This window comes from Leptosomus discolor, chromosome 13 (assembly GCF_034619465.1).
Source record: "Leptosomus discolor isolate bLepDis1 chromosome 13, bLepDis1.hap2, whole genome shotgun sequence".
In the NCBI taxonomy this organism is placed as follows: Eukaryota; Metazoa; Chordata; class Aves; order Leptosomiformes; family Leptosomidae; genus Leptosomus; species Leptosomus discolor.
This window is the reverse complement of record NC_141403.1, coordinates 2944613-3087669: the sequence shown is the minus strand read 5'-3', so window position 1 is coordinate 3087669 and position 143057 is coordinate 2944613. Positions and strand designations below refer to the sequence as shown.

The following is a 143057-nucleotide window of genomic DNA, read 5'->3' as shown; positions in this document are numbered from 1 at the left end:
AGCCAAGAAAGGAGGTGGGAACCAGCATCAACACCAAGATGATACGCTCTGCTTGTGCATAGCCTGGCCCAACCCTGCCGTGGGAAATGGCCTGCTTCAGAGCAAAGGATCCCACTGTATTCAACATTTCAATCAACATGACATACAGACATTGTCAAGGGCAAATACTGTACCCAGGCTATCATCAAGGACGTAGGGGATAACGTGGGGCCACCGATAGTTGTCTCCAATGATGGAGTTTCGTTCCTGCAGTTGAGAAAGAAAATAAGTATGCAGTCCTTAGTCAAAAGTGCTTTGGGATCGGGGACTACAACAGTACTACAGCAAAGCATGTCTCCTACAAGTCCATGTCAGACATGCAAGAAATAAAAGAGCTCAAAATCTTTGGAAGATCACTCAGAGGTCTAAGGATCGGGTCTGAAAGCCCTCCGCTCCCTTCTACTGGCCTCCAACTTCTGCAGCACATTCTCCATAGAAATTACTTGTGATATTGATGCATGTGTGAGGAGAGCTTCAGCTCTTGTAGGAAGCATTAAGATCTAAAGTCCTGAAAACCGTACAGAGATCAATAATTTTTTACATTTTCATAATGCAAAGGTTTGTTCCTGTGCCCTTAGCAAGTGCTGTCCTTGCTTCCACTGATAGGCGCAGTCCACCAAAAGGCAGAGTAAAACACTACTGAATTTCAGGGGTACAAGACACTTTGGGGCTTTCTACTAGGTATTTTTGAGATGTAACTTGCTATGCAGATAGGTTTTTTCACCTGATCAGATAGGGATACTGGACATATGCTTCAAAATGTGGTATTACAGATACAATTTTTCAATTGGTTTTAGTGACTCTACTTACATGATGAAGGTTTTGCAGCACTGGTCCGTAAATGTAATTGGTTCATAAAAAATATTGTACAGATAAATGAAAAATCTTGTGCATAAACCTGTGCAGATGATGATCAGTGCTGCTGAATCACTTAAAAGTTCAAATATAAAAAACACAGTAAAGGAAACAAGAAGACAATAATATTGGTCTAAGGGCTAAATCGACCTTATTCTGGATACTGTTTCTACAAATTCAGCCGACTCCTTCATTGTCTATGACATTTTGTGGAAATCCATCACCCAAACATTTTCAGGTGATAGTTACACAAACAGCATTTACTGTCAGTCAGAGCAGGATGCACCGATCATTTCCATGCCGGTGATACTTTACATTGCATAAGTCAATGACACATTTCTGGGTTTATATTTGATATTTGAACTCACCCTGTCAAGTTTGATGTCTCCCTCAAAAAGGTCTAGTCCTAAAGCTAAAGTGAAGAGGAGATTAACATTCAGTTATTGTATTGATCTGTGGCTACCGTAACGAAAATCCCCCCCCAAAAAATTAAGAGAGGAACGGAATTTTAAAAAACCTTCATTGATGTCAAAGATGTCTTGATCCATTCCTCTATCTAGATCTATTTCTGAAAAATAAAAAGACAAGTGAGGCAGGACATTAGCCCTTGCTGTTATCTTTATGAAGTGTGAAAATTAATGCAATAACAATAACAGTAATTATAAATCTGTGTCTGTCCTAGCGATGTTTATGAGCAGCTGGTTTTGTTGACTGCCTCCCGTGCATACAAATAGATCTCTAAACAGAACTCACCAGTTGTCTCTGGAGCAGGCTGCGGAGGGGGAAGAAAAAAAGATATTATTAGAAAGGCACATAATGAGATGCCGCTCGCGTTACTCTCTCAGCAGTATCAGAGATGAGACTTAAGCTCGACTGGCAGCACTTAGCGCCTGGCTTTGTATTGGATTGACTGGACCCAGCGCCTCCTCATTTGACTGGAAATGTTCATCTGCTCCTGTGTCAGCTCTGCATCCCCCCCACTTCAGGCTGCCCAACGAGTAAGTCGCCCAGCGCTACTTCTGTGAGGTTTTCCCAACTGTTTTTCTCTCACAACTCAGGCGGTGCTGAACGGCCCTTCACAAATGGGAAAAAAATGTCCTATTATTTCTATGACATCAAGTATGTTTCTATGACACCAAGTGACTAGTCAGGAGCTGCACAGAACCTATGGAAATTATGCTTAACTTTTCATTGTAAAGCTGAGGGAATAGACTGAGAGGTCTGGCATCACGCAGTATGTCTTCGAAGGGCTGGGTACAGAGACTGGTCACCAGCCCCAGTCCAGTGTCTTAGCTGGGCGCCCTTTACTTAAGCAATACCAACTCAAAAACTCCTTCTGCAACTTGTGAAATCCACAGACCACCACAAGATACAACGAGATATATACAGCACACTTTTCCTTGCCTTATCATGCCTACAGAATATAATCTATATTCTTTTATTGGACTAGACACTTCGTTTTGGACTGACACTTGGCATAACACTATGCAACTGTTTCTCATGCCGTGCGTAAAATCATGTTCAGCCTTTCTAAGCAATTGTTGCTGGTTGGGTTTTCCTGTTTCTCATCAGAAGTCTTGTATTTGCATGTTTGAAAAGAAGTTCACAAAGTGAAAGTAAAAAAAAAAAACCTTAAATTCTGAGCTCTGACAATATAGGTTACAGACATAGCAAACGGTAAGATACAACAGCAGTTCTGCAAAGCAGGGTAGGATTTTCACTTTTATTTTTACTATAGTGCCCCCTCCAACTGTTTTTCTTTCTCCATATAAATAGTTATCTTTTGTATGTGCAGTTTTACATTTAGGAATTGTTTTTCCAGTGCGATAAGCACCTGCAACCTTCATTAGAAGCAATGAACAGCACAAGATCAAAACGTTGAAAAACGGCAAAAATCCAGTCCATGCAGTCCACAAGAATATTAATTGCAGTAATTTCTACCATCTGTATGATGGATAAGAAAATAGTATGGCCAGAATATTCGAGAGAAATTCAAATGCTCATTTTCTTCTAGACCTGACTTTTGGCACATAATGATAGGAATGGTTTTGAGGCCAAACTCAACTGTAGGCCCTAAAACTGATGGCATTCATACAAAAACTTTAACCAAATGTAGAAAAAAACCCCCCACCCTTCAAGGAAATGTCTTCATTTGGAAAAGGTTCAGAAAGGAAGCTTTGAAATTGTCAGAATCTCCTATTCTGGCTTTTTAATGGAAGATTCATTTTCAACCTGAAATGACTATCTTGTGAAAACTTCAGCAAATGGCAGAAAAAAATATTGTAAATAGAAAAGCCTGAAATTTCATTTTATCATTTTGACTCACCTGAACTAAAATGAATTCAAATTTTGATCATTTGTTTTGATTGCCTGAGAGGGGAAAATGGGTTTTCTTGCCTAATGAAGTAGAGGCCGTAATTTATAGATGTAAGAGAGATAATGCCTAATTGGTACGAGCTGGCATAATCAAACGCTTAATAAATGTTATATAAACAAGTAAACTTTTTAACCAACTTCTGCTGCTGCTTCTTAATTTTCTTAATGAAAACTGCCACCCACCTATGTCCTTGCCCAGTCTAAAGGCAGGGGTCTGACCTTGAAGCGTCGGTTACAAAAATCATTGAGCAGCATCTGTTTCCTGGCCCGATTTCTCCTGAAACAGCCCTGTTTTGGTACTTCACAGTTTGGGGTTGTTTCCAAATTTGGTAGATTTTGAGACACCCAACTCTTAAAAACCCAGTGTCTTTGTGGAAAAGTGACCGAGACCTTTGAAAAACTGTTTCCAGGCTCGGGCAGATGCAAATGCTGAAGGACGGATTTTGATCTCACATTTCATGGAGTTAACTGGCGTTATTCAGGTCTGTATTGATACGTGAGAAATAGGGATGGAGACTTCAGGAAAAAGAACAAGCATCCAGAACATCTTTTCCAAACAAATCATCCATAAATCTGTGATGTCAATAGTTTCTGAAGTTTTATTTCTCATAGATCCTCTCAGCACATTTCGTTACCACCAACTATGCATAAGGCAGTATCCAGTCCATGTATTCCAGTTTTGTAATGAACGTGCAGTTTGTAAAACAAGCTGAAGGTACACAGGCAAAGTGTGTAACACACATTTGAAGACTTCATTTGCTTTTAAACTCCCGCTCTCACACAGATTTCTAGCTAACGTGGAAGGAAAAAATGACAAGTAAAGTTTGCAATATTCAAAAACTAAAATCACATTATCGTCTTTTCTGTTAAAGATTGTTGTTGGAGGAGAAGAAACATACCTACGTACGTTGGATCCTCTTATAACCGTTAATGGAGAGTAAACTGTTTTTACAGTTTCAACAATTATCGACTACAATATATCCATATTGACTGATCAGAAAGCATAACTAAAGGTAAAAACTGGCTAGCTCATGGAAAAGGTCCCTTATCAGCAGCAAACCGCACAAACTGAAATCAAGGTAGCTAAGCTCAGCAGCACTTTTGGTGCACAAACCAAAACGTGTGTCCATAACTGAAGAACACCAAACTCAGCAATTTGAAATCCAGGCCGGTCCTCAGCGCCTGAAATCCGCCCCTGAACGTCTGACACCGAAGGAATCCCTTTCCTCACTCCTTGCCACTTCCTCCTCCACAAAACTACCTCTTCAGTGCTGTGAATCTCAACAGCAAAATACTCAGTTTCGAAAGGACTGGCTCTGTGTACGAGTGTTATTTGAGTAGCAACAGCTTCTGTCTCAATACCAGCCTGACTACTGAGACCTATGTGATGCACTTCCAGCCTCTGAAAGTTTTGTAAATGAACACCAGATCCACAGTTCATAGTCAGGTGCAGAGGAAGGGTAGGTGTCCTGGGTTACAGTGTAAAATGTGCCAAAAGGAAAAAAAAGTATTCTATCACCATCTTCAGGAGCTGTTGAGACCAGGTGGGGCGGTGCTCCCTGCCTCCCCCCTCTGGACTATCTCCTGTTCATGGGCACAACAAGGCCTTATCGCCTGACCCATCGGTAACTCGCTCCTGGGCTATCTCCTGTTAATGGCCCATCAAGGAACTGCCTCACGACTCCCCATCCCATGGTGAGATGCTCCGCCCGGGGGGAAGGAGCCAAGCAGTCCATGCCAAATAAAAACTGAGATCTCCAACACCCTAGCAGCCTTCTTCCACTGGATTCCCAGAGGAGTTTTTCCCCCCTCACTGGAGTTCCAGAGGACAAGAGCTACCTACCTACCACTGGCCCTTCGGAGGAAGACCAGACTCTTTTACCTGATTGCTGCTTCCACAGAACTACATCCATCGCTTCAGGAGGACTGCAGCCAGCATCTTATCGGACTGCTACTGCCCCCCTAACAGGGGGTCAGGTTGTATTCCTGACTCTGTCAGTGTAAACCAGTGGGTTGTTTGTTTTTCCCTGCCTTGTGTTATATATATATATATATATTAGTAAAGAACTGTTATTCCTATTCCCCATATCTTTGCCTGAACGCTCGTTAATTTCAAAATTATAATAGTTTGGAGGGAAGGGGGTTGCACTTTCCATTTCAAGGGAGGCTCCTGCCTTCCTCCGCAGACACCTGTCTTTCAAACCTAGACAGTAGGTTACTCCCGGTGTGCCCAAGAGGAATCCAGTTTAGTCGAACCAATGCTACTTTTAAATCTATGCACACCAAAAATTCTGAACATTTATATTATTCCGTAACTTTGGCAAACAACATGGCTTGTGTGAATTAAGTTACATTAAAGGTTGGTCAAAGCGTGGCTTGTGAGCACATTTTACTGGCAGATCATACAAGTGCCTCTTGAACAGGTGGGAAACATCTCGCCTATTTTAGTCACACAAAAACTAGGTAAGTAGACTCACTCAGTAATCAGTGGAGAAACAAACGAGTAATTGCAGACATCATTCATCTGTCCCTAAAATAGGTACAGCACCCCCACCATGCCCTGGCATCTCCAGAAGAGGATCCACCTCACCTAGCTTGGACAGCTATTCAAGACCGTGATAAATCACCCGATGGAAATTTCCCTGCTTCGCCACGGACTTCAGAGGGAGTACAGCCAGCCAGTTTAGACGAGACACCCTAACTTACCGGTGTTTTCACCAGACTATATAACTTTCAGTACAAAAGAAGCTTTTCCTGGCCATAAGGCCCATGGAAATGAAATAATTAGCCCTGGTGATCAGAAGCTCCTCTCTCGCACAGGAGCTGGTTATTACGAGTCGGTTTAATGCGTCATAGCTTGTAGCTGTTAATAGCAGGCTGCATCACCTGCTACACGCTTTACCAAAGCCTGTAGAGGAATCTAAACAAGGCTGAGACTTGGGTTTCCAAAAGGTTGGAAAGAGGAACAGGTAGTTGTGACGGGCAGTGGAAATACGAGGGAAGTGTGGGGTTAGGGTAGCAGAGGATACAGGAGGACTATGGGAAAGTTGGGGACGTGAGGTTGAGCTCTTGGCTTAGGGAGATATATGAGCCTGTGTTAGTGGAGAGGAAGAGGATAGGACTGCCACAGTGAGAGATTTGAGCTGGATTCACAGAAACAGAGAGTTAAGTTGCACAACTTGAAATAGATAGTACTATTCCACTTAAGTAATGTCACATTAAGTAACACCTTGCTCTGTACATTACCCTGAAGCTATGAACAGCTGAAATGAACTTTCAACAACCTACTGGTTTTTGTTGTCCAAACTAATTATACTGTGTATCACCAAAATTCCTGGTCTCTGCAGTAAATTATCACAAGAAAAGGCAAAATACTACATTTCACTAGAAAAGGCATTGAATAGTTCAGTTGGATTGGAGGAACAGAGAGCAGTCATCTCCAACTATATCCAGTGGCTAAAATGGCATCAATTTCAATACCAAATAAACTGTGTTGCAGTGAAAAAAAAAAAAATCACATTTCCATTCAAATACGGAGTAGCAAAACAAATTTTAATACTTATCTTCGTTCTAACCCCAGACTTGCTATTCTGGTAACAGTACTTTGAATAGTAGTGGACATTTTATTTAGGTAGAAAATGCAAGATAAGCTCTTCCCATGTATAGCCAGGCCCATTAAAAATAGCAGCACTAACACCCTGAGGAAAAAGAAATCTTTCTCTCTCTTCCATGCAGATGACAGCAGAATTCTTATTTTGTAAAAGCAACATACTTAAGTCTTTTTCTCTCAAACTCACTGTTTACTCGATCATACGAAGAATATGCATTCTTTGTTTTCTTACCTGACTCCAGACCACCTGAAGGAGCAGCCAAGTTAGGAGAGCAGACACAGAAAACCAGCCCATGTCGTTCTCCAGTCAGCAGTTGCATGGACAGAATTTCAGACCAGCTTGGTATTTAAGACAGTAAATATCATAAATCAAAACCTTTGTCCTTTCATCAACGATTAACCTACCTACCTTTTTCTAATCCAGTAAGCGAAGTCCATCGTTATGATACTACAATAACTAACATATACTTTAACTATTATTAAGCATGGCTGTGATAAAAAATATTGGACACAAATTGAAATACAGGATGAAATGGACACAAGAAAATGGAAATGCAGAGGGAATGGACACACTGAAATACAGGAAATTCCACTTAAATATAAGAAAACTTTTTAATGATTATTCTAAGGGTTTTTAAGCAGTGGAACAGAGAAGTTGAGGAGTTTCCACCCTTCAAGACAGTCAAAACCCAGCCAGACCCCTGTAAGCAGCAGGTTTGGTCTAGGCAATCTCCAGAGGTGCCTTCCCACCTCAGCCATCCTGGGAGTCAGTGAATAAAGCTGGCACTAAAACCTTCTGAACAACTGAAAGCTAGCAAGACTTTTGGCAAGTAAGATACTAATAGATTAATAAATACGTGTTTTTTGACAGACTGAAAATGAGAAATATGTGCACATAAAAAAAAAAATCTGTCAGCAACATAACTCCAGTGCCTTGCTTTCAGAAAAGACAGTGCCATTTCCATTGTTGATACACATGAAACACTGTGTCACCAACTCAAATAATGGTATTCTTCTGGAATATTTAAAAATTCCATACAAAGTAATTTTTACAATGTCAGCGCTGTTGTACTGTCACCACTGTCTGTGACTCTTCAGTTCTAGTTTCTTCCAACTTCAGTCATCTCTTCTACTTAGCAGCTGCCAAAGTGCTGAAACTGCCACAGTTTCTTCTTATGCTTAAACTGAAGGTGCTCGAGGTACTTGCACGATCAGGCTTGGCTAACCTTTTCCTTCCCCAGACCAACTACCTGGTCAGACCACCTGTGGCGGGTTGACCCTGGCCAAAATGCCAGGTGCCCACCAAAGCCGCTCTATCACTCCCCCTCCTTAACTGGACAGGAGAGAGGAGAGGAAAAAAAAATAACAACAGGCTTGTGGGGTTGAGCTCAGGACAGGGAGATCACTCAGCATTGACCGTCACGGGCAAAACAGACTCAACTGAAAGGAAACGTGATTTATTACCAATTAACTCAGAGAGGAGTAATGAGAAATAAAGCCAAATCTTAAAACACCTTCCCCCCACCCCTCCCTCCTTTCCCGGGCATAACTTTGATCCCGATTTTCCTCCCTCCTCCCCTCCAGTGGCACAGGGGGAAAACAGGGGATGGGGGTTGGGGTCAGTTCATCACACTGTTGTTTTCTGCCGCTCCTTCCTCCTCCGGGGGAGGACTCCTCACACGTTTTCCCTGCTCCAGTGTGGGGTCCCCCTCACGGGAGAAAGTCCTCCATGACTTCTCCAGCGCGAGTCTCCCCACGGGTTCAGTCCTTCATGAAATGCTCCAGCGTGGGTCTCCTCCATGGGGTGCCGTCCTTCAGGAACCGACTGCTCCAGCGTGAGCCCCCTCACGGGGTCACCAGCAGCAAACCTGCTCCAGCGTGGGCTGCTCTCTCTCCACGGGCCACAGGTCCTGCCAGGAGCCTGCTCCGGTGCAGGCTTCCCACGGGGTCACAGCTTCCTTCCAGCATCCACCTACTCCGGCGTGGGGTCCTCCACGGGGTGTAGGCAGCCATCTGCTCCACCGCCCATGGGCTGCAGGAGGACAGCCTGCCTCACCGTGGTCTTCACCACAGGCCTCAAGGGAATCGCTGCTCCGGCGCCTGCAGCATCTCCTCCCCCTCCTTCTTCACTGCCCTGGGTGTCTGCAGGATGTTTCTCTCCCATATTCTCACTCCTCTCACTCGCTGCAATTCCTGCTGCCCAACAACTTTTTCACTCTCTTAAATACGTTATCCCAGAGGCGAAAAACGCTGTCGCTGATGGGCTCGGCCTTGGCCAGCGGCGGGTCCGTCTTAAAGCCGGCTGGTATTGGCTATATCCGACATAGAGGAAACTTCTAGCAGCTTCCTACAGAAGCCACACCTGTAACCCCCTCCGCTACCAAAACGTGGCCATGCAGACCCGTTACACCACCACAACAAACAAAAACGACATTTAGATTTTCTGTTGTAAAAACAGACTCCCAAGTGTTTATAGCAGAATCAATAATATTTCTCATACTATTTCAAGTATCAGAGCTAAGAAAGAACAGGTTGATCCTAAGGAATGAGGACACCTGAGCAATTTCCAGCCACCCAGATCCATGCTTGTTTCACTGCTGATCCATTGAGAAGTAGCTGCTGTAGATACTGTTGTTCTTAAAACACTAGGGTTTTTTTCTACAAAAGTAACAAAAAGTATTGTAATCCTCTACCCTCCAGCAACGATGGTGTCCATCGTTCTCAAACCAGTGATGTTTGGAAGGTTGGAAAACTCTTTTGTCAAGATTTTTTCCGTGAGTTCAGCAGTCCTGATGCATGCTGTCAACTTCAGCTGCTGGGAGATGATGGTCGTCCTCCTTTTGGAGGCTCTCTAGGTTGGATTGGCTATGTCCACAGCAGCCAGTACTTCAAACCAACTGGAACAGAACATTTGGTGCTAAGAATCTGGCATCTATGCTGCACACGCCTCAAAGGGTTGTACTGCAGGCTGGCTGTTTGATCCCAAGGACTGGCTGACAGTGGTGGCAACTGGACTGCATTAGGGGGATGACCAAAGCTAAAAGCCCAGTGCAACCGCAGCTGTTATTCCTTGATTATAGTGTTTTCCTGAGATGGTGGAATGGGATGAACTCAAAAGAAATAGCATATTTTTTGTTCTTACTACTTGGTGTTGGAAGAAAGCCTAAAAAGCCCGTTTTTCTACTTCTTTAGTCCCTTTTACAAGCAAATAATCAGGACAATCTGCTCTCTGTTCCCACATCCCCCCTTCTAAGATGCGTCAACCAGCACTGAGACCTCACACCAAGCTCGTCACAATAGGAGATAGGATGATGATTGTCCTGTCACAAAGAAGGGCTGTATGGACCTCTGTGTCATGACCACCACTGCCCTCACGACTGGCTAAAAAGTGAGTTACCCAACGAACACACTAGAAGGTGTTGGAATTGGCGTATAGTAAGACCAAACAGAGAAAGCACCAAAGTTATACGTTAACCCTGCGCTGCAAAATACAGTCCCTATACTCATTTTTCCTCCAATGGACACTGCTTTTTAATTAATTAAACTCAGGGGTTTGACACCGCAACCAGCCATCTGGTATAATAAAAAAAGACACAATGAAAAAGAATATAAGAGCAACAGCATGTCAGGACTTCTAAGTTCTTGGCACAAATTTCAGTGTCACCCATGAAGTGGTTCAATGGCGTTTTAGTACATGTTGAGAGGAAAGTAATAAATAAACGGTCAGTCTTAAGGGAGGGGTTTTTCTGTCTCATAATGGAAGATCTTTTCTACAGACCATATCTACTTTTGTGACCACATCCTCTACAACGACAAACATCTTGCTTTGTCACTGACTTACTGCCTCTGCTCAGGCAACAGACCTACCCCTTATTTTCCTTGAGGGTTTGGCTACATGACTCCATGTATTTTTCTTTGAAGACGAAAAGGACTATAGCCATGTCATACTTCTAAGTCTGAGGCCCACAGTAAGAAAAAACTGAGTATTACTGGAGATGAATTAATCAAGGGCAGTGCAACGTATTTGAACAGATAGTGCACACTTTCAGATGGACGGAAAGAACGGCACTGAGATTATGCCTTTATTCTGCAGTTACCAGAGCATCTAACAGCCAAAAGTGATGCAGGTCCTTTCTTGACATGGTCAGGGACCTGTGGAATTCAAGGATGTTATTTCCGTTACCATTTTGATCTGCAGGTAGAGTCCACCAGCGTCCTGCCTACAAGCTCTGTGTTTGAGGAGAAGCAAAAACACTAAAGGCAAAGCAGAAGGAGCAGGTCTTTAACTGGTTGATTGCTTCTTCCTTTCTTGCAAGTCTTTGCCTTGAACGCGTTCCACAACTTTTATGGGTGCTAAGCTACCTAATGAGCCCTGAGTAACTGTGAGAGACACCTGCACAATCTGAGCTTCTGCCAGTCAATTACATTTCTTTCCCCATAGACCCCCATGCTGCCAGTAGAAGCAACGAAAAGGAAAGACATCCCAGCTTGATGGGGAGCTTGCTGCAGCTCTATCGCCGTGACCGCTTGGATCTCCTGCTGAGCTCACTGCACCAACACCCGCCAGATGGGGAGCCCCGGGGAGCAACTGCCTGTTCCCTCGGACCGGCACCGTCCCCGCGGCTGCCCAGCAGCGCTGTGGCCAGCGGGCACTACCGCGGCACGGGTAACCGCAAAGATAGTACTGCAGTGCTTATCCCCTGCCTCGCTGCAGCAGGAGCATTCACCAGGCATTGTCCAGCGCAGATGGGAAACATCTCCTGCTTTAGTCTTCCTCGTAAAGTTACGCCTGTTGGTAATAACCTGAGAAGAGACAGTAATGGGGGAAGAGAGACTGGAAAAAATGAGTGATGTACAGGAGAGCAAGAATGCTCTTTGTAAAAGCCAGAGGAACTTAATTTCAAAATGCAATGTTGGCTAACCACAGAGAACCATAAAGACAACTAAAACTAGCTCTACACGTACAGTGATTTTCCAGCATTTTTGGTAGGTAGTTTCATATTTCAATAGTTTTGTGGATCTTCTGTACGTCAGCACAAATGCTCTGACAATTTTGCTATCGATACGCCGCTCAGCAAACAATGGTGAGTCATGTTTGCTTGTTGATATTTGAGTGGAACCCGACCGATCACGTTTCGGCGTCCACTTCAAGCGATAGGAATTCATTAAATAACCTTGAAAAGTGCTGGCTTGTAGAGCGTTATGTACCCCACTCAGCAGCGCTTATAGACCAGATGTTGAAGAGTAGGAGGATATTCAAATGGTGTAATATTCTCAGCATATTCTTCCTTGTCCTGCCTCAAGCTTCCTGCATTATCTTGCACAAATTAGTTTCACTTTTTCAGTTAATCTCCCAAATGGGGATAACACTGCAATAGAATCTCCTTGGCTGATGAGGCAAAAGCACCAATGAAGATAAGGGCTGACAGATAAACCTGCAAGATAAGAGACCCTCAATCAAATCCAAAATGTTTCAAGGTGAACACCAAAGTGTTTCAAGTTAGGAAACCCCAACATTTACAAACCTAGCAGGTGTGACATGGAATATCATGTAAGAAAGTGACAATTACAACAGATACCAAATACAAGCATTCCATCTCCTTGCAGAGGAGCAAACAAGACATATTTGCTTTGATTAAGAGCTGTCAAGAAAATGAAGCAGACCTTTAGTTTCCTCACGCTGCTTAGCTACAGGTAAATTAAAAAACAAGGTTAAAAAGCGAAGAGCAGAAGCTTGGGTGTGTAACGTCGCATCCCTTCCTTCCCCCTGCCACTTCAGACAGGTACTACAACCGTGTTCTTTTGTTTTGTGTGACAAAACAATCTTTCACAAATGAAATAATTACTCATACACCTCTCCCCCCTTTCACAGGAACCTGAATCACGTCTGACACTCCTGAGGGACGGAATGCCATCCAGAGGGACCTGGACAAGCTCGAGAAGTGGGGCCACATGAACATCACAAGGTTCAACAACGCCAAGCGGGCTGTCCTGCATCTGGGTCGGGGCAACCCCTGGCGTCAGTAGAGGCTGGGGGATGAAGGGATGGAGAGCAGCCACGCTGGGAAGGACTTGCGGGGAGGGGCGGGGGCGGCGTACTGGTGGTTGAAAAGCTGGACATGAGCCAGCAATGTGTGCCCACAGCCCAGAAGGTCAACCACATCCTGGGCTGCATCACCAGCAGCGTGGCCAGCAGGTCGAGGGAGGTGATTCTCCTCCTCTACTCTGCTCTGGTGAGACCCCCCCCTGCAGGGCTGCGTCCAGCTCTGGGGTCCTGAAAGCAAGAAAGACACGGAGCTGTTGGAGCAAGAGCAGAGGAGGCCACGCAGATGCTCAGGGGCTGGAGCAGCTCCCTGTGAGGACAGGCTGGGAGAGTTGGGGGTGTTCAGCCTGGAGAAGAGAAGGCTCCGGGGAGACCTTCTAGCAACTTTTCAGTGCAGAAAGGGGGCCTGTAAGAAAGTGGGGGCAATCTTTTTAGCAGGGCCTGTTGCGACAGGACAAGTGGTAATGGTTTTGAACTGAAAGAGGGTAGATTCAGACTAGATATAAGGAAGGAATCTTTTACAATGAGGGTGATGAAACACTGGCACAGGCTGCCCAGAGAGGTGGTAGAAGCTCCATCCCTGGGAACATTCAAGGTCAGGCTGGACGGGGCTCTGAGCAGCCTGATCGAGCCAAAGATGTCCCTGCTCACCGCAGGGGGTTGGACTAGCTGACCCCTAAAGGTCCCTTCCAACCAAAACTATTCAATAATTCTAAGTTTTTACACAAACATATTTTATGCTAACTATGAACTGGACTACTGTGAGCGAAACTGTGACTGGTATGTGGCTCCTGAGGTGGCTGTAGCTGGCCCCTAAGGATGATGCCACTACAGGCGCACACTCCAGGGACACTCGGTTCTCCCTCGGTGATGGATCACGAGCCTTAGCTGGGAGAATTTATCCCTTCTTTCCAGAGGCCTGTAGCAACCCCAAAATACTGCGTGTGCTGCCAGAGAACAACTTAAAAAGGCCCCAGTAACAGGGAGGGATAACGAACCATACCTGCACTGGGCACCTGGCGGACCTCATCACCGCAGCAGGTGGAATTATCGCCGTCGCTGACCCCCGTGAGGTTCCAGAAAGAGTCAAAATCCAGCACCAGCTCATGGTCACGGAATGCCACAGTCCTCAGCTGCCTCCCTGTGCCTCCCGGGCGCACTGCACCGCTCTGCTCTGCCAGCCACCCTCCTCAGGAGGCGTTTGGGGCACGAAAGGTTTTGCAAGCACATGGGGACTGCCTGAAGATGTCACCTTTTGTGTCCGCCTGTGAATTGAGGAGCGGAGCCCCGGGGGAACACAGCTTCCTTGCCACAGGTGATAAAGGACACAAGCAAATCTGGAAGTTTGAGGTTTTAAAGTCAGAACTAGTCTTTCTGTGGATTGGAGTGACCCCAGCCAGCCTTCTAACCCCTAAAACACACAAAAGATTTATTCCATGTACATCTGGATAGAAATCCCATATGTAAAAGTGTCTCTACTTAGTGAATTAGCATCCTTAAACGCTATGCTTATTTAGACGACTCAAAAATACTCAGTGCCCTCTTCTGGTGTGAGAGAAGAAACGTTCATAAAATAAGCTACTGAGGTTTGGAGAGTCCGACAACTGAGGCGGCAGGTAAATCACACCTCAGTGTGACACTAGGGCCACTGCAGTTACCCTGGAGAAAAAAGCCACCATCTTCCTCATGTTGTCTGTCCATACCTACAAAAAGAGAGAACCTAACACGAGGCTTTCTGAAAAACAAGTGCCTATGACCATCGAAGAACTGGTCTGCATGAGGTGGTTTTGACTTTAAACATCGTCCTAACCTCTCCTAAAGAACACAACAAAGCAAATGCCTTAAAAAAGCATTTAAAAGCAATCAAATCTGACTGGTAAGACTTCCAGATTCTTTCAAACCGGAAACTAAACTCCTCCAGCCATAGGAGTCAACACGACAGGCGAACTCTGGAAATCACTGATGCCAAGTTTCCCAGTTCCTGTATTTACCTGAGGCCCACGTCAGCCCCAAGGTATCGAGGGCACAGCCAGAGGAGCTTATAAAACATACAGAATATGGAACAATGCTTAGTAGCTACACAATATAACCTTAGCTATTTAATTGCTTTAAAAGACAGAGAGGGGAGCGGGAGGGAAACAGACGGCGTAACCTTACGAGGATTGCTGTAGGAAATACATACAGGGGGGAAGAGAGACACCAACAAAAGAGGAGAGAAAAAAAAACGTAAGGTAAGAGTGTGGAGCGCTTTTCTCAGCAACTAAGCATCCTCATAGGCTGAAGCAAGTTCATAAAAACTGTGTTTTGTCACAAAGCTCTGAGAAATGACCTGCAGCTTCACGGAGCTGAGGAATGCATCCTAAATGTACACAGAGGATTTAAGGCAAGGATCTAAAATAGAATTAGATCCACAGAATGCATTTGGCAGGGACGATTTGGGGTTTTTTCCCCTTCCAATTTCCTAACAGCTTGGGGAGTGGTGGGGGAATAAACATTAAATTTACTTTTCTCCTTCCTGATCATATCCACAAAACCAGAGATACACGACTGGGGCGGTGTGAGTCACAGACGGAATAAGGTTGGTTAGGGCTGGAAAATGAAGAGGTAAAAACTGCTCCTTCCCAAAGCTGACCTACAGTTTGAGGAAAGTAAGAAGCAGTACAGACCTACCGTACCCATGAGGGAAAAAATAGTCCGTGCTTTGACCCTAGTTAAGTCTGGCAGTTCACTGGGAAGTGGCAACTTCAACGTTACTGAAAAGCCTTCTTACGGCAGAGGCCCTGAATTTTGTCTCCTACATGTTTTCAAACATACCCGCAACAGGACACAAAAGCAACCCGGTATCTAAAGCAAGTTTAACCCTACACTGTACAGCGAGCAGACTACGCAGCGTTTGTGCCCCTTCATTGCTGGTTTCTCCAGCCCTAAAAGACCCTGAAGATGCTTTTGTCCAACACTGGTGCAGCTCTGCTTGCTTGCAATAAACCAGCCTTGGCTGCCGGGTTCTGCAGGCATTTCACAAACAGCACTGGGTTTACAAGACACAGCCAAGCGCACATCTCTTAAGAGCATCCATGAATTAAGTGTGTCTGTCTCAGCATAAACCAAAAGGCTGTAAAAATACCCTAGCTGAGCTTTTACAGCAGGGCCCTCAGACACTCGTGTGTTCAAATCTCACCGGGCTCAAAAGCCACGTCTAAAAAGAGGGACCCAGGAACGCTCCCCAAATACAGAAAACCTTCTAGCCCTGAGTACCTGTCAGAAGATGACCTGGGTGCACAAAAGTCCCCCTCTCTCCCTGGGAATGAAGCCCTGGCTTAGGACAAAAGGGAGTTCGACAGAGCTCACGTACCCTATAACCACCATCCTGTCAATGAGAATTAAACGCACCGAGTGCATTCTCTCTGAGTAATGAAATGTGCATTGCTGTAGTAAAAGAAAATCAAATGGAATCTCTAACAAAGGGCTTATAACCAGATTTAGGAGGCACAGTGATTTATGTAGAGCTCAGAAAACTAGATTCTAAAGGCAAAGGACAACAAATTAATGAAGAGTGAATTCACATAGTTTTGCTACATTTCTATCATTCAAAACAAGAGATTAAATCAACTCCATAACCGTATTATCACCTGTATGTCCTGAGAATGTAAAAGCACGAGAAATAACCAAACGGGTTTTCAGCTCAGAAATACAGGGCAGAAGGATAAATCACCTAGATGCCACCTTGCTGGTCCCATAACCCACCAGACCAAACTTACTGACAATTGTTTCCTCAGAAACCCACTCACTGCTCTCAGTAAATCTACCTTTACGTACCAAGGTTTGCTGCTGGCCCCGAGTGTTACGTATCCCTTTCTCTCTCCTTTTAGGATGTTATTTCCCTATTAACACAGCAACATAGGAACATGGAAGGGAGAAAAGAAGCACAAAGTAAGTTTGGGGCAACATATCACCTTTTCTGCTTCATGGAAAGATCTCACGCTGCGAGGGAAGGTAATGGATCATGAGCCACAACTCATCGCTTGCGGCAGCATGCACGCCACTCTGATCATTCCAAGTGTGAAAGCATCCCACTGAGCATGTACTTAAGCTCAGAAAGCATCTGGAAAGGAAGAAGTAGCATCAAAGGGACTGACCACCTTTATTATGCAACAAAAAGACAAACAGAAAATAAAATACTTTAATAGGAGAAAAAACAGAAGGTACAACGCAAACATAATATACCATAGTGAAACCATACACAACGCAACGTGAAGATGAGCACACGGTTAAGCTGCCATCTCCTAGCAACGGCTGCATGTTTCGAGCACAAGCATCCCCCATCACAAATACACCCTTTTGGGGCACGTCCGAGTTTCAGTGAGAAAGATCATGACCCGCAGCAGCACGTGGAAACAGTTTCATTTTCATTGAGGGCTCACCTACTGAATGCACTGGATGTGATCTCCGCATGTTGGAAGTATAAAAACTTAAGGAAGGCAGTGCCTGCCAATACAGATTTTAACATATGCAAACAAAGAGGACAAACATTCCTCAAGCTTTTTTTATATTGCGTTTAGACCCATCTGTTGCTTTACGTCTCTCAACATTTAAACATGACTAAAACGCCCAGCAACTACGCAACAAGTGACAATTATTGCTATAGAAAAATTAATTTCCCAGAGGTCTGAAATAGACGTAATTTCATTTGCAATTCTCAAGATAAGTTCAAGTAATAGAAATAACTAGTTCCAGTGTCCATGAGGCATTCTGAATCTGTATTGGCTACAGGCATTTACTGCCAGATCACATAAATATCTTACTGAATCTAAAAAAGTTAACCAAACTTACATATAACTATTAAATTCCTTAGGAAATGTATGCAGTAGTAAAATCAGAACGGTGTGTGTTTGTCTTTTAAAAAGCTAAAACTTTAGCATTAGGTTACCTCGAAATTCCTTTCTAAGGGCCCTAATTCATAGTCGGCTTCATAGAGCAAAAGGGAAAGTAAAAATCCAAACAATCTGTGCAGTTGGATCACTGAGCCACTCCGAACCAGTATGTGGTCACATAAATACTAGAGCTGACAGACAAGTGAGAATACGCAGACAAGACTACGGGGGGCAAACAGGGAAGCTGGAGCACAAGATCAAAGCGTGCCCTGCTGTCAAAACACTGCATTAAGCCAGTAACAAAATGTGAGACGTGTTAAGCTGTTACAAAAAGTTGTTATAAACTGTAGACATTTCTGAAACAGCCAACTTTCCCTGTATTTTAGCCAGCTAGGCCTTCAGTAATGTTTTACACTCAAAAAATAAGATAGAGATGTCAAGTTTCAGCGTATTAGAATTAAGATTCAGTTCTGAAACCCGTTACATTGCAGAACGAGGCATTTCAACCTTACCGGTTTTGGAATGTGAAATATCCCAGTATTTAAAGAATAATCAAAATCTGGATTTGGAGAGCAAACGGGAGGCAGGGCATAAGGAGCAGACTGTACTTTGGCTGCACAACTTGCATCATTACACATAAATCATCAACTCAACTAGGAAAATGACTGGGGATGCTTTCCACCAGGTATACAATACCCGTTGAGAACCACAGCTTGACAATGGGCAATGGCAACACAGGATGACGAGTCAGTCCTAGCAGGTCTACATTCAGAACAGTCTCTGTTTAAACCTCCAAAATGTAAGCTGTGCAGCTTGCTTTCCCCTTCTCCTCATTAGTATTTAAGACCTTAAAGTTCTTTCACAAATAGATCTTCCATTTGAACTCAAAATTGCATTATTGCTCTGTTTCCTCTGACTGTAATGACAGTCTTGCTGGGAATGTGGAAATCTAGAACAGGAGCACTTAAAATATGTCGGTAACTATTTTAGAGCAAGTTTTTCTTCTCAACTGTTTTTTCAAGCCTTTGGTTGCAGGTTTTCAACAGTCTTACCAAAACAAACAGGTTCGTTTCTGAGTGTTGGTAGGCCTGAAGCCAATCAGTTCTCTAGTTACAGAGCCTTCCATGAACGATAGGACGGACCAAAACAACAGAAGTTCTGAAAAAAAGCTCCAACAAAATGAAAGACTAGCTGGTCACAGTCATCTACCGTTTCTGTATGTCATCTTGAACCGCTGAGAACGTATGTCATCTTCCTTAGTAGCTGGGAGCACAGGGAAAATTCCTCACCCAACACTTTAGTAAGCACGTGTCCTATTTCAGTTATGCCCAAAACCGGGAAAAAACAGATGTAATTATTCCTAGGCAATGGCATCATTCTTTCTCAATGAAGGTGAAAAAACCAACCTGCTCTGCATTGTTGATCTATAGAAAACAAATATTTTTATTTCCTATGTTGTTGTTATTTTCATTCACATAGTAACGATAAAAAAACAAATCACAACATTAAATAAAACTTTGTCCTTGGGCAGGAGGAGAAAAAAAAAAATTATCATCTCGGATATCTTAGCAGATCACAGCTGAACTTAAACTCAACAGTGCAACAGAGTGTCTTTGCATGTCTTTCTAAAGATACTCTCAAAGGTGGTTTTGGTGAATTAAAAAAAAATCTGACATTAATAAAAGAAACGAGGTAATTAACAGGCTAGTAAAAGTTAGAGAAAACCAAGACAACAGTGAGAAGTTCCTAAAAGGTCCCTAATTCCCCAGGGACAGATCTCAGTAAAGACGTCAAGCTTCAGTTTCAGTAAAATCATTTACAAAAAGTCCTTTCGAGCGTGGAAAAAAGTTAAGCCTGAAAAGTGGTTACTGAATACCTTTTTTATTAATAGACACTTCAGATCACCAAGCGAATGCATGTAATTTTTTCCTCTCAGGTAATCAGGAAGATGAAGGGGGGCTATACTTTAAAAGTTCGTATGACAGGATTCTTGAACAGCATTTTGGTATTGGGCTTCTTCATCAAGCTGAAGATTCTAAACAAAACGAAAACATCATCAAAATGGACAAATACTCAAGGTGTACCACAGTCCTTAGTTTAATCATTCATTTTCCACATTTTTACATCGGAATCAGCACCTAGATGAAGACTCTCCATCTTTAGGTGTACTACATGACTGTTTAGGTTGCACAGCATCTTTTATTTAACCGAGTACCAAGAGATACACGAGACAGGAGAAGAATCAGGTGAGTAGGCCAAGGCTCATTAAGCAGAAGGGTCCATCGTCTCTCCCTGGCTCAACTACGTCACAGAACAGCCAGCTCAGGAAAGCTGAGCCTGTCATGGAATTGGTGTAACAGGGCTTCCAACCCGCCACAACATCCTCCATTAGTAACACCAAAATGGGCTTCCCCAGACAACAGCAATCAGAGATGGCTGAGACTGTACTGCTTAACGTGAGAAAGCAAACACGTATTGCCAAACCTGCTACTTGTGAAGAGCTACCTTCCAAGGTGTTGATATGCCAGAGTAATACAGCTTTTTAGGGCAATTCTAGAAGCTTCCCCAAATCAGAATTCCAACTGCCAGTTCTACATCGTCAGCCGTGCAAGGTGCACCCACGTGGAGGAACCCAACCCCCTGCATCAGTCCCCCAGCTCTTCAGGCCTCGGTCACAGATCGCTCAACACCAAGAACAACACGCGCCACCTTTGCCATCTCCAACCAGTGAGGCTGCCTGCGCCTCAGATACTGTGCTCGTCCCCCAGAAAGCTCGAGCAGCGTCCCCCGAAGCCTGCACGAACTACAGCACAAACTCTCCAGCTCTCTGATCCCACAGGCAGAACTCAACTGGTCGACTTGACTTACGATCCACCCAACTGACTGCATCTGTGGGTGCAGTTCTGCATCTACTCCAAGGACACTCACTCAAAGTGAGCCTGGAAGAAGCCAATCCGAACATTGATTTAATGACACAGCTCTTTGTCGTGTTGCAGCCTCTCTTGCAACACGCTGGAAGAGAGGCTGTAACAGCAATACCAGCTAGTCGAGCTGCACTTTGAGTCCAGAGAATGATGATTTAGCCATTTCTGCCATAAAAGGTCAACATTGTCAATAAAACAGAGTAGCACCTATTTTTTTTCCCCCAGAAGCAGCAGTAATAAACTGTTCTGGAGGAAGAAACAGTTCAGATCGAGAACACTAAGCTAAAGACTGAAGTCACCGGTTTGGAGCAGAGCTTAACTGTTGGCAACACCTGTTCCCGGCAGCACTTCACGCCGGTAACGGAAGGTTTAAGAACAGACAGGCCTACTTCAGAGCTCTGTGCAGAGCAGGAACATAGCATGTCCAGAGCACAAACAAGTTTGGTACAAACTTTTATTTGGCATTTTTATTTATAGAAAAATAAACCATTTATTCCCCTACACATCAAGGAAGAAAAAGCTTACCACAAATTCTCCGTAGTCAAACTGGTGTCTTAGATTTAGATGGCTAACAAGATTTCTAGTGACCTGGTTAGTATCTGCCCAAGGAAGAGATACACAAATAGGACAGATCTGAATTTGGAGGGGAATGGGAGAGAGAGAGAATTAAAAAAAAGTTATTGGTAACACAGAACGCATCAAAGACATGCTCTACAGGAATAACTAGACCATTACTCATCCACTACCAAAACACAGCAGAGATGTTCACATAAAATCATAGTTCTAAGTGTTCTTTCCCTCAACTGTAACATTCAAAAAATTACATTTCAACTTGCCAAATTTCTTAAGTGTTTCTCTTAGGAGCAGAGGATTGTCATGTGCCTGGCACTCTTTTTGTCAATTTATGTTGTTTAAAATTTAGCAAAAAAAAAAGTGATTACTGCATCCTACTTATTGTTTGGGAGAATTTGCATACAAGTGAGATGACAAGTAAGCCAAAAGAAAAAATAACACACCCTATACAGATGAAAAGATTAGAAAAGCAAACAGATTTTTCTCCTTCAGTCCCTTTGATTACCTTAGATCACTCTTCAAGTAACTGCAGGTTTCACACGAAACAATAGTTACATTACAAACGGGATTCTATAGAAACCGATCTGAATTACCAAATGTAGAAGTGTCAGGCTCAAAACCTGAGTTTGTTTCACATCAAGATAAATGAAACAGCCAAGTCAGAAATGCCTTAGAATGACATGAAGCTGGACAAGAAACTTTTCCACATGGAAGTCCCTCCTCAAGTGAAACGCACTGCATTAAGTATCTTGTCTTTCTCAGACCACAGGGATCTTTACAGATATAGAGCAGCTACTGCACATCTAAAGTTGTTCACAGGATTATAACCAAAGTAGCTTAAGAAGCATACAGAAGCAACTCTACTTACTACAGGAACTATCTGATAAAGATGTCTATTATTACAGTGATCCAGCAAGCGTTGTCTGGTAAAATTGGCTTCCTGACACAGGGGGCATTTGAAGGTTGGGTGTCCACTGTAAAGAGAAAAACACAGTATTACACAGAAAAGAGAGTGTTAGAGGTAACGTTACAGAAAGCTTAATTCATCTCTTATCTTGCCATTATTTTCCCTTATTTTTGTCACAACCAAAAAACCCCGCCCTCACTGACACAGCAGCGGATCTAACGGAGTTCCAGCGCTACTTCCAAATTGCAATTTTAAGGCACATTTATTATTTGTATGCCTAAAGGCATTCTTCTGAGACTCGGACTCTAGAAAATTCTTCTGTTTCAATCACAGCTACACCCTGTTCCCACTCACTGGTAGGAGCAAATCCTTCAGGAACGTACAGGAAAAAAGAACAGATTCTGATGTATAGATGCAAACGTAGAAGAAATGACAAGGTTTTTTTAATACAACCTGTTGTAGGTGTTCATGTGGGGTTTTTTTTTAAGTTAGTAGAGGCTTGCACTAGGACTGTTTGGATCTGGTTTAATAATAACTATAGGAAAATAAGCAGCCTACCTTGTCTCTCCTTGAAGTATTTGATTATTAGCCATCTCGCCATTATCAGATATTGCATCATTCCTGCTACTTTAAATGAAGCCAAGGGAAAAAAAACAAACAACAATAAAAATGGACATTATTTTACTCTAATACTGAAATGTTTAAAAGTTTAGCAGTAACGGGGGGAATCCATCAAGTCCATGAATTTCAAGGCAAAACATACAACGGCACATATTTTAACTCCCAGAACTTTTCCTTTGGATCAAGGTATGTCTCAGTATTTAGTTACCACTGGGACCCTTGGCGGAATGCCACACGACTTCATAGGAAATAGGTACATAACACAACACACATTTAGCCAGCAGGAACGGGGAGATTACAGCCAAGGAGCTCAAAAAGCATTCTGAACTACGTGAAGGTAAGACAGGTAGTGCACTCTAGCTTTCTGACTCAGGACCATGTAATCGGCATTTAACTGCCATGTGTTTACACAAGTAACTTACAACTTTCACCTACAGCCAGATGAATGTTCTTATGGTGAGCACAAAATAAACTATCTCCTAAACTAAGAGTGACAGACAGGAACATTTTAGAAAGTATATTTGACCGCATATGCGCCTCTAGCTAAGCCAGAAGAAACTCCTCAGACGAGCTGCTCATCCCAAGAACGTGAATATTTACACTCCAAATCTGGTCACGGTATGTTTTTTATATGCTGTAATATCCTAAGCACAGGTATTCTACTGTGGCATAGACAATAAATAGTGATACAACAGTATCCAGACACTTTGGTGAAACATTGCTGCAGCTAGTTCTGGTAGCAGCTTAAACTTCCACTTTCAGTATACTGATGGGCTGAAAACCAAGCACAGAGAAGTTCAGACTGCTAAAAATAGAAAATAGAGGTCAAAAGAAAGTAAACAAAGGGCAGGCTATATCTAATAAAGCCCTATGAAACTAATATGGAAAAAAAAAAAAAGCAAACCCCCCCAACCAAACCAAATACACCAGTGAGAAGGCATCAAACCCAAAGTTCTTTAGCTTTACTACCTGAAAACAAACGGTAAGTGTCATTGGTATTTTATGGTGTGTAACACGCTGGAGTTCCGTATACATTTCATAAGAGATCAGCTCAAAATAAATTCAATCGGAAAGGAAGAGCTTGCACAGCAATGTTTTGAAACAGGATATCCACTACAAGAGACTTAGGAAAGGGGAGGGGGAATAAAAAGAGAAGGGAACTTCCCTGGGGCTAAACGTTATGAAATAGGTTACAAAGTAAGCTGCTCAGATGCTGTCAAGGCAAGGAAAGCAAGCTACAAATACTATACGCTTTTTAAGAGAGATCCTAGAAGACATTCCAAGGTTTTCTTCTGTATGCTAGGAGTAAAGAAAAAGACCTGGAAAAACTGTCATTTTTTGAAGCACAAAAATACGGACAATAATTATTGCAAAAAGAAGGCATGCCCTGGAAAAAAAAAAAAAAAAACACTTTCCGGGGGGTTGGGGGAGAAGAAGATGGATTGTTATACATAAAACACCCTGATTACCTGTTCCCTGTTGAATCTTGGGAAATCTGTAAGTTTGGAATAATAGAAGAAACACCATATTCATCCTGATACTTCTTACACGTTTTATAATGCTGTCTCATCCACGAAAATCTAACCTGTAAATGAAATGCCAAATTATTGAAATTATACTAAACAATCCCGGGATAGAAGGAAGAGATAATTCTGCCAACAGAGAGCAATGCATGCAGGAATTATAGAGACATTCTGTGCAGCAGAAACCAGAACTTGTGTCTCCCCTCTCAGCACGGACACTTCCTTCCCCGACAGGAGATCTTCGATTCCTTTTTCCATAGAGCCTCTGTCGCTCTGCGAGACTGGAGAACACTCCCACTCCCCAAACCCCAACAGCCAGGCACCTGAGAGCTCTCTCAGGGGTGAAAGATGTGAGTAAGCTCCACTTAACTGAAACAAAGTCACAGCAACTACACCTCCCACATCCAGGATCAATAACTGATGAGCTACAACAGAGAGGGGCCATGAGGATGGGATAAGCACCACGGCTCCTTCAGTCTTCTCTGGCCTGCTGTTACCTTGTGCAGAAGCTTTTTTGGATTAGGTGTGTTCTGAGAATATGTAACTTTGCTCTTTGAGAGGGGAGGGAAGGAAGGAAGGGAAAAAAAAGAATAAAAAAAAAAAAAAAAAGAGGTGAATGAACACCAGCTTAAGGCTGCCTATCCACCTTCAAGGCAAGGCAAGACAGTGAGTTGCTCAGATTTGTCAGGAAACAGCCGTGCTGGACGTGCCCCAAATCAGAATTTCAGGTCCAACAGCACCGTCAGAAAGTGCTGACAGGTCTGTAGGCTGATCAAGACCACATCTCACACGTCTGTGCCTAAATTCCATCAACGTGCTTCTGGGGATCCTTTTGGTTCTTCCCTCCCGTTTACCAACTTGCCATAGTTTCTTTCTCCCAGCCTTCCATCCTAAAGAATCACGTGGAACACAACAAGCAGCTCAGCTTTCCACTAGTGCTAATCTTCACGTTGGCAGAACCAAGTCCCAAGTGAAATAAAACAACCATGAAGACCACCTGGATTGGACATAATCTGGTGTAAACAAAGTGTGTGACTGAAATCCTGCATCCGTTGACACCAGCGGACAGATGCCTCTTGATTTCAGTGGGGGTCAATATTTCACCCAATGTTCTGAAAATAATGACCGCTTTACAAAGGGAATGAAGGGAATGTAGACAGGACGATGGGGCAGGAGGAAATCACATATGATTGTACATACACCACAAGTAATCAATCTGTGGTTTTTTTGGTTTTAAATTAAATTTTACAATAGCTCCAAGCACTTGCGTTTCCACAGTGAAAGTTTCTGAGGTTTTCCACGTATTTGCAACTTCCATTGTCAGTTGTTTAACTTTTCTTTTGCCAGTTTCATAGCGATACCCAGTTTTCGCACTGTTTTGGGGAAAAACTGGCACTCAAAAAGTCCTTATAGACAGAACAGGATCTCCTTCCAGTTTACACCTGTCAGGCACACCTAGCGGGCACTGCATGCCCAGTATATGCACAAGCCACACAAAGCTAAGTTCAAACTGCTATAGGCTCTTCTGCTCCAAGACAGGAACGACACACAGTAAAAGTGTGTCTGGTCATAAATAAGAAAAATTTATCCAACTTTTTGTAAAGTTTTACTCTACCTGCTTCTCACAGCATCTACAGCCCCCAGAAGCTTTCTTCATATTGTTTTCAACATCTAGAGCCCTTTTGGGATATGTTCTTTCTTTTTTAGTCACGCTCCCCCGGCAGAGAGGACAATGTGTTCCACTTTCTCTGATAGCTGTCAAGAAGCACTTCCTGCAAAACCTAAATGAAAAAGGTACCACAAACACAGGTTAGCAAAGTGAAGTTTGTCCTTGAAGAGAGCTGGGTGATTGTTAGGAAAAAAAAAGATATAGGTCAGAGTAACAGTCTAACGTATACAACTCTTCATAAATATAAGCAAAATATTGGTGCTTACAAAGAAACAGACGGAAATTAGGGGGAACTCGGCAACGCACTTTAGGTAAAGCTTTTCCTATTTACTGACTAGTATTGCTGAGCTGTACACCGGATTGATCATTAATGAGATATTAAATGGTGCAGCGGGCACGTGATATTGGAAAAACCTTATCAGAGCGATCCCTGTTTATTGTCCTTAAGGGGAGCCAGAAGGGCTGCAAAGCTCCATCCAGCACGCGTTTCCAAAGATCCCAGTGCAGCAGCCTTGGCAGTTCTCTCACTTTCCTCCCTCGGGTACCGGGTGCCACAGCTACTCTGCTTTTCTACCACGCAAGGAAACGTTTCCCCTGAACAATGCTGAGCAGATGAGCTGGAAAGAGAGAGCAGCTCCGCTACGGTCCTCGCTTGAAAACGAGCAGGAAACTACACAGCTACCAACGCGAGCTGGTTGCATGCGTTAACGGCTGCCACCGGCAGCAACACCCGGCCGCCGACCACCAGGCAGACAACCGGGGGCTCCCTCCAAGCGGCGGCTCTCCCACAGCCCGGGCCGCCCTCGCTGCAGGAGGAAGAGGAGGCGGCGGGGAGGAAGGCCGGGGCAGCCCCTCGCACGCCGGCCTGGCAGCCGGGGCTACGGGCAGCGGGAAGCAGCGAGCTCCGCGGGTCCAGGCCGGCCCCGGGCCGAGGCTCCGGGGGAGGAGGAGGAGGAGGAGAGGGAAAGGCTTGGGGGGGGGGGGGGGGGGGCGTCAGGGAGGAATACCCACACGTGCTGGCAGTTCGCGGTCCTCACGGGCGTTTTGAACACCTCCTGGCAGACGGGGCAGTAAAAATCATCCTCGCTGAAGCACCCCGCCGCCGCCGCCGCTCCTTCGGCCATGGCAACGCGTCAGGGCCTCTCCGTCAGGATCGGGGACGAGCAACGAGCTCCGCTCCCGCCGGGCAGCCGCCAGGAGGAGGGGGCCGGGGGGGGGGGGGGGGGTGCCGGGAGAAGATGGCGGGTGTGTGTGTGAGGGGGGCACCTGGCACCAGGTGGGGGAGCGGGCCCGGCCTGCGCGCCCCCGCCCCGCGCTCTACCTGGCGGTGTCCCGGGGAACGGAGCCACCGCGGGCGGGCGCCGCCTCCCAGCAGCTCCCAGCCGGGCTCCCGGCGGCACCCACGCCCCGCCGTCGCTCTCCTGGGGCGGGGTGTGTAGGGGCGGAACCGGGGCCTGGGTTTCCATGGCGATCGCCTCCTCCCGGGGCCACCGCCGCTACGACACGGCGGGGCGGCCTCCGCTCCGCCCTACCCTGCCCAGGAGGTTTCCCCGCTCCGCCTAATGCTCTGCGCCAGTCGCCACCGACCGGGCTGGGCCCCGCGGTGCTGCCCACCTCGCCTTCCGGAGGCGACGGGGGTCGCGGAGAGGCGAGGGCCCGGCGCCGGGCTGGAGGGTTCGATGTGGCGGGAGACGGTCCCGTCCCTCAGCGTGTACCCGCCATGGCCGGGGACCGGCGCCGGGGGGCCCCGGGGCCGGGGCTCCGGCCCCGGGGCCCCCCGGCGCCGGTCCCCGGCCCAGGCGACCCCCCGGCGCCGGTCCCCGGCCCAGGCGACCCCCGGTGCGGGTCCCCGGCCCAGGCCCGAGATGGAAAGAAAGCGTTTCCGACCAGCTTTTGGACAAACAAGGCGGTTTCTGTTCTGTTTTTCAGCTAATTTATAGGTCAGCTGATACTAGCGGTAATTTTAAGCAGTAGTTTTAGTGGCATGAGTAAAATTCAGGCCAGGCTTTCTGCCTCCTGAATGGTACTGACAAAATCTTAATTCAGCAGTACAAATATGTGCTTTTCTTCCACAATTATAAGAATATCGTTATAGCAAAATAGTAACGCCAACAAATTTCACTGGGTAGAGGAGACTTTGGACCAGCTAGGGGCATCTAGCACTGACCTCCTTTGAACAGAAGTCTTGGCAGGTAAACCACAAACAAAATGCTGGCAATACGTTAAAAACAAACGGATTTTTGTATTTTTCCAGAATATATTAATCTGTGAAGATTATATTGGTTCATAATAAAACTAAAATTCAAGATAGGCCTGGTCTCTCACCCCGTATCAAAGATGTGGGAGAAGGGCTGAGGAGAAATGAGTCCTTCACCTTTGTTTTCCCTGCCTCCTTGGGACTGCAGCTGCCTGTACCATAGCTGGATGTTCGGAGGAGATCACTAGGTGGGGAGATCTCCAAGACCTGTGGTTCACCTATGCCTTCAGCCTCCAGCACTTCAAAATTATTTGGGCTTCAAAGATGTCTTCTCAGCTGCTTCTTGTATCTGCCAGTGATCAGCAGCAAGAGGCAATGCCCGTGCCACTGTCTCGGCTTGTGGTTTGGAGGGCAGAGAGGGAACGGCAAGAAACAAAGCTGAAGCCCAGATCTGCCTTCAGGCGAGGATGAGGGGCGAACCGTCCTGTGATTCTGTGAAGGATGCTGGCTCTTTCCTTACTCAGGATCTATTGTGATTACTATTAGCTCAAAATGCTCGTATCTTCTAAGCAAAAGCAGAGACAGCAGAGCAAAAGCCAACGACTGCCCTAAATCCCTTCTTTCTAGACCACATGGAGGCAAAATTTGAACATCTCTAAGCACCAGGAGATCAGAAACGCTGAAGGGAAGCACACCCAAAGCAATGGGCCCAACGTAAGAGTTAGATTGCCTGGGCTGGGATATTTACTGCCCATGCTTCAGGTCAGGAGAAAATTTGGTGGAAAAGGCAAAACTCACTGGGCAGGGATCTCCCAGGAGAGGACAGCCCTGGGATTTGAGGCATTCTGGTAAGATGGTGTGTAACTGTGGCTGTGCTAGCTCAGGAGCTTACTGGTCCCCTGTGCTCATCACTGCTCTGCTAGAGGCAGCTAAGGGTTAGCTGAGCTCTTCGTGGGCTGGCAAAAAAACCTACTATTTAAAGCGATTACTGGATTATCTCCTTCCCTGAAATGAAGTAGGAAGCCAGGCTGGTAGATCCGAGCAGGCTGGATGGGTCATGAGCAGCAGCTGGTGGCAGTGACCTCTTCAACCGTGCAAGTACAGCCAGAAGAAGACACACAACTACGCCTTGAGTGGTCAATAGCCCGCAGAACGCTTCTTGTGTGGTGGGTTTGTGTCAGCTAGGACTACGCCACTGCTGTAAAGCTGAAGCTGGCTAGCTTCAGGCGTGCCCTATCCACGCCGTGATGGCACGTTAAAAGGAAGAATTCCGGAAGGCTCAGTTATGCTACGCAGCCACCTCGTGTTACTCGTTGGGAGAGAGGCAGCATGGCCTTCAGCCTTGGTACGCAAGAGGCTGGCAGAGGTGGGCTTCCAAGCCTTTTCAGTCTTCCTCTGTGACCTCAGCAAAGCATGTCTTTATGCCTCAATTTCTCCGTCTGTAAAAGGGGAGCAGTTTTTAATCACCAAATAAGGCTGATGTGAAGTTAAATTAACTACTGCAGGTAAAGAGGGTTACGTCCTTTGAAGGCAGGTGTTAAAACAAAAGCAAGGATTTATCGCTGAAGGAACATGATGGGTCCATTTGAACTTTGGTCGGGAGACCGCAATATTTATCGATCAGTAGCTTTTGGCAGGGGGAGAAATGGCGCGGATTCCCTCCGGGAAGTGAGCTACGGGAAGGTGCGTGTGAAGGCATTCATGCTCCTGCTAGCGTTATTGTAAATCTCGATCCATTAATAAAGCTGTGACCTTGGAGCTGACAACGAGTACGCCACGGAGCAATATATAGCGTGGCACCAGCCTCGCCATTGACATAGACAACATGTTAAGAGAAATCAGGCAGCTGAAGTTTATGAAACACATTTATTTGAAGGAAGGCATTTTAAATCAGACTTTTTAGACGAAATGAAACCAATGGCCCTGCCAACTTTTTATTCCTCGTGATAAAATGTGTTGGTGAAGTGAAATCTCAACAGTGAAAACTTGCAGAAACTGCTCCTAAAACTTCGCCACTGGCAGGGGGCAACTGCCACTGGAGAGGGACATCGTGGGTCACCTTTGCACAGCTATTGTACAGAAAGATGGATGCGAGCAGAAGGGGAAAGAAAGCAAGCTGTGTAACGGCAGGGGCGTCAGAAGGTGGCATGTCCAAGGGGAAGGACATCCTTTGCTCTTGCCGGGTGTATCTGTGTCCCTACCGACAAGGAGCACTTCAGCCACAGACAAAACTAAGGCCAACACTCCTATGGTGGTGCTTACTTCATACATAGAAAATGTTCTGTATACATTTTTTAGATGTGCAGGAAGCCATAAATCCATTAACTTTGTCCCTATAGTCCCGTCTACGTTGCTCTGGCAGACCAGAGGGTTTTGTAGTTACTCAAATGCTCCCACAAATTCGGCCCTTTGGAGCAGCACTGTCCGCCTTCCTGACTGAGGAGTTTTCATTCCCAAGGACAGCTCTCAAAGAGAAGGGAAAGCAACTTTCCCAGGCACATGAAACACTGAAGCTTTCTCTTCCTAAAAAACAGCCACTTTCTGATTCCAAGGAAAAACTGATAAAGGCCTAAAGTCTATTGAGAGTTTCCTGGTTAACACGTTACTGTGTGATTCAAGCTACTTTAATCACTGTATGAACATGAATTTTAATTTCTTACAGATCAGCTGCATCTTTGAAAGATACGATGCTATACTGTACATGTAAAAACTGTGCATTTTGTTAACTGGTAACCCAAGCAGTCAAATTTAAGTCTATTAACACGTTAGTTACTATCTTGATAGTTAATAATTTTATTTTTGTTTTCTTTCAGGTTGTAAACACTGCTGGAGAAGTTCTTGTTGAAGGAGTTCTGGATGGGTCATTCTTAGAATATGCACATGTGAGTCATCCAAAGAGCAGGCAAGGGCTACTGCAGAAGAGTGGAGGAACGTGTTCTGTAGATAAATAGTCATTAAAATTCAGCCTTTTGCAATGAATGGAGTGTTAGTAACCTGCATGGACCTAATTTTTTTTTTCTCTTCAGCATAGTTTTGTTTTTAAATTCAATTTCAGTTTCATTAAAAAATGTGGTTTGGTTTTTTTTTTGTAAGGATAAAAGAAAATATTGTCAGTTCCTCTACCTAAAATACAACAGTCCTGAACTCGCTGCTGGTCCAGTACCCAGGTACACTGGCTTTGACAGCAGCCCCTCCTAGTTGTTTGCAGCTCCGTTCCAGGAGCAGGCCAGTGCTGTGTCACCGGGGATGACAACGCAATGCTGGAGGTAGATGGCAAACAACGGCCTTTCAGGTGCTACAGGACCAAACAAATGAGAACAAATCCCCCCTCAAAACAGCATCGGGCATGCCTCCTGCTGCCAAGGACTGCATATAACTTTCCGTTTGCAAGATGAACCTCCAAATTAGCAAAGCTGGTAAAAGTGAAAGCCGTCTTGAAAGGGTAGCAAGAAGTGAATATTGTGTTTATAATAATAAAAAACTAGAAATGTCTTCAAGAGATTGGCAGCATCTTTTAATGAACCTGTATTCTTACTACGGAAGTTAAACTTTCATTTAAAGTACACAGGTTTCCATTCGAGGATCTCCAAGTAATTTATAAACAACAGTCAGATGCATAATACCTGTTAAGAAGTGAGGTAAGGGAGCACCCTTCCCTTGTCCCACCATCAGACAGCAGCAGAACCCATAAGCTGGCACCTCCGAGCACCAGGCCATGCTGTTCCTGCATACATGCAGCTTCCTGACTTCGTGGTGCAGTTACCCGCTCAGTTCTTTTCGTGACTTCTTGATTGCAAAAGGTGTGGAAGAAGATACACACAAAGAAATCCAGTCTAGCAGTCTGCAAATACCATGACTCACTGCGTAGCCTCCATCATGGAGTATACGTCTGCCTTATAAAATTCCTGCTGAAACAGCTTGGATCTCTCCCAGGTGTTAAACAACCAATTGGACAGCGCGATAAATAAATGCAAGGATTCAATTTTCATCTTGGAGGTCTTACGGAAGAAATATTATCAGTGTTTAAAAAACCAGAAATGTGAAGTAAGTGGGTCCGTTACGGCATTCTCTGAGCAAGGAGAACACTGCTCGGCACGGTGCACTGTCAGATCAGCTGTCAGTTATGCTGATCCCTGCTGGGTAATTTGTGTCTGCAGACATCCCGAGGACGGTCCACCTACATAGATCTAATGGTTAACATATTTCCTCTTACTAGCTGCAAGAGAACAGTCATGCAAAAGCATTTGTTTTATTCAAACCAGAATTTGTTTATCATCCAAACCATTCATGTATCCATTTGTTTATCATTCAAATAATAAACTAACAACAAATAATCCATTTGTTTGTCATCCAAGCCACTGTTTGGATGATGAAGTGTTATGAGAAACATACAGGATTTCTCTGGTCATCAATAACAAATTAATTCATCTCTGTGCTTACAACAGAAGTGCCTAAAACACTTCATCAAAAGAAAAGCTGAATTACTTCCTGTGGGTTCTCTGTAATATAAAAGATGAAGTTGCTGCAACCTTTATTCCTTCAAGGATTAGCATAAGAACACTGCCTGTATGCTAAAAAGATGATTATCATGGAATACACCATGTGTGAATATACTATGTGTAGACTAAAAACAGCTTTATGAAATATTACGGTATAATATACATAGCAGATTCGATTAGTGGTCACTGCAGCTGCTTTTCAAAGCTTTTTGTCAGTTAGGGATATGACAGATAAGCTTTGGTGAACCTTCCTGCAGTAAAACATTACTGCCCTTCACGACCTGAGCGCTGCTGCAAAGTCCCAGCGCTAATGGGACAGGAGATGGCCTTTCTTTGCACTAGATTCTCTTTCTTTGCATTAGAATATGGCTCCCCAGCATGCTGAGATAGGGATTTGAGGGTAAAGTGACAGCCTGGGGCTGCGAGGAAGGACAAAAGGATGCACACTGCCTGACCGACAGCCCCTCTGGCTTTGGAGGAGCGGAACGAGCTGCTAGGCCAGCCTGCGACCCGCAGTGAGCACACTGCTTAGCCTGGGTGAGTGTACAGACAGCAGGCAGATAAGGGCGAGGAGGTGACAAAAGTCCTTGCACCTCTACCATAAATTTGCACTTGCCCCCCCACCCCCCCCACCCCGAGTCTCACAGCCCTGCAGCAGAAACAACAAGAGCAAACTTCAGACTGCAACCCCAGCTGCATGACACTCAAACAAACTGCTGACTGTGCACTGACACAGGGAAGAGGCAGGAGCATCTTCCTTCTTGCCGGTTCTGCTTGGAGATTTAAATGCCGTTGCTTCCAGAAGAGAGGCACCTAAACCCATAAACCACTGTGGTCACGGTCAGCAGAGCACGCAGGCAGTACTGGTGGCCATGCTGTGCCAATGTAGGATGTTGCCATTCGCGTCCCCCTGTGCTGCCCCTCCGTTGAATCACAGAATCGTTGAGGTTGGAAAAGACCTTTAGGATCATCGAGTCCAACCGTACACCAAAGGTTGCCCACCTTTCCTTCTGCCTCCTCTCCCAACCCTCCCCCAGTGGAAGGTATCACATACTTACCTCTCAGATCCTTCTACCCAGTTTGGCATTTTAGTGCAAATCCCCCTGCTTTCCCAGTTGCTAAAATGCCAACCTTTGCACCAGAGCTGCTAAGTCACCAGCCCGCATTGCCCCCACCAGCTCTGCTATGTAGATACCAACCCCAGCAGAGGAGCAGAGCTGGATGCTGAGGCGAAACCTTCTTAACCTACTGTAAAACAACTTGCCAAGCTTGACAGTGCACTCTGCAACAGCATTTCTGACACACTTAACAGCCTGTGATCCATCTATGGGAGGATTTCAGATGTAATCACTTCTTTGGAAGCCTTCTTCATGTATAGCTCCGTGGAGCCACCTAAAATACAATCAAAGCCGAAGTCAGACAGAAGGTGGTATTTTGCAGTTATTTCACAGAAGATAAATGATTACACAAAGTGCAAAGAGAGTACAGCCAAGACCCAACACGCTCCCTGTCCAAGGATAAACTCTGAATTGTTAACACCAGGTTTGCCCTCAGGCAGGTTTTAATTTAGATTATTCCTGTACTTTAGACAGGGTTGAAAAGGTTTCTTTGTTTCCTTGCCAAACAGAAGAGTCTTCTATAAATAACCCTGTACAAGGTTCACGCGTGCTGTCTGAAAGCTTTCCTCTTTTAATGTCACAAAACATAAAAACCAGATTACCCTTTGCCAGTTTGTTCCCTCTCCCCCTAAAACTGTCAGTAGCAGGAAAAAAGGTGATATAAAGCATACAAGGGTCGGTGAAGAACAACTACACTCATGCATTATACACAAATAGTCTTTTGCTATTAGTGACTTGTTCAGTTGACTATAAAAACAATTTGCCAGAATTTCAGGTTCAACAACAAAAAAACCCTCCACCCTTAGCCCAATTTATCACTCTGCTTTATTTGCTCAAGTCTGTACCTAAATAGATAAAATGAACAAACAAAACTTAAAACAGTGCAGGCAGATGCAATAAAACCTGAGCCTCTCAGGATATTGACCCTAAACATTGCTAAAGCCCTGCTTTTTTCCTTTCGTTCAGCCTCCAAACAATGACCTCAAGCCTCTAGTTAGAGGCTGCATAACACTTCTCGCATCCGACCAAAGCGAATACGTCAGTTCTTGGAGATACCGAAGGCGCAGCAGACAGTTGCCTTTTCAGACATACATACATGGTATGTCCCAGCTCAGGAACACATCATCTTCCATGAGCTGTGACGTGGAATAAATAATAAAAACAAGCCTTCCCAGGTGAAGAGCAGAAAAGGCACAGCTGCTTAGCTGGATTTCTGTTGAAAAGGAACTCTGCAAAGTTGTTTCTGAGGCCAGCAAGTGGTCCTGGAAACTAAGACAGGGCTCAGAAACATCCTAGGAAGCCTTTTTATGGCTTTGGGTTTTTTTTTTCCCCTTCTAGAGTTATCCTAAACACCGCCTGAGCCATACTTCTGACTGCCATTACTGATAGACAGATGCCTGTGCCCGGTTCCACGTTTGTAAGGGGCGTCACCAGGAGATGGTTCAGGTTTGTTTTTGTGTTTTATACCCATGTACATGGCTCTGGGCTGATTCTAGTCGGGGTCTTTATGCTATGCTTGCATCGAGGCAAGATTCAGACTAGGAGCAATGCTGCAATTATGGCTCATGTTAAATCTGTGATGAAGACAACTATTAGAAATACTCCCTTGGAATTTGAACCAGGAGCTGATACCTCTAGAACAGCTAGTTTTACACATGGATTTTTTTAAGTGGCCCAGAATAACCGGCCTTATCGTAAAGCAGCTATCCCCAAACTGATTTTCTGGTATACCCTACTCTTAAGCAGATTTAGCGGGGATCAATCTAGACGTATTTCTAGGTATTTAACAGGGAAAAAAAAAAAAAAAAAAGCAGATGTCACAACCCCTCTCTGCAGTGAGCAGCCAAACAGGCACAACTTACTTAAGGTAATTCTGGCTTAAAACGGGCTGACTCGGAGCTGCCCTGCCCCAGCCCACCGAGGGCCGCCACACGGGGCTGCCGCCAGCCCTCACCTGACGAGACACGGTTACCCGAGTTTCAGCGGGTGCAAAGCGGACCTTTCCCCTCTCCCCGGCCCGGCGAACCCCGGGTGTCCGCACCCCAAACCTCTGCCCTTGCCAGACCCCCCCCCCCCGCCGGCCCCGGGCGCTGACCCTCGGAGGAGCGGCCGCCCGGCGGCCCCGCGGTGGCGGGAAGGCCCCGGCAGGCCCCGAGCGCCCGCCCCGGGAGGGAGCGGGAGCCCCGCGGCGCCCCCGCCCGGCCCGAGCCGGCCTCACCGCCCGGAGGAGCGGCCAATCTTCCCCCCCCCCCGCCAAGTGTGGGGAGGGTGGTGGAGGGAACCCCCGTTTTTTCAACGGAATTTTACCTCCCCGAGTGCAGGCGTGCTGTGGGTGGGGAGGGGATTGAGGCATCCGGGAGGGAGGCGCGACCTTTTAAAGCCTAAAAAGCGTCAAAATCAGCGAAACGCAGCACATTTGTGGCGATTCTCTGTAACGCGTACTTGACAAAATACTGGTATTTTTAAGAGAGGTTAGAAAGCTGGCAGTGATGCTGTTTTAGCCGCCGAGGCGTGTAGCTGTTGAGCGCAGGTTCGACTGACAAGGCGCTTGAAATGGTGGCAGGCGGCGGCCAGTTGTCTTGCAGCCGACAGTTCAGTCAATTATTACTTTTTAAATAAATTGCCATTAGCACTGGAGATGGCATTTTCTCAGGTGTGGACAGCCATGGCCCACATTCTTCGTGCCAGCATGATGGACTGCCAACTACCGCTGCCAAAGAGAATAGGGAAAGACGTAACGGCTAAAAATTATAAACAATGACAATAGATTTTTGGGAGAAATTTCTTTTGCTCTTTCTATTTGTAATGAAGGACCTTGATTCTCTGTTTTACCTGTTTTCAGCCTCTTACTTCTTCACCCAGTGCTCTGATGATAGCTGTGATGGGGAAGTCTGTGGCAAATAACAGCATGGGACAATGGAAGACACGAGGCATGTCCTCATGTGGACACAACCGTAGGTTAATTTTAGTGGAAGTTAAGGTGCCCAAGGACTGCTGAGCTCTGGAAACAAAGCTGTGATTTTTCGTGGCTTCTTCTCTCACATCATGCATCCCCGTGCACGGAGCTCTGCCCGCAGTGGAAATGACCGCCGAAGCCCAGGGAGAACCCTGGAAGGAGTTGACCATGCAGAAACATCTCACGGTGGCCTTCACGCAGCCGTCAAAGCAACCCACCAAAGCAACTGTTGGGATATTTTTGCCTGTGATGAATGAAAATGAGATTCCTTCTAGGTGTCCCCAAGTATGTGAACACCCAAAGAACAAAGTTCTACAAGCACTGGAATCTTTACGATATGTTTAGTAATGCACATAAGTGAATCAGGATCTGTCTAGGTTTTTCTCATTTGGCTAAAAGTTGTATCTGCTCTATTAGGTACAGGTGGGATAGATTTCAATATCTCTTGGGCAGTGTATTTTTTATTATGACAGATTATTACTTTTTTCTTTAATATTGAGGAAGTGTGAACATAGAATCAGAAAAACTAGCATCTGGGCATGTCTCAATATATGTATATATTTTTCCAGTATCCAATATATTTTCTGTATCTTAATATTTTTACAGACACTAAGTCAAGTATGACCCACTTTTGAGGAAGAAATAAAAAGGAAAATGCAGTAGATTTGGCAACTCCCAGGTGAAAGCATCAGCGAGTCCTGTATCTTTCAGTTTGCATCTGGCCTGCAGTAAACCTAGTACTGTCAAAGCATTTTTCTTGGAAATTTCCATCACAGATTTGGTTTTGGAGGAAGATATCACCATTTTCTGGGCTCAAACTCAGCAGTGATGATTATCTCATATAAACAGCTTTTGCAGCCATGTTGTTAACTTGCCAAATCAAATAGGTAATGACAACAGGACAGCAGTGTTTCCTGTGCTTACTGTTTACTCATATGCTACCCCACTGATGAACAACAGAAGCGGATCTAAGAAGAATTATATCTCATCTTAGGTAAAAACCCACAAAAATCAGGACAGCAGTATGCATTTTTATAGAAACTGCAACAAAGTATGTTCCAGCGTATGTGAAATCTTGTCAGTCAGAGTCAAGTCCACGAATTTCCTCTGTCAGTTACTGGTTTTCTTTAGTACCAAATAAATCAGCCACTGGCTGAACTCTGATTCTGTCTATTGCTGTGTTACGTTTGGTGTCACTTGGTTAAGATCTCAGTTACACCCAAATTTAATTTCTTTGTGTATCATTGCATTAATAATATAATGTGATAAAACGTCATTAGCCACTGTAAGATAATCAAGTTATAAAAGAAAATCAATCAGGGACTAAAACTGTAGGGTCTTTTTTCAGGTAAATCCCACACTTATTTAAAATCTGACTTAATGTAAGTATCATTAATGTATGGAAAACATTAAATCATGAAAGATAAAAGTAAAATGCTTTTTAAAAAAGCCCCCAAATAAGCCCTTAAATGCCTGTCAATAATATGTGAAAATAAAAAAGGCTCTGTCATCATCGATGCATGGAGAGTGGAAGTCTCATGAAGACAGTGATAAAACTGCATTAGAGATTTTTGGCATTATCGACGATAATTTTCCAGTACCGAGTAGGTGGCACACACAGACCTGACGGTGGTGGGAAGGGCTGGAACGATCACCAGGCTGGAAGCTTGTGGTGGCGTGAAGATCAGTGCTCACAACCGATCCCATCAAATCAGGGCAGGCAGTACAGGCTCAGCCAGGATCTGTTACTTGCACACGTGTTTATGGCTGAGCAGGCATTTACAGATGATTTATTTATAAATAAATGGTCTACATCTGCCTGATTAGTTTCCTAGATAAAAAAAAAAAAAATTAGTTAAGAAATAAGAAAACCTGAGAATGGATCAGAGGAGAAATTTAACAGTATTAATGAAAATCAGGGTGTGTATCTGAAGACTTCACTACTTGGTAAGTGCTCCACAGTATTTTAAACACTAAAATGAACAATTTTATTAAAAGCCCTTTCTGGAAAAGGAAGGAAAGACAAGAGTTAGAAGTAGAGAGCAATCACAAATACGTCAATAAAAACTGCCGAATGAAGCCAAAGAAAATCCAAGCCTGGTAAAACTAAGGACAATGAAGGAAATCTGAATTATAAACAGAAGAAGGTAAAGCAGGAGCTAAGACTCGATACTGGATTGACAGGAGAGTGCGAATGGTGCAAAGACGTGTTCAACCATTAGCGACAGCGTTTGGTCAGGAGCAAAGGGACTTCCCTCGGTGTAACCGGAGCGTGCCCGGAACGGACACCGCGGCTGCACCCCACAGCACTTCCCACCCGCGCCCAAGCCACGGTTTTACGGCTGAAAATACAGGTCGAAGCCCAGCCACGGATGTTTGTTGACTGGCCTAAAAAGAGCACGCTGAGCCGCCTTTCCTCTCTGTTCCCTTGGCCCCATTAAACCCGCTACGATTGTAGAGGATTTCCTCACGGGTTTCCTGTCAGAGGCAAGTATTTCCCACTGCCAAAAGGGAGGCACTGGAGCATGCATGTGTGTCAGGAAGCAGGGCTGTGCCTTGAAAGGCGATTTTCAGTTTCAGTGAGCTTCCTTACGTGATGACCCTTCACCTGTTTACCTGATTTTAATGAAACTATTATATGAGAAAGTAATCTCTGACATTGATATTATTCGGTACAGCTTCCTAAAACCTTAACGTCCTAACCTTTGTCTGAATGAGTCATAAAATTAAGGGATTTGGTAAGGTCAGTTGAAGTACAGACATGCTGCCTGGTGACAGCAGGTGTTGCCAAGAAGCTGGGTTTATAAAATCACGGTGTAATCTCTAACGTCTGCTTGTACCTCGAGGAACTATAGAGTTCCCCCAGGGAAAACCCTTGTGAATTCAGCTAAGTTGATAGGCCATATAAGCACAGATATCTTCAAAGTTTAGCATTTTTACAGAAGGTTTAAAATCGTTTTGTTAATTTATGACATTACTTAGCTTCCGTGCTTCTTTGATGGAAAAGCAGCGATGAGAAAAACCAGTGCCTGAATTTTTACCTTTTTTTTTGTTATCAACATATAGGAAAACAATCTATTTAAAGCCAAATCCCTTTAAAAGCTTCCTTTGGTATTTTGATTTCCCTATTCCTCAGACTTGCCTCCAGCTCCGACCCTGTCCGTAGCTGTGGCTTCCACACAGATCCACCGCCCACCCACCGCAGCTGCAAGGGCCTGCCCTCCTGCCTGCCCTTCCCTCACCCTCGGGCTATCGCTCTGGCCTCGCCATCTCCCCGAGATTTGGGTCCAACGCTTCTTCCTTGCAGTATGGCCCTTCCAGGTCCAGCTTTGTACACCGGGGTGGGTTTTCCCCCCGCAGCGTTTCTCTGCAAGCTAGCAGCTCGTGCCTGCTGGCTTAGCTTCAACTTTTCGAGTGCTTTTTCGTGTACCATTGCCTGACCGGTAGCACTCACTGCCTTCCTGGTCAGTTTGAAGCAGAAATGATTTGTAACGAGTAAATCAGGTTTGGGTTTGTATTTTTCTTCTGCGCGAGAACGCATGCTTGTGTGAACGCTCGACTTTCTGTGCACCGACGCTGCATTTCCCCCTGAAGAAACTTCCCCTGGAAAGGGACAGCAGGCCTGAGTCGGTGGCTAGCTGAGGGATCTAGACGGCTCGCTCCACCCGGCTGGGCTCCTGGAAAGTGAAGCAGAGCGACAGGAGGCCCCAGGGGTAGCATCAGCAGGGGGGAAAGGGGAGGCGAGCCATCACAACGCCTTTAAATGATTGAAAAAGGGTGTAGCTACACAGACCACACTCGGATTAGAGGCGCTACACCTCTTTGCCGGTCTCAGCTGAGGCGTATATGATGACTTTGAAGAAGTACAGTAGGTGTAGATCTAACAGGTGAATTCTTTTCCTCAGGAAATGACCTCATTATATTTTTTTTTTTTCACCTTAAACAGGAACAAAAGTTGAAATTTCAAAATCTCCCACCAACTGGCATTTTGGAGGGAGAAAAAAAACCTTTGTCTGAAGTCAGGTGGAATGTTTAATTTTAAAAAACCTTCTGTTTCGACTTCATCACGTCATGCTTTTGGTGTAATTCGTACTGTAACGCAAAACTAAAATTTCTGAATTAAATGGAATTACCAAATGTAAAAATTTAATCAGGCTGTTTGGAAAGTTTGAACTTTACATTGCCATGGCTGGTGCAGGACACAAGACGTGGAAGGAAAAGAGATTATATCTTATGGTCATGGCTTTCCAGTTTGGGAGCCAGCGCTGTCAGACTCAATCTAACACACTCCTTTTCCTTCCTCCATTTCCCCTCATTCCCAAACAGCAAACATGTCATTATCCATTTGATTCTAGTTCCTAGCAGGGAGGGTGGTTCCCTCTCATGTCAGGATTGTGCTGCCTGCACGCTGCTGGAGTGGAGTGCTCTTCCCAAGCTGAGCACTCTATCCCTACAAGTACTAAGGAACAATCACTTCTTGCACACCAAATTCAGTAACTCCTGGTACAATTCCGATCAGATCTAATTAATTTATGCTTCAAATGATAATAAAGCAATTGAGAAGTGGAATAATATTGCAGAATGAAAGCAGTATTTCTTACATCCAGCAGGGAGACTTAAAAGCAGAATAATAAATCCCAATGAACAAAATTACACGTTCCTCGTTTCCCTGTTGTCGGCCCTTTGCCTCACCGAGGAAGCTGCCCTGCCTTCAGCGCAGACAGCGGCAGACTGAAGCTACCCCCAAAATGCAGCTGCGAGAAGGTAATACACGGCGACGTCTACATCAGCAAGTGGTGCGTCCTGAGAGGAGGGGGTTTTGTAGCCTGGAGCAGCTGACGCTTTTTGGCTTGTGGGCTGGACTCCCAACAGCAGTGAGTGCCGTAGCTGTGTCCGTGGAAAGGATTTTCTAGTTCAGTCACATCTAAACCCATTCCTTCCTGTGAACCCAAAGGGCAGCAAGCAAGCGTGCTCCCTACCCCGACCAAAGTAGTGCCCAAGTCACATCCCGCGGATTGCCTCTGCAGGTCCACTTCGTGCCGTCTAAGGGTCATTCCGTCACCTCCAGGGTGGTTTTGCAGGCGGCTGAGGTCACTCCCAGCCCAGGCTTCCTCGGAAAGGGCTGGTCCCGTCTCCGGCCTGGAGCCACGGCGCCTTTCTCCTGCCCGTGCAGCTTTGGCCAAGCGCTAAGCTGGATCTCTTCCTAAAAATAGGGTTAATGTTCAGGGGTGTCAGTTCATTGCTCCAGGTGATGGTGTGTCCACTTGAGAAAGGCTGGAGGTACAAAGTGGAGAGCAATGGGGGAAGGTGGAACTGCTTGGGGTTTTGCCAGTAATTGAGGCCCAAGTTGGCTTCCATTACTCGTGAAACTATTCCGTCAGCAAACATCCACACGGGGGCTCCTAAGAGAAAGAGAAACGCCCAGAAGTTACTTTCATTGCTGATTTTATTCAGCGAGCACTAGGGTTGAAAGAATTATTAAACGGACTAAAACTCATAGATTTTACAAGCTCTTTGGGCTGTTTCATCTTTCCCTAAACTCTCCAGCCACAGAGAATGAGAGGAACATGCAACTTGAAGAGATCTTTTCCGAGAGAATTTTTTATTGTGCCATTTGTAAAAAACATATCTCTTGTGTAGTATTTCTCTTTTGTTTTTCTCCTGCTCTTAATTATTTCAGCAACTGTGATAATTCACAGTCACAGCGAGTCTGAACAGGGTACTTCCTAGGAATACTGCACGTTCTATTCATTAGAACCCAAATAACAAAACGTTGGTTTGAAAATATTACTTCTCACACCTTTTTGCGTACAATAAAGGCAGTTTTAAACATTTCTTTCTATTCATTCAGCCTGCGGTGTGATAGATGAATTGCGACTGCTTGACTATTGCAACTGTTAAATTCTGGCAAGCTTGAGATGGCCTTTCTACGGCTACTTAGTTGTTTCTAACGCACTGAAACGCCTTTTGCAGTGAAAATCTGTGCTGTTGATTCAAAGACTGAATTTCTTTAAATGATGAGGAAAGGTTTATTCAGTCTTTTTGCCTTGTTTGGTCTCTTAAATGAGGTAAAAGAAATCTGTTTGTGGAAAGACAGGGAGGTGATTCTAATCATACGAAAGACAGGAAATCTCAAATTGATTTTATCCCCTGGAGTAATATCTGGTGGACAATGGAAAACTCTGACGCTATCATCCCAAGGCATTTTATTATTATTGTATGACTTTGCACTACGTAGGACTTCATTTATGCAACTAAAAACTGGGGAAAAATACTCTTTGTGAGCCAGGAAAACACTGACTGCTAAGTGAGAATCTACTGTTTGGCTCATTTTCATCCTACCCTTCTGTCTCCAAGAGTAATTACTCAAATATGTTGAAAAGCAGAAGAGAAAATCCACTCGAACACAACAATAATGTGCCACGATTCCCTTTTAAGAAAAAAGATGAGAAAAATCAGGTATTAAGATGTCTTTGCGAGTTCCTTTGCACATTGGCGTTTGACTGAAAGTAGTAAAATGTAACTGAACAGCAACAATTTGTACATTCAGTATCTCACACCTTTTAACAACACGGCTGGCACAGGTAACGTGAAAATTTCTAATGACAATGAATAACAAAAATCCATTTGCTAGAAATATCGCATCTGGTCTCAAACTAGATCTGGTGACAATCCAGCCCGACTACACGAACAGAATCACTCAAGGATGTGACAGCTCCCCAGCACCACGCTGGCTCTGTCCACGCCAGCAGGCAGCAGCACCGTCGGTGGTGGCCACGGTGGCCTGGGGTGGTGGGGGGCATCGGTCCAGCGATGGCTTTCACAACAGCCCCAGCTCCTGCCCCAGCGTTGTCCTGCTGACGGAGTGTGGCTGCAGATCACCTCGCAGTGACTTAGAGGAAAATTGGTTTTCATACATGGCATGGTACAGTCTAATTTACAGTAATTTTTTTGCAAATGAAACTCAAAAAGTAGCTTTGGGTCAGGATTTATTTCGTGTTTTTCTGTATAGCATGGTATAAAAGAAGAGAGCTTTATGTTAGACAGAAAATACTGTTCACTTTCATGGCAGAGCAAGAAAAAAGCTTTTTTTTTCCCCTTTAATTTCTGAGTGAATTCACCTCAGGTGAACAGACATAATATGTCCGTGATTGCATCATGAGAAGTTCTGAAATTAGAAATCCGCCTCACAATGCATTTTCACACCCCCAGCTGTCTCCACATTTACATTCTCTAATTATTGCCCCAGTGGTTTTTTTTTTTTTCTCTTCAGGTTGCTTAAATTTCACATTACTCTGACAGCTAAGCTCAGTGAACTCAGAGTGCAATGTAAGGAACTGGTTTTAATTAACTGGTTTTAATTCATACTTTCAGTTACTCATCTACACGTCTGTGTGTGCACGCTGTAACCAGAGCTTGCCTTGCATCCACATGACACCTACCCACTGGTTTTTGACGGCCCATAAGTCAAAGCCACGTCCTACCCCTACACTAAGCTCTAAACTCCAGTACACACGTTGAACTAGGGCCACGTTACCTGTAGGGCTTTTGCATGTGACTGCAAAAACGAAACTGGTTTGGGGAAATTAGTCCAAACGGTGCCTACGCATTAAGTATTGCTTTGTTAGTCAGGCCTGTGTTAATTGGGTGATTCAGTTTCATCAAGTGGGGGCAACATCCCCAGGAATTCCTCTGACAAAGGGCCCCCCAGAGTCTGGAAGATTATCCAAGTGCAGTTTAAAGAAACGTACAGCAAGGGTGACTGATTTAAGGTAGAAGTCTCTGAGATCATTAGGAAAAGAGAAGGAAAGTGTGAGAGAGAGGGCGTGTGTGAGAGTGAGCGAACGAGCTTCACTTTTTCTTACAAGGAAGGGAGAAGAATTATACCTGTCCCTAAGTTTTGTGGTGAGTGGAGCCAACCCCTGGTGCTGAGTTTGGACCCACTTGCTTTCCTTCCTTTCTTCTTTTCTTCTTCTTCTTCTCTCTCTTTTGTTATGTGCAGGCCCCATATTTATATGAAAAACTTACATTGATTTTTATGGAGTCTTTTTAGATTTACATCTGTTAATAAAAAGAGGATCTTAATTTAAAAGCCTTGAGACAAAGAATAAAAGATTGCTGTTAATCCTGGGCTAGGTCAGGGGAGTGGTAGATGGCTGCTTCTATGGAGAACAAAAAAGAGATCCTAGAGAACTATTACCTTGGAATTCCCACCCACAGCAGGATCATCAAGTGCTACCAGCTCTTCCCGGCTCTCTCTAGGTACTGGGAGTTGTTCACAGGAGCTGTATTATCCTGCCTGGAAGGAGAACTGCGGGCCCTCATATCCCCATCCAGTGCCCATCAAAGGCACTGGCAGGGAGAGTATCCCACTGGTACAGAACAGCTGGAGACAGACCCTCTGCTACCATCTACTCCTCTTTACGACCCACCCTGAGGGTGGGCAAACCCCACTGTGTAACCTTTGCGTCTTCAGATCTGACCTCCTGCTTCAGCCAGCGCGTCTGCGAGGCAGAGGATGGCCTGGGCCACGTTCCAGCCACCACGGGCTTGGCACGTAAGGGTCTGGCACATGTTTGAGGGCCCTGCCACAGTTCTTACCACCTCGTTGTGTAAAATCTTCCTTCAGAATTGGTTTTTTCCCTTGTCTTTTGGGAAAAGGTGTGTTGATTCAGCACGGGATGAGTTGTTCTTTCTTCTGTCTGTGTGTGGTGGCTTTTGTTCACCTTGCAAGCTGCAGAAGGGCATTTCAAGGGCTTCTCCTGATCGATGGAAGGCCGTGGAACTCAGCGGGCTACTTGTGCATGGCAGACTGCAGGGAGCACGGCCTCAGACACCACAGCCTCCCTCTGGCAGCAATCCACCTTCCATATCAGTGACGCTGGTGCAGAACAGCTATCCCAGAGGATCACATTGTCCAGGAAGCTCGTGAAGGCCACAGGCAAGTCCAAAAGTTGAGAAATCAGGGTCCTGGATGAACTTTGAGGAGCTACCCCATGAGAGCTAACTGGCTGTAAGTTCAGGAAGCTTCCAGCCCAAGGGAGTGAAAAAGCTCTCCCGGCAGCAGCAAGGAAGAAGCAGAGGGGTAGAGGCCGAGCACTTTCAGGTCCAAATTTTACAGTCAAGTTCAGCTTTTTAAAAATTGAAACAGTGGCCGTATTTTTTTGTCTCGGTGATGTTTTTGTTCTGGTCTGTTCAAGACACTTTCTTACTATTTGTTCTCTCTTTCTGCTCTGACTAGGTCTCCCCTGTCCCACCCCACACTATACAATCTCACTTCTGTTCACATGCTGTTTCCTTTGATCCATCTCTTCCTCTGTAAAACCCAGTATTTTCAGTTAAATAATTCAGATCGTTAAAGCGTGGATTCGTGACTTTGTATTATCCCTCTGTACTCCTGTCCACGATCTGTCCTATCTAGTTGTACGCTGTCAGACTTTGAAAGCAAAAGCCTGAGCACACATTGCCAGGCTTGGGAAGGACACAAGTAATTAGCGATGATATATTATATTCCTTGTAAATAAAGATAATATTACTTGAATCTTCTTTGACGACATCATTTTTTAGCCACAGATCTGGGATAAAACACTCTGAGCTACTGTGTTCATTGAAGATGGGGTTGTTCATCCCTCCTTAGCAGGGCAGGCAAGTCAGAGGCTGCCTCAAAGGTTGTCAGTCATGGGAAAACACAGCCCATGAGACAGCAGAAACTATCGTGGCATAACCAGTCCTTTGGGCAGTCTCATACTGGGAGAGAACGTCACGAGAGTGAGAAATTCTACGGAACAAATTCCTAATACTGCGTGAAAAGGAAATGTGTACAATGTTTTCATACACAGAGAATACATTTTGAGCACACAAATGTAGGCTTAGAATGCAGAGCTGCTCTAACTAAAAAAACCCAAAACCCTTTACAATAAAAATGATCAATTTCTCACTCTGTAATGGCTACCAAAGAGTGCTAAGAGCTACACAAAAGTTGAATCGCTGCCAGCAACGTGAATTGAAAATTGAATCTCTGCTTGAAAGACACAATGATGGTCAGAATTCTGGAATAATTGTTCATGTCAAGTCATGGTGAACAGGATCGGAAGTTCTTCTGATCCACTTCAGTCTACCAGATGTAATTCGTGTGCTCTTCTGAAGTAATGGCTTAAGAGCAATGGGGCAGGAGCACTGTCCTTCCAAAGCGCCCATGTGGAGGTCACACTTTAAAGTATCTGTGAAAACATTATTTTGGAATAGCTCTGGGGAATTTCCAAATGTGGATAAGCCATAAATATTTGCAGAAGGATGGCCTTCACCTTGTTCTAAAAACCTGTCAAAGCCAAAATATTTTTCTGCAATATTTAGTAGCTTTTGGATAACATTCCCAGGACTCAGTCCTGAAAAACAGCGAGTTGTATGGCCTATTAGGTTTTTTCTTACTGCCTACATTGAATTAGTAGCCAATTTTTCATTCACAGAGGAAGTTGCTGACTCAATTGATCTAGATGAATGAGTTAACACTAGTTTCCAAATTACTGAATTTGTCAGGGAAGACAATTACATATTACTTTTCCAAGTTTTATTTGTTTTTCAATTAGGATGTATCAATTCTAGATGTATTAATTCTGTAATATCAACTATAAAAATAACCTCATCTTCCTTGTGCTTTTTTTTTTTAAAGGTTCTAATACATGAAGATTTACCATAGAAATTAGTTGCACATGAAGAGTACTTCTGGCAGTGGGAGAAATAACGGGGCTTGGCTTCTTATGCCTTTGTAAATCATATCTGAAAAATAACGTGTGATCTCCCACTGAATCTGAGTGATAATAACACCTCTGCCTCTGACATTTTTGGAATGTTTTGGAAGGAGTGATCTCATGTTTTCAGACCTCCCTGGGAAGAAGCTCTCTCCTGTTCTCACCTGTCTCACTTCAGTAGCTTGTAAAAACTCCCTGCTTCTGACAGGCCTGTCAAACACTCAGAGACTGGCTAGCGATTTCCAGAGCTTACTGCTGAAATCATCTTCTGTTATAGTCTTGTTGAGCCTCGATCTCCAAAGAGTTAAGTGCTGCTGTTGTCCTGCCCTAAGGACTGTCCCCGACAGCACAGTCCAACCCTCCCCTACTGCCCTACCCCGCACTTGTGAAGAACCCACTCCAAACTGCTCCTGGGTCATTGTCCCCGTCACCACGGCTGGCTGCCGCCGGGTCACCTCCTCAGCCAGGTCACACGCGTCAAAGCAGGCCTTTGTGCACCCCGCTTTAAGAGGTGAACCTCGAAAACGACGCTATTTTGCACGATTTTCATTCCACGCATACAACAGAGGGACGGGGCCGCCAGAGAAACCCCAAACAATTCTCTTTTTTTAATAATAAAAACTCCAGAGCAGTTTTTCGGGTGTGTGTGTGTGTGTGTGTGTGTGGGAAGCACCAGTCCTGCACTAAACCCCGCTGAACTCTGCCGAACCCCCTCCCTGTCCCACCTTCCCCTCCTCCTCCTCCGCCTGCACCCCCTCCGCCAGGCCCTGCCTCCGCCGGCCCAAAGGCCGCCGGCCCCCGCCTGCCCAACCGCGGCGGTGGTGTCGGGGTGAGGCCCGGCGGGGCGCCTGACACCCCGAGCGCTGAGCCCCGAGCCCCGGTGCGGGGGCAGCGGAGGCCAAACGCCAGCCCCGGGCCTGCCGTAAACCGCGCTCCCGCCGCCAGGCCGAGCCCCCGGGGTAGCCGCCTTCCCGCCCCCCCCCCCCCCCCCCATCCCGGCCACCGTCGCCTCCCCCTTCCCGGCCGCTTCCGCCCGTGCGCGCCCCGCCCCCGGCCCCGCCCCTTTCGACCAATCACATGAGCGAGCGCGGGGGCCGCCGGGAGCGGGCGCTCCCCGAGGGGGTCGGCTGAGGCGCAACATGGCGGCGCTGCCCGGTTGCTGAGCGGTCGGTGGCCGCGGCGTCGGGACCGGGCGGCCGTGAGCGGGAGGCGCGGAGAGGCTCAGCGGCGGGTGGACGAGGAGGGGAAGAGCCGGTGGGGCCGGGCGGAGGAGAGCGGAGGAAGGTGGCGGGGCCGGCTCGGGCCCCCGGGCGGCGGCGGCGGCGGCGATGGCCCAGTGCGTGCAGTCGGTGCAGGAGTTCCTGCAGGACTCGTTCGTGCCCTTGGTGGCCGCGCTGTGCAGCGAGGAGGCGGAGAGGCTCACCCGCAAGAACAGCCTGAGCTTCGCCGAGCTGGTGAAGCCCTTCTGCCGCCTCACCTCGGAAGGTCGGTTACCGGGAGCGGAGCGGGACGCGCGGCTTGTTTACCTCGGGGCGGGGAAGGCGGCGCCGCCGCTCCCTTCCTCCCGGTCGCCTCCCGGGGTGGGGGGTGGGGGGCGAGGGGACCCGCCCGGCCGGGTGGAGCGGACCTGGTGCCCGCCGAGCGGAGACGGGAGGCGAGACCCCTTCGTCGGGGCCGTGGCGGCGGCCGCTCGGCCGGGTGTTGCCTGGAGCCGTGAGAGGCTTTGCGGAGGCCGGGGTTGTCCCGGGTGTCTCTTAATTTTATTCCATCGGCTCTTCGCTGTGGAACCTCGGAAGTCAGGCTTGTCCTGGAGACATCGCAGAGCGCACGGCTGAAGGGAAAGGTGGCTGTAAATGTAGCTCTTCCAAACGGATTTTTTTATTTCTTTAAAGTGACTTTGCTGTTGTCTGGCTAATTCCTGTACCTGACTCTTGCGGTAGGACTTGTTGGATTTCACACTTGTAGGGCTGTTACTGAAGTACGCAGTCGTTGAAAGTGTGGTCAGTCTTTCAGAAATGTTAATTGTAACTTCAGCTGAAAGTCCTGGCTTTCTCTCACCTGTGTTTTTACAGTGTATGTGTTTTGTTGACGTTTCTATGAGTAAAGACTGGTGCGAAGAGAAGGGTGGGAGTTGAGCCGGTTATATGGCGTAGGTGAAGTGACCATGTAAAATAAAATAGCAAAGCTGGAAATCGGCCACTTAAGAGAAACAATGGGATTCCTTTACTGTAGTGCTTTAACTCACTGTCTGGGGTGGTGTTTTTTTTTTTAAATTTGACTAAGCTATGCATTTCAAGCCGCTGCCCACCAGAATAGTGTGCAGGACAGCAGTTGGAGTAGAACCGCTCATCGCGATGGCAGCGCAGTGACGTTTGTCAGACTTGGTTTCTGACAGACGCTTCGCTCAGACTTCAGCCTCTTCGTGTCATGCGTTGAGGAAACGGTGCAAGAAAATGAAGCTTCTGCTGTCGCTTGAGTTAGATTTTTGCATTGCCATCATAAGGCACCAACTTAAAAGCTACTACACGTTAAAAATCTGCCTTAATTCTGTGGCGAGTCTTAATAACTTGTTAGCCATAACTTGTTTTTAAATGTTTTCCTTGTTGTTTAGCAACACTCATGAGCTGTGTGAGAATGCAGCAGAGATTAAAAATAATAAACGCAGAAGCTCACGTCCTTGGCGCTCTGAAGTTACCTAAACATCTCTGCAGGTGCTTTGGTGAAAGGCTTTCAAAACGCATCTTGCAAACACAACCAGGCAGGCTGTTCAAAAAGCATTCGCTGTGAAAAATAATTCTGTTGTTGCTTGGTTGTAACTGGTTTTGTTCCAGCTGTTGGGACAGTTAAGGAACTTGCAAACCTGAATCATCCTCGGTGTTGCCCGTGTAAATGCAGACCTCAACAGTTGATACTTATAAACGAAACTAGTCTTCACCTTCCTTTAATGAAGGATTTAGTTATGGCTGAAGATTAGACTCTCTTCCTTGATACAACATAAGCCTTTGAGCTTATTACTTGAGACACTGCACTGATGCTGACTCGATTTCTGCTTTCTTCTAAAAACTTGTGAAGGCAAGCTCTGCTGTTTGATGTTCCTAATTTTGTAGTTGGTTTTGATGTTTCTGTAACTGGTCTTCTCCGAGCTCCATCATGTGATAGTGTGAATGAACACCCTCGTGAACCGCATGATACAGTTCTAATTTCCTGGTTCTGCAGCTGTAACACACCTTTGAGGAGGCTCATCCTGGCTGTTCCGTGCAGGCTCCCGAACTTCGGCGCTCTGCACCCTGCTGTTCAGAACCCGCCCCCGCAGTTGGAGAACCAAGAAGCTGAAGCTTGGCACAGGGGGTTCTGCTGCTGCGCCGCGCTCTGTGCGGTTTATTTCACCAGGCCGGCAGCCTGGCTGCGGTTCTTCGCTCCAAGGGTGACTTCCTCTTCCAGCTTGATGGAAAAAAGGTCACTGCGTGCTCTGGGTAACTTCTTGTGGTGGAAGCCAGCGTGCCTGAGGGTAGGGAAAGCACTACCAGGTTTTTTCCTCAAGCAGAAGAGTAGCTCAGTGCAATAAAACTTCTCCTGAGTTGGTATAACTGTAAGCAGCTTCTCTAGCTCCAGGATTCGTGGCGCTCTGTGACAGGGAAACTTGCCTGGGGGAGTCTGTGGCGTAGTGACACTGGTAACTGCGTCCTGTGCGCCAGACCTGGGAACACGGGGTGAGTTCTGAAATTGCTCTGCCGTGACAGGTTTGACCAGGCTTAGCAGGAAATTTTTTCCCTGGTGCTTTTCATGTCCAATTAGGAGGAGGAGAGGCATGATTAGTGATCAGAATGTGGTGCACACATACCTCCCCCGCTGTGTGTTTCACTGCTTACAATTGTTTTGATGTCTTCACTTTTTAAAGCAGTTTTTCTTAAGGGAGCATGACGCGCTGTCCTTATTAACGCTCCTGTCTTTACTTAGAGACCATTTCATTGAACTTGTAGTGTAGAATGGGGTTGATTAGTATTTCATCTTTTCAGAAGTAAGCTGTCCCTTGTACTTGTGCAAAACGTTAAAGAACGTGTGTTACTTCCTGAACTCTTCTGTAATTTGAAGAGCTCAGTCGCTGTTTTGCTGCTGCATTTTGAGAGTCCCGTTACAATACGGGTTTTTCTCTGAAGTTCAGGATTTACGCAGCTCATGAGCCTGCTGAAGGCTGCGTGCTCATCAGCATTCTTCCTCGGAGAAGCAGTGCAGTTGTGAAACGGGTCTCCTGATTTACATGCAAAACAGTTTTGACACACAGAAAGTAGAAACTAAGCTGAGCTTTCCGCTGTGCGTGTGTCAAGTGTCCCTCACGTGTTAACTGCTTGGTTCTTCAGGCCAGTGTTAAACCACGTGCTTCCTGTGGCTGCTCAGGCCGAGGAGACCAGACTAGATCTGATTTAGAGCAGAACCCCACAAACATCCATAATGTAGCGGAGGGGGGTGGGCTGCTCTGCACTGATCAGTTTTAATACAATTATCAGTTTCCATCAGCAACTTGCTGATGGTGGTGTAGCCAAAAGTACCAATACAGCAAGCTGTGGTAGTAGGAAATCCTGAGCACAGGTTTCAAGTGCTCTGTGCTGTCACTTTTAGCTGCTCCACCTTCATGAGTAAGTCACTTTTTGTTACTGAAGGAGAAATGGTTGAAAAAGGGAGAGAACAACTTTACAGTTCTGACAAGTCTTGAGTTTAGAGGGAAACAAAAGCAAAACTCTCCCCAAACTTCCATTTTTCTTGGGTGAAGGAAACCAAAAGCATGTTGTGGATTTTATACCTTCACACTTACTGTCAAAGTGGCAATCTTTCTTAACTCCCGTGTTTGTTAGTAACAGTTGATGCCGAGGTTAACAAAGGTATGTATTGTATGGGTAGGTTTTCTTTAAAATAGCATCCTGTTTTTAAGGATCTTTAAAAATACTATCTGAACTAATACTACCTCGCTGGGAGAGAGAATTACAGTGTACACTTCAATTTGCAAGTGTCACTTTAAGATAGCCTTGTTGACTCTTAAACCAAAGTGTTTTATGCCTTAAAAAAAAGGAGAGCTTCTGATGACTGTATCTGATTCTAAGCCTTAAATATGTGCTGGAAATAAGCAGTTATAATGGGAGCACTGCATTTATTGGAGCTTAGTTTGGTGTTAGGAATTCCTTGTTCATGAGTATTTAAGTGAACATCTGAATATTTTCAACTTCTGATGAGAAAGATCTTATTCTAATATATGGTGCTACTCCCACTTTTGGCAAAATACTTTCTGAAAAGGTCTTAAGAACACTTGAAGGAAATGTATAACACTAGAAATTCTTTTATTAGGGTGAGAACTTTGGTGTTCCAAGTCAGTCCTTTATGTCAGTCCTTATCGTTGCCCGCATGCCAGAAATGTCATCTCTGCCCTGTACGGAGATGTGTTTGCTCTTCATGATTGTGGCTGTTATATTTGAGGAGAGACACCAAGGATGGCTGGTAGTGTTACAGCTGCGCTGGTAAGGGCAGACTGGTTTCTTAGTTGTTTGTCCCTCCCGCTTCCTTTACATTTGATCTCTTCAGTCACCACGTGGCAGCAGGGTTGATAGTTTACCTGTGTGATAAGATGGGGGGAAAAATATTCCACTCTTCAGCTTTCTGATAGAAGTGCCGAACTGGATGGGTTGAGTCTAGCCAGCGCAGTTGCCCTCCTCTGTGTTGATACAGCCTTATTATGAGGAACCAGTTCGGTCTGAAAGTTATTGCTGAAAAAACCCACAGATTTGTAGGTTGTTTTGGGCGGGATGAGCTCTCTGAACTGCTTCACTGTGTTTTCCCGTGAACTTCAGTGCTGGCTAAAGGGTGGGAGTGAGGGTGTGACTGAGGAGGGTAGAACTACGCCAGTCCAGACTAGGACTGCGATAGAAATCTGCTTTAACAGCTCAGAGTGTAAACACGTCTGGTGTGCTCTGGCTTGGGCTGCGGGGTTGTTTCTTCCGAAGAGGTTCGTGGCGAAGGCGTGGAGTGCTGTCTAGGCTGGAGGGGAGCGGAGGCTCAGTTTCAGATCTTCACCGTGTGAATCTTGTGGTTAGTTGCAAGAGGAGGAGAAGAACAAGAATTGTAACGTCTGAAAATGTCATGAATACTTTTTTCAAGAACAGATGGCTTGAGGGAGCGAGTTTCACAAAGACTCTACCAAGGGAGCTCTGCGTTTACGAGTCATGTGAAGCTCAAATTATCGGTTATGGTAAAACGTAACTTTGTAAGATGCAAAAGCGATTCCAGCCTAATCAAATCTTGGTGAAGAGATCACAGAGCTAGACCTTACGTGGAAAGGTGGGCCAGTTAAGTGTTTAAAAAAAAAAAATCCCCTACATTTTCTTTTGATTAATAATTTTTTGCTTTTCAGGAGACTGAGACTTTTTCGAAAAAGCAACAGAACCACCCAACAAAAGCAGGAGCTTGGCAAATAAAAGCCATCAAATATTAAAGAAAAAAGTGAAATTTGACTGTGGTATTTTCTTAAACACATAGAAAATAAAGCCCTACATATGGCTGTCACAGTTATATGGAATTTCAGCTTTAACTTTCAGTTCAGTACCGTTGTTCATTAATCACCTTGCTGGACTTTGCTGCTGCCTTGTCCTTTAGGCTTGGTATTGACCCCTTTTTCTTTGGTGCTGTTGTCTGTCTGATGGCTTTCTTGGAGAAGCTGGTCTTAATGTGAGGAAAATATTTTTTTTTAGATGAGTGAAACAAAGCCAAAATGGTGTAAGTTACTGTGTGCTAGTAACAAAGGTTGGTATTGCCCTTTTAAAGGCTCATTTTAATAATGAATCTGGTTTTTTTTTGAATATTATTTTCCTTGGTTACAGTCTATTTCACTTTTCCTAAATAAGTGACCTCACCACACCAACAACTTACATGCTTGCCAGCTGTTTGTAGTTCTGTCATAAACACCAAGCCCATGGGCACTTTCCCTGCACTGTTGGGATTTTTTTTTGGAGGGTGCATGCAATAATCCACTATTGTCAGGCAAAAATCTCATGCCTAATTCTGAAATAAAAATTTAGTGCTTGTAAGACTTTCTGGTTTTTAAACAAGCGTTTAAAAGTGAATTGGGAACGCTGGTGTTACTAACGTTGACTTTATTTTTAATTGATGAATTTTAACCAAAAGTTTGTCACTCAAGAAGTGCAACTTCAATAACAATCTTTTAAGATAAACCAATTGTGTGACCCTATTTGGAGAACAGGGGAGTTCTAAAACCATTTCTTTAAAAAAACCCAAACCAAACAAGGTTAAGATAGTCATACTGTAGTATTAAAAATGAAATACGTTCATTTTGGATAAACTAATTCTGTGCTATCCCTGTCAAGTTTCTTGAGCGCCGTTATTGTGTAGAATAACAAAAATCCCAGTTTTCTGGGAAACTGATGACTCCTTGGAACATGAGATGTTGTGTGTGGTTACTGTAGGCACTTTCTGGGCAAGCTGAGTCCCTCCCACAAGGAGGGGGGTGCAGCGGTGTAGGGCACGTGGTTTGAGTACTTGGTTACTCTGAGTGGATATTCCTGTGAGCTAAGATCCTATGCTACGTTTTTGTCAGCATACCTCGATGAGCCTCGTGTTGAACATGAAGTAATTTCTCATTTCTTGCCTTCCCCCACTCCGTTTTTGATACTCGAGTGGACTGTGATCTAAAATGGAGGATGAAGAGGTTTAGGTTTAGTTAAGAAAGTAATCTTTAAAGAAAAAGAAAAATCTGTTGGAGAAATACTACTTCATGGTAACTTTTAACTCTTATACTCTTCAGCAAGCCTTTTCTTTTTTCTTTTTTAGTTCACATGAGAGATCCTAATAATCAGCTTCACATAATTAAAAATTTGAAGATTGCAGTCAACAACATTATTACTCACCCACCTCAGCCTGGTGCCATTCGAAAGCTCCTGAATGATGTCGTGTCTGTCAGTCAGCCTGCTGAAGGACTAGTAGCTAATGTGATCACAGCTGGAGATTATGATCTCAACATTAGTGGTATGTAATGATACGGTGGTTTTGGTAACTTAAGCTGGAACTTCTAACCTTGAATTCAACTTCATGGCATGTATTAAAATTACTTTGAGAGCTGATCATTGTTTTTACTGAAACTTCAGATTTATCAAATAGTGTTGGTTTTATAGAACGCTAAAAGTGGTTAATTCTTAATTTAATGTTTCCTCATGTTGTAATTCTTCTGTACTTGTGTTAAATCGTATTATTTTAATGTAGAAATGTAGAAAGTACTCATGCTTTGATTGTGTTAATAGCTCATCAGATGAGATTTGCTTGTTACAAAACTGATACGAGTGTCAGAGCTTATAATGTTGGTACTAATGTGCAGCTTTATGTTGAAGTTAGTCCTCCTGGCATCTTTTGTTTTTCCTTTTACTTACTGCTTAATACATACAGTGCATAAAGTTGTCACCAAACATTTAAGGAAACAAGGTTTTGAGGGAAGGTGTGTGATTCCTTGTTTTGTTTGTTTGTTGTTTTTTTTTTTCTGTGAAACTCAGTGCTTTGTATTTCACTGTCAGAATGGCTAGAATATTCTAAGAATGTGTTTTTTCAGATCTCCAAGGGTTAAGGCATTGTGAATAATACTAAATGAGACCTGATCTTGAGAGCTGAGAAGATTAAGCTCCTCCCAATTAAGACCCTAATCCATTGAAGCCTTTGAGTACATACTTGATTCAAAGCATGTATGCATTGCCCTACTTAAACATGAGTAATTTATGGTACTTAAAGTTCAGTATGCAGGGAGGAATTGGGCTCTGCTAGAGCAAAAGATTGAGGAAACTTTGTGAGGATTAGTAACTGATGTTGTCATAGTATGTTGCTTTTATATGTTGATGATGAATTGCAAAAATCTACCTTTTTTGATACCTAATTTATAAGCCACATCCTCAACTTGGTGTGACGTGTTGATAGTAAAGGAAAAGACTTGAGCCTGGAAATTCTAATATTTGAGAGCTATTGGAAAATGCACCCGTTCAGCTTCCATGCCCTCGTTTACCTGTGAAATTGGGGAATTGTGATTTTTTTTTTTGTTGTTGTTGTTTTTTTGGGGCGTGAAATTTGCTTGGAGGGAAAGTCTGCTTTAATTCTAGAAACGGGAAGACCCTAAGGAAGCGGAATGGTTTCAGTGAAGAGACTTTTCCATAACATTTCTAATGATCTCTGTTTAGGAGTGTTGGAAGAAGGGAAGAAAAACAGTGGCTGTATCAGGCTGTGCTTTGTGGTTATAGAAGTAAATAACTCACTTTCCTTACTTGCTGCCGGAGCCTCCGATGTACAGATTACCAGAGCGGACTGTCTTCTGTCTCTCGGTGGTTAGGTTCTTATTTCCATTCAGACTGGCTATGTGCTCATTTGACAGGAGAGGTGTATAAGCTATTTAAGATCACACAGAAGGACATCATCATCTAACAGCTTTGCAGTTTTGTGGCACCCTGTTTTAGGGCTTTAGCACAAGGCACTGGCACAGTGTTCTTGATGGTAGAACTTGGATCCCATTCCATTGTAGGAGGATGTGGGAAGTCCCTAGCTTGTCAGGTACAGTTCCTTTTCTACTTGGAAAACTATGAGTATTTACTAAGGAACTTAATTTTTTCAACTTTGTTAAAGCATTTTATTGAAAAACCAACAGAAGCATTCATTCCTGGCAACAAACCGTAATCTTTTGGCATGGAAATGTGAAATACCCTAACCTGTTCTTTAATTTATTCTTTCCGTTTTGGTGAATTAGTTTTCTAGGATAGCAATATTAAAACATATTTCCCTAATCTTTAATGATGATCAAGTGCAGTCTGTTTTGAAGGAAGCCACGATACTGTTTAAGAAGCTCATGTATGAGTGTTTCCAGCACTGGGACCATGATCCTACTCCTATTTAGAAAAGTTTTGGAACTGCTGTGGTGAATTGCATTAACTGGTTGTAATTCTTCTTTGTTACACTTGTTTAATAGTCTCATAGTTCCGTAATCTTCTTGCACTGAGGGACCTGGTTGATTGCTAAAAGGATGCTTATGTTCAGCCATGTCTGCTTCTCCCATACACTGGTGCACGTGGAGAGTGAGGAAAAGGGAGCCCGCTAAAGGCTTAATTTTTTTTTTCTTCTCTCAAATAAGTTGTCAGCTGGATCACTTCCCTGGCTGTGTTTGTCAGGGCTGCATGATGCTGATGTTGGCGTGCAGCAATGTAGGAGTATGATGGAGACGAGAGAGAATGTTGGGGCAACCACTTTCAGCAGCTGACGTCTTCGGTTACTTCGACTGTAGTACTACAGGCCGAGAAATCTCAGGAATTAGTATCTTGCATCTACAGTATCTTCCAACTAGAAAAATAGAAATAATATCTAAATATAACTTAATTCTTTACTACTTTATAGATTTCCATTTTTATTCAAACCCAGAATTTGGGCTGAACCAGAAATGAATATGGAATTCTATTGAAATACACTGTATAAATGTTGAGGAGCTTGAAATGTTTGTGATTAACTGGAATCAAATGTCTTCAGTCCCTGATGGGCCTGCATGGTACAGATTTTCTACTTCATGCTACCAGAGCGTAAAAGCCAATAGTGTGTTTGCACCTGACCCTTTTTAGTATAATAATACCATGTTTTTTCTGTCAGATCGCTCAGTTAAAGCTAGTGTTCCTTGGTACAATAATTGGAAAGAGACACTGATGGAACTGAACACATCCACGTTTTATTCAGGTATTTTTTGTGGTTGGTGCCAATTTGCCAAATTGCCCTTTATTCCTTTTCTGTGTGCCCCATCCACCTTTTCCTTACCATCTGCTGAGACTGTTTAGTACTTTTCTTGGCGTAGATGTATGTTCCTCCATTTTTTTTCCTCCTAAATGAAAAATCATTGGTGATGGTTGTTTAATTTTTCTTTCGGTCACATTTCTACCCCTGTTAATCTAAATCACTTGATCTTTCCGTACAGTCAATAAGTGCAGAGTGGTGGTGGGAAATGACCTGATGCTGTAAAAGCACTGTCTTGTTTGATCCTATGGACCTGTGTACTGTTGCTGGTCTGCATTTCAAATGTAAATACTTTCTGCTTCTCTAAACTTCCTTCTCAGGGGAGAGTAGCACTATTCAAATCGGAACTGAAGTGCTGACTGTTCTTAGAGCACATATTCCTCTGCTATATTGACAGGCTTTCTGGAGTGTGACTCTTCAAAAAAAACCAAACAAACCCAAACCTGACAAAAAACCCAACAACCAACTTTCTAATACATTTTCACCTAGTTTATAAGACTTATTGCTGCCAAAATGCATTGGTTATTGACCTCTCAACTTTCAGTGAAGCTCTGTGTTGTGGTTTATAAGAGTCAGATTTTGATGTTGTTCAGTTTTAGAGATTAACAGAGTTTATGCCTTCGGTTAGTAATAGCTATCCTTTTGACAGTTGGGGTGCTGCTGGATGCCACCTTTTCTGGATGTGCTGAGTACTGGTATCTGTGAAATTCATCTTGGTCAGTCGGGTAGCTAATGAGTACAGAACTTCATGACATAGACTTCTCATTCTTAAGCTGTTATGTACGAAGGTTGCTGAACAGATTTTCTTAATGATTTCTGAACGTATTAACAGGTTCACCTAAACTTCAGTTCTGCATGTTTAGTGTACTGAAAATGTGCTGCTGGAGAAATGCAGACTGCACAGGTCTGTGTGCCTGAACGACACAGTGCTGCTGTGCACCGCTATAACCTGTTCTGGGATGTCGCATCTCTGAAAGGTTTTTTTGAATATTGCTTTTTGTTTGGAATGTGGTGCATGTTTGTTATTTTAAGTGTCGACTATAAATGATTACAGCCATGTAATTCACTCTTGAGTGAATACTGTTAATGTGTGTTGTGGCTGTGTAGAGGGGATCACTTTGTACAAAGTGGCCTTTGTAGCCCCTTCCAAGGTTCTTAATAGCCTGAACGAGAAAGGGGTGGGGAGGAAAAAACCCACCCCAAACCAAAGTGTACTTCCCCGATTTTCAAAAACTTTTTTGCTGTGGTTCAGCTGTAAACCAGAAACGGAAAACTGGAAACAGCTTGAAGCTAAAAGGTGGTTGAAATTTCTGCCTGAAGGAGTTCAGCAATGTTTGGTTTGAACCTGAGTTACAAGGCTTTGTTGTACTTGTGAGAAATATGCATGAGAGTCACTTTCTCATGGCTTGTTTTTAATAACAAGCTGTGTTTTCCTTAATTTAAATAGTTGGTGTATTTACATGTAGGGCTTAGTAAAGCCAAGAGCTTTTTATACCCCAGATAAGCGCTGAGAGAGCGGTTGCTGGAAGGGCTATAATCAAAAGCTAGAAGTTTGCCTCCTGTTGATCTTTTCTTGCAATATGTGCTGACTGCTGAGTTCAGTTACAAAGTGTGACTGTGTCTGACTTCTGTGTGGATGAAGGTGATGTGAGATGGCCTGACAACGTAGGGTTAAACAAAATGCATTAACTTAATGCACTGGAAGAGAATTCCAATGTAAAAATGAAACTCTGTTTCCTGAAGTCAGCTAAGAAATCAAGGTGGTGGCTTTCTTGGAGGGGGGAGGAAGTTTACAAAGCATTAGAAATTATGGGAGTTAAATCAAGGAATGTGTTTTCTTGGGGCTGCATAAAGGAAATCGATACTTCAAGATTTCTTATTAATACATTTTTTCTGTACTAGTTACTGTTTTCTAGTTTGCAGGTGAGTTGAGACTGGATTCCAGCTAACTTCAGTGTGAAATCAGGTTATTTGAAGTGGACTGATGATGCTCTGGGGTCTTTTTTCCACTCAAGGAAAGGAGTTGCAGAATTGAGATGGCATAAAACAGGCTTGAAAGAAGAAATAATACTTCATCGCTTGACTGCTAGTTGGAGTGGAAAGAAACAGACAAGATGTTTTAAGTTCACATGTTCCTTGGATGTCTCAGACATACTTGGTTTCCCTTGATTTGTAACTCTTAGACAAATGAAATCCCAGTTGTAAAAGGGCATTTGAACATGGCAGGTTAACATGATGAGGCATTAATGGCACCACTTGAGTCTGAGCTTTTAGTTTTTTTGGATCTCTGCTTTGCCAGCTGACAGCTGAACTGTTTGTTTTAGCAGGCAGAGGAGGAGGACTACTGTCAAGCCAAGTCACAACACTTGCAAAAAACTTTAGACGAACTGGCAGGATAGGGTTTTGGTAATTCTTAATTCCTCTGCATACGCAAAACCCACTTTGCTTCTCGTTCAATTTTTACATCCCTAGCTGAGGTAAATTTGGTGACTGTTCCAAGAATTTTTATTTGTTCATTTTTTTTTTCCTGTGTGTGTTTAAAGGGGTGGTAAAGGGCAGTGACTCTGAACAAGGACTGAATCCACATGACCCTGCAGTATTGAGGAAGTTACTTAAGATACTGTTGGGTTTCACAAGATGTGGTTCAAAGTGTTACTGTTTCTCCCACTTGTGTGTATTTTAGATGCTTTCCCCTGAGACTGTTTCTCCTTCTTTCCCCTGCCATGCAAACCTTGCCAGAGTTTGCAAGCTTCCCTTTTAGGTGTAGTCTTTCGTATTTCCTTTTCATAAAGGAGTGAACAGAAGTTTCACTGTATATTCTAATTCATCCTATCTCGTTGTGTATTCCAGCTACTACTCCTTGGTTTGAGTCTTACAGAGAGTGCTTTCTTCAGTCCATGCCTGCATCAGATCACGAATTCTTAAACCACTATGTTGCGTGTATCCTTTGGGTGTTACAGACCTCTCTAGTGAAGGCTGTTACAGCTGGCTGCAGGAATGTGCTGTAGGAGACTTGGAAATTTTGCAATAACTCTTTGCCATTATAATTTGAAATATTTTTTTTTTCAGGATGGCTTACTATACAGAATGTCTTACTGTACAGACTAATTTCATAAGGGGTTCAGGGCTTTGTGGCTAGTGGTGGTTTTTTGTTTTGATTTTTTTAAAACACATTTTATGTGTCAAACTGAACTCTAAGCTAACACCTGTGAACTAAACTTCCTCATCATAAAGCACTTTCTGCTGTAGCTCTGTAGGTATCTGTTGACTGTCCCTTATGTACAATGGAGGCTTGTGTGTTCGGGATGCACCTGCTGCTTTTTGTAGCTCTTTCTAGCAGATGGAAGGGGGAAGTTGGGGAAGGTGTCCTGAAAAATTGGTGAACTTCGAGCTGTTTTGGACAGAAAGAAGTCTGGAAAGATGCCTGAATGATTTAACTTTTTTTTTTTTAACCAAAACTTTGGCCTGAGTACTTGTCTAAGGGAAAATAAAGAAATGCACTATTTCACAATGTAGCTGGTGTTTAGCTTTACAATAATTATAATGCTGCAGGTTTCCTAACGCCTGCTCTGGTCCTAACTCTTTACTTGATCATTTCAGCAGGGAGGTACAGATGTGTGAGCTGTTCCATATCGGCTTAAACTTGGGTTCAGACAAAACTGGAGCAAACTCTCGTTTCACCTCATTTTACAGATGTTAGTTAACTGGCTGTTTTATGTTGTATTGTATCGGGATGAAGGCCAAATTCTAGCTGCACGTACTTTTGTGGTAGCGTGTGTTACAGGCCTAAACGTTGCACTTAGCTATTTTACTTGATACGCTTCCCATTCTGTTCCATCGTTGATGGTTGTTCTGGGTTCTTTTGCTACATGTCCTTAACGTGAGTTTAGGTATGCTTGTAGTTTCTTCTAGTGAGCCCGAGCCTGTGGAGCAATTTCTGAAGCTGTCTCAAGAACAACATCGAATTCAGCACAGCAGCGAATACTTATATCCCAAGTGGTTTATACCAAACACGCTCAAATACTACGTGTTACTGCATGATGTCAGCACAGGAGAGGAACAAAGGTGGGTCTCCTGCCTTCGGTGAACTCACAGCTGAACTCTTAGACTGCAGTGTTTGTGTTTATAAATCCCGTTGAGATGAGACATACAACAGGATCCATTGACTAGTATGCTGACTGTTATCAAGGCAGACTTCTTTAAGTATTATTTTTAGATCTGCTTCTTGTGTTCATATAAAATGAAAAGAATCAGTCCTAGCTTCTTGAGATAGATACTGTCTTTGCTAGCTCTGAACTACTTCTCAAAGATTCTCAGTTTCACTCTTGCATAAAGGACTGCTTTAAAAAGAAGAGAATTCTGTTAATCCCTGTGGATAATAGTCTGAAATAGCTTGTTGCAGTACACACTTGGAATAGAATTGGTTTGGTATCAAGACAGGGTAAATGTTGTTTTATTTTTCTAGAGCTGACTCCATTTATGAAGAGATGAAGCAGAGGTATGGAACTCAGGGTTGCTATTTGCTGAAAATAAATTCTCGTGTGTCTAATAGAGGAACAGATGAACAGATACCAGATCCTTGGAGTCAGTATCTTCAGAAAAACACTATCCAGAACCAGGTATTGTAGTAGTCTAAAAACAATTTATAAGGTGCATATGAAAGTCCATTTGAGTTGTGTTAAATTTTGCCTTAGTATTAGGTCTGTGTTTCTACAGAATGGGCTAATAGGCAGTGAAGATACTTCTAACGTAGTTGTGACTTCTTGGGAGGGCATAAGATGAGTCCTCTCTCTGAACTGTCCTCTGTGCTGCTTAAATCGATAGTAGGGAGCACTGAAACACTAGACTGGCTGAAAGACTGACAAGAGCAAGCAACCTCCGAAGGGTCCTATTCATAGTAACGTTCTACCTTAATTTTGATTAATTTTCTTCACTCTTAAAGCTTGATTATTTTTTTTTTCCTCTGGGTCTTCTGTACTTCACTAAGCAGTGTAGGTGTGTCGTTTTGTGGGGATATGTGTGGTTCTGGTAACTTCTTGTAGTTCAGTCTAGTCTGTCGTCTGCTTGGATGGCAAATGATAGTGTTAGCTCGGAGTTTTGAGTTCTGTTTGCCATAAATGTCTATAGTCTTGGCTTCAGGACCAAAAATACTCCTCCTTGAGTTTGCTTTTGACTGACTGCAGTTTTAACTGCATTTGATTAAAAGGTTGGTTTGTGGAGTCCGTGTTTTACTAAATCTGGCTGTTACTGGGAAGTCAAAACGTCTCATATTTTGTAAGCTTAGGGGACCAGTAAGTCATGTTCCACCACAAACTATTTGGATCTTTTTTCTTTCTGTCTCGATCCGACATGGACTGGGTTTTTTGTATGATATTTTTTTATGAGCTTGTTGAGGAAATGGATTTAGGGACCATATTTTAACTGCTGTAGGCGTCACTATGTAAGAGTTGGAGTTGCTTGCTTCATTTGGCGGTGGAGCTCTTTGAGCAAGCCAGAAGAGACTTGTTTCACTTGGTGAATGTGACTTTCATCTTGACAATAGGACAGTTTCTTAAAGCCTCACAAACTACTTAGGAAATGAATAGATGTGAACAAACAGACTTTCTTAATTCAGTTATCTGTTATTAAAGTTAACTATTGTTGACTGACTTCTTTGTGCATGCTCTGGTATTCTTAAAATTCTGACTTTTTTTCCTTTTTTTTTTTCCTGGCAGGATTGCTATGAAGATTGTCCTTATACTGTCATTTCAAACAGGAGTACCGATCACTTGATATCAGATGGCTTAGAGAGTGAAATTAAAGGTATTTTTATAACTTAGATCAAAGCATCGATGTGATAGCATTTACACAGCTATTTCACATCTTGGACAGCAATCACTGGAGTGCTTGGTTAGGGGATTCAAAGTAATCATTTTCTAAATTCTCAAAGATACTGTAACCTGGTGTCCAGAAAGAAAAACACAGTGGTGCTGATCTGCTGGGTTGTTGGTAATTGCTAGATGTATCTCTAAAGAGATAGCTATTGATGTATTTGGCTCATCTTTTGTAAGGATATTGTCTGCAAACTCTTGACAGTTGATAAGAAGTAACATAGGATTAAACGGGTGATTTTTCACAATCATAAAAGTTCTGGTTAGTGTGCTGTTAGGAAGCTGCGTGTTGGGGGTTTTTTGTCCTTGTATTTTGGTTTTTAAATCTGGGAATGACAGAGTAGTGATTTACAAAGTTGGCTGGAATCGCTTGTCTCAGTTGAGCTTCTGGATGGCAGAGGATGGTGAATGAAATTGAGTGCGTATTAATACATGGCTTTTTAATTTTTTTTAAGGCAGCTGTATAGGATTGAAATGAGAAGCATCATCAAACAGGGAAGAAGTGGAGGTACCCCACACTGGCCTGGCTCAGCCCACATCCTTTACCCCTGGCTTGAAAGGCACAGGGAGACCTAGTATGTGTAGGAGAGCCTGCTGTTGCCTAAAAGCCTGGCTTTCTGGGGCCTTACAGCCTGGATGTGGTCTGCCAGCTGCTGTTTGACCTTTACATACCCAGCTTTACATTTCATGAGTAAAATCCATTCAGGATTTGCTTTCGCAGCTCAACTTTGCGCAGCGATAGCTGGGGACAGATAAAACAAGCTGACTTTCTTATATAGAAAAGAAATAATAAATGGGAACTGTTTAAGTCTTGGAACGAAACAGTGTCTCGGTCTGGTATGGATAGCTAGATGGAGCAGTGGTCAGCAGCCCTTCTCACTGAACTAAGAGGACTTTGGAGGAGGTGGTTTTGCATCGTGATTGCTCAGAAGGGCACGGAAAGTGAGCGTTTTTTTTAACCTTAAAACATAAACAGAAAAGGGTGAATGGATCCAATAGAGCATTTGTAGCAATTGCTACGTTTCCAAATTTTCATGAATATTTGACTTTGATTTTAACGTTTTCGTAGTTTTCCTCCGATGTCGTTGATACTAGTCAGCATGCTTGGGGGTTCTTTGCACTGTAGTGGAGAACAGTAAGCAAACATACGTAGCTGTGTTGTAGTTCCTGAGATTCCCTGAGCTTTCTGAGGGATTTCATGAGTGATGTGGTGCTCAGGCAGTGCTCTGCTGCTGTCTGCTCGGCGTTGGTCTGTAGCGCAGGATAACTGGTGCCTGTTTTTGCTTAACAAAGTTCTGAGTAAGGAAAACTTTGGGTTAATGAAAATATTGAAACACCAAAATGTTTAAGTAACTCTATACTTACTGGGGTTTTTGTTTCAATCTTTCAATAGATGGCCTGTCAAATAACTTTAAGGCTCACCCCCTTCAACTGGATCATCCCAGTGGCAGTTTGGACAGCACTGATTACGTGAAGGCTGCTGCACCACTGCAAGACTCAAAGAAATCAAACTCTGGAACGCCTCATGGTGCTTGTTTAACACTCACAGATCACGATCGAATTAGACAGTTCATACAGGAATTCACATTTAGGGGACTTTTGCCACATATAGAGAAGACAATTCGGCAACTTAATGATCAGGTCAGTTTACTCTTAAAAACCCTTTGCCATAATAAGAAAAAACAGTTGGGGGTTAAATCCAGTTATCAGACAATCTGTTTTGAAATTATTACTTCCTCCTTCATCTAAAGATTCACTGATCTCACTGAAAACTGGAAGTAAATTTAAGAGAAATAGCTGAAGTTACTATTTTTGCTCAATTTGTCTTTTTAAAAAAACCCTCAAAAGCAATTTGTATCAACAGAGCTTCAGTGCAAGGTGGCTTCTTGGTGAAAGCCTGTCTGAACTGTTATCAGGGATATGTGTCCTTGCTCCTAAAATCTTAATATTTTATGCTTCTGGCACAGGGACCAAAGTGTACTTTTTGGTTTTTAACATTAGAATGCACGACTAATGTTAAGAAATGTGTTGTCATCAATAGTTGTCTGCAAAAAAAGCTGCATACTTCAATTGTTGCTGCTTGACAGGGGAAGAAATGCAGGGACACCATAAATTGTGCAGTTCTGTTCTGATCTCGGCAGTTTTTGCAACTGAATATTCTTCTGTCAAACTAAGGTTTGGGTTTTTTGATGTGATAGTTAATGTCACGCCCATGTTAAGTCAAGGACATGCATTAAAGTTTTATTTCCATCACATTAAAGCCCTTTCTTTTACAAGCGTTTCAGTTTTATATGATCTTAAACAGCTGGAGAGATGGATTGACTTAAATAAAGTAACTTGATTGTACTAATTTAGCATTAGACTTGGGCCCAAATGTAAATCTGTTACTTGAACTCTATATTTTGATTGAATTGTCCGTTCAGGTGATAGTTTTATGTGTAGGGGGTTTGATCCTGAGTATCAGGCGCTGTAAGGAACACACTCTCCCTGAATTCACTTTTGGGAGTTTGCCTCATGACCGTGTTTATGCTTGGGAAGTTTTTTTTTTAATGTTCCTTCATACAAGGCGCATCTATGAAGCGCAGCAAACAGCCTTGCCATTGGGAATGTAGTCACACATTCCTAGCCGTGGTGAGAAAAGCATGATGTTGTGGTTTTTAAAAGTGATCTTTATAGAGAGATGTAGTTTGCCTTAGATCTTGGGAATGGTAATTCCCTGTGGAAGTCTTGTCACTAGTGGAAATTATCTAAAAGAATAAAGCTGTAACCCTGCCTGCAGGTAGGACTGGTACCCTTGACACTTGAAGTCAGTGTTCACAGTGGGGTGGTGCTTTATGTGGGTGGTGACAGGGAGAATGTGCTCTCTTGAAGTACATACCTAGTCTAGCTTTTAGGTTGGACTAATACCAGAAATTAGATATTCTGTTAGATTTCTAACTGGTGCATTAAATGTTTCAGTTCTCAGGATTGAGATGTCTGTGGTTTACAGCAATGATAGTGAACCTCAGCTGTCTGAAATAGAATAAGTATGTGAATTGCAACTTTATCTCTCAGTGATTCATTCTGAAGGAGTGTGACCTTGGTTATTTTATTGCTTATATTTCTGTTTTATGGAAAAAACCCAGAACTTAAGAAGCCTTCATGAAGCTTGGGGTTTTGTCTTAATTTAACTTCTGTTAGCATATCTCTTGCAATGTAGTGCTCTAATTTAGCGTCTTTTTGCAGTTAATATCCAGGAAGGGCCTGAGTCGGTCACTGTTTTCTGCTACTAAAAAATGGTTTAGTGGCAGCAAGGTTCCAGAGAAAAGTATAAATGAACTGAAGAATACTTCTGGTTTGCTGTAAGTACTTTCAGTCCTTACCTTTAGATCCAACTGAAAATACACCCTTTTCTGGGGGGAGGGAGAGCCTGTGTTCATTTGCTGGTGTTCTGCAGCGTGAACTGAATCAGCAATAATGTAAAATACTTTAGTTACAAGTGAAGTAAGGAAAAGTGCTATGCCTAAATGTGTACAATAAAGGAGTAGCAGAACTTAAAGAAAAGGGGGATGAAAGAAACTGTTTACAGAGCTGTCTTCCTGCTATATTTACAGTGAAGCTTTCTAAGTTACAAAGAACATGTGTTTTAAGAGTAATAGTAATAAAAAGAAGCTATGGTCTGCTGTAAGGTCTTTTTTTTTTTTGTTAAACTACTACAAGCTTTTTCTTTAAGCCAAACCCCATGTATAGGTGCTCTTGTATTTTACTGCAGCTGAGGATTAAGTATATTGCTTTTGCAAGTGCGTTTGAGAGCTAAATTAAGGGGAAATTTCATACTCTTTGCACCTTTTACACTAAAAAAAGATTTTAAATTTTTATCAGAATATTCATTGTGTGTGCTTTGTAATCTCCCTCTAAGAATGAGGATGTTTCATTATGAACAGCACTCCAACTGTTTTATCTTAACCACAGAAGTCTGAATAGTTCTTGGACATTACCTAGACAAAGTCATGTCCCTGCTGCTTACATGCAGCTTTAAATTCAGATGCTCTGTGTCTTTGGATTCACAATCAAAATGTTGTTAACTTCAGCTTTCGGTGTTGAACTTGAAGCATGGTTTGCTTCCTGCAGAGTTGGACAAGGTGTTTGTGAAAGGTATTTGATCTTCACTGAAGTGATTCATCCATATTTGACTGACCAAAACTTAGACCAATGCTTCTAGAGGACAGGAACTTTCCCAGTGTTTTGGCATAAGGCATAGTTTTTAGTGGGTTTTTTTCTTTCAAGGGAAATGGGGAGAAGCAGCAACTACGGCTAGGTGAACAGTCAAAGTTGGTTTGGTGTGTTTTCCTTCTCTTACAGTTCTGTGTAGCTCTAACAGTTGATCTTACTGAGCAGTTTCAGTGATAGCTGCATGCTTTTTTCAGTATTTCTTGGTGAAGAGGAATGCTTGCTTTGAATGGTAGTGGGACGGTGAGTCTTGCTAATCAGAAAGTAGGGTGGGAAACCAAGTTACGTGTGGCAGAAAGGAAGCAGCTTTGCTTTCCTTCGCTGTTTTTTGGGTAAGGCTGAAGCAATGCAGGTTTTATTCCTACTTTGTGACTAGAAACTGAGATGAGAAGGGACGACTTTATAGAGCATGTCTTGCTCTAGTTATTAAAATGATGACTTTGAATTTAAATATTTGTATTTATAGGTATCCACCAGAAGCACCAGAGCTTCAAATCCGGAAAATGGCAGACTTGTGCTTTTTGGTGCAACACTATGAACTTGCGTATAGCTGTTACCATACAGCAAAGAAAGACTTCTTAAATGATCAGGCAATGCTTTATGCAGCTGGAGCACTGGTTGGTACTTCATGTAACATAAACACTCTGTGACCTTTTCCTAATGATCTTTAATATCTGTCTGAAGGTAACGAAATGCAGTCTCTTCCCTCCTCCTCCAAATTTGTAAGGGTCTTGCTAAATTTGCTACGTATCTTCAGCACATCCTAAAGTGTTCTCAAATCTATTGGCTGCTATTTTATGAAGGGAATAAAGGGGTGAATAAAAATGGAAGTTAATTCTTAAAATGTGAAATATGGCAAGGAGAATACTTAGAACGCAACTTCGAGCAAAATGGGTCTTTAAACGCATAGTCTGGTAACTCAAACGGGTGTGAAATAACTTTATTGTGTCTCTTTTAGACTTCGGCAAATTATTTGCCAGGAAGTCAAGACTATGTTACTATAATTATCATATTGTACCCTTTTTTTGTTAAGACTCTTGAGGGATATAGTTTGAGTATGTCACTGCTGAACTTCAGTGTAAACACATACTCATTCATTAATTTCTCCAGCGATTGACGGTGTATGTGTCTAAAATAATTTTCAGCAAGGTAAATGGGAGCACTGGGGAAAAGTAAGAAGCTTGTTTTCAGATGTTTAGAAGCTACATTTTGTAGACTTTAGTCCGCTTAACTTGATAAAATTTGAAACTTTATTTTGTAGAGCTGTGGAAGCATTCTTAGACACTGTCCCATGTTGATGTAAAACCCTTACATAAATGTGTATTTTTGCAGTACAGAGAGTTGCTCTGCATTTGGATAATCTGGAAAGTTACCTTAGTGTCCTAATGGTTCATAGAGGTCTTAATTGTGATTTTTTTGCAACCTACAAGTCTTAGTTGGTACTCACTGCCGAAAAACTTTGTGATCCTATCTTGTGATCCTATCTTCACCCCATAATGAAAGAAGTAAAGTTTCGCAGTGCATGTTTACTGGAGTTTCTGTAGAAGCTGAGTATGTAACTTCATTTAAGCAAAACTCTCACTAGTGCTACTGATCAGAAAGATTGTTCCTGCCATAGGAAATTATCTCTTGGACTGGTAAAGCAGTACTGAATCAATGCTTCTGCGTAGTGTTCGGGGTACCATTAACTGGAAACACTTCTATGGGCGTGTATAACTCTTGCTGCTGTCTGGTTAATTACAAAGAGCTGTAAATAGGCTATTGTATTAAACCTCTTATCAATTAGTGTGGTGGGTATGCTTTTATACGCCACTAACAGATTAGATGAAGATCTTGAACTATAGTAGCTGTTGAAACAGGTTTCTCAGCATTTTGAGGTTTACAATTTATTTGAACTGCAGTGACAGTACTGAATTTCTCTTGTAGGAAATGGCAGCAGTATCAGCTTTTCTTCAGCCTGGAGCTCCTAGACCGTATCCTGCTCATTATATGGAAACGGCGATTCAGACCTATCGAGATATCTGCAAGTATGTTGTTTACTTTCATACTGATCCAATGAAAGTTGAAAGACCTGGTGGCTCAACTTTTTGGAAAGTAAGATACGTCAGTTTATCTAGGATAACATGGAATGGGATCTATGCTATGCTTAACAGAGTGCTTATTAAACTTGTGTGGTGGATTTATCTGGTAAGATTTTGGTATTGGGGTGGCTGCAGAGGTGGCTTCTGTGAGAAGATAGCAGGAGCTGCCCCTGTGTCGGGCAGAGCCTGTTCTCACCCAGCTCCAAAGTGGACCTGCTGCTGCCCAAAACGGAGCCTGTCAGCAGCCCTGGTGGTGCCTCTGCAGTAACGTGCACAAAAGGTAAAACTCGCTGCGCAGCAGCTGAGATAGGAGTGAGAAAATGAGAGCAACAGCCCTGCAGACACAGAGGTCAGCGAGCAAGGAGGAGGTGCTTCCCTGCAGCCTGTGGAGAAGGCCGTGGTGGAGCAGGCTGTCCCCCTGCAGCCTGTTGGAGGATCCTGGTGGAGGACCCAATGCCAGAGGAGGTGGATGTGTCCTGAAGGCAGCTGCAGCCTGGGGTTCTTGGCAGGAGTTGTGACCCATGGGGAGCCCAGACTGGAACAAGGAAGGACTGCACCCCGTGGAAAGGACCCATGCTGGAGCGATTCTTGAAGAACTGTATCTGTGGGAGGGACCCCCCACCAGAGCAGGGGAAGAGCATGGAGAGGAAGGAGTGGCAGAGATGAAACGTTATGAACTGACTGCAGCTCCTTTTCCCTGCCCCGCTTGCGGGGAGGAGGAGGTAGAGAGTTGGGAGTGAAGTTGAGCCTGGGAAGGAGTTGTCAGGGGAAGGTGTTAGTTTTGATTTACCACTATTGTATTCTGTATTAATTGGCAATAAATAAATTTAATCTTGCCCAAACCAAGTCTGTTTTGCCTGTGACTAATTGGTGAGTCATCTCCCTGTCTTTATCTCAGCGCATGAGCTTTTTAATCTAATTTTCTCCCCTTGTGTTGCTGAGGAGTGGCTGGGATAGAGCAGCTTGGTGTGCGCCTGGTACCCACCAAGGTCAGCCCAGCACAGCTTGTTTCTGGCTGTTGGACTTCTCGTTCATCAGATCATTTGGTTGGTTGGGTCTTTTTGGTATTTTTGTAAATACAGTACTGACCTCAAAAATGCTCTCTAGGTCTGACTTTCAAAAAGCTGCTGTTATAGTAGGACAGGACAACGTGTACCTGGCTGTTTTGCAGGGGATGAACTTCCGTATATTTTACTTTAAGACAGATAAACAACAGAACATCAGTCTGATGTGATACGGAGAAAATTTGTCAGATTTGAGGTGAAAAGTTTTCCATGGTTTATTTTGATAAATATTTGTTAATACATGTGTGTTTTTGCTTTAGGAACATGGTTCTGGCTGAACGCTGTGTGCTGCTTAGTGCTGAAATCTTAAAAAGTCAAAGCAAATACTCAGAGGCTGCTGCTCTTCTGATTCGTTTAACCAGTGAGGTAAAACACTCGGTAACTTTTTCCGCTCTTGCCCTCCCTCTATTTGTTTACTTACCCAAGCACTTCCAGATCGCATTCTGCTTCTTGTCCTATGATATTTTCTAGCTGAAGGTAGCAAAGGAGCCAGTATAAAGTTTACACTGCAAGTGAAGAAACTAGTACTGTTTTTCTTTCTAGTCAAGTGACTTGCTCGACTTCTTGAAACGTGACAAATGTGCATTTGTTATCTCTGGCTTTATAACTAGTTGTCTTTGACATCTACTTAGCTCTTGTGTGACATGCTTTCAGTTTAAGAACTCATGGGTTAAAAGTATTAGCATGGCTTGTCAGAGCAGGTATGGATACTGTCCCACATATCATCAGAAGTTCTCTGTAGTTAAAGTAACTAAGTCATTGCTGTAGCTCAGCTGTTAGGAATCATTAGAATCTTACTGTGTAAGTGAAAGCTAGTCTGAACACTTCTGCAGAATTAATTGGTGGAAATTAAGCATGGAATTAGCTTCTAACAGCCCAGAAAGCATCTTGCTTCAAAAGGAGTGAAGCAAAAGTAATACCAGCAACAGCATAACATCTCCTGTGTTGCTCGGAGGGAAGTGTAACTGGCAGGCAGTTCTGGCTTTGTGGCTGGCTGCACCGACTGTGATGCTTCTGAGACTTTTCCTGGGACAGAGTAAGTGTGGGATAAACTTGCTTAGTTCTGTAAGTTTCTCTCTCAAGTATCTTAGTAGCTTCATTCTTGCTCTTGAAACTTAAGCTTGCTACCAAAATTTGTGTGAGCAGTATGTTATTTAAGGAAAGAATTTAAATACTGTTGGCTCTGCACAATCATTTTAACACTTAAAATTAAGTAGCATCCATCCTTCTGTCAGTTGCAAGGAAAGTCTTTATAGGGTGCTGTATAGGTGTCTTGGAATATATTTGTGGTCCAGACACGTACTTGGAAGTCATCAATAGTGTGGGGTTCAGTTGTGGTAAAATCAAGTAGATTATGTTCTGGTTGGATAAGGCAAGATAGCTGTGTCTTGGCATGAGGAGAAAAAGTGGGTAATGAATTGTTCATTATTAAGAAATCATCGTGGTTCTTGTAGTACAAACTCACTAAGTTCTACTCCTCCCTCTATTTTTCCTTCATCCTGTTAAAGCTCTTAGTTTTTGTTTCTAGCCCTAATGTCTGCAGGGGGAGGGAGGGGAAAAGGTGTGCTTCAGAGGTGATGGTAGGTGTTAGAAAGCATAGCCTGAGTAACTGAAAAGGCAGAAAATACTACTTTTGTGACTCGTACTGAAACACGTTGATATATAAATCCACTGGAGAAAAAAATACCAGCGTGTTCGGTATCAAACACTATATATAGAACAAAGTGAAAAATACTTTTAGTCTTGGTTTTTTATATACAAACATATATATAGTGTTTGTGTACAAAACTATCTTCAGCTTCACAGCATGTTGCAGCTTACTGTCCCTGTTAGCATTAAAAAAAAGGCCACTGTTGCCTTTGTGTTTGTATATTCAACTTTGGGGCTAACTCTCCTTTTTACTTTGAAATAGGATTCAGATCTTCGCAGTGCGCTTCTGTTGGAGCAGGCAGCCCATTGCTTTATCAACATGAAAAGTCCCATGGTTAGAAAGTTTGCATTTCATATGATACTGGCTGGCCATAGGTTTAGTAAAGCAGGTCAGGTAAGTATTACCTTTCTGCGTGGAAAATATGCCTGGTGCTTTGTACTCACTCCGAAAAACATGTGAAATGTGCCATTAGTCTGGGAAAAGATGCCTGGCTTGTGACAGTTCTGTGTTAGCCAGAAGTATTCAGCTCTGTGATCTGAGAATTACTTCTCTATTGATCAGCTTAGTCTTTTACTTCTGTATTTGGAGTAGTGCTGGAGATGACTGACTTAAGTGATGTGTGTTCTTCATTTCTGAGTCTCAGTTTTATACCCAGTGAAATACGAGGCTTTTTTATTTGGGTAAAGGAGTATTTTTTTACTCTTGAGATATGAGTAGGTTGCAGGAGTTAGGGATTTGTTAAACTCTTAATTTATTAGAATAACAGCAAAATGTAGATATCTTTTTCCTGGTGCCTTAACCACGTGCTTTTTAGTGGAGGTGCAGGTGTGTGAACAGTTACTACAAGACAAACTAAAGCATCTCTTTATGGCTGCTTAGACTTAAGTGGCAATTAAACCAATACAAATCAGATTGTTTTTACTTCCATTCACACTGCTGTGCAGGCAGCTCTAACTGTGGTAAATAAAGTTTGTTGGACATAACTTGTGTGCTTTATTCCTGCCTCAGTTGGGGGATAGACTCCCTAAAGGTAGCTTGTGCTTTATTCCTGCTGAGGTTAGCCACTGGAGTTCGGTTGGGGGGCTGTCCTTGAGTACAGTCAACTTCAGCTTACTGCTGAGCTGCAAACCTGTGATGGAAGTACATTTGTATTGCAAATCAATGATACAGGAGAACTCAGGCATCAGAATTCTACTTAAAACAAAGCCCTGTGGCCTTGGGGGGGTATTCTCCCACCTCACTCAATCTCATTTTTATCATCCTGGTAAGGACCAAAGTATTGTTGTATTCTTGGCTTCTGTATTTAAAATCACAGATGTGAAGAATAGTAGGAGTATTTCTATTTCCCTCCTTGATTTTTCTTCATGCAGTAGTTTCCCTGTCTATAGTTATGACAATACAGTACTGACAGGGAGCTATTGATTGGGGGTTTTCTATAACTTATTCTTTTATATCTCACTCCTTTGCCTGGAGAAGTGCATGCATTTTGTAAAACTTGGACTTATCTTCATGTAACAGCTCTCTTGTTGTTTGTGTTCAATTCTTGTAGAAATGCTTTTTCATTGGTAAAGTAAATGTAGGTTGGGTTTTTTTCATATCCTTAGAAGCACCAAAATATTAAATACTACTGAGGAGACATCAGCCAGGCTGCTCAGCTGCATACCGTAATACTGTGTTTTAAAATGTCAGTAATATCTGCTGATGTTAAGGATTTACTGCTTGTCCTCCGCTGCCATCACCGTACCAGTTTGAACATACCTTAGATTTCTCCCATTGCTCCTGTAAATAAGGGAATGCTGTTCCCTGTTTTTAGAAGATGAGACTTGCCTGTACAGTGAATGCCTCTGCAGCTGGTCAGTCTCTGGACTTGGGGTTGAATGCCCACGTCCTGATGTGTGTGCAGGAAAGGAACTGTGGAGCTGACTGGGAGTAGAGCATCGATCTCCCAGTGGCTGATGCCATTGGTGATTTTTGTCTTGTATGTACTGCAGGGCTGTGCTTTGTTGGTTTGCTTAAGCATGGATTTTGTCCCAAGTGTGTCGTCTGAACAACAATGGCCTAGAAGTGTCACACTGAAAGATCAGTTAGAGTGAAATGAAAGGTGTTAAATCTGGCTTACGTCCCGAGGCTGGCGGTAGAGCTCTGTAGACTTCAGCAGTCAGTCCTGAAGCAACACAGAACACGATTTTAAAAGTAATCTCATGTTATTTTTTTTAGCTTACTGCCTGTTACACTAATATTTGACAGCACAAACTTAATCTGCAGGCTAGGCTCTACCGTAGGTACCAACACTTTCGTGCTTAGATTAATGTTGACCAGATGTATGAGGCAGTTCTGCAAACGTTGCACGTGGCATTGTGGGGAGGGGTGGTAAAAACTTCCTTCACTTTCCTGACCTCCTGTTCGATCTTCCTGATACTGCAATGAGTGGTTAATGGGAGTATTTGAGAGATTAGCTTGTGGTTTTCTGGGTTTTTTTGCAGAAGAAACACGCCTTACGCTGCTACTGTCAAGCCATGCAGGTTTACAAAGGGAAAGGCTGGTCTCTTGCAGAAGACCATATTAACTTCACGATTGGTCGCCAGTCCTTTACGCTTCGTCAGCTTGACAATGCTGTGTCTGCCTTCAGGCATATTTTGATCAACGATAGTAAACAACCTCCAGCTCAGCAAGGAGCTTTTTTAAGAGAGTATCTTTATGTTTATAAGGTAAAGCACTTTTCATTGTCTTTATTCCTTGAGTAATCAGTAATTTTATTACCGGTAACTTTCTATTAAGTCATTAAATGATTTCGTCATAGGTGTCTTGTTCCAGAGTTGTTTTTTTTATCTAGTTGATGTGTTAATTTTTTACTTTAGGCTTCAAAAAAAACCCCAAATACGCTGCATCTCGTGTGTTTATTACCACTACTTCCACTAATGGGTATTAGTGTGACTCCTTGTATGTGTTTTTATTACAGTAAAATGAAATCTTCCTTTTGAGGGTCATGGCTGAATTGCAGCTTGTGATAGTTCAGTGTCTTTTAGATGAAGTGGATCTGTCTTGTTTTGATCAATTTATAATGATTGTTGAGACTTTCAATGATAAATGTTTAGAAAGACTAGGTAGCTCTGTTGCCTTTTCTGGTACTGTAAAGTACTCTCCATCCAAGTTGTAGTGAATTTTATTCTTTAATACAGGTTTTTATAGATCAAGTGACTCATTGAGTTGGCTGTAAGTTTGGGTGCTTCTGGATTGTAGTATACAAAGTACATGATGATGTGTTTGGTGCTGATATCACCACACAGCTTGGAGCCGTGTACTTGATCCCTGTGTTTTAAAGCTTGTGAGCAGGGTTCCTGTGGTGTTTGCGAAGTTGTGGCGGTTCTTACTCAAGACTGGTGTTTGAGTCCACAGCTCGGCTGTGGCGAGAGTCTGGTGTAATGGTGGTGGTGTAGTGAATGTGGTTTATTGCATTCTGATTAGAGAGTCCAGCTTTGTGTCAAGTAAAGCTTGTAACAGCCATGCAGCCACAACGGTGATTAGAGTGCTGGATTAAAGTCTTTATTCTCCTTTTTCCATAAAGATATTATAAACTTTAAACTCTTACTGAAAAAAAAAACCCCAAACACATACCTTCAGACTGTCAAAGCAAAAGAAACTATCAAAACAGTTCACTGCAGTGTTTCATTGAATCTTAAAAATACCACCTGTTCAGACACTTGAGTTTGATCGTGTAGTTTGGCTTCCTTGTCGTTCAGTCGTCGGTAACGTACAGCGTGGACGTGGTGTATTTGCATAATGGCCTGACAGTCTGTTTTCCTCTGCTCCAGAATGTGACCCAGCTGTCACCTGATGGTCCCTTACCACAGCTTCCTTTACCGTACATTAACAGCTCAGCAACCCGTGTTTTCTTTGGGCATGATCGAAGACCAGCAGAAGGTTAGAAAATTTTATGTAAACAGATAAAATCCCTTATTTCTGGAAGCAAAGTATATGCAAGAGTTGGTGTCATTTTAAAAAATAAATCTATGATTATGTAAAGCTAATGTGACAAGGTAACTTCTTAAGATTTCAAAAGGAAAGCTTAAGCTTAGGATCTACTTGCTAGATGTTTTCAGAATTCCTGTGTAAATATGAAATCCCCATATGTGGATGTGCTGGCTTCCTCTGTCATAGGTGGAAAGATTCAATGCAAGTCTGTAATGAAAGGGATTATTGATGCTTTAGCAAATGCCAGACGCTAATGCCAATGCTAGAAATGAGTTTTACAGTTAACTTTTTCTCTTGCATGAAATGTTTGAAACACTGATTCCTGAATGTAGAGTAAGCTGAGTGGAAATTCTCATATAAACCAGGGCTGTACTGTGGGGCTGTAGTCCTGTCATAAGGTAAAAATAATCTGTAAGATGAGCGTACCGTGTAGCATGCTAAAATCTTGCAGTTCTGCAATTGGCAAATAGAGGTATGCTCAAATTACCCTTAGCCTTGTCTTCCATGTGTGTATTTTAAAATGTCCTGCAGCTCACTGAGTTAAATCAATTGCAGCATACAAATAACAGTGACTGAGAACTTCAAATACTTTAACAATACTTAGCAAACTGCTGGTGCAGCGCTCTGTTGCAGCTGTTGCACGCCACTGTTCTCACCTCCTGTTTGCCTTGCTCGTGTTAGGTGAAAAGCAGGCAGCTACGCACGTGAGTCTGGATCAGGAGTACGACTCGGAATCGTCACAACAGTGGAAGGAACTTGAGGAGCAGGTTGTTTCTGTGATAAATAAAGGAATAATACCTTCAAACTTTCAACCAACACAGTTCTGTTTAAATCGCTACTCGGATAACTCCAAATTTCCCCTGGCTGTGATAGAAGGTAAAGTTAAGATTTATACACTTTGGAAATAAAGCGAGTTAGAGAAATTTGTACCTTCTCTCCTGTATTACTGTGGATTTAAACCAACGTTCTTGTGCAAGTTGTTAGCGCAAGAATGCTTTGAGTTGGGTGAACGTGCGGGTTGTGGCGGACATAGCCTGTTGTCATGATCTTCTTGCCAACAGAACCGATAACTGTAGAAGTGTCCTTCCGAAACCCTCTGAAAGTCCCGCTGCTTTTGACTGACCTCTCGTTGCTGTGGAAGTTTCAACCTAAAGACTTCAATGCAAAGCATGAGGGAGAAACAAAAGAGGTGGTAAGGAAACCTTCATCCTTTTTCAGTGGAAACCAGACAGCTACAGTTATGGAATACAGTGTTATTAACTTCAATCTTCACAATTCCGTAGTATGAAAACAACTAGTTTAAGCATTTTTTTTTTAAAAAAAAGGGCAAAAAGAAAAGTATCTATGGAATTGCTCTGTGCATTGCTTAAATTTTCCTAGGTCCATAGGGCACAAAGCAGCCAAGTTGACGAACATACTGTAATGAGCATTGTCAAGCTGAATGGAAAGCAAAACACTGCCAGCATTCCCGTGTCTGTGTGGTACCTCTCTTCTGAGTCACACCAGCCTTGACCAGCAGAAGTGACTTGCAATGTTGATAGGTGTATTGTCAAATACCTTTTTCTTACTCAAGCTGCTGTGTGTAGTGAAATGTGTTCTGAAAAACTGTGCTGGTATGACATGGGATTAGAAGAAAAATGAAAATTTATTGTATTAAAAATGAATGTTTTGAACACTTCAGGTGAACTACTTACTACTGCTTGATTTAACACTTCAGCTCATTTTGCCAGAACTTCTCTCTGAAGGACTGTTCTCACGTTCATTTCTTTAAGGTTTTAGTCTGTTCTAGTACTGGATATTACAGTAAATTTCTTTAATAACTTGCTTTCCTGGCCAAAAATATTTGGAACATGGTGATCTCTAAAGTTGTTGTAAGTGTTTGCCAGTATTATGGCTTCATACAAGTTGCAAGGATTACTATCTGCTTTCCTGTCTGGTCTGAACTGCTACTTTAATGGTATGATAACTATTTGTGAGTATCAATGAAGCTGATTAGGAATGGTTCCAATTTATAGTGATAAAACTTAAATTTCTCTCAAGTAAGTGTTTACTGAGCTCTCTAGCTGCTGCTTTAATTCAGGAAGCCTGAGAAGCTGGGTGTATAGCACCTGCTGGTCCTGTCTGCAGTTTGAGATTTGTATGCTTTTTCCTTGAACGTTTTAGGAAAGGTGTGGGAATTAATATTTATGGCGCTTTTTCTGCCTAGGAGTGACAGTATCTGAAGAGCTGTTTCTTCTTTCAGGGAACGTGCGATGATGATATGATCGGAACTGAAGCAATAGCAGAATTTTTAATTAATAGTGAGGAGACAAAAGTGGTAAGTACTGTTCTTTGTTTTAAAAATAGACTTTCAGTGTTGAACTTCAGGGTGGAGTTCAGGCTTGTTATGATCTGAAGTTAATGCTGAACTTGCAGAAGACATTACTGACACGTGAAGTACTGGAACATCTGAATCTCATCAGTGTGTATAAATACCTGAAGGGAGGGTGTGACAGGAGCAGAGGCAGCGGGCACAAACTGAAACACAGGAGGCTTCATCTGAACATCAGGAAACACTTGTTTTCTGGGATGATGACTGAGCACTGCCCAGAGAGACTGTGGAGTCTTCATCCTTGGAGATATTAAAAGCCATTTGGACGTAGTCCTGGGCAGCTGGCTCTAGGTGGCCCTACTCGAGCAGGTGAATTGGACAAGATGACCTCCAGAGGTCCAACTTAGGTTCCAACTTAGACCATTCTGTGATTTTGCCTCTGTTAAAGTTCATTTTTGTTACAGTTTAGGGTTCTTTCCCGATGTAATGAGCATCTCTCAGCTGTGGACTGGTTTGGTAAATTCTGTGTATATGAAACTTTGAATCCAGTAAATGACCTGTAGTTACTGTATGCGGTTGTCTGACACGACTATAAAGTAACATAGCTGTGAGTGTCTTTAGCAATCGGACATTTAAATGTAATAATACTTTTTTTTTCTAGTAGCAACAACAACAAAAATTTAACGTATCTCCACAGGCAAGACTAAAGCTCTTTCCCCATCAAACAGGGGAGCTACATATTCTGGGAGTCGTTTATAATCTTGGCACTGTTCAGGGTGCTGTGACATTAGATGGGATAGATCCTTCTATTGGATTACAGACAGGTAAGTGTATTATTCCCTTAAGTTGTGTGACTCTGGAAAGGGGAGACATGGCTTCTGTAGGGTAGAACTAAATTTTAGTGTTTAATGTTTGACTATAATGATGCGAGGGCATAGAAACAAGGGCAACAACTGGATCAGGAAAAGAACAGATTGGCACCTTTAGGAATCCCATGAGAAAGGAAGTAACCTCTGCCAAACCCATACTACTTGTTCCTTTTAAATCTGTAGAAATTCTGAAACCATTAAAAAAAAAATCAAAGTTTAAATATTCCACCGATGCCATGTTTAATCTGCAGCAACTTTCATTAACCCCCTTGCCATTCATTTTTCTTCTGGGTGTTTTTGCTCTGTTTGTTAGCTTTCAGCTTTTGTCAAAACATTGCACTGAAGTTCTTTGCATAGATTCCCAAATTTCAATTTGGCTGCTACAGTTGTTTTAGCATCTTGACTTTATTTTGGTTCTCTTTCCTTTATATTAACATATAAATGGCTTACGAATTGCATGTTACTTGATCTGTTTTGTTGAGTCATTCATCTGAAACTGTCTCTCACAGGGAAAATTTAGTTGTTGGAGGAAATGGGGATTAAAGCACATGTTTGAAAGTGTCTAAAAGAAGTAACAAAGCTTCCTTAAATATCCACGAGTTGGAAACCTTTGAAATAAACATTTGGAGAGTGGTAGCCAGTCTTGAAGGAAACAAAAATGTTTTGGGCAACTTCCAGCTTGGAAGAAGTTGGGAAAGGAAATCCTGCTTCATGCCTTCTTCCCCCACCCTGCAAGTTGTAGTCGAATTATTAAAGGGCAGAGAAGTCCCCACCAATGAATAACTGGTTGGCTGAACTCAGCAGAGCAGCGCGTTCTGTGACAGTGAGCTTTCAGTAGTTCTCTGTCAGGGATGCTGCTTAATCAGTGACCACTGCACGTGCCCAATAACAGAAAAATCAAAGTGGTTTTTATGATTGGGTAGGGAGCTTTGGATCACTTCTCAGAAAAAAGTTAGGAATTACTTTAAAAAACAAACCTCAAACTTTTAAAAAACATTGTTTCAGGAAAGTTTGTCTCCAATGGGTTATCTGTACGAGGACGACAAGATTTAGAAATCCAAGGGCCTCGACTTAATAACACAAAAGAGGAAAAAACGTCTATTAAATATGGACCTGATCGACGCTTAGATCCCATTATTACAGAAGAAATGCCTTTGTTGGAGGTATGTGGCTACTTTCTGTTGACAGTTTTGAGCAAATATCTGAATCTTGAGCTTATAAATATAATTCTGACATTGAAGTCTTAGACCTTGATGCCTGTATCTCTCTAGTTAGTGTCTGATTTCTCAGTGCCAAACTTCTGTGGTGTTTTTTTTCAAGTGAAACTTGAAGCCTCCAAATTAATATCCTTCTGAAACTGTTATGTTCCTTTCAGAATTTTGGTTGGCAGCAGCTTTTGTAGCCAGATTGCAAGGTGAGGTGGAACAGGCTAAGAAGCTTTTTTTTCTGTTTGCTTGCCATTTGTCTAGCATAGTTCTTCAACTTGGTTAATTAAAACACGGTGGTTTTCTGTACTAGGGTTATTAAAATAGTCTAACTGGTTAATGACAACATTCTATATAATATTATATATTATATAATATATTGTGAACATCATAATATATTATGACAACATTCTATGTAATATTATACATTATGTATTATATATATCTGTAGAATATAATAGAGTATTTCAGTTGGAAGGGACCTACAACGGTCAGCTAGTTGAAGGCAGACCAATTCAAGGCTGACCAGAAGTCAAAGCGTGGTAATGGCATTGTGCAAATACCTCTCAAACATTGACAGCTTAGGGACATCAACCACCTCTCCAGGAAGCTTCTTCCAGTGTTTGACCACCCTCTCGGTAAAGAAATGCTTCCTGATGTCCAGTCTGAACCTCCTCTGGCACAGCTCTGGACCATTCCCACCTGTCTTGTCTCTGGATCCCAGGGAGAAGAGATCAGCACCTCCCTCCCCACATCTCCTCAGGAAGCTGTAGAGAGCAATACAGTTTAAACATGTTGGTGGTTCTTTTCGTGTGCATTCGTAACTTGGCTCAATGTTCAGGTTTTTCTTTTCTCCTGTTCTCTCCCATGCAGGTGTTCTTTATAAATTTTCCTACAGGGCTTCTCTGTGGAGAAATCAGAAAAGCATATGTAGAATTTGTGAACGTAAGCAAGTGTCCTCTTACTGCACTGAAGGTTGTGTCCAAGCATCCAGAGTTTTTTACTTTTGGTGGAAATACTGCTGTTCTAACGCCACTAAGTCCTTCAGCTTCTGAAAACTGTAGTGCTTACAAGACTGTTGTGACAGATCCTACCTCTGTGCGTACAGCACTGCTATCTTCGGCTTCTTCTGTAGACTTTGGGGTTGGCACAGGAGGTCAGCCTGAAGTAATACACGTCCCACTTCCTGATGCTGTTCTTCTTCCTGGGGCTTCAGTGCAGCTGCCAATGTGGTTACGGGGACCAGATGAAGAAGGTGTTCATGAAATTAACTTTTTGTTTTACTATGAAAGTATTAAAAGACACTCAAAAATGTGGTAAGCTTCTGTCTACTTTTTTCTGTCATACTTAGACACATTATAAACATTGCAAGCATAAATGTAAACCCAACTGAATTTCTCTCAGTTGCTGTGATGATGTAAGATGCCTGTTATCTGCTATTCTAAGCAATAATTTTTTTCTACTACATGATCTGATTTCCATATGAAATGACATAGCCTGCACTGCTTCCATCAAAGTGGTGATTATTCAAATAATTTAATAGGAGGAGGGTTGATGGAATGCTGTGAATACAAACTCGCTTGTATTTAGTTTCTCAGGAAGCACATCTTCCTGAGGCAAAGGGGAAAAAAGTCACGACTTTGTTTCTGCATGTTTTAAAACAAAGTCTTGTCCACTTTGAACAAAAGATTTTGTCCTTTGTTAAAATGTTAGTGATTGTAGTATGGTGAAAGTTACTCTTGGAGGGGTTAAATACCAAGGTTGACTTGCATGCTGTTGTATAGTTCCTTTTTGGACCATCTTGAGACAGTGGACAGTCAAGTTTGACCCAACAAGCTAACAAATAGGCCTTTCTTCGAACTTTGTGTGGAAGGTAGCAAGTTGACTTCTTAGGTCACTTGTTCCCGAGTCCCAACCACGTCTGAGGCTAAGAAGGCTTAGGGGTTAACTTTTTTGACAAACCTGTTCTTCAAAGATTCTGAGGTGAATAGGCCTTTGTTCAGAAAGTGAAGAGATCAGGCTTCAGGAAGCTTAGAGTGGCAATCTAGCAAACAGACAAATTCAGAAGTGAAGACTGTCCCTTTTTACCTCTCTGTCTCACTCTTCTGCGAGTACTGTTCTTCCATTGCTACCTTACAGCTGTTAGAGCTCATAGCTAGAGCTGAGGAAAAGTTGCAACAGGCTTTATCTAGATTTAGTTTTTAGCCCACTACGAATACTGGCCACAGACTTAATAAATGTTACTGTTTTCTGGGAGAGAAACTTAGGGAGCTGTGTGTGCTGGATTCGTTTGTCTGGAGAATGTGTCTGCCCACCTTAAGCAGCGCAGACAAGGAGTCATCAGGGCTGAGGACCTGGTGGTGTGGCTTAACCCCAGCTGGCAGCTGAGCCCCACACAGCTGCTTGCTCACTTCACCCACCCCCCTGCTGCAATGAGGGAGAGAATTGAAGGGGTGAAAGGGAGAAAACTCATGGATTAATACAAGGATAGTTTGAGTAAACAAAGAACTCATGGATTAATACAAGGACAGTTTAATGGGAAAACCAAAGCTGCGCACGGAAGCAGAGCAAACCAGGGAGTTTATTCACTGCGTCCTGCTGGCAGGTGTCTCCGGGAGAGGAGGGCTCCAGCGTGGGTGATGGCTGCTTGGGAAGGCAAACGCCATCGTTCTGAGCGTGTTGTGTGTATCCTGCCCCTTCCTTCTTCCCCCAGCTTTTGTTGCTGAGGATGGTGTCGTATGGTCTGGAACAGCCCTTTGGGCAGTGGGGGTCAGCTGTCCCGGCTGTGTCCCCTCCTAGCTCCTGTGCACCCCCAGCCTGCTCGTGGGTGAGAAGCAGAAAGGGCCTTGATGCTGTGTGAGTCTGCTCAGCAGGAACAAAACCATCCCTGGGTTATCAACGCTGTTTCCAGCCCAAATCCCAAACATAACCCTGTACTAGGTGCTGTGAAGAAAATTAACTTTACTGCAGCCGAAACAGGCACGCCTGGTCTCTGTACTGTACGTATTCAGGATGATGGTGGGGAGCAGGGCTGCTTCAGAGGAGGTCTAGTCACCTGAACTGAATGTCTGCCTGGGGCTGGAGCTTGTTTTCCAGGCTTGTTCTGAGAGAGAAGCCGAGCTCACGTGCTGTGAGACTGCTCCGTAACGTAAACCGAAGCAGAGTGAGCTGAAGATGGTCAAGAGAGTGGATCAGCAGCATGTCCTTGAAACCGAGCTAAAAGTTGTGCAAATGCAGCCTTTGTTTGGATTTTTCTGTAGCTTCTGAAATGCCACAGTTAACTCTTCCTTTGGCTTGAAGCTGGTCTGTAGGACTAGGGAATTTGTCCCCCTACAATGCAGTTATCTTTTTCTTCCTTTTTAAGAACAGAACTCTTCTCCTCTGAGCTCACAGCCTTCACAAAGTAAGGTGTTTGAGATGGAAGATGGTTGTTTGGGAAATGTATTTGTTCCCTGCTGTGAAGTTTCAAGGGGAGCTTACGCGATGTGATGCTGTTTCACAGTACTCCTTTGTAGACTGAGCATAGATTTCGGGTTTTAAAAAATGACTTAATTTGTGCCACTTGAAAGCCGTACAGACATCTGTATATCTGTCTGAAGATAAACTGCAAAACTGTTAACATCACAATGTACAGAATAAACTTATGTGAAGTAGAATTTAGGAAACCACTGATGGGTTTCCCCTCCCCAAACAAGTATTGCCTGATGTTTCAGCCTATTTAGTAGGTAATGCATATCGAACTTTTATGTGCCCCTAATGTTTCTAAGTGGAAGTTCTGGTAATATTTCCACAGAGCTGCTATGTGGAAAAAGCTCATGTGTTTTGATGGTGTCCACAAATGGAAGTTTGCTTATCTTTAGAAAAACAGGAAGATAACTCTTGCAAAGGGCTTGCTAGCCTGGAGGCTGAGCATGTCTGGAAAAAGGCGGAGTAGTGATGGTTCTAGAAGTAAACTTTTTAAGATTCTCAGTTCAAGGGAATTTGCTGAATGCAGTGGTTTTCTGCCTAAATGCTTTTCAGTAAATGTTTATGCATGAGATGTGACTAACTAGCGGGCCTTTTATGGTTTATTTACTCAAACCTCTATTTCTCCAAAGCGTGTGGTGGCATTAAATAGCTTAATGATATCCCTGTGCCAATACATGCCTGTTTGCTTTGTGCCAGTTGTTTTACATCTGAAATATTTCTGATGTATTTTCATCATGGTAACAAATGAACTTTTTCTCCAGCGTTTCAGACTGGTTAAGAGACTGGTTTGAGCAGCACCTGCCCACGCAGCACGGTTGTTAAAAACAATACAATTTTGATAGGAAGCTCAAAAGACAAGTGTGTGTCTGGTGGGTGAAAGGAATAAATTGTCTAATGGCCTTAATATGGATGGCAAATATAAAACCTGAACTTCTTGATGACAGGTTCTGAACAGCAGTCTTGTTGTTAACAATGTCCTTTTTTCTTTCTTCCCCCCTCTTTCCTAGTCATAGAGTATTAAGGCACACTGCAGTTATTTGTACTAGCCGCTCTCTGCACATTCGAGCTACTGTCTGCAGGAGTAACGCCCTTGATGAAGAAGGCAGAGGGGACAATCTCTTGGTGTTTGTGGATGTAGAAAATATCAATACCGTAAGTTCTTCTTATTAAAAATAATACTGTTTTAAAGCTCAGCGGGTGTGTGTCACCAGTAGAACAAAGACTTCAGTAAAAGGTTTTTTTTTACCACTGCTTTGCAGACACTAAGTAAACTGTGCATATATGACCCTTACAGTTACCCTTGGAAAGAGAGTCCTAACATTAAGTTATATCTCGACTCTCTGGAAGTCTGCTGTAACTATCTCTATCCTAAGCAAATTCCAGTACTGTAGTTCAGTCTTTTTCTTTTGGGAAGATTTATTCAACATTCATGAATGTTCCTGATGATCACAACTTCCAAGGTAGTTCTGAATTAGACAACTTGTGCCCTCCACAACCTTTCAGTGAAAACACTGGTAGAATTTAGTGGTGATGTGAAGTCAAAATACAAGCTCCAACTTGAAGGAAGCTTCGGTGTTTAAATTTATTGCCAAACTCTAAAAGACATTTTTGCAAATATAACCCAAATACAGGTATGTCTGTTGTGATCTCTTGACTTAGCAAAGCAGATGAAAATACTTCAATTTTTTGTACCACGCTGGTTTAAACTTACTCAGTTTTTTGGTAAAGCCGCTCCCATTTTTTCAGCCACAAGGCAAGGTAATTGAATCCTGTTTATAGAACGCCCAGCTGCTTTGCTGGTGGTGGAATCCCTGATTAGTCATTTTGTTTTAAAGATGTTTTTTTCTTCAGCTACTAAAGTGAATATTGTCCCTTGCTCCTTAGAGGAGGAAGGAATGTTTTATACAGTACTGAGTTAACAGATGGCATTGTGTGCGACTCAGTTTTCCCCTGCCACCTCACCCTTTCCGAGAGGGGAAACCAGCCCCAAAAGCTACTTTTCCTTGTGCGCATATGTAAAAAAATAAAAATAAAAATTCTTCAATATCAGGGATTTATGACCTAGCAATGTTCCTAAAGTAATCTTAGAAACTAGTTGGCCTTGTGGACAGTGTTCTGCATTGGAGTTAAAAGTCTATGTTTTATTATAGTAGTTTTAATCTAAAGTACTAGCTTGCCGGTGTTTTTTCGGGGGGATCTTTGTTTCCTCTTCGTGTGGCTCTGTTTACTGGAACTGGAAGCTGCTGTCAGCTGGGACTGCTGTTTTATGTTGCAGTGGGCCTTAAGTCTCTTCTTGTCTCCCCTTAGTACTGCATCATGGATGCTGTGAATAATGAGTTAAATTAAGGTTCTAACAGTGCCACCTTGCAAGGAACACTTACTCTGCGATGTAGAACATCACAGTTGTGATTGGTCTTATTTGACGTGATTTTTGTTTCTTCCTTAGAGCGAGACTGGCGTTAAAGAGTTTCATATAGTGCAAGTTTCAAGTAATAGCAAACACTGGAAGCTTCAAAAATCCGTTAACGCCTCTGAAGACAAAGGTGAGTATCTTGATCACCAAAAGGATGGCAAGTCTAGCTTCTGCCTGACAAGAACAGTTAAAAGAATCTTAGAGAGTTGAATTTGGCTTTCAGAATAATTAATTTCTAAAAACTTTTATGTCTCTTTCAAACATACTACAGCCCTTCTTTTGTTAGAGTTTCAAGAAAAGTGCGTTGTCAGATAACTTTCAGACTTCATTAGTTTTAAAAATGGGCTTAACTTGGAGGTAAATTATTTCTGTGATGTAGAGAAACCCGTGTCTGGGTTGGCTGGTAACTTGCCTCCCGATAAATGTTTCAGTGTTCCTTTACTTTTAGTTATTTATATCCGTGTTAAATTTAACTGATCAACAGAGTGTTTGACAAGTGCTCTAGTCAGTTGTTAGAACTAGACCAGAATTGCTAGTGCTGTATCCTGCCTTGGCTAATACAACCTGCTAATTTTTGAAAAAGCTAAGGATCCCAGGGGAAAAAAAAAAAGTGCTGTTAGATAAATAACAGATGCTAGCTTTACTTGAATGCTGACATTTTATGTACTTAAGTTAGTCTAGGCATGTATTCCTCTGGCATTAATATTGAGGGTGAACCAGTCAGATAAACTGAAACTTTCGTCTTCTGTTCCTTCTTTCTCTCTCTGTATCTCCTTTGTGTGGTGGCTCACTTCCTGCTTGAGTAGATGGAAGGGGTCAGCAAAAGATGCATCTCCTTTACTACCATGCACTTGCTTTGCTTGATTAGTCCTGCTTCTTGAGTATCATCTGTGTGTTTCTTACTTGTGAATTTTAAAGGCTGATTTTTGGCTAATGAGGAGGGGCTCCGGTTATGCTGAGGTGGGAAAAAGTCTTTCAATCTTTCTCTTTCAGATACTAAACTTGCTAGCAGAGAGAGAGCGAAGTTATGCTTTAAAGCAGTAAGGTGCAAAAACTCAGAAGGTAGGTTCTCTCCTGAGTGTGGTAACTTTGAAGAAAATACTGTTTGGGTGCTGTGTGCTGCAGCTGTGACTTCTCGTGATGCTGAAACAATGCCTTCTCTTTTTATCCCTTAGAAAATTACACATTTGCAGACATTGTCTTTGGAAATGAACAGGTAGGTGAACTGGTACAACTGCATATTGTCTTGTGCAAGGTATCCTCATGAAAGCCTCTTAAATTTTAAAAATGGGAACAGTGCTTTCCTAGTTGGGAAGTTGTTTTGCACGTCAAAAACGACTGGTCTTCTGGGTCAGCTCTCTTTGTTTTTTTTTTTTTAAAAAGAGCAGGTCAGGTAGCCTAGGCTAGTGGGTAGTCAGGAGTTTTCAGTTCCCAACTCCACAGCTGAACTACTTTGGGAGGATATTGCAGTGCTAACTTTTTTGTTAATGTTTTTCCTTGCTTTCCAACTCTTCAGAGCTGTTCCTTTGGGTATTTCTCAGCCCTCTAGTTTTCTAGCAGAGCTCTGTGGGTAACAGATTCTGGTTTTATTGTTTGTTTTTTCTTGATTATATTTTACGAAGATAAGTTAAAAATTCTAATTGTAGCTTATTCTAAAAATAATCTGGAAACCTCTAATAGATGTAGGTATCAGAATTTCAAAACTGCTAATGTATGTTGGTCAGTTCAAGGAGTCTGTTTCTTTGATTCTTCTTTAAGATTCTAGACGACTATGCTTTCTTAATCTTTTTAAGCATACAGGCATTGTCTGAAGAAAAACCCTTTTAACAAATGATTTTAGTGCAGCGATTGCTTTTCCAGAACCTGAGGAAAGTAGGCCACTTGCATCAGATCAGAAATGTACCCTAGCAGAGTGGATTTAGTTATCTGGATGTCAGATTGCTCCTTTTATGCTGCGTGTACATTTTCCATATATGCATCCGGCTTTTAAAAGCCAAAGAAAACCTACTCGCTGCCGTTTTCATTTTAGAGCCATATAAATTGAAGTTAGGACTACAAATCTGAGGTAGAGGATCCCTCTTTGCACATTTGAAGTTGGATGAGCTGCGTGAACTTCAGCTTTCTTGTACAAAAGTGCTGTCTGGTGGGGGGATGGGGAGGCAGTCCTCCCTTCGAGACAGTTACTCCAAAAGCAGATTGTTTGCTCTGTGACAGCATATTCTGGAAAGGCTAATGTTTTTGAGGGAGGGGTTAGGAAGCTCAAGTTTCCTCCTCACCCTGCTGTCTCCAAGCGTCATTGCTGTCGGTCTTAAAACCGCTGTCCCCTTATCAAGCTTTTGATGTTGCAAAAGCCCAGCACAAATGATGACAAACTCGATAAACAGCACAGTGCTTCTGGCTGTGCCTCTCCTGCGTGGGGAATGTGCTGTGCAATCTACTTGCCGTGGCTAGCAAAATGCGTGTTCCTGTCTGATAAATAACTGACCAACCTGAAGGAAACGTTAACAGGCAACAAGGGCTTGGTGTGAGTGAATCTGTGCTAGCTGGACACTTCAGCTCTCTCCACTCCACCTGATAGATCCCAGCAGGCTGTCTGGTGGTAGTCATCAAAGCCCTTACTTCCAGGTTTGGTATTTGTAGTTTTAGGTCAATAATCTATAGCTCTGTTCCCCCGTGTTCCCTTAGATGGCTCGTTAGGAAGGGCTGATCTCTGACAGGGCAAGCGTGGAAACCAAGTGGTGTGGCATCCTGTAGGTTTGCAAAGCGAGGTCGTGGAACTGAAATACTCGCGTGATGAGCCCTGTCAGAGTAACTCGTGTCAGCTTGCATCCTGTTCTCAGAGCACTCTTTCTTGCCTTTTTTTTATTGCAGATAATAAGTTCAGCCAGTCCTTGTGCAGACTTTTTTTTTCAAAGCTTGTCCTCTGAGTTTAAAAGAACGCACGTGCAATCTCATACTCACACATCCCAAAGGGCTGCGAAACAATCCTTGGATGAGACAGTCAGATTGATACAAAGGTGCAGCGAAGTTGATTTGAACGTTGTTGTGCTGTGGAAGGTAGGTGTGGTTGTGGCCTTTGTGGTAATTTGGCTGTGAAATGTGACTCTTAGAAAGTAATTCTAACACGGCATCCTGGCCTTCCAAGTGTCCTCGTGCAAAATTCATTTCTGGAAACAGGAAAATGAGCTAAAAAGACAGTCTTAATAGCTGTTACTGTAATAAGTATGCTGAAGTGGCTTTACATTACTCTGGATGCATCTAGTTCTTACAAGTTCTCCTCTTAAAAGAGAAAATTCTGAAGTCTTGAACGAAGAGATTGACAGTTCTGTGATAAAAGTGAGCGTTAACAAGAGTGACCCAATCTGACTTGAGGATCTCATTTACCAGAATGCAAATATGAAGTAGTGGAAATTGGCAGTCTAAACTTCAGCTGCTGTCTGTGCTTGCAAAATTAAAAATACACATTAAAAAAAAACCCGGACACGATAGCCTTTAGGTTTTGAACAGTACAGCATCTTCCACTAGGAAGGGGGAAAGTCAGTAATTCTGTATTGTGAAGCTTCTGATAACTTCTGGTCTGCTAATGTCTTTGCGTTATATTCTGTAGGCATATGTTGTGGAAGACAGCAAGCAGCTTATTTTGGAAGGCCAGCATCATGTTGCCCTTAATACAGTTGGGAAGGAGGCTTTTTCATTCCCTCAGAAGCAGGTAATGTAATATGAAGTTTTCCATTACAATTGCTTCTTTCCCAAAATAGACGTGATGTGTTTTCTTGTAAATAAGTGGAATCGCTTTGGGTGCCTGTGTAGAATCTAATGTCAGGTGTGTCTTACTCCTAAGTAATTCAGACTTGCTTCAGCTTTTGAAATAGCTAGGCTCAGTTTAAAGATGAGAAGAGCAATATACAAATTACACCGCTATGCAGTTGTTGGAGTAAACTGCTCTGTGGTATTTCGGGGTAGAACTAGGAGCTTATTAATGGTATTAAGTCAAAGTTAACGATTATTTCATGAACGAGTTAATACTAAAGTGGTGGGAGTATTTTTGAGTGTTACAAAATAAATTTTATAAGTGTGACTGTTGTACACAACTGAAGTGAAGACCTCTAGTGTAGAATGTTGGCACAGCAGAAACGCTGGAGCAACTAAAAAGACGTTGAAAGCTCCATTGGAATCGATCAATTAGTAGCATATCGTTTCACTTTGAAGTTTTATAGCCTGTTTGATTGTTCAGAGGAAATAATATCTGTAAGGAACTGGTGTGTGTCCCCTGGTACATGAATCAGTAACAGCTATGGAAGCTGTAGATAAGTTTCCTGTAAAAACACACGTGCTGGTGCGAAGACTAATGTGCAAACCAAACAAGTCTGTACTTCAGTCTTCTGCTGAGCAGCACGCTGCTGTTCCTTCTTGCTTTGGGGCCGTTCTCCTTATGTTTTTACCAATGTTGCCAACATCACGTAGTTTTTAGTGAGCTCTTACTCAAAGTTGCAGCAGATAGTGCTATATGCTAATTTTGTTAAGAAAACAATGTGGGACGAATGTGCCTTCCATAAATACCGTGCTATAACGTTAAGTAGTGAATTACTTGCAAGCTGTGCCTTGGCTTTGGTTCGTAAGCCTTTAAGTATTTGTACATTAAGATGATTTTTCCATTTAGCTCTGTGCATTATGAAATAGATGGGAATAGGTTGAAAGCGGCATGTAGATTGAGCTAAGCGGGCTGGTGTTCATTGCTACTGAAAAAGAGGAAAATCTTAAGTTCTGATGTCTGAAGGTGATTTTTTTTTTTCAATTAACACCCCCCACCCCAAAAAGCCTTTGCACATGTGGGCTCAAGTTGTGCGCAGCAATCCTGAGCTGTATTAGTCCGACAGCTGCCCACTCTGGTATTATCTTTCCTGTCTTAAGGTGTGTGTAGAATGGTAGATCACACTGTAAACTGTAAAGTTAGGAGAGAAACCACTGTGGACTTCCCTTCTGACCTCATTGAGGTCTGGTTCTAGCAAATGGGTGGGGAGAGAAGTAGTAGGGATGAATCAATCTGCATCCCAAAATAAATGACTGACTGTGCTGGGGTAGAAACTTACATTTCTGGTTGAATGCACTGGAGCTCTGGTTGTCTCCATCAATTCAGTATCAAACTAAAAGAAATGAATCCTGCCACCAGCACCAGGGAGGGTCCTGGTGTACCCTCAGTTCGTTTTGAGGAATACATGCTGCTATATTAGCACTTTCTGTCTATAATCTGTTTCTCATCTATTACTATTATTAGCTGTTACACTGATTACTGTATTCACTTTCTCCAGCACAAGGAACACAGTTCCTTTGAAGCATTCAGTGCCTTGGTTGGAAGTGAAAATGCATCTGTGTTGTGATGCAGCTGAAACCTTGTACAGCAGTGATGGTGGTTGTTTCTAATGTGTGAATTCTACGTCCTCATGGCAACCAAAGCCCAGATTTAGCTTGGATTTTAAGAGCTTGTAGTCTCGGGACTGTCAAGGATTGAGAAGTTTTGTATGCTCATGTACTTTTTTTTTTTTTGAAACTGGTGCCTTATACTGTGAGGAGAGTAGATAAACCCCTCTGAGACGGAAGGTGAGGTATAACAAATGAAGCTATTTGAGACTGCAGCAGGTTACTTTTTTTAATTCTTAAATGTGGAGTGAATAGAATCTCCAAAATAGGGTTAAATGAGGCTAGGTAGAGAAGATAATAAATCTATTAAGGATCTCATATCATCTTTGAATTATCTTGTTCTTGTGTTACACAAGCAGTGAAAAGCCGGGGGATCCCAAACCCAAACGTTACTTCTAACTTAAACATTTTCAGTATGTAGTGTTGAGACTTACGATGTAACACTTAAATAGTTTGCCTTGTAAGTCTGTATTTACTCTCTTAAGCCATAAACAGGGTTGGAAACTCTAGACTGTTCCTGAATGTTTCGTGCTGATGGTAAAGTAGTCAGTTGTTTTCTGTGTTCCAGACAGCAGAGGGAGATGGAGATGTGTGCTTTAGTCCTCAAATGATAAAGGGCTGCTCAGATCTGAACATAAATTTGCAGATTCTAAGCAGGGAGTCCCCTAGGATGCAGGAGTCTGCTCCCTGCCTTCTTGCTCTGTTCTATTTGCTGCTCTTCAGCGACTTTCTTCTGGACTTGAACCGCTTCTCCTTCATGCTGCTGCAGCCAGCAAGGGAATTTTTTGTCTGTCACAGCCATCCCCAACCAAGAACAGTTGCACAATAGACATGGAGAAAACACAAACAAGGTTTCTTTCTGCACCCCTTTTATTATTATTTTTTTTTAGCCCTTTGTGAAATCTTTGTCAACGATTGTCAAACCATAGCTGAATTCATCAAATAACTGTATCGAACAAATCCAGATAGCTTGCTTTCTATTTTGCTTAAATTCTGTGCACTGGCTGGCTTCTGCTGCTCTGCCAGTTGTGGCGTATCTCGGACTAATTCTTTGCCAGCTTTTACAGATTTAGTTTGAGCTGTTCTGGGAAGCAAAGCTGTAGTGAAGCGCTGTAGTAGCAGAGCAGTAGATCTGTATTCGTTGGCACTGTTTTGTGTTTCTCAGGTTCTTCCAGCAGATGCTGGCAGCTTGGTAGTTGGGTGCACTGTTACAAAGCCATCTTTATCATCGGGCTTGAGCATAAGCTAAGCTGTTAGGCTGCTGGCTGAGATGCAAGGGCAGGGGGTTCCTTGTGGAGCACGTAATGCGTACAGCAGAGGTGGGGAACAGACAGCAGGAGGCGATTATTCCAAGTGTACCTTGCCCTAGCATTCGCTGAAATCCAGATAAAAGATCTGGTTTCTATAAAACACACGATAGTGGGGCTTGGGGGAGGCTTAAAATCTTTTTCTGTATGTACCCACATAAAAAGAAAGAAAATAACAGTAAAACTCTGTGTGAATTTTACTTCTATATTCAAATGCAGGTGCTTCCTTTTCTTCCCTGTCTGTTCAAAATAGAATTGTGAATTGTAAACTTTTTTCTTTCTAACCAAGGCAATGGTAACTGTGGCTTTAACACTTAATGGTTTTCTGTCATTAGTACAGATGTTTTTGTTAACATGACAGTGTTTATTTGTTGAGATAGCCTGCTTTTGAGAGTAGGTTACTGGACACTGGGCTTACCAGGTGATGTGAACTACTTACATCTTTGTTTGGAATCATAACACATAGTATGCTGAAAGAACACTTAGACTATTGATTGTTGAAGCATTTTTTTTGTTTCACGTCTGAATCAGCTCTCTGAATAATGTGAAAAATGTTTGTCTTCCTGTCCTTTCTCTCCTTGTATTTTTGATAAGTGGCCTTTTGCTAAAGGTAGGGGGGAAATGCTAAATATAGTTTTATTTCCTTGAATCAGAAACACAAAAGGTGCCACAAAGCGATACGTTACAGTCACTAGCAACAGTGTTTGAAGAATAAATCACACAAGGTGTTAGTGAAGCAAACAGGTCTGAACAGATGTGTTGGCAGTAGCTGTTTGAGTCAAGTATTGAAACCTCACCAATAAAAACTGGCTGGGTATTTGTAACTAATGGCTGTTGTTTTTTTGACAACAATACTGCTGTGGGTTCCCTTTCCCTTCTGAAACTTGCTTTCAGGAATCAGGTTGTTTTAGCTGAAGATCAGCTTGTGACTGCATCAGGAATACAGCTGTTGTGTCTCTTTTCTTGGCCTCTCTAACTTAGGAAAAGCACAAAAACTCCAAATACTTTAAACATCTGTTCACAGCCAGTGCTGTTAATCAATATTATTTCTTATTGCTGTCTCCCGTATTCTTCTAATCTGGTGGATTCAATCCAAAAGCTTCCCAAGGGAAAGCACGGTGTGTTATGGTGGGATGGCAGTAGTAGCATGGGGCTGGGGCATCTGCCACGCTTCTGGTTGGCAAAGCCTTGGCACCGATGGAAGGTGAGAAGCTGTCGAGCAGAGGCTGGTCGCTTGGGCACGCTGGCGTGTTGGGGGTAATTCTGAAACACGTGAGCATGCGAGTGTGAGCTTGGTTTTGACCCAAGTCCAGATGAGGTCAAGTGTGTAGGAGTGTGTTTCAGGTCAGGTGCACTTTTTTTTTAAGATACTGTGGCCATGTACAGCCCTCTGTGTTCATCGTGGTCTTGTAAGGCCCTAAATGGATACCTTCCAGGCAGAACTGATCTGTTTCTGGTTGCTCATTCGGTCCTGTGGGTTTAGACCAGCACTAGCCCAAAGTAAAGTCCGTGAAAAAGCATACAGTAGGGATGTGGGCTTTCTGGCAGTGTTTCATTTCAGAGGTGATACCAAAACCACCAGGCTTGGAACAGGATGGTCTTTAAGGTCCCTTCCAACCCAAACCAGTCTATTCCATCTTCTTGGTTTACCATTTGGAAGTGCTTAATTCTCTCCTGAAGCATTAAGTAATGAGAGTCATGTACTAAATGTCGTGTCTTAGCCTTTGCTCTAGGTGCACACTTACAAAAAACCTAGGCTCTGAGCATCTGAACTTGAAGACACAGAGATCTCTTCTGAATCTGACACCCAGAAGCTGGCTGGAATTAAGGCTTAGCTCTGTGATGGTAACTGGTTAATCTTGCTGCTTTCCAGTCCTTCAGTAGAAGTGTAACGTTAGAACTAAAGGTTTGAAATATGAACGGCACTCTGCAGTTCCACCAGTAAATGTTCCTGCTGCGTTTCGTGATGTTGTTGACTGTTTGTAGAGATAAACCTTCGTATTTGTCTTTTGTAGGGTTTTAAAAAAATACTCGGGAATTCTGATTGGGAGGACTTGGAACAGGTAATTGACTGCAGGGCGAACTGCAGTGTGTAGGATGTTGGTACGTGGTTAACGAGGGCGTTGAATAATTGCTTGCTGGACTGTAATTTGAGGGGAAGGATAATTTAAATGAAAACCTGCAATCTCTTCTCTGGAGGCCAGTGTGTGTCAATTTTCATCATTAGATACCCGTAGGGTAGGGTGGAAATACCAAATTAATCACTTAAAATATATTTCATTGTTTACTATCAAATATCTTTTTTTCTTCTCAAATTACTTTTATTAAAACCCCGAGTCTTCCTTTCAAGAGGTATCCAGTTGCAAGCTTGGTAGAACATTGGATGTCTACCCAGTATTACCAGCACAGGCAAACGGTGGCCGAGATGTCCATACATTTTTGCAGAAGGCCCAGTGTTTGTTATTTTTGAGTCAGATTTGGTTGCCTGTAGTATTTCTTTTCAACTTCGAAGGTACAACCCAGTGTGCTTAAACAAAAAGTACTGCTTTGTTACGCCGACCTGACTTGCTGGTGGCTCTTTAAAAATCTTCTTTCACTTGCTTTTAGTAGTTAGTCACACTTATTGCTGCAAATTCTTTTTTTTTTTCTTCTAAAGGTGGACTTTTTGCAGAACAGATTCACAAGGGAATAATGAAAGGCAACCCCTTCCCTTCCCAAATCAATCCCGTTTGCAAAACAGCTGAGACGATGCTGGACAGTTGCAGCGGTGCTGTAATGCTGGACCAAATGCGGCGCGGTTGCCTCGTTTGGTGTTGCATTTCTGTGTCATCTGAGTTAGTCTGCTTCAGAGAGGGGTTCTGCCCCCAGGGCGGGGGTGAATCCCAGGTAGTGCGTCAGTGCTTGACTTGGGCTTTCAGCTGGGGACCGAGGGGACTTCTGTATCTGTGAGAGCTTGCTCTACAATTTTTCAGACACTCTGCGCTGTTAAATCCTTCTGTCGTGGTTAGCACCTTCCTGTAAGCTGCTGTTTGCTTTACTTTGGGACTGTTTTGGGAAACTTGGCTATTGGCTTTCCTGTTGGGAGCTTCCCAGGGTAGGTGATGGCTATTTTTTTTTTAGGTACAGCTGCTGAATGGGGACTGTGTAAATGCTGTCCCTTTTTCGTAGGACCAAACCCAAACCAAACACTTAACAAACCCCTGCAACAACAGCAGGCTTTTGTGAAACTGGTGCAGATCCTGTTTTCACAAGCAGCTGTGAAATCTCTTGTCTCAGAAGATGGTGATGGATAAATCGTATCAGTTCCTCCTCTAGCGCGCTCAAATACAAAACTCTTTGGGAAACACCTGTAAGCCTCATGGTGCTGTAGGCTTGTGTCTAACTCCAGAGAGTTCATGATAGAAAATGGTAGTTTCTGTGACTGGATTTCTTGTTGTGTTGCACAGTACCTTATGCCAATATTTTAAATGTCAGTCTGACTTTGTTTCAGGAATTGCCAGAAATGGTTCTCTTAAAGTTTTTTCGACCGGAAAACACAGCAGTACCTGCAAGACCAACACCAGAGCAGCTTTCTAATCTTATCAAGACAAGTCTTCACTATCCAGAGTCTTTCAGTCATTCTTTTCATCAAAAAAGGTTTGTGCAACGTTTTCTTTAGAAACTTGAAACGTTGTTAATTTGACATCAATCCTGCTGGGAGATGCTATGTTACACAAAAGATACAAGTCTGGTATGGGGGGGTAAAATCCTGCTCAATTCTTAAACTCGCTGCCCCACAGTTGATCAGTGAAACGGAAGTTTCGTGTAGAGAAACGGGCTGTAATACCAGAGTTCACAGTAACTAGTGATGTTATCCAACTTACTGGGAAAAAGAAATACTCTGCTGCCTTTGTGTTTGTTTTTTGGTGTCAGAGTGAACGGTGTGACTACTCTGAGGAGGAGCTAGGCAGAAAGTGGTACTTTTTAAGTCAAAAGAACTGCTCTGTCTGCAGCATCTGACTTGCCAAGATTAGCTGCACGTGGTTCTGGCTTGTGTCAGAAGGAAGGGTGGTAAGTTTAGATCACTGGGGCTTGTGTCCTGGAAGACTGTCAGAATCGACCTCTGTCAAAAAGCAGACTGCTGGAGTGAATTAGTTGGAGCTTGTAAAATCTGTGAGTCTTTCAGAATTAAGATGATCTGAACAAAGCCTTCTGGATTCATTTCCAGGCATGAAATGAACTGTATTTGAAACATAAAGGTACCTATTTGGGTTTGAGTTGTTTCATCTGAGAACTCTACTGTGTGGTACCTTTTTCCCTGAAATTTCGATTAATATAAGTTGCCAAAAGAAAGATTCATTCTTTTTTTAAAAAATCTAACTTTTAAACGCGTTATAAGGTGGCATATTTCAATGACGGTTAGAAAGCAGGCGTTATTCCAGTAACAAGTTCATATCTTACTTGTTACAGTTGCTAATTGTTCCTTTCTTGTTAGTCAAGTTTAGGATATTTAAACTGTTAAGCAATGAGAAGGAACTGCAGTGACACAAATCACTCGTCGCATTCATAGAGCTGTTTCAGCTGCAGTAGTCTGTGTACCTGCCTGCGACTATCTTGGGGACTGTCCTGCTGCAGCATTATTCTTCAGAGCTGTGCTAATTGTGAACAAGCAGAATATCAACTAACTGTATGGGTTCGATTTTGGGATAAAGGCTTAAATTAACACCAAGTGTGTATGTGCTCTCCTGTTTGGGCACTTCTGACTAAAACTTGGGGCCAGATGCCAGCGATTCCTTTGCAGGAGACAAGTACCTAGACAAAAACGTGCTGAACAGTAGCACAGTGCACCGTGTCATCTGACATTCTGAAAAGTCTCCTGTCACAACAGATGACTTCTGTAAACCAAGGTATTTATGCTTTGCCTAGGCTTTCTCGGCTGGGCAAAGGAAGGCGGTAACTTCGTTTGGCTCAGTTGGGCCCATGTCGCTTACTCCAATTAGTAGCTCTTACTGTAGGGAATGTGAAGTGATTAAGCTGCTACATACACTGACTGTTGTGTAGGAGACACGTGCCTGTTGATTTTATATGACTTGACATTTGTTTTGACTGTTGGAGAGTATCAGGCCGCCCGGAGTAAGACATCCTTCCTTTATTGTGCAACTGTTTCTCTCCGCAGCCTCTGTCTGGTCCCTGTCACTCTCCTACTTTCCAATTGTTCCCAGGCTGTTGTAGATGTAATGATTGATTTGCGGCATAAAACAACAAGGTAACGTGTGAATGTTCATCGCAGGATCGTTTTGGTTGGAAGAGACCTTTAAGAACATCAGGGGGGTCCAGCCCTAACACGACCAAGCCCACCACTAAACCTTGTCCCTGAGCACCACGTCTGTACGTCCTTTGAACACCTCCAATAAAACAGTATTTCATTGAGAATGCTCCCTAGTTTTGGGGAGTATTGTAATGTTTTAATTGAATATCTAGAAAGGGATTTTTTTTGACAGTGCCTTCTTTGAAAGGATGGAAGGTGATAAAGGCTTCATACAGTCAAATGGGAGTCTTCAGCGAGTGCTCAATTTGACTCTGCTTCGGACCATTGCTAAGGCAGGACCTGGATTTGTGACTCTTAGGTAGTTAAACTCTGCAGTGTTTTCTAGGAAAGTGGAAATGCTTTTGAACTGGTGACATACGAGCTTTGTATTTAACTTTAAACATCTGTTGTTGGGTTTTCATTTTTAAAATACCAAGTAATTTGAAGACAACAACTTTGGAAGTTTAAACAAGTACTTCCTCCTGCCATTTGGCTTAGTATAAGGTGTAATAGGGCCTTAGGTATCTTTAAGATTGCCCCTGGGTTTATCAGCTGATTCTTATGACTGGTTTTTTGGTTAGAACTGTAGTATTATGTCCAAAAATATTAGCGCTGAGGGCATGTCTTGTGAATGGTTTCTGAACGTTTGACTAAGGATTCGGTGGGAGGGGGAATTCAGTACCACGAGACACCATTGTTAATTCTGCCAATTCTGTTAAAACAAGGCAATTTAACTCCTTCACAACTTGGGACACCCCCCAGCAGATGTAATGCTGCTCCATCTGCTTACCACAAAACAGACTTTGTGGGACCCCTGACTGAACGTTCTTGGTGCAGGGAAGGCAGAGGGTGAAGGCGCTGAGGCAGGCTGAGCCATGGGCCGCGCTTGCTTCTTGCCCACAGTCTGCCCAGACAGTTAAGAGGTGAAAAGCCCAAGGCCTAATACAGTGGCTTCAGAAATAGAGGACAGAAGACTTCAGTCTGTCTCTAGAGATCAGTTAAGATTAGGAAGCTCTTGACCCATCTGGTGTGTTTTCACAAGGTTGGTCGCGTTTTGTAACACCAAGATGTGTCTCTGGAAGGATAGTGTAGTCCTGTGCCTTGAAACCTCCGAAATAAACCCAAACACACCTCCCAGCCCCACACCAGCCTGTGTTTATCCACGTTGGCTGTCTCTGTGGGACACACTGTCTGCTTGAACTTCGGTGGGTGGGACAGGCCCAAGAGTGCCTTATGTGGGGATTCCAGAAACGGTGACAACTTGGGTCTGTTGTTGGTGTTACTAACAAAAAGCTGGGAATACGCTGGGATTCGTCATTGTATGTGTCTGTATAATTAATGTTCTGTGTAGGGTACATTGGGAACCGAAGAAAGGGTTTAAAGTTTTGTACTGGCTCACCTGAGCCGAGGGGAGAGCTGCTTTGAAGGAGTGTGTGAAGTGTGAGTCAACACTGAAAGGTGTTTGTGAAGAAGTGAGGACCTGGAGTTACACTGAGCTGACGGGTGGATATAGGGATCCACAAAGAAACCCCAGGGTACCTTAGGTGCTCTGGGCGTGTAGGTGTAGTAGGAAAGAGGACGTACAGACGTGACAGCTGCTTTTTTTTGTAGCTGCATTTAGCACCTTGATAAAATGTGAAGCACAGTTCTGTCTGTACCTGTGATTTCAACAGTTATCCTTTCAAAGCCTAGCTTGGTCTTGCTAGAACCACCTTAATCCCTTCAAGGTAAGGGGAGGTGGGGGGTGTGGGGAACAAAGCAAGCACGGTGTGTTTGGGGAAGGCAGTGACTTAAGGGAAAGTATCGCAGGCAGGAAAAGCACTCAGCAACTTCCAAGCCGTCAGAGGTGACTGATGGTGGGCACTGTGGCATCCAAAGACTGCCAGAATGATAACTTAAGCTTCCAATTCCTGGCTTTTGGAAAAAAAGCTTTCAGAAAGCATAGACAAGCATCTCTTTGTAAGGAGCCAGTGACAGGCACACAGTGAATCCTCAAGTGTTGGGAAAGCGTGAGGTTGAAGGAATCGTGTAGACTGGGGTGGGTGCTTCAGGTACAGCGAAATAACTTTGTCACCTTCTTTTTCAGCCCGGAAGCACTAGAAATCCATGGATCTTTTACGTGGCTTGGGCAAACACAGTATAAGCTTCAACTGAAAAGCCAGGAGGTCTATAGCTTGCAGCTGAAAGCTTGCTTCGTTCATACAGGTGTCTACAATCTTGGAACCCCCAGAGTATTTGCCAAGCTAGTGGACCAAGTTACTTTGTTTGAAACGAGTCAGCAGAACTCCATGCCTGCACTGATTATTATCAATAATATCTGACCACTTCCTGGAAAGGAAAAAAAAAATCACACTAAAAGACGAAATAAATGGGATTCCTTTCTTATATTGCTGGCTGACATTTTGCTGCAGTTTTTGGAAATAGCACCTCAAACGTCTAACTTGTTACTAAAGATTGTGTAGGAAAGAAAATAGCAAAATATTCAGACTACTTGTCGATTTGTTTCTCAATGCAACGCACGTTGGACTGAAAAATACGTTTATCCTTTTATAATGTATTTCTGCTCTGGTAATTAAGATATTCATAACACAAAATACTCTTTAACTCCAAATCTGAACATATTTGTATGTCCTCTGCCCTGTCAAGAAGGCAGCTTGACTGCTGTCACAACTTCCAGCATGGTGTGTTAATACTTGTGGCTGTATTAGGATATGGTTCAGGAAGAAACCCTCACTGGCTTTTTCCTCTCTGAAGCCATTAGTCATGATAAATCCCAACCTTACTGTGAAGTTCAATAAGGTGTCTCGAATCCATTTCTGTTTCTTGGTTCTTCACTTTTAAAAAATTTTGAGTTTTCATGTTGATGGGAACTGGTGACCTTTCAAGGTTTTGACCCACAGGTCCCAGCTAAGGTGTTTCGAAAAGAACTTCTTCAGCTGGTTTGAGTATTTCTCATTCATCTCAGCACAGAACGCACTATTTCACAACCATGAGATCTGTCATTTAAATTGTCACTGGCTTTATTATGTAACTATAACAATTGATCTGTTTTAAAAAAAAAATCTACTCAAGATTTTCAAGAAATGTATTATATTTATAACAGACGTACTGTAAATAGAATAAAACATACACCATATTCACTGTAGGGACTTGTGGCCTTTTTTTTTTCCTTCCTTTTTATGGGATTGCAGCAATCTGCAGGTGCTGGTGCTGTGTGTTCCGTGCTGCCTTCTCGCTGGCCCCGTTGCTCGCCTCCGGTCCCCGGCCTGGTGCCACCCCCGGGTGGCCTTGGCGTGCCTGGGGGCTTGCGGTGGCCGTGGTGGTGTCTCCACAGTCGCAGAGGAGCAGACGCTGCTTCGCTGCAGCGCTGGGCAGCACGGGGGGTGGCTCCACCTGACGTGCTTCAAAGTTGCGTAAAAAAAATTCAGCATTTTATATCCTTTTTCTGCAAAGTCCTGGTCTTTGACATATTTTAACATCAGCATGCGTGTTATGCCCGCTATGAATTTTGACATTTACAATGATTGGTCCTCCCCATTAACTAACTTCATTAGGATTCCTATACTCATATAATCATTGGTGATCTTGCTGATCAAGATCTCTGATCTACAAAGGAGGATGGGAGGGTCTTCACCTTCCCATTCCTTAGTTTCTCTGGTTCCATCCCCTAAGATAAGACACGCCAGGAATGGGCACTTTCACTCCCTGTCTCCTGCCTCCCTGTTCTGTGTGCTGGACGATTTCCCAATTAGCAGCAGCTTTAGCTCTGACCTGCTTTGCAAGGCCTGCAGCTGCTGTTTCTTAGCAAAAGTCAGGTTTTGTGTATTTCTTACTACAATGTAAACTAGTATCATCAATACATGGCGTTAGTTATTCCTTAAAGTAAACTAATATCATCAATACATGGTGTTAGTTATTCCTTAAAGCAATTAAGTCGTTCATTAAAAGCAATGAGTGATCAATGAAAAGTAATTATCTATTCAAAATCTAAACTTAATTATAACAGCAGCTGCCTCTGGAGTTCTGGCCCGCTGTCCCCAGCTCCCACCCCCGGCCTTCAGCTGCCTGGGGCCCCTCCGTGCCTTGCTGCGGGCCGGGGCTTTGCCCTCACGGCTGCTGAGCGTGGGCGAGGGCTGGGGGAGGGCACCGAGGGCAGCGAAACCCGCCGGGAGTCGGGGTTTGTGATGGGTGAGCTGGGCGCGAGGGAAGCTGGGCACCTCTGGTGGCCGAAGGGAATTCCTTCCCAGGACCACGCTGGCTTGGGAAACCTCTGCCTTCAGCCCTGCTGCCTTCTGCTTGGACAAGGTTTCCAGTTTTACCAGTAAGCGGTACAGCCCTACGGCCGGCTGCAGCCCTTCGAGCGTCCTGAGGAGTCTCAGCGCCCACTCACAGCACGTGGCCTTTTGTGGTCGCACTTGATGCGGCTGTGGATCGCGCGGGCTTATCAGCCCTGGAGCAGTGCCTAACCTTAAACACCTTGCTTCTGGGGGTGAGGTTTTCGTGCTGAGGGGCAGGCTGGAAGACGACCTTTCTGCGTGATTCTTGGCGTTGTAGCCTCATGCTGTGTCATCAGTCCTCTTCCCATCTTGGCACTCTTTTAGGGAAAGAGAAGGCGTATTGATGCCATTCAGCTGTGGACCACAATGTCCTAAGTCATGGCTGGTGTGTTTTTAAGACTTCTTCAAATACTCAAGTGGCACAAGTCGCATTATTCTGACAGAGGACGTTTCCACAAGAGTTTTGAGAGATACGGGTCAATGTTTGTGTTCGTGGTGGGTTTAACTATTATATTTCAAACTGCTTAAGAGGGTTTACTTAGTCTGTCTGCTGTATAATTACATCAGTATTCATTAGTTCTTCAACAGGCATTTCTGTGTCAAGGGCTTGTGCTGCAACCCTTATCTTGTTGGTTTTGTTTTCTTGGCTCATACCTCGTAGAGCAAAGGAGGAGGTTGTTAGTTGTTCCAGTTCCTTTCTTTGCTGCGACATAAACTAGGATTCTAATTACAAACCGAAACACAAAAGCAGTTGTAAGAGCATGTCCTCTGCGCGTATTGAAGGCCTGGGTGGATGGTCACAGGAAAACGTCCTGGTTTAGAATGAAGCAGGCGTCCTGCGCTATGATCAGAGCTGGGCACCTTTCTGATAGGTATGGAGACCCCTACTGTGAGGGAAAAAAGATGATTTTTATCCTTCAGAGAAGCAGAAGGGGTTTGTGTTTTGTTCCTTATAAACTCTCCGCCTGCCTGCCTCCCATGTGAGAAAAGGCAGGGGTAGGAGTCAATGCTTTTTCCTGTTAATGGGTTCGGTATGAATGGATGGATGAAGTTGGTGGCCCTGTAGGAGCGGTAAAATGGGTGCTCAGACCAATTCGTGAGGTGTTTAGTGTAGTAAGGCATCCTTGTGGCCACAGCGGTCGGTCAGGACACAGGGTGTAGCAACGAACGGACGCCGGAAGAGGAGTTGAGTCGAGCTTCAGGGCTGCGTCGGGTTTTGGTGGGGACCAGGCGCTGGGCACCTGCCCTGTGTGCCCTCCCTGGATCTTCCTGCCGTGCTTCGCCCCTGGGTTTGAGTTTCCAACCGTTGTTTGCCTGGGGACGGGGGCTTCCCCTGGGGGTAAGGGAGGGGAGAGCAGGGTTGGGGTCTGTGGTGCGTACGCCCCCGTTGATTTGGAAGGTGTGCGTGGCGGGGTCGGCCGCCTCTTCCCGAAGTCTGAGCCCGCTCTTTCCGCAAGTGCTCCGCAAGAGGAGGCAGCTCCCGGCTGCTTTCCAGCTCTCGTCAGCTGCAGCTTCCCATTCCTTATCCGTCGGGCAGAGCCTGTCAGGCTGACGTCCTCGTGCGGGCACTCGCTCTCTAGGGAAGCCTTCCTGGCTGGTGGTGCAATGGAGGGTCCTTGTGTTTCTGCTACAAAGGGACACTTAAGCATTCCTGTATATTAACAGTGAAGAGGCTGAGTCTGCCTGCTAACTCTTACTAGAGCTGGAGTCATGGCTGCATTAAGCGCTTTCCAGAATAATACTGATGAATTGAAAAACTAATTATAAAAGTTGAGGTTTTTTTAATGTTTTACATTCTGTTAATATTGTAATTACATTTTATTTTCCTTTATCTGCTGAATAAATTTGGTGCCAGGGAGCAGATGTCTCTGCCGTAGCAAGGAACCACCTCCCAGACAATCTTGAGCTTCTGTTTGCTTTCCTAGTGCTTCATCTCGCTTCCAGAAATGACAGATGATTTAATCCGCTTCGGTTTTAACTTTCACATAAACTCTTCTTCTTGCTAAAGCATGCCCTTTCTTCTTCCAGCTCCATCAGACCTCCGAGGGAGTGCTTTTGTTAAAGGGCCTGTTGCTCTGTTGTTCCTGTAGGTTCACGCATTCTCACACATCGTTGTCATACATCCCTTCTATGATGTAAAGTGCTGTGTGTGTAAATTCTGCCAGTCTTCCTCAGGCAGAATTCCTTCAGCGATCATGCCTATATATCTTCCTAAGAGCTGATGATCTCCTGTAAATCTTACTAGATATTCAGCCATTAATGGAACACCACTCGCTGATTAGAACAGAAAGTGATTTTTAAGAATTCCTGTGCTCAGCGAGTAAGATTCACCGTTATTTATTTGACAATTTAACTGTTATTCCTCTTTTCTCTGTAAACCAAAGGAGAATTTAATTCCCCCAAGAGAAATCAATTGTTTTAGGCCTCAGTACCAAACAAATGGTTTCTGTCGTTAGTTACAATGCTCAGATGGACAACTAAAATCATCTTTTGATGCCGTCCCAATGAAACCACAGTGGAATAAGTGGTATAGCTGTTAACCTTTCTTTTTAGCATTTGTACAGCAAAGTACAAGTAATTAGAAAAGAAAACTTGACACAAAGGTGATGAAGGGGGTGGAACACCTCCCTTCCGAGGAAAGGCTGAGGGAGCTGGGTCTCTTCAGCCTGGAGAAGAAGAGACTGAGGGGTGACCTCCTCAACGGTTATAAATACATAGAGGGCGAGTGTCAGGAGGATGGAGCCGGGCTCTTCTCGGTGATGGCCGGTGACAGGACAAGGGGCAACGGGTGCAAGCTGGAGCACGGGAGGTTCCACATCAACATAAGGAAAAGCTTTTTCCCTGTGAGGGTGACAGAGCCCTGGAACACTTCATTCAGAAGCGCACAGGTTGTCGTTCTCTTTGTACAACTTTTCTTACCTTAATTTGATTCCTGTGGATGCTTTTAACGTGCTTGGCAGGACAAATGGGAGTGTATTATCTGGCATTCCACATTTTAAGAAAAAAAGAGTGATCCAAGGTAATTTATTGATTTGTAATATCAGAACTTTTGAAATGTTGTCCTTGTTTTTTCCTTGCAGAACTAGCCCTCGTACATCCGTGGATAAGCTGCTGCACACAAGCCACGATGCTCTTTGACTTCTAGTTACTCCTTCCAGCAATTGTTTTTTATAGAAGGTGGAGTGACAGATGCCAGATGTGGGACACGAGCATGATTTCCGCCCTGTGCTCCAAAAATATGGCTTTCCATAACCAGAGTGAAAACCAAATTAATTTCCAAGAGAATTCTCCACAGTGTTGAACGGGCAGGCCGTCAGTGCACCCCGGCATGCAGAGCCAGCTCGCTTCACGGTTGCGTGCTGAAGTGGCAGTGGGAGGGAAGAAAACGGGGGAGCAGAAGCGTGTGCTCAGAAATGCCTGTTCAAACACGTGAACGAGTGGTTGGTCTAAGGCGTGTTTACAGTAGTTAGCGTTACGCCTTCCGAAGTCTTCACGAGCACAGCCGTGGCAGAAAAGGTTCCCGTGTTTATTGGGGAAGGCCTCTGCGTGCTCCTTATTTCAGGAATCTTTCATGCGCTATGAAATCGTCGGAGTTGCTGCGTGTATCTTCTGTTGGCTTCATTTTTTTGGGTCAGAGTTACCAAGAAGGAAATGTTTTAAAAACCGGAAGATTTCTGAGATATTTTTTTTTAACTGGCAGTTTGGCTTTATTATTACATTTGTTGGATACAGGTGATTAAAAAGAGTGTAGAACCCATCTCAAAAGCTTTGTATAGGACTAAATATAATGCTTCTTCAGGATAAAAATAGAATTATTACTGCAAGTGCATTAGGAAATTTTTCTGCTTCTAGTTTCTTCTTAGTCATACGTCGATGTGACTAACGCGATTTGAAATGAAATAGTAACTTTTCCACCACCTTCTTGCTCCTCCTGTGGCACTTTGCCTCCCTTACGCTGCGTCTTTTCACGCTGGGCTCCCTCCTTCCTCTCTGCTGCGCTCGCTGCCTTCCCTCGGCTTTCTTTTCTGTTACGGACCTTTCTTCCCCTCCTCCCCGCGCCCCAGCACCCAGAGCACCCCTGGGCAGCTCCGCACCCGGCACCCGCTGCTCTCACTACACCCAACAGAGCAGTAAAGAGCTGCGAACTGCCCGGTTTCGGGGTGAAACGTCCAACCTTTGTGACTGATGGCTTTTGCTTTCCCAGGCGCTGTCAGCGTTGGGCCGGGCTGTGGAGGCCAGAAGCACGTGCTGCAAGTCTCATTTTTTTTTTTCCCCGTTGACTCTGGCTTTCTTTTAGCGAGGCACAAGACAGCTTTTCTCTGGCCCACCTGCCCAGATGACATGTTCTTGCAACGGGGATGGAAGGGAGACTGGGATATCCCTGTTATTTTTTTCCCCCTTTAGACAAAAACCCTCTCTGTAGAGGGAAGCAGTAGAGGCGTTACTGCACGACGTGCTTCTCGTGCTGTCGTCCCTCTGTGAGAGAAATACGCCTTCTCCTAGAGATGGGTGTCTAACAGAGAGCTCAGTGGTGTTCCTCCCGTCATGTCATGGGTAAAGGACATCTGGAAAGCAAAGCCAAGAGAGGCTCTTTGGACAGGAAAGATATGATTAGCATGCTACAGGTTTGGTGCCCCTAGGAAGGCTAGAAATAGACTCTTTGGATACATCGCCTGCATAAGCAAGCAGGATCTGTATTTTGGACCGGTTCTCCGGGCTCAGGCAGTGCAAGCAGTGCACCAGGGAGACAGAAAATCAAAGCATTACATCCCCGAAGGTACCCTTCAGGGCAGGAGGGCACTTCACCCATCGAAACAAGAAGACCATAATGTGCGGGGTGTGTTTTTCAGGGAATTGCAAAAAGCAGCTGTGGGATAGGTGAGAGAAGTGACTGGTTTTGCGGGGTGGCACAGGACACTGCCGGAAATATCAAAACTGTTCAATACAGCAGTTTTGAAGTGAAAAGCTTCCGTTTTCTTGGTCTGGAATCTTAAGGGTGTTTTTTTTTACGATCCAGAAGGTGCCAAACCAGCTGAACCCTTTGTCCTTGGGTGATGCCCGATGGCCGAGGGTGCCTGGGAGGGCAGCGGCACGGCAGCCCCACCATCCAGCGGCCCACAGCCTGCGCCACACCTGGGGGGTCTGGCAGGGGAAGGGTCAAAACTGCACTATCTGCTGCACACCCCCTCCTTCACAGGACACCTCGCAGGCCCCGAGGCCAGAGCTACCCATACCCCACCCCAGCGAGCTGATGGAGCTGATGGATGCTCCAGCGCAGCCCTTCGCTGAGACCCACGGAGGCCCCGGGTCTCCTGGAGCTGTAGAGGTGATGCTCCCCTGCTGAAGAACCGCTCCTCTGCCGGCGTGCCAGCCTCGGGGAGAGGCAGGCAGCTGCCCAGGCCCGCAGAGCTGGAGAAGCAGCTGGTGATCTGGCCTTCTCCCTCGTCCGTGGTTCTTGGCGCTATCGATGTATTTCGTTCCAAATGTAAAACATCTGAGACCAATCCTGTCCTTCCTGCACCGTGGTGATTGCATCGTTATTGCCAATTACACTTTGCGGTTACTCACGGATTTTAATCTTATTGTTTTATGAACTGCAACTAATTAATCCTCTCATTCCTCTCAGCTCAACAGACGCTATTGAGAATCGTCTGCGTTTTGGTTTCAGTTGAAGAACCGCAGCGGAGATTTCAGGAGACTTGTCAGTGTAATTAGAGGAGTCAAGGTGCTGGAAATTGGTCTCCCATCACTTGGAATCCGGGCACAGCTCTGGTTATGCATCTGTTATTTGGAGGAGTCACACCGTAAAATTAATAGCTGTGAGCTGAAATGAGGATGAGTCTTGTTGTCTTTTGTTTGATGTGTCGCACTTTCTGAAGAGGGTCAGGGCCAACCTGTTCCATTGACAGAGAGACACTGGCAGACGCTGTCTGCCAGTCAGTTGTTGAGATTTAGTTCAGAGAGACTGGCAGAAGTTGTCCTGAGTGCTGAAGCACTTTTTCCTTTTCAATTATCTCATTTCTCTGCTATGACACTCTGCTTCCTATCAGGCTTCATGCCGAGACAAGGCTCTTGCTGAATGCCGATTACCTGCTGTTCAGGGAAAATGTCATTTTTCCTACAGGCAGTTTTTCCCAGTTCTACACGCACGGTCACAGGCAGCTTCTCTACGGACTGTGGTTGCAGTCAGTGTGCTCTCTGACGGACAGAGGTGTACAACAGAAATGACTGTGCTGGTTTAAAATACTAGCTAAGGCCGCAGCTTAAAACCGCTTTGCTCTTCATTCGCTGTCCAATCCATCGTTTCCCCCTCCATCACTCACTACTGCTGGGTTTTAAACACCTTCCTACAGCAGGCAAACCCCAAACAGCCTAATTGCCTGGGGAGGGGGTTGCTTCAATAACGCCCTGGCTGCTCCCCCCGTAGAGAGGCAGAGCCAGAAAGCTGGAAGGCAGAAAGAACATTTAAAGACTTTTGCAGGGAAAGCTTGGCCCAGGTCCAAGGTATCGGGAAGCGCTCTGCACCGCTTGACGTAGGTGATTTCTCTTCCCAAAATATTTTATTCTTCTCCGTTCTTACCTGTGTCGGATTAAGTTCCACTCCTGATTGCAAGTGGATTTTCTCCACTTATTTTTGTGAGGCAGAGAGGATCCTACAGCAGCTTTATGCTCCCACGGTGCCCGCGCCAGACCGCTGCCTGCCCAGCAGGTCAAAATAAACAGCGCTCCCAGCGGAACCCAGTTTGACCAGGCCGATGAAACCAGGGTGTTAACCAAACCGTAAGGCAGAGTGGGTTCCCAGAAGGCACACAATTAGCTCCTGTTTTCTTCTCGGTCTGGTCCCTGCCCAGCCCAGCTGAACGGGAGGTGGTTTGGTTCTGCTGCTTTCAGTTATCAGCTCCCTACCTGCCTCTGGGGTCTGGCTCTTGCAGCTCCCTCCGCCCTGGCACATTGCTGTGTTGGCCCTGATGCAGTCGTTGGTGCCACCTTTCTGGTATCAGTATTTAGCTAAATAGAGAAAAATAAAACTGAAATAAAGGAAAAATGTTCCCCCTGTACAGACCGCACTGTCTGACGTAGGACAGACTCGTTACGGCTTGTGTTAGGAAACTGTTATTTCCCTTTGCTGTATCACTGTGCATCTTCTGAATGTTTCCAGTGAACGTTGCCAGAATGATCGCAATTATCACCTAATTTTTGGAAGCTGCACAGGTTACTCTATGGGAGGGTGGTGGCAGCTGGTTAGAAAGGTGAAGCGGAACGTAGAGCTGCTGAGTGATCTGTGCGGCACACCGAAAACTGCAACAGGACTGACAAAAGGAAAACCATTTTAGTTGTGTATTCACCACCTACCTAGTCTTAAAAACAAACGGTAGAAGGACATGTTTTTCCCCAGGGAATTCCTTTGGAAATATGACTCACTATTCAGTGTTTGTTAGAGAAGCGAAGACAATGTCTTTTTCTTTCGGCCTGGATGGAGGATTTAAGACCTCCATCCTGTTAGGCGGGTTGTCACGTGTCAAGAAGGAATGTGGGAGATCTGCAAGGAGATCAACAGGAATTTTGTCTTGGCCAGGACTGCAGGCTCTGCCTGAGCCGAGGACAAAACCCTTCTGCCTTTATGGTCTGCCGCGAAAGCTTGATTCAACTCTTGTCTTTGTTAAATCTTTAACAACGTGTTTCTGGGGGTTTTGTGTGCCGAGAACATGCTAATCCTTGCTTGCTGGGAAGACTAGAAGACTTGGCTAGTTCATTTCAGCGGTGAAGAAGAGGGATGTGTCCTCGTCCGCTTCCCAAGTCTCACAGGGTGCAAACGAGGGCTGCAGCATCGTTGTCTGCACCTTGGTGCCGGTACGTTTACGCTGCTGCTGAGGCGCGGCGGGGCTATTTCAGGCTGCCGAGTTAACTAAGCGCGGGTTCCGTGCGCGGTCCTTAGGTGTGAACAGACGTCGTGCACGGGGTGGCTTAGTTTACGCCGGAGATTTTTCACTGGTAACCTGCCTGACCTTCAGCCTTGAAGGTAATCGAAGCTGACAGTCCTCCCTAAGGTACTTTGATTTGAAAAATATACAGCTGTAGAATATCCAGTTGGAATTTTTCAAAAGAGGGGCAGCTGGTGAGGAGATCTAGGACTCAGGCCCCACTAGAAGCACAAGGAGCAGATACAGTGCACAGATAAAAGTTCAAAAAATTAGGTGTAAAAGCGAGACTTTCACAGGCAAGGGAATTGTCAAACTAACTATAAGTGCGATTTTTTTTCTTTCCCATGTCCCATATGAACATTGAAGAATTTGGTTGGGTACTGCCTCGCTCTTCTTCTATACCAGGACTTTTAATGTGAGAAGAATAGCGCAATCTACCGTGGTACCACGGTGGTTGGCGTAAGGAAACAGGAGAGAGCAAATTCTCTGGGGCAAGGCAGGCTTTATTTTACATGTGCTGTCCATGGATTAACCAAGTCAAAACATCCAAGTGCTGAAGAGGAGAGGAATTGTTGAGGTTGACTCAAGGCAGTGGATTTTATGAGAGAAGAGATCTTACTAAGCCGCCCTGAAACACTCCTGACAGTGAGGCTGAGTGACTTAGTGGGAACTCATCTGAGGAAAAAAGGCCGTTCTGTGCATGAATCTTTCCTCATTAATCAGCACACTTGCAGATGAGCTAGAAGATTACACACGGAAAGCTTGGCTATGTAGGGTTTTATTCAACTATAGCAAGCTAAAAATGACAAGAAAAGTGTAACCAACTCTTTTGCCTCCATCTCACCCCAGATTTTTTATGAGGCTGAGGGGTCAGAGCAAGGACAATTTGTCACATTAAACCTTCCCAAACTCCAATTTCTCTGCCCTAACTAACAGATTGAAAAGGATGGCGGTGTTTTGTGTGAAAGCGCATTTCCCTCTTGTCTTTTTCCTTTCTCTTTTTCCATCAGATTCCTTAAGAGATTAAAAAACCACCAAACCACCCTTCAAGATCTATTCTGCATAACAGATTCTGTATGTTGGCTCAGGTACAAAGGAAAACCTCTCGTATACGCGCAAAAGAATTTGTCAAGCTTGCACAAACTCACCTTTGCTTTAACGTATAGCACTTCCAGTTTCAAAACGTGACCCTTCCCTTACATGACTAAACTGGGCATGACCAGGGACACCCAATAACCTCACAGTCTTTACCGTTTCCTCCCAAACTCTGTTCTGTACTTTAATTAGATTTAAGGTAGCAACTGCCAAGGCTGTGTTTCCCGTCATTCTTTGATGACTGGGCTGCTAGTTTTTGACCCAGAATAAACATATTCCTGACTTGAAACAGCAGACCTCTTTCCTTAATGCCAGTAAGTGACAGCTGTATTTGTAAATCAGGGCAAATGACTTCTGTCAGCACCCAAACACTGCTGCATTGTATGGCTCTGTCACTCCTCGGTGTTTTGCCACATATACTCTTGACAAATTGCCACCGTTTAAACATTCCTTAGTGTCTACCGGTAGCGTAATATTTGGACAACAGCCTCAGGTTTGAGAAGATATCCAAAGCGAATCTTTTAAAGAATAACCTTAAAATCTACCGATCCACAGGGACAAGCCTACAGGAAGTTACACGCTGATAGGTAAGCGTTGTGATGGAGTGCATGTGCCCGGGAGCAAGGGACACACTCTTTGGGTTCACTGCCACAGCGTTTGTCATGTGGTGTACCACGGAGGGGCAGTGAGTTCTCAGCAAAACACTGCCATCCATTCCTCCCTGGTCAGTGTTGCCTGTCATTCACACTGAAGAGAAGCGAGGCCTTTTTTGTCTCTTTGAAACTCAAAATCATTCAAAAATGTTCAAAAGAGTTCGTAGGGCAGAGCCGTTGAGGAATCACTTGGGAGGCATCAGTCTCTACTCAAGCAACAAGATTCACAGAGCCTCTGGAAAATGACTTCCTAATAATACAGAAGAACATGTTTGTATTTGCAAAGTGGAATAATTAGGACCGATTTCCCCAGCGCCCTGTCGCCTACAAACACAGCAACACATTTTGAACAGACAAATTCGTAAAGATTCAAGTCTGCGAGTTGCTTCTGGAGGCAGGGACACGGGCTGTCGTAACTACAATTTCCCCGAGGGCCTTGGAGGCTTCTCGAGGCTGAGGGGAAGGCGCAGTGAGAGGAAGGGCTGCTGGCACAGACAAGTGAGGCGTTGGTGCCTGAGACAGGCTGGGGGTGTCCTCGCACAGCACAGGAACACAACATCTCAGCCAGCCTTTTGGAGGTTTAACGCAGCACAAGAAGCGTGGCAATAAGGTGTTTTCCTTCCAGTACTAGAATCGTACCTAACACCAACCTGATGACCTCCAGAAGGGCCTACAGTAGGGATACGGTTAAAGAGGTGATGGGAAAACCAAGTGTCACAATTTGTTGCTACTGAAGTTTTAAAATTAGATGGAAAACAATTAGTCGTTCACTGAATGAAAGGTGAGGAGTTACATATTCTGCTTGGTTGCTCGTTTTAGAAACTTTTACAAGTCAAGAGGGATGTTGCCTGCTTTGTCCTGCAGCAATGATAACCTTTTCCTTAAGCAATAACAAAACCTAATTTATCTCTTTGGTACTCGTTAGCTTGTTCTGTAACGTTGCCATCGTACTTTTGGCACATCAGTTTCAGTATTCTATACTGAATTCTGTAGTGCCTTGACCGTTCTCTTCAAGGAAGATTAAATCATATTTTTTTTCTTCTCATTCATAACAACGTTATTTAGAACACACGGTACTTACAAGGCGTTTGACTGCGAACCAACTCTTTGTTCTGTGCTTGTTTGGTCCTTACCTAAAACGGGGGGGGGGGGGGGGGGGGGGGATGTGTCCAACTGCTACAGGAATACAGCTCCATAATAATAATGGGTTCTTTATTTTCTCCAGGGTTGTGAAGGCTCAGGTAGGTCCTTTTAAACTGATGTGCGTTACTGGGGCTGAGTGTCTGGGCTCAGTTCCAGCAGCTTAGACTCTGACTCTCTGCTAATGCCGCTCAGCTGGTAAAACTGGTTATTACTGCGCTCAGTTCTAGTGAGCGCCACCGGATCAAATATTTGTTGGAATCTCAGTAGTATCCTTCCAGCTTGGTCGACCTGAGAGGCTGCAGGGTGGTATAAGCCTGCTTTGCCTGCAGGCTGCCCCAGAAGGATGCAAGCCAGCTCTAATCTCTAATGCAAGCTGTTGTGATACGCCGGTATTGAGCCTGAGCTGCGAAATCCATGCAAGGTTTATAAGCTCAGAGTGGGTGCTGTGCTATCACTGCCACTGTCACCATCACCATCATGGGTTTGTTCATCCTAGAGAAAAGGAGACTAAGGAGCGGTGGGTTTAAGTGCACTCTTCAGTGACCTAAGGAGGCATTATTGTGAAAACAGACTCCTCTTGGGAGGTGTACGCTGAGAGGACAAGGGTCCTTGCAGCAAGGAGCGAGGGAAATTCCAGCTGGATGTAAGGAAAAATATTATTCACTGTGAAAGAGGTTCAGCACTGAAAGAGGTTGAGCAGAAGGTCCTTGGAATCTCTACCCTTGGAGACATTCAAAGCGAGACTGGATGAGGTGTGAGCAACCTGCTCTGACTTCAGTGTTGGTCCTGTTGGAAACAGGAGGTTGGACTAGAGGACCTCAGAGGTCCCTTCCAGTCTCAACAGCTCAACATCCTACAGATCCTGTTGTTATACACATTCCCTCTTCCTTTGTCTCCCTCTGGCACACTGACTTTTGTGTAAAAATGTATTTTTCAGCGTTGCAGGAATTAGTTTAGAAATTGTTTTGTAATGGTAACTTGCTTCTTAGGGGTTGTTACGGTATCAGTGCAAAATACCACCCTAATCCTCAGGAAAACAAATTCGGGAGGAAAAAACGTCCTGTCATGCCACAGAATTTTGAGCTGGACAGCAAAATAATAAATGGGGTCCTCTGCTGCGTGTAGGGCACAGAGGCAGGAGGGCTGCAGCTGCTACAAGACTAATTCTCTCTCAGCTCAATCAAGGAAGGAGGCTGTTTGATAGCCAGTCTTCTCACAATGCTAGGAGTTGTTCTGGCATTAGGTTCCATGTGCAAAAATATAACTGCTTCCTGGCTACCATCTAGAGGCGGGGTTGGACCCCACAGCTGGGAGGTTTTTGTCTCTCCCGTGTAGGACGTGACGTTTTGTTCCCCTTATTCTCCGTGGTACATAGCACCATTCTGCAGAGCATCCTGTCTTGCTCTGGTGTTTAATCTGCACTGAGACCACAAAAGCAGGAGGGAAGCGACCCGTAATATGCAGTGGAAGACTGTCATTGCCTTTGTAGACCTGGAGGGTGATAGTTAGGAAAGGGTGGGGACCATCAGAGATGTGGCTTTGCTTTATCCAGAGTGATGCAGAGACTGGTACTCGTCTTAAAAGACGTCCGAACCAGTCTTCAGAGGATATTCTGGCTTTAAACAACAAGCATCCATAACGTAACCTTTAAAAGAACGCTGCCATGTAACTCCAGAACTGCTGACAAATCACCTCGTAAATGCAGAGCAAACAAGCTGCACAAAGGAGGCAAATAAAGTAATGTTTTTGAGAAGTATTGTACTAGCGCTAAGAGGAGTCCTGGGATTTTTTTTTCTTTATATTTCTGCTAGTTTTTAATTTTTCTTGATGGCTTCAACATTGGAAATGGAAACATTATGGACTGTTCCTATCTACCCGACCTGAATGGTCAAAACTTAAACCAGAATTACCTTTCTCTGGCACGTTAATCTTGCCTGAAATTACCTGCGACTGTTTCTTATCCTAGACTCACGTCAGTAAAGGCTTCAGACTATAATCCAGTGTTATACATTCTTCTTCTAAATAGATCACTGACTGTGATTACTTTTCCATCAGAATAAAACATCTCACTCCGCAACACTGTGCTCATTATTTACACACATGTTGACTCTCAGTGAGTTTTTTGGCAATTAATTAGCTAGCTGATTCAAGATGGTTTGTTCATTTGAAGTTCTACATTTTTTCATAGATTTAATAACCTCTTCCTTTCAAGAAAACGCACCAAAATTTGTTTCATTCTAAGCTATACAGGCAGCTGATAACCAAAGACAAGTACTACTAACGTGAGTGCCAAATTGCAACAAATTTTGTTTTGATTGCTCCAACACAGATATTTACTGACAATTTTTTTGCTGTACATGTAGTAGTTCATGTGATTGACGTTACTGCATAAACAAACTTTCTCTGTTTGAGGATCAAAACACAGTTTTCTTCACCTCATCCGACTTCTGAGAGCTCAGAGGTATTTCTGTGGATTTTCTCCAAACTTCTGCTGTATTTTCTCCTGTACCTTTGTAGCACGACAGTCCCATAACTGACAACGTAGCTCTTGTTCCTCACGTTTTAAATTTCATGTGGCTGGATTAATACATACATACCTCTGTGTGTGTATATATGGTTTTTTTCTGTGCATTCTGAGAGGTAGCAGCAGACCCCAGTGACAATAAAATTTTGATATATTAAGTGTATGAGCTCCTGTTCCTCCATGAACGACGAATCACAACCTGAAATGGTAAGAGAAGTACCAAAGACCTATCATTTATTACAGTTGTTCTGAAATCTTTGGGTTTTTTTCCCAGGCTGGGCTGTTGGAGTTGGCTTGGATCTGTTTCAAGCATCTGGCCTCTGTGTTTCTGAGTGGCTTATGCATTTGCCCAGTGGTTGTGCTGGGACCTGCTGCATGACATAGTGCATTAAGCAAGAGATGAGTTTTAAGATCTGCGTCTTTCAGTGGGATTTTCTGATTTTCACACGTACTTTTTAACATGACAGGCTTATAACTAAGCACCCTAGGTCTGTGTGGATGTAAAACAGACTAAGCCAAAGTAACCTCACACGAATATTTTTAAAGGACTTCAGGAGGCTGCGTTTTACAGGCATTACGTTGTATTGAATTGTAATTTGGCGTGGAAGGTGAAGAAAAATACCCATCAATTTTTTTGCCTCTCATAGCGGCAGTAAATAGTTTTTCCCAGAATGCTTTAAGAGAACTGAAGTCACTGTTCCCCACTCTCAGCTCTTTCTTTGGTTACCACCTATAACCTCAGCTGACAGGAGGGAGCATGTCCGGTCCTCTGGTTCCTCAACCTCAACCTGGTGTTGTAGCACAGACCATTTATTGCAGAGCTCACCCACCTCCCTTCCAGCACACGAGTGTGCACGTCCTTCCCTGCTGCTCTGGTTTGGAAGTAGGAGGAATAACTCCACACAGAGGAAGGGAACTGCAATTCCTCCATCTGTGTTACGTAAAAAGCTTGAGGAGATCTTAAAGTCCCTCTTCACGCTGGAGATGCACATTTGTATCAAGTCAGACGGGGAAGACAGCAGCGCTTCTCGCTTCACCCCAAATCTTGTCTGCTGGGCTCCTTCCATCAGGGACATCAGCGACCAGCAGGTCCTCCTTCCTCGCACTGCACTCTGCGGAGCCAAAACCACGTTGATGTGTGTTGTAGCCAAGACTGTTGCATCACCATAACCCTCAAATCTGAATTTGGTGCCCACCCCTTTTCTCAGGAGCAATTCTTTTCTTTACAAACAAGAGAAAAGCGGGGCACAAATGTACTCCAGAAAGCACTGACTAGATCATTTGTGGTTCATCTTGTTAATTCTACACATCAAAAAAGAAACTTAGCTTCTCAGTGTGATGTTTCAGGTTGGCTATTGGTGCTCGCACTGATCAAGCTCACTGTGGAAAGCCGGTTTCTGAGACCTGAGCCATTAGCTAACTGAAAAGACCAGCCTGCAGCTTGGGGAAAAAACCCCAAACAAACAAAAAAACCCAGGATAATGTTTTACTTCTCCCTACATTGGTACAAATTTTCAGTAACTTGAATCATACTGTATCTTGACTGGAGATGCAACCAAAGTAGAGGTACTGCCCCATTTCGCACGTGTTCCTCGTAAAGTTGGGCTGGACCGGCAGGCGGATTCGGAGCGGGAAGACAGGCAGGGTTCTTTCTAAATTGAATGTGACAGATACCTGCTCAGAATGGAAAACAGTTTAATTACCTAGAGAAAAAAACGAGAAATTCTTGAGGCAAACAGCACCTGGGCAGCAGGGAGACACTGTGCTCCCGCGCCAAAGGGTAAGTTCTTTAATGCAACTCGTGTGAATGGTCACCTTACCTAAGTACCATGTTTTTGACAGTGCTCAGGGGCAGATACTTGGAGAAAAACATGGCAAGGCAAATATATACTCCTGCTTTTCCACGTTGGCTTGCAGTGGTCTGTCTCTCAGGCATTTCCTAAGCCGAGAGCTTGGATTTATATCAGCTCTCTTCTTCCATGAATTTGTCCAGTCCCTCTGGGACACGGCGTCAGCAGGAGCAGCATCCTGGACTAGGGAATCCTACAGGTAAAACTAATTCCCTTTGATTTGTTTTAAATCCATTACCCAATAAAATGAGCTTCTGTGGTAAACTCATGTTTCAAAAAATGAACTTGGTTGCAAAAAGAGATTCTGTGTACGGAGTATTTCATAACTACCTCCTCTGCAGGGAGAGGTTTTGGTGTTCCTAAATGAGTCACTGCACTTGTTTGGGAAGGCAAACCCTAAGTTTCTTATTAAAATGACAAAACCAAGCATTTCCAGTGCTCTGTCCTATGAGCAGTTCCATGGCAGAGTTTTACATAACTTAATGCATTCTCTTAACACAGGCTGCAATTTTAACTGTTTCTTGTTAGGCCGCCGCAGTTTCTGGGATCGGTAGAACAATTATGCCAGCCCCAGATCACTTACACACATAAGAAATGCTTGAATTCAGCAGTATTTGGCTGAACAGCTGGTAGTCTGAATTGTTCTTTTGGCAGAAGGTGGTATCAATTCTTTACACTTTCTTTCGCCAAAATAGGCACCAAACTGGGGATTTTTTCTGTTCTGTTCGTTTTGTCTCTGTCTGGCTCAAGCATGAGCATCTTCCAGGGGAAATGTCGGAGATTTTTTTTCGACTTTCATGTCACAGTAGGAAAAAAATAAATGGGAAAAAGATCCTGGCACATACTCTCTTACCCAAAAAGTGCAGTTCTTGGTTGCCCTAAGCCCCGAGTTGAAGGCCTGCTCTAACAGACTGAAATGGCTACCACGACTCTGTAAAAAGTCTCGTGCACCTTTGAGTAGTCGAGATCGTTAAACTAATATTCGTTTACTTGACTCTGTCTCCTTGTACGGCTGCAACCCATTCATGAATCAAGAGTCAATGTGGAGCCATGGCTGGCTAACGCCAGGCCGCTGCTGCACGCACTGCTTTCCTTCCGACTTTCAAGCTTAATAAGAATGCCTGCATTATAACTCATCTCAGTGAAGTAATTATGTGTAATTGCATAATTACCCGTTACAGCTGTTTGACTTACTGGCACTTATACTAATTAAACTAATGTGATGCACAACCACAAGTTAATTTAAAACAAGGAAACCACAGAATGATCCCTCTTGAGGGCGTCTCCGCAGGCAGTGGTGCTGCAGTTGAACAGAAAGTGAAATGTTGATCCTACGTCTTTTCTTGAACCTGTTACACAGTTTATTTTTAACAGGTGGCAAGATACGTGATACGATGATAATCTGTGTAATAATCCTAAACAACCAAAAAACAATACAAGGCTCTGGAATGAAAATAAACTCTCTTGCTCAGGAACACTTGCCACGCTCTGACCAGTAGGAAGTAAAATTTCTTGCAAATCTAATCACAGATTTGTTGATCACAAACATTTCTCAGTGGTGGCCAAAGCTAAACTTGGATTTAGCTCAGTACCTGCTGGTATGTTTTGTTTTCCTCTGGATTAAAATTCAGTATTTGAGTCTTGTGCTCAGTCAACCGTTCTGCTATGCAAATGACTTAACGGATTGACTTTTGGTTATACAGTGAACAAATCATACGGACAGGAATAAGATTCAGAATATGGACTTAAATAAAGAAAGCTGAAGGATTAACATAATGAATAGCAAACAGAATGCTGTCTTTAAATCTATGTTTTTGGAGACATTCACAGTGGTCCCGCAATTACTTTACTGAAAAGCATGTGCTACTTAGTTTGGTGTTAGAAAAGCACAATTTGTGTACTTACCTTCCTCATTTGAAATTTGGTCTATGCGTTTCTTCAAAGAAAAACGTCAAAAGCTGCAACAGATCAGCAAAACCTGCGTTCTGTTTTCCCCCTCGGTCTTTGCATACTGTTGAATATTATGACTATAAATAGGGGCTCTGGCTGCTGTGATGCATTTCACTGGTGATAGGGACAAGGAGACAAAGACGTCTGCTGTGTGCTCTGAAAATCCGAAAAACTTTTTTGCAGTGAACGAGTTTGGAAGTCTAAATCCTTCTCGGAGGAGGAGAAAGCTTTTCTGAGTTCCTACAGACTTCTGCCCTCTGGAGATGTGCCTGGTGTGCGTTATCGCTTCCTACATCGAGGAGGCAGCTTGCCTGGGTAGAAGGCATTTCTTTTGAGAAAGCTGCTCAAGAGAAACAGAAGCACTTGCTCAGTGGAGAAGTTCTACAACCTGTAGTAATACTGTCTGCTCTTCACATGCAGCAGTTCAGACAGTTTGCTTATAAAGTAAAGAAAGCTATAGGTGCCCTTGAGATCGAAGCTGCTTACGCAAACCAAGAGTGGCTTGGAGAAGGCACCAGCCACATCTAAGAGAAGACACCTACTATTTTATGATTCTTACATCTTATTTTATCTTGATTTATGCTTTTTTATATGTTACAGCTTCTTTGCATGGAATTAACTGATAACCACCAGAGGGTCTGGTAATCTGATAAAGTATTACAAATGTGCAGGACTTTCCTCCCAAGGTTTTACCCACTTTTCTTTCGCAGTCACTCTTTCTGAGGGGTAATCTGAGGTCTTCTGCTACACTCGTGTGCCTCAGATGACCAGAAGGCTTCAGTGCTTCTGTTGGTGACAGAAAGCAATTATTTTAACAGCCTGCTGCAATCTGCTGTTTGAAGCTGAGAAACTGTCAGATGCATTCCAATGCCTTTTGACAGTTAACTGGCTAATGCTCTATCGACGAGAATTTTAATTAGCTAGGTGCTGATAGTGAAGGTATTGATTTTTTGGGGGGTTTCTTTGAAGAATGAATGGAAGTAGGCCTGACTGATGACATCACCATTTGAGGCTGCTAAGATAGCAAAAAAAAGAGGCAGCAGTCCTGACCTCTGAAAAAGAGATCATCAGCAAATGAGAACAGCAAAATCATTCTACCTTGTGCGACAGGGGAAACCAGAGGAGCAAGAATCAAAGTCTTTCAATAAATTTGGCTGAGTCAATTTTGTTTTTTTTTAAATTTTCATGATGAGGCACTTGGAAACTACCTGTGCTCTATAAGAGTTGTTCTTTGTAGATGATGAAGAGAGAGAGATGGCTATCAATATATATATATAAAAATACTCACTCCGCATTTCCACTAAAGTCACTCTTCAATAAGCTAACAAAAACTTTGATTTTTATTTCCCAGTAAGATAAAGGTTCATTTTGCACTGAGAAGATAAGATTGTTCTAGTTTAGTGCATAAGAATGCCAAAAAATCATTTAGAGAGAGGTATTTTTCTCCTCAGATCCAGGTTTTCCACTGCCAAAATAACTGAATTGACTAGATTTGTCTATAAAATTCTAGAGTTTGTAAAATGCTATTTCACAAGCCTGGATTTCAAATATCTTGCAATGGATTTCAACCACCACCACCATAGAGGGTTTTTTTTAAAAAAAACGTGCTCTAGCTGGGACTCAGTGAAATGTTCATCGCGGCACCTTCTCCTTGAAAAGCAGTATTTCTGTAGAAAAGAAAAAAAATCTCAAGCCAAACTGCTGGTTTTATCATGCATCAAATACGACAATTTATTTGTTATCTTTTTTTTGTTAAAAAAAAAAAAAAAGCGTGGGGTTTTTCCACTCAGGAAAGCTAGATGTGATGTCTTTCAACAGAAGGCGAGTAAAGGCGATAGGCTAAGGAGAAAACATCTGACTGTAAGCTTAAAAATAAAATCGACACAATGCTAGGTTGCAACTTTTTGGTTTTTGATGTGGCCTTTAGGTATCAGGCAGCTTGTGCCAGAGGCCTTCAGATTGAACAAACAGCTGGGATGTTCTTAATGTGCTTTTTAAATTAAATACGGGAGTCTCCAGATACAGATCCTAAACTGTTCTTCAGCCTCGTCACACGGAACGATTGCTGCCGTAACAGGCTGAGTTCACCCCAGTGCGCGGTGCACGTGGGCTGTTACGAAGTTTTGAACTCCTGTTACCCTGGCTTTTAAAACTGAGCATCCATATTAATCCTTGCTGCCATCACGGTCTGCTGGGGCATGTTAAAAGAGGCTCAGGGACCAGTTACGAGGTTGCTGGGAGATCTGACCACCACAAAAGTACCTCACAGTTACTGGCTGTACAGATCCACTCTGGACTGCACTGCACTGAGTCCTCTCATCGCTGAAGGCTGGATTTGTGAATCAACTTACAAAGACTATCTTAGAAAGCTCCCCAAGAACATGATTTTGTCTGCTTCCATGCTGGGAAGCGCTCGCTAACTGGAGAATGAAAGACCTGCTTCTATGTGCAGATGACCTCTTCATCTCGATGCTGAGGAGACAGCTCAGGGAGTTCACAAAGGGAATCGTGATCTTGTTCTTCCCATCCATGACAGATCAGAGGAGAAAACTACTGTAAACCTAGAAACTGCTTGAGGATCAAAAGAGCTGCATACAAAGGATGAGATGGTTTCTCTGGTCAAACGGTTCCTTTTGCTACAAAGCTTCTCTTACTTTGGGCTTTAAACACCACACGGGGCCCTAACCAGCTTCTGTACTGATGCACATTCACTCACATTTTTGTTTGGATACGTGGCCATCGTAAGCGTGGGAGAAAAGCTTCCATCAGCTTTGAGAAATTCACTCTTCGGGAGCAGCCCAGTGGTTGCTTCACACCAGGTTGTCAGCATGGATCCACCTCGGCTTGGCCGTACGGAACACAACTGCTGCCGCCCACGCAACGGCCAACTTCCAGTCCCACCACTAATCCAGGTTATTTTATGCTGTGTGCAATTCCTACGTTAGGAAAAGATAACCAAATCTCAGAGGATTAAAGCCATCGAAGAGCTGTCTCAATGGCATATGTTTGCCCAAAATGATCTCCTTTTTGCTGCGTGGTTACTGCAAACCAATCAGTGCAGCCCAGAGAACAATTAACGTACTCCTGAGGAAATACCGACACCACAAACCACTGTATCACACCCAAACCTGAAGCGAGAACAACAAAATGTGTGAGTTTTTTTGCAAAGCTCTCACAGCAGGTTCTGCATAAGGAAGTTCCAGAGCTGGCACAGCTGTTTCTTGTGACTCTTTGCACAGGTCCTTGATAAACAAACCCTTTTCTGGAGACATCAGAGACTTGACTGGCTGTTACATTACTCCAGTGCTGCTCCAGAAGCTAGAACAGAAGTTGGGCCACCTCTGTGGGAAACCCATACAGGTAACAAGCAGCCAATTATGTTGAAATTGAACTTGTCGATGTCTTAAGCCAAGACCAAAAGTTTTAGCATGATTAACAGTATTTTATTGCATAAATGCGACTGGCAGAGCATCTGCAAATCTAATGAAAACTTCTCCATAAGTATTCAGGTCTGGATTTTTACAACCTGAGCTTACGAGAAATTTTGTAGGTTGTAGGGATAGCATTGTCAAAGCAATGCAAAAATTATGCTGAGCCTTGCCACTTAACACTGGTTTTAATAGCAATCATACAGTTCATCCTGTGATGCAATATCAAAATGTTTTACCCAGTTGGCTCATGATTTTGACTATGCAGCGCATTTTCCACACCACTGGGCAAAGGTCAGTACATTTCAAGTTTTACTTGCTCCTTTACATGCAGTTAAGCTTAACAAAATATATTGGAATTAAATAATTAGCATTAAAACATCAATTTATTCACATTAAAGCCCTTATTAGCAATTCATTCCCATACAAACTAGGAATTTCCTTCTTGCCATTGAATCTCACGTTACTGGCATCCTTTTATATTTTTCCTTAAATGATATGGAACACCTAGTTTTAATGGGGCTGTAATTAACCGTTCTCATATGGCTTGAATTAAGTCAGACATAGCGAGATTGAATCTTTCCTACCGATGTGTAACTCTCTATAGTTTGACCAACACAGAAACCTTTTTTGCTTGAGAAACTACTAACCACCCGCTTTTTAAAATCAGCCCATACTTCTTTCTTTGAGTGACAGATTTGCTTCTCAAAGCACTTCATTATCCCTATAATGTTTAAGCATGAGAATCATTCTATGAAAGTCATTAGCTAAATTAGCACGTGCTCCAGTGTCTTTCTGAATGTCATTTTAATGAGCAGAGCAGTACCTGCAGGAGCTAGGTGACGGATGTAGTTTTCCTTGCTGCTAGTGTCTCATTTCTTCCTCCTCCCCGCGCTGAGGAGAGGGCTTTGAACTGGCCTAGGGGTGTTTAAAACCTCTGAGGTTGCCTGGGTGTAACAAGTGCCAGCGCTCACACGGGGAGGTTACTCTCCTGGTTGGCATCGTACCTATCAGACAGGGAGAGGATGTGAAAGAACCTACGTTTCCCTTTTCAGATATGAAACTCCTGAGATTTCCAAATTTCTTGGAAATCAAATACCTTTAAGTGTCCCAGGGTAAATTACTTTTACCACCATCACCCTTAGGTTTAACACGGACCTGAACATGCAGGCTAACGTTCTGGTCTCCTTACAAATAGTAGGAGACAGGCCAATGACTTCAAAAGGGCCAGGATCTCACCTGTACTACACTCTATCCTGTTCAAACTGAAAGACTTCTCTGCTTTGATACTTAATGCGTTGAAAATAGATTTCAGGAGTAGCACATTAAAATTAGTCTATCATTTTAGTTCTCTCTGTGGAAGAGATTCACTTCAAGAATAAGGAAAAGCATGAGTTTTCACTTTTTTATACACAATTTGGTATCCGTGGGAATCGTAAAAATCGCCTGTCTCATGTAGATGTGCTGTGAGCATGTGCTTTTCGTGAGGAACTGTAGCAGGTACGGATTTTTGGTAGATGCTTTTTTCTGTGGGGACCTACTCCTCAAGTTTTAATGTGTTACCAAACATACTCTTCCTCGTGAAAATGTCTTCAAGGTCCAGATGTCATGTGCACCTACTGGCAAGCATTTCTTTTGTTACATCCGCCGACTGTAACGGGCTTATTTGTGGATTAGCCATGTCTCATCTGTAAAATTAATTCAGGAGCACAGCCTGCTGTTCCAAACAAAACTGCAACAGAAGGAAATGTTGTTTCCATGAGTTTGTCTTTTAAAGATTTGTATAATCGGTTAATGCTGTTTTGTCTTTTTGGGGTTTTTTTGAGACAATTAATCAATACTTTGTCATGTGTAACTTTTATTTGCTATTTTCAGTACATTGCGGTATACAAACAGCAAAGTCAGATGATCGTGTCCTCTAGTGCTCAAGGAACCAGACAGCCCTAATTAACTGATCTTATTGTGGTAGCAGTTTTAGCAATTAATTTTGAGCTACAGACCCATGAACCAAAGCCTTCAGGTTTCAGCTTTCTGGATTTTTAAAAATTTAAATCAGTTTTTGCAGAATAAATGTATATTTTCACTCTTTTCCCACTCTCAGTAGAACAGGAGACAGATGGCTCAGTGCCTAAAGCACTGCCTCTGCACCCTGGCGCGGCAGGCTCGGTTCTTTGGTCAGCCTTTCCGCCTGAGACCCCACAAGATGTGGGGGGACAGTTGGGGCTTCCTTCGTGGACGGCTTCTTAAGGCATCAGATAGAACTTTTTGGGGCAGTTTTTCTGGTCTTGCTCTTAGCTGGAAAACAGTAGTTCTCTGCCAAAGGCAGTGAGGGGCCTTTCAGCTGTAACCAGCTGTGGAAGCACCCTGAGGCGATTCCAGTGCGAAATCCAAGAGTTTAAAGCGCTTTTGGCTTACAGGGTTGAACAGCTTGGTGCTCTGCGGGCCCCGCGAGGCCGAAGCAAGGTGTCGATAGCCTGTTCTGTCTGGAAGGAGATGCTGGGAGGTGGCCTGTGTGCACGCAGGGGTTTGCCCTCAGCTGGGTGAGATCAGGCTGCTCTGCTGCACCACACGACGTGGTATCAGACAGCAAAAGCTTTCCTCCAGCCGAAGCAGCGGAAAGCCACGCTTGTGAAATAAACAGGGCTGATTTTTGCCTCTGTTGTCGGAGCCAATTCAGTGCCGAATAGCAGCAGCTGAAGTCTTTAGGTGGCTGAAGATTACTACCGGGTAAACTGCTGCCTGCCTTTTCCTTCTGCCAGCCGTCAAACCAGCTTCTCATGCAAGTTTCGAGGAAAACAGAAGACAAGTGCTTTGCAAAGGAAAGTAGCCACGCTGTGAAGGCTCTTCCTTTCTCCTCTCTCTCTCTTGCTGTGTATGTAAAAATGATAGGGATCATTTTTACATACACAGAAGCCAAATGTACGGCACATGGTTTTAGAGGTACTTCCCCAGCTATGGAGTGTTTTCCTTTGCCCAGGTAACAAGTGTTGTATTTTTTCCTACAGTTCTTCTCTGTTTGTCATATATCCTGTATGAGGACAGAGGCCCTGTACCAGCACACTTCTGGAGTGAACCTCACCAGCTAACCACTTCCCTGCTGCCCTTCCTAGCACACTGGGCCTTCGGCTAAAGCCAGAGAGTTACCAGTTTTGGAATAAGCCGCTCACATTTATAACAGATCCAGCCTGACAACTTTTATGGGCGCACAACCTTGAGCAGTAATCTTAGCTCCATTAGGAATAATCTATATCGCTTTTTCCTGCTATTCTGTGAAAAGGAAAAGCCACTACTCTACACTGTGTTTTCTTTTGACTTGCTATAAGCAATCACTTGAAAGTGAGCAGGGGAACTTCTAGATTGTTTTCCAGAACCAGCTTAAATAAAGTACGGAATTGTAGAGGAAGGAAAGGTGGGAGAGAAGGTATATGGTAGGGGAACGTACCCACCTGATGGAGCTGAGGAGGTGGAGTATAATTACACAGAGGGACAGCGGACACTCAAAGCCCCTTGCCTGAGGCACAGGTTGAAGGAGGACACAGAGGGGTGGAGGAAGGGGGAGATAAGTGACTTCCAGTAGGATGCAAAGGAGCAGAACAAGCTGCAGTGTTCAGTTTCTTATAAAAGAAACAAAAAGTGCGTGGTCCAGGTGGTAATTTAATGGAAGCCAGCAACTTAATGAAAAAATCTTAATGGTGAAGCCAAAGTATGAGCTAAACTTCCTACGTGCCCTTGCTATTCTGTGCCATCTTGCAATTTCCTCTTAGATGGGATTTTTCTCCATCTCCTCATGTTCAACTAGGATACGCTTACCACTGGGAGACATACCCTTAGCCTGGTTCAGGTTCCTGACACGCAAGTGAGCCCAAACCCCTTGGGCTGCTGCGGTGATATAATGACCATTGGCAAGGGCTCAAGGTGATTTCACAACAGGGCACTCCGAGGTGAGTTATTAGAACCAGCCATCTTTTCTTGTGCTCATTAATTACAAGTAATAATAATTTTGGCAATTAGACGTGTAGCCCAAGAGACTTGACCGGGTGTCACTTGCACAGGAGGGGAGATCAAAAGTCCTAAAGCTTTCACACACAGGCCCTCACATACTCTTAACGTAAAATAAACCAGCGAATACTGATTTATACTCTAAAGTGTCCCTCAAGCCCTGGCCCATGTCTTCAAACCCCCTTGCACAAAACCCCTTCACTTTATCTGACTGTCGTTGACAACATGGGAAATTCTTGCCTCCGATAAAGGCCTGAATTTCTGTTTTCAGTATGAGGATCCCGGTGACGTGGCTGTCTGCCAGGAGTGGAGAGAAACACCGCTTCTGTCTACAGCGCTCACACTGGGTGGTATTGACCTAAACCCTGGACGTATATAAGCCAGCCAGCAAAATAATGCCATTGCTCACTGTGCTTGTAGCAAGCCATAGCTGCTCGCAGGTCTTGGAGAGGCAGAAGCACTAAACGGGCTAAAAATCTTTTTTTTCCCTGCAAATATTGCATCTCCCCAACACAACTGTGTTGGCACAGCTATAACAGAAGCTTCTTGGTAACAGGGATGTAAAAATGGCTCAAACCAGAGAAACATGGACATGTTGAAGAATTCCATGTGTGTGTCAGAATTTCATTTAAGCCCTCAGTTAGCTTTGGCTACGTGAAGGTGGAAATAAATAAAATATTTTGTAGGCTTCTACGATGGTTAGATAAAGCCCTAGATAAATTACACTAATAGAGAGTTTCTCTTCCACAAAAGAATGAAACTTTCATCCGCCAATCGGTCATGATTATTGCTTGAAATAATGGTTGTATTTTTAAATAGATCCACACTGATGGATTTTGTGAATTCAACACGGATATTTCTGAGATACTTCCTATGAATTGCTGAGATTGAAGTGTCCAGGGTGTAATCATTTTGCTGCCAACATTAAATTGATAAAAGGTGACAAATAAAAATGTAAAACTATGCAACAATTCTACTATCTTCCATTGGAAAAGTACATAATTCATCTCTCTGATTCTTGTGTATCTTCTGGTAACTGCTGCTAGGAGGATAACTTAATGCCAGGAATTTTTCAAAGAGATTGTGAATGTTGTATCAAAGAGAAGCTATGACTTATGGAAGAATAATCTAAGACAGTTAACTTCGCTGGTTTCAAACTGCACTGGTGCGAGTCATTCAGGTTAGGACAATGGCTCTTTATTGCCTCTTTGAAAGGCTGGGAGGAAAAACATTCCACTGTACCCGAAGGACTTGTTTTTCTTCTTTGTAGTTCTTACATTCAGACTTTCTGTTTCTCTGTCCTCTTTGCAAACAGCATGAGAAACATTTTTATGCAAAGGAATCTCATTTCTGTGATTCTTCCAGTTACAACCTTGAAATGCTTCAATGGTTCAACTAAGACAATTTCATGCAGAACTGGGCATGGGCTATTCCTGGCTGTCTTCTGCTTTCTGTTTCTGTTTATGCCAGTCTGTTTTCTGGCACGCACAACAAAAATCACAATGAGAGTTTTCAGATCAACCCCTGCCCCCCCTCTGACCCACACAAAGGACTGCTCCAGGTGGTATGGAGACGCCTCCTTCCAGAAACGCTGGGTCCCAGGTCAAGAAGGCAAAATTCACAATACACCTTCCAGGCGGGCAGCAGGATCATACATTACTGTCGTGCTGTTCTAGGAAATGCAGCACCTACCCCACGCCCACCAGAGGGAATACATGGAAGCAAAGATGGGAGGAAACCTCGTACTCCATTTTCAATCAGCAGAAGCAACCTCTAACACTGTGCAGGCAGTCTAGGAGAACCCCATGTCTGATAACATTTGGAAATAGAAATTCTTGAAATGAAGAATTAGCTGCATGGATGAATAAGGCCTTTGTGCCTCTCCGGTTTGAGACAAATCTACCAGTGAGCTACTGTCAACAGTAAATTTATGATAATTTCTATTGTAAAAATAATGTTAAATTATAAGTTTTGAGTTTCTACATAAAATATGAATAGGCTAGAAGTTGGCCTTCCCTTACAGCAACAGTATTTGCCCCTTCCCCTCCTTTATCATGTGTCAACGCTATCCTGTCAACAATATAATTCTCATGGGAAACGAGCGGTTGCACAAATTAAGAACTAGATAGAAATGCAAAGCTTTTCAGTTGCTGCCATGTCTTCCATTAAAAAAACTGTAAGTAACTTTCAGTGGAGAAATTGTTCTGCAGCAAACTAATTTCATGGACCTTCTAGGTAGCTGTAAATCATCAGGTGTCACAGTGTAGGTTTGCAATGTTTTATAAAGATATTTTTTTAATAAAAATTTTATTTGTGTGTATATATATAGATCTACCTAAATTACAAATTTAAAAACTGCACTGATTCAGAGATGCCATATAAATTAGTAGAAGCTTCATTACCTTTGTTAGGCACTCTTTTTAATTGCTTTGGTCATCAGTTGGTACAAATTGTGTTCACTTGTAGAACAATATGCAATATAGTACCCTAGAAATTGCATAGGCACAATTGTTTATGACACACTCTACCCATAGTTTAAGATTCCTGACACCCTTTCCTGCTACAGTAGTCCATGGATTACCAGGAGGAAGATTTAAACTGTCATAAGATTGGCCAGGAATGAAATATGAACAGAGAAGCAAGCTCTCAATGTGTGAATTTCTCATTGTGCTCAGTTCAGTTCACTTCTGGTGCATGTAACAAGCTGGGCTTTCTGCAGATGAAACTGAATTTTACAAACATTTTTTATACATTTAAGTTTTCTGTAAATGTTATTTTTTCCTCCACATTTTCTGTGGGCAGCTGTGCCCTTCCTGATGCATGTCAGACAGAGCCTTGACTACCCTCAGCTGCTCCTCGCTTCCCATGCTACTCCTCACCTCTCTGCTGAAGAGCTTCTAGGAGCCCTGCCTGGGTTACCTCAGCCAAAACCAGCTGGGTTTAGTGAGACTTCTTTCATTGATTACTTGATTTGAAGTAACTGATTTTGATCATCATGGACTGGGGATTCACACATTTTCTTCTACTGAATGGGGGACAATTTCCAGTCAAGAGCCCTGAACAAACAAGGGTGGGGATTGCTTCAGCAAATAGACCAGCTACTGCTCTGTAAAGAGGGTATCCAGTCACATGCAGGAGCTTACAGTAATGTTTCACCACTAATTTAATGACTGAAATATTGAATAGATCCATCTGGAAAATAGGCATCTGATACCACGGGGACTTCAAAGGGAAATGAATGAGGGCTGAGAGTAAAAGGAAGAAGAAACAGAAAAAAATAAAGGGAAAAAATTATGACGATGGGCTGGCCGTGTCCCTGTCTTCATCCTCTTCAATCTTGAATCTGAGCACAGGCGACCTACTAACGTCAGGTGCTTGTTTTAGGCCGTCACACTCATCAAAATACCAACAAGCAGAGGAAGAACGCCATGGATCAAAGATCAAAAGGAAGGAGTAAGAAAACAACCCTCCTCTAGTGAGTTGAAACTCCAGAATTCCCTGCTATTACGCCCCTGGCAGTGCCCAGTCCTCCTCTACTGCAGAACGATGGCACCACGTAATGATGTTTCATTCCTCTGACATAAATAGGAAAGAGCTTGCATTATTATTTCTACCAAAAAAAATTCTGTAAGAGGGTTGTTTCCTGTGACTACTCACTAAAGTAGCACAATGGTCACTAAAGTGGCATAATATTGCTCTTGTGCTTTTCTGGGATGGCAGATATAATGAAATAATAATGAAAAATACATTTTCAGTGTGAATTTTCACACAGTGTTCAAACATGCTAGAATTTATGGGATCTTTCCATTTTTGAGAACTCACAGTGGCTGATTATTTAATGAGGTTCAGCAGACAGCTCAATGGAATGTAGGAATTCCTTTTGCGGCTCCAAAGTTTCTATAGATTTTTTTTTTTTTTTTTTTTTTTGGTCAGAATATTGGAACACTGAATTAGCTTCAGCTGCAATGAATAGAGATTGCAGTAGAGTAAGCATTTAGTTTTAAATGGAAACTCAAGAGACAGGTAGGTAGCATTTATGGTAGAAAACCTCCTCACTTCAAAGAAATTATTTGGTGTGTTAGAATGACATCTAGTGACTAGTTATGGTTCTAATGCTGAGTTCTAAAACTAAAAACAAAAGCCTACTTTCATCTTCTGATTCTTTCTTTGCTGCCCCCTAATGAAAGACATAAATATAAAGAACTGCAAACCATATATCCCGAGACAATAAAACTTGAAAGAAAAATCAAGTTAAATTAGGGTTAAAGGCAAACAGTACATTAGTGCAAGAGGAAAAAGCAATAAAATACTTAATGTTTCTGAGACTCTGGGAATTCAAAACTAGGCTTGCATCCCACTCTTCAATACTAATTTATTGTTCAGGAAATAATCTCTCATTTCTCTTTTGTATACCCAGGGAAAAATTTGTTAAAGGTCCCTTAAAATAGGTTCCTGCTCAGGAACGGAAATTCACCTACGTTGTGAAAACACGGTTTGTCAGAGGCCCAAACCCTCCCCTTCGGACGATAACCAGCAGTCCTCTTCCATTCAACACAACCGTGCTACTGACTCGCAGAGCAGGGTGCAACAGGGGAAGATAAGGTATCATCTCACACGTGTTTGACATTAACAGGAGAAAGGCTGTATTTGGTCAACCCTAATAAGATGCAAACTTTTTTTTTTTTCCATGTCTAATAATGGAGACAGAGCTACAAGCTCTTGAGAATGGAAATCTGAGAGATAAATGGGGTGGTAGGGAGATAAAACGCCATTTCTATCTCTAAAAGTAGAGACGAAACGTAATTTTTAATCCAGTTGAAAATTCAAATTATTTTCATTAAGTATATAATTTCCTATATGGCTGAAAAAGACTGAACCGTTCTTTTCTCACTGAAAACTGCAAGTACATTCATTACATTAAAGATTTTTTTCCCATCACGTTTCTTCCTCTGAACACACACCAGGCCAGTGTTCCTAAATCAGGAGAGTGCTTCCTTTGTAGGACAGGACACCTGCACAGAACCAAGGATTATTGTCCTGACGTTCAGCTTCACTGAAAAAGCAAAGCTGACTCTCTGATTTCAGCGTTTAAAAGCAAACTGTGAGAATACAATGAACATGTAATCATTACATGTGTACCTGCCTGAACCTGTAGAGAACTGAAACAACAGTGGTGAGGTACAAATGTCAGTCACCGTACTCTAAAGGTCACTGTTCAGTATCTTAGTGTTCATTAAAGTACAGGGAAAAAGAACATGTGAGGGAGGTGGCGTTTTCTGATGCCTATGCAGAGTACTTGTGCCGTAGTCAAACTCTCTTGGGGATAAATTTACGAGGCGTAGGAAAATATGCCGAATTACAAGACCGTGAGGATTGGTTTCGTCTTCCCCAAACAGTTCCTCGTAATTTCAGGTGATGTTATACCAACCCCCAAACTTTGAAGCACTCAGCTGTACAGCTACACCAGATTATTCCACAGGTAGGTACTACGGCTAAACGTCAACGACCTGATGGCATTACAAAAGCTCTACATTTAGTACTTTGCCCTGAAATGGGTGAACTCTGTAGCACCTGGATTTTAACTGGGATCTTCCTTAGTGCTGAAATATGTTTTCTGCTCTGGATCTCCCAAGCCATTTGATAATGCATGGTTACTCTTGTCCTGTGATAAATCTCACTTAACCTCTCGTTATCCGTTTAACCCGTGCAGGTATTACCACTCACTACAGTGGCACTAGCATTGACGTTCCTGCAGCTCTGGGTCTGGGGCGGCTCAGCGATCAGCACTATCACCACCATCTTGTCTGCTCAGCACGTTCTGGTTAGATTTATCTAGATTTATCTATTTACCAGCCGTATAAAATCCTTAGAGAAGCATTCAGTTTCCAAACCCCATTTTGTCTCCTAGCTTCTTGCACTGGATTTGGGGCATCCTCAGGAAAACTCAGGTATCTTCATAGTGCAAACTTAGTTATCTAGGGACTTTGTGTGTTTCTACAGTTAGGCAATGTGTGAGTGGAGACTCTAAATGGGGGTTTACACCCTGATATGGATGCTGGAACTGTTTAATATTAAGTTCCTTTGGCAGACCAAACCCTTACTATTTCTATACCTCAAATTCCCATCTGCAGAGTAGAGGGAGTTGTAAAGTGCAGGGGTATTGAGGATAGATATATTGAATATCGTGATACACTTACATACAGCAAGGCTGGAGAACCAATGTGTGTTTCAGATAGAAGGCATTCTGTATAGTCAGTGCACACAAAACTTTTTCTCACCTTTATTCATTTCCTAAGTGACAGCAATGAACACCGCAATGTATTAGAGACAAAGAATTTACAAATGAATAAGCAGGAACAGAGAAAATGAGATGTGAACTGGAAGCCTGGAAGGAATATATTGGGATTGTCTGTATTTTAATGTTTGGTTTGATTCACTCTGTGGGCACTGCTTACAGAGAACCAGTCACGGAAAAGGTCAGAAAATGTCAGTGTCAACAGTATGACTCTGATCTGACAGGCTTTAAGAGAAAAAATAGTGTTCTGTGTTAAGGGTGTGGGGAGAAATACCTTAAGTTTTCAGTAAAAACATCCTGGGATGACTTTCTGCTCTGCAAACCTGAAGCTGAACTTCACTGGAGCAGATATGGAAACTATTTCCCACGGGATACTAAAACCTGATGATACGGATACTGGCTGGGAACCAAGAGTTTTCTTAAAGCTCTTTTTAATGCTTACTACACAGTTTGTCTTGCAAAAGCCCAATTTGTCTACACAAATTCTAAAGTGTGTGTTCAGCTGGGTATTTGCATGCACCGGCCACCTTCTGTAGGGGTTTCATTTGGATAACAAAACACCAAGAAATGATGTAGAGTTAGACTGTGAAAACAGAGGCAAGAGGACACCCCGCTGAAACTGAGGAGGCCTTTTGCTCATTTACCTAACTCACTGCTGGATGGGCTGGCCCTTCGGCTCACTGCAGGGCTCAGCATTGTACTGACAACCCCCCCGACATTGTAGCACGCTCCATTTTGCCACAAGAAATGTTTTAAGTAAAAATTAGATTCGGAAATCTGTGCAATCGGTGTAACATCTTTTGAGGAATTAATCTCTGGCGAATCACCATCTATGGTAACTGCAGTGACCTACGTTGTTACTGTTTCTGGAACAATTACACGAGGTTTTCTGGTTCCTTATCTAACCCTTTTCTGAAGTCTACGCAAAAGCATATGAAGAAGCTCTCATAAACATGCAAACCTTACTTCCGAGTCACCTGATACTTCTAGATTTCTTAACAAATTTGTGGCCCAAAATGTAAGCTTCATCCTGCTGGCTCATGGGGCTAAAACTGGGGGGTTTTTACCCAATTTGCATCATGATGAGGTCATCAAAATGAGACGAGGGAACACGTGTGACACAGGTCACACTAGAGAGTGTGCCAAGACCCCTTTGGGTGCAAATCTTTCCTTATTTCCAACACTAGGTTGCCTGCCTGTATCCCCCACTGGTGCCCTCTTTGCTCCAAGAGGCAGGGCTGTTTGGGGACATCACCCCGCCAGGCGCAGTGCGGAGGGGTCAGGTGCAGGCGTGGGGGCGGTGGTGGTGCAAAAACGTCAGAGCGTGGACAGAGCAGCGCCTCTCCCTTTCATCCTGTGAAGCCTGACAAGTCTCTGGCAGCCAGAGAGAGAACTGACTCTTTATTTCAGTCATGACCCCTTCTTTAGGAACGAATGATGTGGTTAATACACATTTTAAAAAAGATTTTGATACTAGTTACTAGCACACACGGAAACGTGACTTAGAGGGGAGAGTCTCAAAGGGTATTTTTCCTGAATTATCCTAAATTTACCACTTTTCGGTTTTATGTTTATTTGGTTTTCCTCAGACAGACACAAATGACTGAGTTACTGAGATCTGGAGACAACAGAATACATCCAGAAGGTTCATGTTAACAAATACTGAGTTGACAGTCTGGTGCTCACATAATGGGTGGGTCTCTGCTCGCTGCAGTGCCTGGCTGAAATCAGCTGGACTCCGTGTGGGTGTATAAAGCTAAAATCAGGGGGGTTTGCCACAGTGGGTTTGTCTGAGTTACCTCCAGGTACTTCACAACGAGTATTTATTCCCTTAATCCAGCAGCTGGGATAAATCTAATATCTTATCAGAAAACCTTCTGGCAGTTCAGGTCAAGCGTTGTTTTAACGTATGTTTTGATCTTCTTGCATTGCTAGAGTTTTTATTTTATTTTTTTTTATAAGCTGAAAGGAAATCAATGGCCTGAACCATTTTTATTCACTGACCATGGAAAACACTTACCGCAAGAACATCACATTAAAGCGAAAGACTGCCAATATCCTGGGCTGATCACATATATCAAAGACATTTACATATTTTTCATCTTTGTAAAGGGAGGACAAGACCAGCTCCATACCACTGCAGCTCTGCAAAGCTATTCTGCTTGACTGGCAGGCAAGCTGCCCAGCTGCAGTTGTCTTAAATCATGACTTTCCGTTTTCTTAACTCAGGTGGGAGCCGTTTGAAAACTTCCCCAGAAGTTTGCAATAGCAACTCCTCTAGTAAGCCTCACACGCTAAGCTGTGCAGGATGTTCAGCATCTCAAACAGTTTGAAGCAATTAATACGTGACTTTCTTGTTCCCGTGTCACCTAAAAATGCAATAATTGAATCTTAGAAACACTTGTCTTAATTATTAAGTTCAGCCAGCACATGCAGGTTTGTCAATTAACTGCAGGTATGCTCTAATCAGACCCTACAGGGAGTTGCTCCCTGAGCTCCTGCTTGTTTCCAGCTCTTGAGCCATGCCCCAGCATGCTTTTGGGCAGGTTTTCTGTGGCTGCAAGTCAGGGTTTCTCAGTGTATTTAAACCTGGGTGCACAACAACTGTGGTGACAAAAGCGGTGTAAGAGGAAGCTTCGTTTCTCTCCTCTCTCTTCTCCTTCAATCTGCCCAGGTAGGATGCTGTGGCATTTCTTAACAGAAATACATATGGAGAACGCTCCATGACGAGTGTTTATCTCTCCACAGCTGATTTTTAAGTCAGATTGGTTTTCCTGAAAAATAGTGGGGTCCAAAGTGACTGGGAAGTGAATGGGTTTTATTCCGATATAATGACTAAGCGCGATCCTTGTGCAGGACTGCAGCATTTAGCTGTAATCAAGATCCACGAGCCAGCTACTTGAAGACAGCCATAGGAGCTGGCAGGTTTCCCTTAAATCTGATCATGGAATTAGCTCTTGGACTGCCTTGGGCTGGTGATGGGGAGAAGCTGAGAAGCGTTGGTTCTTTTGTGTACTCTGGATGCAACGGAGGCAGAGCTAGATCCCTCTGCTTCGGTAAGTGGGATCAACTGTTCTGAACGATGTTCCCGCTTTCTCTGGCAAAGAGGAATGTACAATTACTAAAAGAAGCAACACCTTGCACAGCTGTCTGTTTGTAATAGTTCCATAATTCCTATTTAAACTGAGTAACGCTATTGCTGGTACCTCCTCTCTACCTCGCTACGTTAGACAGAATTAAATGTTTCCCTGCAGAGCATGAGCAGGAGCACAGCTGCTGCTCGCTCTTTGCTCTAATGGAGAGGGAATGAAGGGAAGATGCATTCTTCTTCCATTTGAAATTGGGAGTAATTCCACAGAAATTAATGGAGCTCCCCAGCACAAGATGGATGTGACAGAAGAGCCTGGCCCAGGTTATAAATTAAGTGTAAGTGAAATTCAGAGAGAGAGATTTGTGCAGTAAGAAGCTATATAAAAATAAAATGTATTCTACTCGACTGGCTGAGAACAAAAATGAATCAAAATATTAATGAATACTGCAGACTAAGAAATAACTTCTGCTTCAGTGCCTCTTTCTGCCTCTCCTTCTTCTGCTAGTTTCACCCTGGTTGAGGTGATTGACAAAGCTATCTGATACGATCTCCTCTCCATGCAAATGATAAAGAGAGCTCCTTCAGACATAAACTATAATATCCCTGAACCTGGAAGGAAAGAATGTACTAAAAAGCTATTTAAAATGAACTCTGAATTATGAATCTAACTCATTAAAGAGAAACCACAACTTTCTAATTAAACGTGTGGGTCTTTTTGTTTTGGCAAGTTCCTAAGGTAATTTCAGGTGACGCTGTAACTGTGTTGTTGTGGTGTATGCCAGATATTGTACCCCACCAGTAACCAGCACTCCTCTCAGCCTGATGGGAATAGGGAAACATAAAAGACTGTGAATCAGTGCTTCTAAAAATAGCCTGAGCCACCCCCTTCCTTCTCAACAAAATATATAAAAACTTGAAACGGACGAGGTGGATGAGAACAAAAGGAGAAGTAGCTGAATGGAGAAGAGGGGCACTTGCAAAAACACCCCGCTTTTTCCAGAAAGTGGTTCTTTCTTGCCTGCCTCTCTTGCCTGCATGAAAAGAAGTGCCCTCTGCTGATTTAATCGCTTGAGCAGTGTTGTGATGGTGAGAGAAGTATAAACCTAGAAAGATGAAGAAAAATACAGAGAATCAGAAAGCTTCTTTAGCTGGGATTGATTTTTTTTTAATTATTTTTTTTTTTTCTGCAGTGAACTGCTGCTATCCTCTAAAAGAAAAAACGGAAGAACGGCTCATGTTCCAGTCAGGTATTTGTAGCTGAAGTTCATTTTTTGTCCTCTCCGCTACTGTTGTGGGTTGATTCCTACAGGATATACTGTTCCTGACTTCATGGGAATGGTATGCTCAGGAGACACTGAAGTTTTAAGCTCCCTATGAACAGATGTATATGTATAATTACCTTTAAGAGCCTGCACTGTGTGACTGTCTTAAAATACGTGCTATACGCTGTGCCAGACAAAAATCTTTAATTATTTGCTGTTTTATTTCAAGGCTACAGCTGATTAGTCTTCTTCATAATACAGGAGCATATGCTTGTTCATATAGCAAGCAGTTTGTGCAATACTTCCACTTCGCTGTGTCCGTGGCCTAATTGCTCACTGGTTACGGACCGAAGCGAGGAGCAGCGTTGTGCAAACAGGGTAACAGAACCTGGTTCCCTTTCCAAAGTCAGCTGAAAGGCACTTTGCCGTGGAGGTTAAATGTATCCCCCTCACTTGGGGGGGAGCTTTTATTGCTTCTCTGTACTTCCTTCTGCTGATTTACACTTGGAAATGAGAAAAGAGTAGGGATATATCTTTTTCCAGAACCTAATTTTACGGCTATTTCAGCATTTTTGAAAATGTGCTCGAGCAAGCATATTAAACAGAACATAATTTTCCTAATATCCCAGTTGTGTAACCAATGCGGCATCTTTTACTGTGCCCAATAGCTTCGTAAAAATGTTTTGAAGTCCCAGCTGACAAGGGCCTTTATGAGTAATGTTCAAGCTTCCTAGCAGGCAGAATGATTTTTTTTTTTTTTTTTTTTTGTTCTGCCTGAATTTACAGAAAAGGTAACCAAATTGAACACACGTGACTGAGAGATGGTATTGTTGGTCTGCTCGGAGTTTTCATGGATGGTTAGAGAAAAGTTATCTGATCCCTTTCATATTTGGGAAATGCTACACTGGTTTAGCTGAGTGAGAAAGAGGTTTATCTCCTCGGTGATCTTCTGAACTGTTCACACATTTACCCACCCTCTTGGGGCAATACTGGGGAGCCTGAACCTGAAGGAGTGTACTGGATCGTTTCGGAGGGCTGTTGGCTCCGCACAAACTCTCCACCTTCAGAACAAGCAACTCTCAAAACTACAAACCTGGGGAACCCAGATCAGAAGCTTTTCAGTGCCCAGTAGCCAAGTTATGGACAACACACAAGCAACATCCCGGATTAGCTTTCTAGACAAGAAAGATATTAGTACATTTAGCTCTATGCTTTAAAATCACAGAAGCATTTTCTTCATTACAAGAATTGTTCTGTGCCACTGGAACATTAATGGCATCTTCCACTTCCATATTATCTTGGTTTGAAAAGACAGGTGTCTGCGGAGGAAGGCAGGAGCCTCCCTTGAAATGGAAAGTGCAACCCCCTTCCCTCCAAATTATTATAATTTTGAAATTAACGGGCCTTCAGGCAAAGATATGGGGAATAGGAATAACAGTTCTTTACTAATATATATATATATATATAACACAAGGCAGGGAAAAACAAACAACCCACTGGTTTACACGGACAGAGTCAGGAATACAACCTGACCCCCTGTTAGGGTGGCAGTAGCAGTCCGATAAGATGCTGGCTGCAGTCCTCCTGAAGCGATGGATGTAGTTCTGTGGAAGCAGCAATCAGGTAAAAGAGTCTGGTCTTCCTCCGAAGGGCCAGTGGTAGGTAGGTAGCTCTTGTCCTCTGGAACTCCAGTGGGGGGAAAAGCTCCTCTGGGAATCCAGTGGAAGAAGGCTGCTAGGGTGTTGGAGATCTCCGTTTTTATTTGGCATGGACTGCTTGGCTCCTTCCCCCCGGGCGGAGCATCTCACCATGGGATGGGGAGTCGTGAGGCAGTTCCTTGATGGGCCATGAACAGGAGATAGCCCAGGAGCGAGTTACCGATGGGTCAGGCGATAAGGCCTTGTTGTGCCCATTGACAGGAGATAGTCCAGAGGGGGGAGGCAGGGAGCACCGCCCCGCCTGGTCTCAACAGCTCCTGAAGATGGTAATAGAATATTTTTTTTTCCTTTTGGCACATTTTACACTGTAACCCAGGACACATATAATAATAGTGAATTTAACCACTTGCTTAATTCTCAGAATACACAGCATTTCCAGCTACGTGATCTTTACAAAACCCAAATAAACCAGTGCATGGATGTATAAGCACACTTTAACGCAATGGTATCTCAATGACATATAAACTAAGTGTTCCAAAAGTCTCATAAAGATCCATGGAGTTAGGATTAGCAACATGATCCTAACAAATGCTGATAAGAGATAATTTTTTGGTCAGCTTACAAGGCAACCTACATCATTCCTTTGCAATTCAATTCAAAGTGGCCTCCTCCCCTGCTTTCTTAATGCATTACAGTATTTCAAAGGACTCCAATCTTTCAAACCAGGTATCTGAGATTTTGAACGAAAAAATCAGGCATATCTCTTATTAATGGGGGCTTTCTTTAAATCCTGCAATTTTAATGATGATGTATCTATATGTGTTTAATCTGGGGAATTTCGTTTTAATGGAAAAAATGAGTATAACGAGAATAGACAATAGAAGCCTATTTGATGTACAACTAAAGTAGATGCTCCAAATTTTCAGGTCAGTTGTCTGTTATTGGAGCTTATAGTTAATTTTTAGGCTGGCTTATTACTAAGAACATCACCTTTCTGGCTCCTTTTAAAGAGCTGGCATTTCTGTTCTTGTAAATGTAACTACAGCGAGTTACCTAGGTTACAAGGGATCCTTAATACGTGGAATCTAGATGACATTTTGTGTTGGGTCATTAACAACTGGCACTTGCTGCAAATAACTCCCGTAAAAGTGCTTTTAGAGTGTCTTTTATGCTTTAGTCACCTTGTAGTCTATTAAAGAGTGTCTTGAGGTTACGAAGTGTGACCTGTGACCACGGATTCAATGTTCTTTCACAGGATCTCTACAACATGAAATTGAAATGTAACAAAATGTACGTGGGGAAATAAAACAGACTTTTAGAGATGGTACTGCCATATCCTAATGTTAGGGGAGAAAGGGCAACTGAAAGCAACCGATGGAGATGATGGGATCAGAAGATGCTGTGAAAGAAAGTCCTCATTCTGTTGACAGGCCTGGACCCACAAAGAATCCCAGTCAACATACAGCCATTCTCAACTATTACACAAACAATTTATTTTGGCCTATTTTGATTTTCTTTCATCCTTGCCTCAGCCTTTCCGAACAGTTGGATGATCCCTGGCCATCTATTAGAAACATCTAAAAATGACAGACGTAAAAATCCTAAACTCGGAAGATGGGATTAAATTGCTAACGTTTAAACAAGTTGTCTAGGCTCTACAGTGAGTAGAAAGACAGAGAAAGAAAAAAATCCCAAACATTTCCTGAAGGCTATTTATCCCATTCTAAGTTAGATATTTAAAGTATCTCACGATTCTAAAACCCGAAATGTGAAACTTCATTGCCTTGTTCATTGAAGAAGCAAATAACTTTGGTATGATTTGCATTTATGAAAGCTGAATGAAAATAATCTTTAATTTAAATACTTGTCTCTGTCTGTGTGTTTCCTGTTGACCTACATGGCATAAGGTAATGAAGTCAGGCTGCTATTTCACATTGATTATTCGCCATTAACTAATTTCTAGCTTTTAGTATCCTAGAGAAATGGGGTGCTTTTCTCTCCCTCAGCTCTCTTTTCAGTTCTCTGGTAACCAAAGGGGTTTTTTCTATATTTTTGCTCCTTAGTTACTATTCAGGCAATATTTAAGAACCCAGTCTCTTTCCAGAGATTGAAAGATGGACATCATATTTATCCTGGTGCATTGCAGGAAAATGCTCTGTTTGTCTCTGCTGGAAACTACAGCAGCATATGCACAACGATGTTATTTAAGAATCCACCCTCCTTTTGCCACACAGCACCTTTTTTTTAATCCCTTTTCTCTTCCTAATGTGTGCACTGTCTCTTCGCAGGTTTTTTTCTTTCTCACTGGGAAGCATCCTGTAACAAAGATGATCAATTTTGCTCCTTCCCTCTTCTTACTTTTAAGGGCTATTCCCTTCTTTTCACACATTATGACATTTTATTGTCTTATAAACTGAGGCAACAGCAAATATTGACCCTTGCTAAAGAGTGGATTT

At 43.3% G+C, this 143057-nt stretch overlaps 3 protein-coding genes across 6 annotated transcripts in view; 1 reads left to right on the top strand and 2 right to left on the bottom strand.

The window, feature by feature from the left end:
- MEP1B (meprin A subunit beta) overlaps positions 1-7175 on the bottom strand; it is a 25540-nt gene extending 18365 nt beyond the window's left edge. Inside the window, exons 1-5 of the mRNA XM_086472638.1 lie at positions 7113-7175; positions 1648-1666; positions 1412-1462; positions 1263-1306; positions 174-246 (exon numbers count right to left, since the gene is read on the bottom strand). Of these exons, the coding sequence (XP_086328764.1) occupies positions 174-246; positions 1263-1306; positions 1412-1462; positions 1648-1666; positions 7113-7175 (250 nt within the window). The remainder of the gene's footprint in view (positions 1-173; positions 247-1262; positions 1307-1411; positions 1463-1647; positions 1667-7112) is intronic.
- Positions 7176-19760: 12585 nt separating this feature from the next.
- RNF138 (ring finger protein 138) lies at positions 19761-27135 on the bottom strand. Its single transcript, XM_086472717.1, has 7 exons — positions 27023-27135; positions 25958-26123; positions 24289-24404; positions 22757-22825; positions 22160-22265; positions 21244-21351; positions 19761-19829 (listed from the first exon to the last, which is right to left on the bottom strand). Exons 1-7 carry the CDS (start codon positions 27133-27135, stop codon positions 19761-19763), a joined length of 747 nt encoding a protein of 248 aa, XP_086328843.1.
- A 21722-nt stretch (positions 27136-48857) lies between these two features.
- On the top strand, positions 48858-102590 carry TRAPPC8 (trafficking protein particle complex subunit 8). Of its 4 annotated transcripts, XM_086472483.1 has the most exons (31): positions 48858-49014; positions 55360-55554; positions 58192-58275; positions 61180-61269; positions 62220-62394; positions 62795-62948; positions 64044-64131; positions 65593-65840; positions 67425-67540; positions 68875-69025; positions 70335-70435; positions 71814-71919; positions 73466-73597; positions 75688-75912; positions 77017-77125; positions 77858-78052; positions 78238-78368; positions 79419-79493; positions 80185-80311; positions 81362-81519; positions 82435-82877; positions 86037-86181; positions 87476-87572; positions 88436-88504; positions 88618-88658; positions 90314-90499; positions 91050-91151; positions 96183-96230; positions 97658-97803; positions 99323-99412; positions 101541-102590. In XM_086472483.1, exons 1-31 carry the CDS (start codon positions 48858-48860, stop codon positions 101773-101775), a joined length of 4419 nt encoding a protein of 1472 aa, XP_086328609.1. In that variant the 3' UTR covers positions 101776-102590. The 4 variants fall into 4 exon arrangements, with proteins under 4 accessions (XP_086328609.1, XP_086328610.1, XP_086328611.1 ...); XM_086472484.1 differs by lacking the exon at positions 96183-96230; XM_086472485.1 differs by lacking the exons at positions 58192-58275; positions 96183-96230 and having other exon boundaries at positions 88436-88525.
- Positions 102591-143057: the final 40467 nt, after the last annotated feature.

What these genes read in the sequence shown, in the direction of transcription:
- RNF138 (XM_086472717.1), bottom strand. Translation starts at nt 27,135, where the DNA reads ATGGCCGAAGGAGCGGCGGCGGCGGCGGGGTGCTTCAGCGAGGATGAT. An exon ending in CAAGATTCAACAGGGAACAG is followed by an intron (nt 22,826 to 24,288) that starts GTAATCAGGGTG and finishes CTTCATTTAAAG; the next exon opens with TAGCAGGAATGATGCAATAT. An exon ending in ATACTTCAAGGAGAGACAAG is followed by an intron (nt 22,266 to 22,756) that starts GTAGGCTGCTTA and finishes TTCTCTTTACAG; the next exon opens with TGGACACCCAACCTTCAAAT.
- TRAPPC8 (XM_086472483.1), top strand. Translation starts at nt 48,858, where the DNA reads ATGGCCCAGTGCGTGCAGTCGGTGCAGGAGTTCCTGCAGGACTCGTTC. An exon ending in CTTAGAGAGTGAAATTAAAG is followed by an intron (nt 64,132 to 65,592) that starts GTATTTTTATAA and finishes ATCTTTCAATAG; the next exon opens with ATGGCCTGTCAAATAACTTT. An exon ending in TTTATGCAGCTGGAGCACTG is followed by an intron (nt 69,026 to 70,334) that starts GTTGGTACTTCA and finishes TTTCTCTTGTAG; the next exon opens with GAAATGGCAGCAGTATCAGC.